This window comes from Cydia amplana, chromosome 9 (assembly GCF_948474715.1).
Source record: "Cydia amplana chromosome 9, ilCydAmpl1.1, whole genome shotgun sequence".
Classification (NCBI taxonomy): domain Eukaryota; kingdom Metazoa; phylum Arthropoda; class Insecta; order Lepidoptera; family Tortricidae; genus Cydia; species Cydia amplana.
This window is the reverse complement of record NC_086077.1, coordinates 18,477,330-18,621,508: the sequence shown is the minus strand read 5'-3', so window position 1 is coordinate 18,621,508 and position 144,179 is coordinate 18,477,330. Positions and strand designations below refer to the sequence as shown.

The window sequence follows — 144,179 nt, the reverse complement described above, 5'->3', positions numbered from 1 at the left end:
AACGTTAACTAGCTAACGTTATAATAATGTTAAGTTATCAAGTATCGTTACCATTTACTACCGGTAATAAGGTATTTTTATGATTTTAACGTTAAGTAACGTTACTTTATAATGTGAATTGGTAACGTTAACAAGCCCTGTATCTGGGGGCCCCCGCCAAGTCGAGCAAAACAAAGAGGCACGGCCATACCATCCTTTTCTCGATTAAATTTTTCCCTATATATTATATTTATCTACATTCAGAGGTACATTAAGGATACGAGTCCTTGGGATAAACGAGTTTTTACGAGGGCAGGTGCCGTTTTGCGAGACGGCTGTAAAAGTCTATTAAACCATTGTAATACTGTAAAAGGAGCTTTATGTTGACAGGTTTATTACGGGGCGGATTAAAATTAGTAATGATCTAAAAATTTGGAATTTATCGAGGCGAGTAATGTTCGTGATTGACTGCAAAGTCACAAATTATTTATTTATGTAATTTTAAATGCACATTTTAACAACTGTTCTACATAATCTGATTGCCTTTAAGTAAGGTATGTACTGTTCGGATTCAGACCGCTGCAGTCACCGCTGCAGTATTGCGGTGTAATATTATTGCGACTGCATTCATGTCAGAAATTTAAAAAATCGAGGCAGCAACTTTGAATTTGACATAAATGCAGTCAGAAGTAATTTCGTGCCGCTGCTGCTGCAATATTCCTGCTGACCTATTACTGCCGTAGATGTCAAAAAAAAAACAATAAAATATATCGATAAAATGCCCTTTTTGACTTAATCCTTAAATGCATGATTTTTTCTTTTTGCCCGAAATTAATATATGTATCACATAATTGTTTGCCGTTTCTAGGAAAAATAGTAAAAAAAATTATATCACTGATTTTCACTGCGAAATCAGTGTTAAAAGGTGCATAGGCTAAATGATACTTTTGGAAATATATAGCTATAGTAAAGGGTATAGAAAAAATCTTAACTGCCATCCGAAAGGTACACTATTTATGAAGTTCCTATGATAAAGTTTGTAAATATAAAATAATTACAAACCCTGAAAAAACTGCCCAAATTCACATACTAAAAATTTTCAACTTCCAGGTTTTCCAAGTTTTCCGACATTTCGTCTATAAACAAATGTAATTTTTATAAATTAAAATACTGCGTAAATTTATGTAATAATTCGGAAAATTTATTAGTTTTACTATTGAAATAATATACAGGAACAAATAGAATTTGTTTAACCCTTAATCTGTGAGCTGTCTAATGCTTTGTAGACATTTGGTTAATTTTCCTGCAGCATCGGCTGCATTACAGCAGTAATTTTTCAGCGCGATACTACTGCCGACTGTTGTTGCTGTCATAACCGATGTTGATGCCCAGAGTTTTGACGTTTGCGGCAGCAATGCAGTCGGCAGTAATGTCGTGCTGCCATACTGCTGCAGTAATGGTGGTGTAGTATGTATCCGAACGGTAGCTTTATTTAAGTATCTTGACTTATCTACATATTCGTTTCCCTATGCACATCCCTATTCCCCCGTAATCGACTGGAAATTACTAATCGTAATATTCATCGGCCTCACGTATTCTCACCCCATACGAGGTAATTTACCCGACGGGGTAATCTGAGAAAGCAATGGGAGATTCACCCATGCGTACTTATCGTTTTCAATTAAAACTTCTTGACGAGGGTGCCCCCTGACGGCTGTTTTGCACAATTAAACTTATTTGCGACGTGTGAATTTCATTTATTACTTTTTGTGTTTCGGGTAAAAGTTCTATGTTTTATGTTTGTGAAAACGATTGATCTACTTATATACCTACAGATTTCTCTGTAAATTAAGTAACATACTGCTTGCGACCATTAAACTTCAGTAAAACGCTCGAGTTACAAATTGTGACAAAAAAATAACATTCCTACATTATTTATAAATTATATTTGTGAAAAAGGTACCTAGTGAATTTATTTTTGGAAGCAAGCTTATGATGTGGTTGGCTACAAAACAAACCAAATAGCATACTAATTACAAAATAAACTGAGCGTCAATTCGCGGTAACATGCGAGATTTGTCGAAATTGTTTGCAATAAACACTTCGTTTAAAATAAAACGTCATCTCGACTAATATTAGTATAGAGGTCAAATTATATTGCTTTGTTTTTCCGATATTTTCCGAATTGAAACGTAATTATATAATCGATTTTGATGTAATAATAAAGCAAACTTGTAACAAAACAGTTTATTTTTTTGCATATCGTAATTTTCCGTTTTTTAACGCATAATAGGAAGTTTATGATATGTGTGTAAATATAATACATATTAAGGCAAGTGGCGCTGTCACACACCGAACCAATACCAAATCGCATTAACCTAATGAACCGCTGAAAAGTTCGCGAGCGAACTTAGCAGGCGAATCAAAAGGGACTGTAACTCAGTTACAAACCCAAGGCCGAGGGTGCGAGGGGGTTAGTTATAGTGATGTGTACCGGGAATATTCGTTTTCCCGGAAATATGTATAATATTTCCAGCATTATTCCCACTGGTTATATTACTTTGTAAAGTGGAGTTCAATAAAACAGACCAATAATGTAATTTAAGGTCTCAGGGTGGATTTTAGAACAAAAACAATTAGAATAACGAATCACAATAATTTTATTGATCTTTTTAATAAATCTCACATGAATAAAGGAACAAATCACACATTTTATATTGCATTGCAACAATAAAATAACAGTAGGTATGGAACGATATCAAAATAGCTCACACGAACACGATGGCGGCTGAAGGCAAAATGTCCCGAACAACGGTTTGCATCGGTTTTTATACCCTATGCAGACTTGGTGTTGCCAACAGTAAACAAATAATTATGACATATTTTGTTAGCGTTTAAAGTATAACCTAAAAGTTTTACGATGGTTGTTGTCATTGAAATATTTATAATTAACATAAATTTTAACTAGTAATTGATAAGTAAATAAAAGATTAAGTATGTAAACTGTAAGAAATGAAAGTAAATTTACATTGTTACTTATTTCATGCTAAAAGGGAGGGTTGCGTCAGGGGGAGGGAAAGAGAGCGCTAGTGCGCGTAAAGCACCATACCCAAAGGTATCATACTGTGTTAGTTTCAATTTGGGTATAATTTGTTATGTTTTGGTTTCGACCGAATCATATGGAAAACCAAACATTTCGCAATAATTGGCAGATATGAGGATATTACCGGGAAAGTACTCGGTAAATTACCGGAAAAAACGCGGTAAATTCCCGGGAAAGCATCCCAGTTTAGCTCATCACTAGTACGGGACCGTGTGTTTGGTTTGAGACAATTTGCATTCAGAGCCGGCGTTTGCTTAGCCTTCAGTTTGTATTGTTTCCATCAGTTTGTGACCAAAACACAGTATAGTTTAAGATTAGACTGTGTGCTCTGTTGATTGGCTGAAACTTGTAGTGGAAAATTACAAGCGAAATGTTTGATTATATTTCGATGATTAGAAGACCAATTCCAACGTAAACTTGACATCAACATGATATCTAAGTGATATCATTTAGTTATCATTCACATGTCGGTATTCATGTGACTCGAAAGGTATTAGAAATGAAGATGGAGGGATGTAAGATGATAGTAAAACTAAGGAAAAGGTGGATGGATTGTGTCAGAGATGAAATAATAAGTTTTTTGCAAAAAAATAATTTTTGGTACAAGCTTTTATCGCTGACTGTACTTTTCTTACGACAGACAACTAATACTCATCGAGACAATTCTAAAAACCCCTAACACAATTAGGTTGCGTTGTTTCATCACAGAGTTCCTATGGCCACCTCCTATCTCCATCATCAGATCAGTTCGACAGTACCATATTATTGTATTGTCATCAGAACTACATACAGCTGCCAATTTTCTTAACGCTACGATCCTTGGAAGATGGTTAAATTATTTACCTTAGATTCCATTACATGTTAGTTACATACAGGTCGAGAGTTCCTATGGCCACCTCCTGTCTCCATCATCCGATCAGTTCGACAGTATCATATTATTGTATTGTCATCAGAACTACATACAGCTGCCAATTTTCATGACGCTACGATCCTTGGAAGATGGTTAAATTAGTTACCTTAGATTCCATTATATAGTTAGTTACATACAGGTCGACCTAATAAAAGCTTGTTAATAAAAACAGGTGAATGATGAGTGACGAACAACAGAGAGGTATGGAGGAAAAAACATGCTGCGCCGACCCCAAATGATGGGAAAAGTGAAGGCGAATGATGATCATAATGTCGGTACCTATGTAAGTAGGTAAAATATGTATATTGCTTAGTCGCGAGCAAGACGCACTGGTGATTGATAACAAAACGGCATTATTTAGATATCGTTTTGATGCCAAAATGTAAGTTTCAATTGGCCTCCAGGTTTATTTGACCTTTTACTAAAAAAACAGTAGTTTTTTAGCCATAACATGAAGAAGTGAAATATTTAAACGTATGATACAAGGAGATAGGCACACATTAAATGGCTGTAAGGGATAAACATGCGATAAAAAGTGCAAAGTTACAGGCCTAGTACTGTAAAATTAGACAAACACACATTCAACAGGACATATAACTTGCAGTGTTCATTCCTGCCTCTTTATGATAAAAATGACTTTAATATTCTTCTGTCAGTACAATAATTACTGGCATTTATCTTCATGCCGCCCACCATAAAAAATATTGCTAAGGAAATTTGAATTTACATCATTTAAATGTACATTTGAGGGTATAATAATGTGCTAATTGTATATACAAGGCATGTAACCAAAACTAAGCGTCCCGACATAATATTTCGCCCTCACTTATCTCACATTCCACTCACACAAGACGCACTACCAAAAAACCTTTTGACACTCGCTTTGACCCGGCCCCACAAGCTGAAAGGAATGATAAAGACCGAAATGAATACGGCAAAGGATACAAACTAATTTGATCTGTCTCTCTGAGCCTGAAATATGAATGTGACAAGTCTGTTACTGTGTTTTGTGGAGTGATTTAACATGAGGTTTCATGATTTCTGTGAGGTTTTCTTGCATTAACAAATCTTTTATTTATTTTGACAATCTTAATAAAATGTTTTGGGCAGTAATTAAACAGATATTTATTTGAAACACACATACAACACACGATACCACTAAAATATATGTAGGTTTAAATCAGAGTAAACGAGAATTGCCGGGTGTGAAAAGTTGCAGGTGGTTCAAAGCATAACACTCGGCTGACTCAGCATATTATGTCGATGTCGCAGCGCATGAGTAGTGTCACGACGCTGATTTTTGCTACCCATTGATTGACACGTAAAACAAACACAAAACAATACAGAATATAAGAAACAAAACAGATGCAGATTACAACAAACTGTGTAGTGTATATATTATATATAATATCTCCATTCTGTTATAAAAGATCATAGGCTATCTCCTAAATTCGGTAAAATGTTTTTTACTATACATATGTTAAAAATGCTTCGTGCGAGATTTGAATTCGCGAGCTAGGTGTGACAGTTTTCTTGAATACGCTATAAAGGAAAATAAACTACATAATTTACTTGATATAAACTACTTTTTTTGTTGTCCTTAAATGAAATCAATTTCATTTAAGGACAACAAAAAAAGTAGTTTATATTTCTTTTGATACATTCTTTCGTATTTTAATCGTATTGGTCCTTGCAGGTTAACATAAAACTCTTTCGATTTCCAACTCGTTTCATATCAAGCACATTCAATTAGGCCTTTATTATACGAACAAAAACTCCCAATAAAATACCTCTGAAATCATTTCTTATACTGCCGTCTTGACATTTTTGTAGGACATGATAAATAAAAATAAATAAAGGTTTAATGAAAATATAAAGCTCCGATATTAATAATGTTAGATACCTACGGTATCGGACGACGCGGAGTGAATAGGAACCGGCGGGCCTATTATGAGAGTTGTAATTATTTCATGTTTTACTCTCACTAATGAGAAAATGTTTTTGCAGAACTAACCGTGTTCATTATGGAAAAATACGCTTTTTGTGGCGAAAACTGTTTGATAGGTACTCGATTTTGACTGACATTTATTTTTAAGGCCCTTATTTGGATTAGTCCGGTTTCCTCACGATGGTTTCCTTCACCGAAAAGCGACTGGTACTTAAATATCAAATGATATTTCGTACATAAGTTCCAAAAACTCATAGGTACGAACCGAGGTTTGAACCCGCGACATTTATATGCACAAAAGTATACTTAATACGACCGCGTTATTGTGTGAATAAGCAATACTTTAATAACAATTGAAAGTTCATATATATTATCCATTCTAACCGCACACCTAAACATTTTCCAGAATTTTATTAAAATTAATTTCTACTGAATATATGAGTATGAAATTGCAGCGGGTATTTCCTATTGCAGGGAAAGTAAACAACGATATGTAAACAAAGTTAATTGAATTTAGTTTCAATATACTACTATCGCTCGGTCTCAGAATAATCCCGTAAAATCTTATTGGATAAGTTGGTTTTTCGTCTGATTGCAGACGGGTCGTAATATATCGCCATTGTTGCCCTGAATAGTAATACGAGATTAAAACATAATTCATAAAATATCTCATTTCGTGTCCCTTAAGAAACTGTCACTGTTCATTTTGTTTTACTAAATGTACATGATCTGCATAGTCAAGTATTTAGGCCACTTAGTCAATGAAAATTTACGTGACGACGCAGATATAGATAGGGAACGTAGGGCGCTGGCGATAAGAGCGAATATGATAGCACATAGGTTCAGAATTAGGGTGGTCAAAATTACACTCTATGGGCTAATTATTCGCAAAGATCGATCGACGCGTCGCAGAGTGCTTGACAGTACTGTAGCAACAGTATCCTGAGTGTGATAGCGGGTAGGCTCGATAGTATTAGCTATATGCAGCACTGCCCTCGTAGCACGGTCGCATTTTTATCGTGTATCACCATACCTGTCACGTTCTAACAAGTATGTAAGTGCGAAAGTGACGGGCATAGTCATAGTCGATAAAAATGGAACCGTGCTGAGCCCGCTGGTCGAACCTGCACCATTCCTTAGCTCCCTATGAAATGTAGTAGGTAGATAAGGTAATAAGTACTAACATAGTCTAAATTACAAGTTCCTGCGTGTACATGTTCGACTAACATATTATGGATTTTTGTGGTCCGAAATAAATTATTTTTATTTTATTTTATTTTTATTTATTTATTTATAATGCATGTAGTTCCGTGGTTCTCATGTTTGTCAATGAATAAAATAAATATGATACCTATACCTATGTGTATATATATTATAGGTTATCCCTCGTTGTAGACAATGCTGTAATCGACCATACGTATTTAGTTAATTTTCAGAGCGCTCAGGGCTCGGGGGATCCTCAATAGTTGGGGTTTACTGAGGCGGACGTTATTGCTTCGTATCCTCGAAGCGTATTCTAAGTTTAAACATAATATGATATATTTGATTTACTGCCCCTCTTTAACACTATGATACAATTTTTTGATACAAGCTTTTATAGCTGAGTGTACTTTTCTTTCAACAGCGTAACGGTCTATCTAATAGAATTCTTAAAGTACTCTCAAAACTCTAGAAAACTGGTATAAATAGGGACCGGCGAGTCTCTTTATTAATGAGTAGATCGTTATTACGTGAAGGTTTATTTTCCTTATTACTTCTGGATATTTTGTGCAATATTTCCGCCATAGCCACAGTACATAAGAGCCAGTAGGATGGACAGACAGCTGAGCACCGTTTGTCACAGCCTGTAGGACAAGAAGCGCTGTGAGACAGACAGACGGACGGACAATGCAGGATCGTTTGTGACGGCCAGTAGGATATGAAACGCTATCATACATACGAACGGAGAGCACCCCGGACCCTTTGTTACGACCAGTAGAATATGAAACCCTATCAGACAGATGGACTGACAGTGGGGTACTGTTTGTTATGACCATTTATAGGACATGAAGTGCTGACAGACGAACGAACGTATAGCGGAGTATCATTTGTTCGTCTTTGTTACGATACGAAGTACTAGTTGAATAATTTAACTGATATTTAAGCCATGATCCACTGTTATTTTGTCCTATAGCATTCAAGACGTGATAAATGTGGTAGGCGTCACCAGCAGCGGGCGGGCGTTCGGTTTTAAGACAGCGGTTTAAGTAGGTACTGCCACTGCCACGACTGCCAGTAATGCTGCAACAATATCAGTTTTACTACCTTTTAGCGGTCTCTTGCATATATACCCACTACATTATGTTATGAGTATACAGATGTACTATTCATAATTTTGACATACATACATACATTTGACATACAACTGAAATTTACATACATACCCAAATTACTAATTTGGGTATGTATGTAAATTTCAGTTGTGTTACTAAAATTCCATACGTTTTCGTAACTCAATGAAAGATTTTACAGGCCATACGGTGAAATTGCCCATAATTATGTTTTACAGAATAACTAAAGAACTCTATCTACCTACCAAATTTTATCAAAATCTGTCAAAATTGACTCAAAAATTAGAAATAAAACAACAAAATAAAAATCGGCCCAAAAACGAAAATTTTCACTCGAAAATGTTTGCATTTAACTGAAACAAGATTCCTCGTAACGGGATTATTCGATTATAATAAGTATATTGTTACAAGCAGATTTTCATATAAGCACAGCTTCAGCAGTCAAACATCCGAAAACGAAAATTCCTTCGTTGCCCCTTCTAATATCAACTTACTTTCACTACCTCGTATCTTTCATCTCCTGACCTACAAATTGAACTCAATATCCATCCCTTTAGTTTGCTTTTTATTTAAACTGATTGATGAGATAAGAGTTTTAGAGATTGAGGTGATATTGAGCATTTGCCAATAATACCGAGTAAGCCGCTGCAAAATAATATCTATTAGAAGTAATCCGGGATGTGTTGGTATATCATTTCCTGGACTGGCCTTAATCTATCTGGTATATAAGGAACGTTCAAAAGGAGTTTGAATTATTAAGAGAAAACGAGGGTGAATTCGGCAAAACAACACTAACAATAATACGTACGTAATAATAAGTACTAACAATAATATGGATTTTTTTTATTCGAAATAAAAATATTGAATTGAATTGAAAAACAGTGGAAACATTTTCAACTCGTAGTAGGTATAGATCTTTAGGTATAGGTAAGGTTTCATATATCAATTAGATATCGTCATTTAGGTATCATCTGCCGGTACCATATAAGGAATACAACATGAGACTTATCCGAAACCATCCACATGAGGACCACCCATAATTATGATAAATATGTAAAGCCTATATACTTATATATACTCAAACTTCCAAGTTTAATAAAGAGAGTTAACCCGACCATCGAGTGTTTCATTTATCCCAACATCACAAACTGCTTGTGTACTGGTGCAAAAGCTAAAGATAATATGGAGAAGACCATCTATAAGGGAAGACCATCTATTGGAGATGCTTTTTCATCGCTTTTAACGCTTGTGTTTGTACACATGCTCCACTTATGTATAGATAGGTGGTCGGTAGAGCAGAAGAAGTATTCTCTTCTTCTTTTTGCAGAAAAAGTGAATCTCTCTATTTCTGAATGTGTCTGAGCGACGTGCATATACAAATAGGAGAGTTCTTAGCAAAGGACGATCTTCTTTGCAATCAATTTTATATATTGGTCTTCGCCACATTACTACCTACTTGTGATTAATCCTGATACAGATTCAATACCGTAAAATGGGGTGAGTAGGCGCAAAACTGACATTCAAACCTCGATAACGTTTTATTTTTACATATGCAAACTGAATGGTGTATATAATAAGTGTTCCGGACGTTTGTATTTTAGTTTTTATCTTATTTTGGGTAGTTCCATTTCATAACTTTGACGATAAAGAGGAAAACCCACCTCACCCCGTAGTGCCTCGTATTTGGGGTGAGAGGGCTTTTCATACAAAGGTGATTTTGGAAGAATGTTGGATCGATTTTTTTTTATTATGCGTATTACTATAGCTCCATTTTAAATTGGAATACATTATTTTTGTAGCAGTAGCCTTAAAATCCCTTCTCACCTCCCTCCAAACCTTCTCTCCCCATTCATAACCCACCTCTCTCCGCGAAACCTACTCACCCCATTTTACGGTATCACAAATGAGTAGTTCATTCAGCCACAGATTCAGCTTTGCTAAATAAAATTTGCGATTAAACCGATACATACTATCCAAATATTTTGCTGTGTACTTGAATACTAATTGTACAAAGGATATTTACAGACCAGTTTGGAATAATGAAATTTATGATATAAGAATTTCAAGACTGGAATTCAAATATTTTGTTGTGTGCTTGAACAATAATAATACAGGGATATTTAGAGGCCGGTAGGGAAAACTGAAATTAATGATATAAAATTTCAGGATGAATATTATCATTTCGGAAAAAAGATTTTTCAGAATATATTTGACCTTAAAGTAAACTTTAAGTACATATTTTGAGTTATTCCTTATCGTATCCTACCGACTGCGCCAATATTATAACAAATATAACTGAGAGAATTTTCCAACCCGTACTGAGAGACATTAAAAAACTCATTAAATTGTTTGATGAATAAATAAATAACCCGCCGTTCAAATTACAGATGATTTCCGAGATATTACCTTTGACCTTTTTCAGGACTCTATTTACATACCAATTTTTATCTAATTGGATTCACGGTTATGCACGAAGAAATCTGCAGGCAGATAGATAGACAGACTTTCGATTTTGTGTGTTTAGGGATTATCTTACGTAAAGTTTTGGTGTGAATCAAATAACAGATGAAGTTAGGAATCAATTTAACGGATCTCTCACCATCGGCAATTTCCAAATAGATTGAGATTCCAGAGTAAATTAAATAAGTAAATTAAATCGAGTCGATTATTAAGATGAGGCAATTTATTAATAAATTACTTTCATGTCTTGAGCACTCAAATAATTAAATAAACGACGAAAGTTTAGACTATAATTATAAACTTCAGATTGAAATAGAATTTATTTATTTACAAGGTTTTATGACTTGATTTTAATACATCGATTGACAACACACTGAAAGCTTATGTTTAATTTGATATATATATTTAGTGGTTTGTGCAAATACATTTAAAACTGCAATTAATTGAATATTCAAGCACTGTGTTCTTTCACTGCCGTGTGAGCTAATAAGAAGCAAACACACAGACGTACGGGCTCATAACCTGCTGCTAATGATACCCTGAGCTTTGTTACGGGATTAGCAAGAATCGCGGAAGGTATCGTCGGCAGAATACTCACACTACTCGCCTAGGTAACTGGACATATTTAATTACACAAACGGGTCTACCGCGACATAAATAGTTTCATTGCTTTTACCTTAAATTCCGACGTTTCAGCTGAGTTGCACCAGCAGAGCTGTGGTCACGGAAAGACTGACGTCCCAGCAAACAACAAACATTAAACATTAAACTTTAACGGGTAACTGCAATTTCTTTGTCTACCCCGAACATTTTTATACTAATTTTGGGTAGTTCAGGGTTGTTTTATTTATCTCTCAGTTGACATTTGCTGGGACGTCAGTCTTTCCGTGACCACAGCTGGTGCAACTCAGCTGAAACGTCGGAATTTAAGGTAAAAGCGATGAAACTATTAATATCGCGGTAGACCCGTTTGTGTAATTAAATATGTGTACAAGAGTTTAAAGTATTATATAGGTAACTGGACTCTGGGTGGAAACAGAAGAGTCGCGGATGTATTCGTTTCCATAAGTTCCACGACACTTCTCTTTCCGCACATACTCTATACTTTAAGATATAGATAGTCTGTCTAAAGTAACGACGCTAAGCACGAAGATTTTCGTTCCTTAACCCGCTATTTCCTATCTCTATCGCTCGCGCATAGTTATATTTCTGTCCCGCTAGCACAGTGTCATTGACAGCCCCCATCGTGGGCGATTCCACATCGACGGGGCCTTAAAAGTAAATTACTACGCTGGAAATTTCAAAAGTCGCAAAGGAAAATATTTTGCATAATTTTTTTCATCACTGTGTGGCCAGAGCGGGCAACATCACGGCAGCGTGAGGAGCAGAGCGATGAGCATAGTCATAAGATAAATCTTTCTAGACTAACGTGTATGCAGTCGGTACAAGATTATCTTGTTATTATTAGGATCGTGAGCCGGTGCCACGGGCCCGGTAGCCCGGTACCGGGCTGAGGCTCAAATCAATACTGCCGTATTGTGTGTAATTCTTGTAATATTTCTAGGGTATGAATGCAGACAGTGCAACAGGATAATCCTGTTATTATATTCTTGACGATCGTGAACCGGTACCACGGGCCCGGTACGGGGCCAAGGCACCAATCAATTGCCGTATTCTGTTAAAAGCAGGAGGCCAACTCAAACTTACATCGTGACATCAAAATTATGCCAGAGGGCTTCATTAAGACATCGTTTCGATGTCACATGATTGAAAAATTTGAGAAATTATCGATAGCTAAACTTTGTACAGTATATTCTCAAGTGAAAACGAAGATAAACAGTCAACCGGTGGTAATCCTAGCTCACGGCTTTAATGGAACAGCTTATATTTATTTTCTTTATTACGGTTCTAATGAGCTCTGTATAAGGTTACCGTGCTGACTTACGTTTATTACTAGTTCTTTTGTTATTGGCTGTGAGCACGGGAAATGTTGCAGACTCCTTACAGGATGCAGGATCATGCTTAACGATATATACTAGCATATGCCTGCGACTTTGTCTGCGTGGAATTAGTAATTTGCGTAGCTCATTTTTGGTCCAATCTGCTTTTTATTGATTCCCCATACATATTTCTGAGCGCCTACCGCGAACCACGTTCGACGTGTTGCCTCTCTGTCGCACTTGTAAATTCGTACGTAAGTGTGACAGGGAGGTAACACGTCGAACGTGGTTCGCGGTAGGCCCTCTGACCCCTTTTCACCCCCTTAACACATTCAGTGCCAGCGCTTGCTACGCGCTACGACTACGGATAGTGCACCCGCCTGACGGGTTGCTGACAGTGAATGCGTTAATAGATGATTTTTGTATCGCTCGCAGACGTTTCTTACTTACTTACTGCTATAGTGCAGCGATCCGGAGTTGGTTTTGGTCTCAAACACCCAAGACCGCCATGGTGCTCTGACCAAAGCCGTTTCTGTCCAGTCGATGGCGCCGAGTTCGCTAAGGCCTTTTTGCACTTCGTCTGTCCAGCGGTACCTATAGGGCGTCCAGACGTTTCTGCGTGATAAAAATAACGAAATCACAATTACTGTAGACAGTCTGAATCCGAATGTTAGGTAGGTACCTAATATTCTAATAACCTCTGAGTTTAATATCTTTGCACCGACTTTGTTACGATAAAGTGGAAAAGTTGTATATTTCCATAAACATTTGACGCTAGGCAATGTTGAGAAGAAGACAAAAATGACCTACCTATACCTACCTCTAAACTTTCGAGTAATCTGAGGAGACACAAATCTGTAAAATGTAGGTCACAAAATGGTCAGTATAAACCCTCAATCACGACCGCACGTCAAGGGTTGTTCATCAATCGAGTAGACGGCCTGCGGTCGGTCTTATACGACACGACACGACACGGGGGCGACACGATACCTACCGAATTCCACTCGTCATGAGTAAGGCTAGGAGGGCGTTTTTCAATAATTAAGCTAGTAGTTGTAACGACTTGTAGGTAATTAGTTATACATAATACAACACGACACGGAGTCGATACGATTTTTTATACAAAGGGCACCCGAAGTCTACGGAGTAACTCCAAGGGTTTCATAAGTGCGTGAACAGCAAAGGCACAGTGAAGATTGGAAGTTCAGACTACTTTACTCACCATCAGAAACAAAAGATATAAATCAGTAGCAACAGTGTAACAATAATAGCATTTAGTTCATCGCTATACCCTCATTTTAGATTGCATCACCTCTCAATACCTACTCCTTACACCCTGGCAAATGCTACCTCTGCGTGTGTCCCATGACCGGAAAAGGACAGCATTCGCTCGGTGTACCTCTTACCATCTCATTGAAGTGGCCTTTACGTAATGCCTTTGCTGTGGTTTCATCACATAATTATAGATTACGAAACAGTTAAGTAGTAGTAGTAAGGAGTACATCACTTTATTGTACAAAAACAGGTTCACATGAAATTCACATTTTAGGTACAAAAGCGAACTTATAAGTAACAGTAACACAACACACCGAACAGTTCTAGAGATCCTGGTCTAAAAATGTCGTCAATCATAAATTAATGTATTGCTTAAATGGAAGGTAAATAGTTTTGGTTTGTAGTTTTTAGTTATACTTTTGTATGTATGTACCTAATTTTAGTTTTAAGTTTATCACGAATAAAAAAATCTTGATTCTGATTCTGATTCAAAATATAAAGTATCGTATAATATCGTAAAGTATAAATCGATTGTCCCATTAATTATTTCTAAAACGCAGCTCGGCAGTTGTGGTCCCTTTAATTGATGACGTTACGGAGCCCAGACGTATATCGATACGATACTGGACCGACATCTGTGAACCAAATTAGACCTATTTGGACCTAGCCAAGCGTATATTTTCTCTGTGTAGCCATTTTCAGTACTATAACTATCGTGTCGAATGGTTCCTATGGCAGTTTACTTAATTGAGGCCTGCTTGCAGTTACTTTCTTAATTTTTTTGAGTTTTGATTACCATCACCCATGGACACCCGCAACACTAGACGAGTTGTGAGTTGCCGGTGTTAAAGGTGGAAAAAATACGCTATTTTCTTGGAGGTTAGAAGGTCGTACCGATCCCAAAATAAACAATAACTTATCTCAGGAACAAACGTTTTGTGATAAACACACTAATAAATGCCCCTACCAAGAGTCGAACCCGGGACTTCCAGCTTCGTAAGCAGGATCACTACAGAGAGGTGGTTTCAATTCTGACTTGTCTTTACACATTGAGTGATCTCTGTTCGTAGTCGCTTTCCTCTACAAAGCGGGAAAACGCTGGAATCGGCTACGAGCGTCGCGCTACGAAAACGTTGGCAGTGAATGTGTTAACCGTGTAGCAGAGCCTTAACAAGAAACAAGAGTATACGCGGCTCCCAGGCCTTATTAATAAAATTTCGCAATTAAGTACACCAAAGATAACACTGGAAATTTCAACATGGCGGATTTTAATATCGTCTCGTTAAATATGCCGCCAACTACGTGTTATAATGAAGAGCGGTATTTATTACTTTAAAAATTGTGATGGTTTTGATATTGGAGTCTACTCCTTAAGAATTTCATACGTACTCATGGACAAGTTTTTAGAGGAACGCAAAAAAAATTGTCCATGAGATGGTAAATTGCCTAGTGACAGTCTGCCGGAAATAAAATACCACATCATTTTAAGGATGACTCATGCTAGACCGGGCAGGGGAAAATTGTCTTAATTTGCGTGATAAAAAGTAGGCTGCGATGTCGAAACAAAACTTTTAGGTTTTTAAACGGTTAGTTTTTAATTAGGATTTATTTCTGCGCATGGATGAAAAGGGATTGCTGGCCTTTTGATAGTTAACTGTTGATAAATCCTAGCATCCAACAGACGATTTGCTTCCAAATACCGTGGGATTATTAATTACTTCAAATTCTTCGTTTACCTCAATTTAATAAATTCTCATCAAAGTTCGACATCGCTATTTGTTCCAACTTTGGCGTGTTTTTGGAAGACCCGGAGAATTAACGAATTCAAAGCGGTCTGTTTGACAAGGAGAAATCTGAGCCGCTCATTGAAATTGAGTAAATACTTTTAGGAGTTTTATTTTTATTTTCGTGTACGTCGTTATGAGGTAAACAAAGCTGTTAAGATTTTTTTATCAGCAACTCCACAGAGATACAAGGCGTATGAAGATACACATTAAATAATGTATACTAGTCCGTGAATTTCAATACTTCTCCGATCCTTGATTCATGGATATTTTATTTATTTATTTATCTTTATCACGGAACACTTCTGGGATCACTCTGGTCTTGCAAATTAAATCTGTTTTTCTCAGAGACCGTTTGACGTAGATTGATAAAAAAAATTAATTAGGTATTTAATGTAAAAAGCTTAATAATAATTTCAGTCAGCGGCAAGTCACCACCTGCCTCGATAACGTGTGTTAGCATTGTTATGACAGGTGTCCGGACTTCTTTTACAATAGCCCAGTCTCATTGTCCACCCACACTTCAATCCATAGACCGATATACTTTTCACTTTTTCGACAATATTCCCAATGCCTGCTGCGACCGGTTCATGGGTTCTGTGAACGGGTTCCAGCAGGCGTTCTATATGACATAAAAGCTCTCCAAGGGGCCTCTACGTGTTGGATCTATATCCCCACGCAAGCCTATCAAAAGACCGGGATTATAGGCCCGTGAAATCTAAGGATTTACAGCCATGTTCGAACTTTAAGATACGTCAAATATTAGATATTGAAACGATATGGATCAGATATGTCAAACAAGTGTCAAAAGTGACGTGTTTGTTTGAAGAAACATTTTACATACCTACATGTAAAACTACAAAGAAATTTTAACGGAAAATAGAACCAGGTAACAATAGGTGATCTTATCGCTAAAAAACCATCTCTTCCAGACAATCTTATGTAGTACTTTACAGTAACACGACTCTCAACTCGCCATAGGTGAACCTTATACCTTTCTAATAAGGTTTTTTAGACAGGTAAGAGTCACAGGAACCTAGTCCCCGAAACTAGCCTGTTTGTAACGAAGAAAAATTTAAGTTATTTTAAGCATTAAATGCTCATATCGTCGTATATTAGAGCATAACTTAATGGGAGTGTTTGGGAGCCGTTTTTTGTGGCATATTCTTACTTGACGACCGGTCTGGCCTAGTGGGTAGTGACCCTACATGTGAAGCCGATGGTCCTGGGTTCGAATCCCGGTAAGGGCATTTATTTGTGTGATGAACACAAATATTTGTTCCCGAGTCATGACTCAGCTCGGACACCATACTTAAAATTATCTTTGCATAGTTTGGGGCTATCTGTGTAATATGTCCCCTGATAATATTTACTATTCGTGTGACTTAACCGTGGGCCCGATTCGAATTTTGTAATAGACATCTATTAGATATCTTTTAGACATCGCCAAGATACGATAACGATATGTTTAAGATCTAACCTGTCAAATTTGACATTTCCGCGATTCTGGAGATACTCTTGAACGATTTCCACAAGATATTACTTAGAGCTCTAATTCACTACTAATAGATATCTAACACGATCTATCGTAAAAGTGACATTGGTTGCCCGAATTGCGCTGCAAAAGAGAACTAGTTGAAATCTAAACTATAACGTATCTAGAATGGATCTAGTACGTGTCGTCTCTTGTGAATATCTTGAAGTTCGAATACGGCAGCGTGTGTACATAAAGTACGATATAGTATACGTAGTAAAACCAAGTTATGCAAACTTGAGGTAGTAAAGGCGTAACTTCCTACTTCACGAGGATATCTTAGAAGGCTAAACCTAACTTTTGTAAGTTATGTCAATGAGTTCAGAAGTTGATTCTGATGTTCTCCGTTGCATAATGTTGGGTGAGCCCGTGGAGCTGCATTCGCTTAATCGCGAGGGACAGAAAAATATGTAATGCGGCAAAATCTCTACTACATGGGTGATTTGTTGCCTTAAAACAGTGAGCAAAATTCAGTTTTTCTCACTGAGACAAAGAATGTGCGGAGTGTAATTAATGGCAATGGGAAAATAGATATGGGTGTGTATATATTGGCGTTTGGATGAATGGGTGTGAGTGCAAACGGGTGTTTGAGTTGTTGTTGTGTGAATGGGGGTTTAGGTGTATGGGTGTTTGGGTGAATAAGTGTAAGGACCGTGTCAGAAAGAAAGTAGACAAGGTTAAAGTGATACAATTTTTATACTAAGATATGTATGGATATAATCGTAAAACAAAAAATATACCTACTCAAATTTAACACATTTTCTGCGAAAACTTATGCGTGTTTGGGTGAATTTATGAATGGGGTGTTTGGGATAAGTGGGTGTTTTAGTATTTAGCGTATATAGGGGAATGGGTGCTTGGGTGTACGGGTGAATGGGGGTTGGGGTGACCAAAGTTGTTTGCAGCAATCTCTCGAATAACTTTGGAGAATTAGTGTAAATGACTTGTCGTCAACTTTATTATCTACACATTTTTAATGACGAAAACGTGACTTAATCGAGACTTAATCACGTTTACTTAAGCTAAGTTTTATTTAATTTAATTTAATTTAAAATGTGAAAAAATACCATCACCTACATATCGAGTCTAACTGCCTCCTCGTTATATCTCGTTATTAGGTATGTCACAACAAGCGTTATTCTAAATGCAATATAATTTATTTGAGTGATTGCGGTAAACCTGTAGCTATTGCAAATAAAGCTATAATTACATCAATATTTGCTGAAACAAACTAATGAAATTGCCACCACACGTATATTAAAATACAAACAGCCGCTGTCCACAAATATGGAAGCGAATTGTGACGAGATTTGTATTTATTTAAAGACGATTTGATTTGGGAGGATGAAATGTCTGAATAGAGGCGGTTGTATAAAGTAATTTTAGAAGCTGATGCGTCTGCGAGCGATACTAATAATCTACTTATATATTTTTTTATAATAAAGAAAAATGAAAAAAAAAAAATACCGCTTTGGGCAAGACTCTAACTTGCGACCTTTCGGCACACCCGTCCGATCGCTCTTACCCAACTGAGCTACCAAAGCTTACCTGAAGCGTGGGAATCAGACCTGCGAAATGGTATTGTTACCGACCACTAAAGGTACTAAAAACTTGTAACTACTAATTTTTCCAATGTCATCATGGAAAAAAAGAAATAGTTAACAGCCACACTCAGGACAATTTGAACCAAAGCCTTAGTTTAAACTCAACCGAGTCAGTTTGCGGATTATAATCACAATTAGCGGATGTATTTAGCAAGAATAGCTGTGATAACGAATTTGCACAGACTTGCGGATAGTGAGTTACTACGGAGGAGGTGGTGCAAGTGGCAAGCATTGGTCCAAAACGATTTTAAAACCATACCACAATTATTTTCATGTGCGTTCATCTTCCTAGCGTTGTCCCGTGTTATTGCCATGGCTCTATTGACGATGATGGCACTCCAGAGAGGTTCTATTGACGTTATAAAATTAGGAGTTAATACGCTACAATAGAGTTATAGGATAAAATAAGAGGTAGAAGAGCGCTAAAGTAGTGGTGCCAAATTATGCGACTACTAACTATTTGAGCAGTGGTGTAGGGCCATATTAGATGATACTTTTAGCTTTCAGTGGTATTAGCATTTATAGTCAACATTTGTAACACTCAAGAAGGTAATTGCACATTTCTTCATAGCAAAGGGTGGGTCAATGCACGAGAAGCTATCTGGAAAGCGTCTCTGCTGGTGGGACATCTGAACGTCACCATAGAATAAATAATAAGTAGTACTAGGTACAAAATTTAAGATTTACTATCTAACAAAACGCGTCCATTACGACAGATATGGCCGCTATGTGGCGCAAGCGCGAGGCGTCCGTTCTGTAGCGGTGCGCGGCAATTGCTATGGCTAGACATCAAAATTGGTGTAGGCCGCATGTACTTGTAGCGACGCGACGAAATCCGACTGATTACCAGTCCGCCGGACGGTATCGGCCTGTCAGTTGTTCGGAGCTGTCAAATTTTTGTTCTAACTGACAGGCCGGTATCCGGCGGACTGTTAATCAGTGGGCCCCTTGGTTATAACCGCTATCTGTCGCTGTTATGTGCCACGCAGCGCCTCGACTGATTACCCGACGACGGAGTTCGTTATTCTATTAGGGCCGGTTAATCAGCGCCAAACAGAATGTATTCGGAATGAATAATTCTGCACTCCGGTTACTCTGTTCCGGGTTATTTGCATTTCTTGGACGTGTTTAAGGTCCGTTTTATTAGTTTTAGGCAAAATTTGGTAAATTTTAGTCTACGATTAAAGTTTTTTTTATTTTATAAAACGAATTGTAATTTTTATTCGTGCACTTTTGCAATTTTCATATTAGCCTCAAAGAATAATAAGTATTACCTACTGTAGGTTATAAATAGTTATTTTCACCAAAACCAAAACCAGTGAGCAAAATCGCATTTTGCTCACTGAGTGAGACAAAATGAGCAAAATGCGATTTTGCTCACTCAGTGAGCAAAATACGATTTTGCTCACTGTTTTTAAGTAGCAAAGTACCCTTGTTCGAGCTGCTGAGGTGAAAACTTAATTGTTGGTATATCTTAAGAAAACATGAGTAAATAGGTAAGTGATGAAGAAGGAATACATTTTTCGGGTTCTCTAATATGTTCTCACTGCTGAGGTGAAAAGTTTTGTGAACTACACGAGATCAAAGTTATTTACATCTCGTGCGCTTTTGAGTCCCTTACTACGCTCAAGATTCTAAATTAGATTCACTCGCTACGCTCGTGAATCTATTATAGAATCTTTCGCTTGCACGGGACTCAAAATAAGCACTCGAAGAAATATCAAACTTTGATCTCTTGTTGTACAAATAACTATTGTACAAAATATATTCAAGGCGAATGCCCAAATTTTGCACAGTCATCTTGACTTGGCCCCCCCTGTTCTCCCTGATTACTGACGCAGTTCAATGGCATTTGTGACGTACGTACCAATATATGTAGGTACTTTCAGTTGTTTATAAAAAGTGATATTACCTATACATGCCATACGATTAAATAAATAATTCAAGTCAACAAGGAAATAGACCATGCTAAATCGTCACTAAAATCTTGGCAGAGACACATCAGAATCAGATCTGTAAATAAATCTACTTGTAAGATTGATTCCCTGATAACTGCCCTCATAATAATCCCTCCCGTCGACTTTCCGAATTTCGGCAGTGGACAAGTTTGGAAAGAGACAAATTAGGAAGTGGCCAAAGTCGACCGGAGGGATAATAATATCACGTTCAAAGTCAGAAAGGTGTCCATCACGTAACGAAATGCCAAGTCAAAGCGCCGTGTCATACCACGTCCGTCCAGACTCCAGACCGCGTTCCCTTCGCTGCCCGAGTTTGGACGCGATAATCTAATTCTCAGGTTAGCGAGTGAAACTCAACTTAATAATTCTAGGCATAATCATATTACAACTATCCATAAAGGATGACTCACGTTAGAACGGTTCGGGTCCGGTCCACGTCGTCTGACACTTCGTTTTCTGCAGAATGCATCACACGTGAGTCCGATAACCCGGTACAGAAAAAAAGCAGCGAGCGCCTCGTCCGGGACCCGAACCGTTCTAGTTCTAGCTTGAGTCATCCGTAATCATGTAACAATTACGCACAATCCAAAGAATCCAGTGATCCAGTCAGCTATTCACGACAGACACAAAACTGGTAGGTAGGTACACTTTTCTAGGCTGAACTATCTGAACCCTAAAGGATGACTCACTCTAGACCGGGCCGGGGCCGGTCCAGAAATTCCGTTCCGGCGCTTCGTTTTCTATCAGAAGCACCACGTGATCACCAATCAGCTTTCATAGAAAATGACATGTCGGACGCATCGGCCCGGGCCCGGCCCTGTCTAGCGTGTGTTATCATTAACTCGAGCCTTATTTGAAGTAGTTTAGACTCTTTTTAGGGTTCCGTACCCAAAGGGTAAAAACGGGACCCTATTACTAAGACTCCGCTGTCCGTCCGTCCGTCCGTCCGTCCGTCCGTCACCAGGCTGTATCTCACGAACCGTGATAGCTAGACAGTTGAAATTTTCACAGATGATGTATTTCTGTTGCCGCTATAACAACAAATACTAAAAACAGAATAAAATAAAGATTTAAGTGGGGCTCCCATACAACAAACGTGATTTTTTACCGAAGTTAAGCAACGTCGTCGGGCGGGGTCAGTACTTGGATGGGTGACCGTTTTTTTGCTTGTTTTTTTTTTTGCTTTTTTTGCTTTATTTTTTGTTGATGGTGTGGAACCCTCCGTGCGCGAGTCCTACTCGCACTTGGCCGGTTTTATTTTTATTTTTATGAGACTTTCGTCTTTTGAGTCGTGTGGTCTTATCTTATCTTTCAGTTCATACTTACAATCTCGTCTCAATCATAAATTATTCCTTGGTTCGGTAAGCCGCAGCAACAGCCCAGTAGGGCCAGTAGATTTATAGCGCGGGTCGCTTTCTGTGACGCGCGCCGTGGGCTGCAATACGGCCCACTGATTAGAGAGTTAGTCTGTCTAAGATAACTCTGCACTTTCTAGTGAGATGTATTGTTTGTAATTTATGAACCTCTCCTGCACCATCATATGCCTCTGTTTGACCCGATTTTAGACTGGTTGAACCTTTTGGCATTAAGTCCTAAATTTTTCTAAGCTTGTGAAAGGAAGTTTAAATAAATAAATGTTACACGCTATAAGAAATTATTAATAGGTACTTATTGTTTTTTTTATAATATAGGTACTCGTATTTGTATAAAATTCAAGTTAATTCCGTTATCGATCGAATTAAAGAAAAAATTTCTTCTCGTGCCAAGTTGAAGCATGTTAATGGATTCCCCTGACCCATCCCTCAAAAAATAAGCTAAAAGAACACATTAAAAGCGTATGCATTTAGAAATTTCCGTTGGAATCGACAGTGCTAGTACGTGATCCATAAAACTTATCCGTCGGGTGCCGCCGTTCGGGCCATCCGTCATTACGCCGCAGGGATTGTCATGGTAATGACGATAGAGCTCGCCTAGTCCTTTACTAGTTATGCTTTCCTAGTTACTAGGAAAGCATAACTGTAGACTGTGACTACTTTGACTACAGCTACTTGTCAGAATCTTGCCGGCTAAGTTGATTACACTTACAGGCTATATTACTTATATAATAGGCTGCTACCAACGCCACCAACTGCTAAATATTCGTTTTACACATAATTATTTAAAAAATCCATTGCCTATCGCATTCAACAAAAATTATCATCTCCTGGTATTGAAATAAATGTTAATCTCCTAAACCTTCCCTTGAAAAAAAAACTGAATCCATTTTGAAATGTCCATGGAATCGACAGTGCTAGTACGTGATCCGTAAAACTTATCCGTCGGTTGCCGCCGTCAGCCATCCGTCATTACGCCTCAGGGATGGTCATGGTAATGACGATAGCGTTCGTCTAGTGCTTTACTAGTTTTAAGTAAAGAGGTATGGATTTTTTTTTAAAAACACTTATTTCTTACTTCTGCTCTCACAACGTGTCCTAAGTATTTTTTTTTATAAACTGACATTTTAATTGAGTTTTAAATTAACTTGATATTACGTTGATAAGGTGTAAATAGAATTGACCTCCTGAACTAGTGCCTACAGCAGTAATCGTTTGGACTGAGCCGTAGCACACAAATCGATATAGGCGTTGATTTGATAAGCTTAACTCAATTGATTAATCCGTTTTGCAATCGACGGGTTATACCAATTCAAATTCTATTTCGATTGAGACAAAAGGAGCAGTCTGGGCTTTATGCGGATTATAGATACTTATGGCGTCCCGCGGCGTTTGGTAAATGTAAGTAATGTAGAATAAAATTAAATAATATAACTAAAACCAACTAAAACACAATAAGAGCCCTGCAAACAATTTTGTGCGGCGCTCTAAAAATGTGTGATTTTGTTTGGTGTTATTTTCTTTGAATAACAATAAAATCTTCATTGTGTAAATAATTGGTAATTGTGGGGTAAGAGAAACATAGTTTGTTAGAAAAAAAATGTTGCTTACCCTTTCTAACCTTAAATAATTACCTAATAAACAGGTAGGCAGGCAAGCTGATGGTTAAACAAGGGAATATTATTTTAAACAAATATCACTAAATTATTTAGTCACGAAAAAACTTTAATTTAGACGAAAAGACAGATACTCGTAAGAACCAGACATAAATAATGATCTTTTTTAGCCGTAACATATCCACTCGGGACCCTTGACTGCCTTGACACAAAATAAAACAATGATCCATTAAGTTTTCTTCGTATACATAACGAAAATGTACTTACGTAATTTTGTTTATAAGTAGCGACCCGCCCCGGCTTCGTACGGGTTAACAAATTACCTACTTATACAAAAACCGCATAAATAAAACCGCATCAAAATCCGTTGCGTAGTTTTAAAGATATCATACATAGGGACAGACAGACAGCGGGAAGCGACTTTATTTTATACTATGTAGTGAAGGTGCGTTTTGTTTTCTGTTCAAGCTAAACTTCAAAAATTGTTTGTGAATCCTAGTGTCAGAATCACAGTAAATAATGTAACTTAATACGAACCCATTTACAAACATATCTACAGACGATACAGGATGACTCACGTTAGACCGGGCCGTGACCGGGCCGTGACCGGGTCGTGTCCGGGCCGTAGCTTCCGGCGCTTACTTTTCTATGACAGATGACCGGTGATCACATGATGCTTTACATAGAAAACGAAGCTCCGGAAGCTCCGGCCCGGACACGGCCCGGTCTAACTTGGGTCATCCTTTAATTGAAATAATGCTTTACTACCACCGATAGAAGACATAATCGAATTTAAACTGTTGTGAGACATGCTAACATTGAATAATTTTACGGTTTAGACTCACTTGTTTTAAGTCACTCGCGCGCCAGTACGCGATACACGGCCGTCGTGAACGCTGCTCGCACTGTTAGTGCTTGAGAAAGGAGACCTAGGCTCTCCGAAACATGTCGCGCGAGTGACTTAAAACAAGTGAGTCTAAACCGTAAAATTATTCAATGATAGAAGACATTTTCAAAAACAGCAATAATCGGTATCATTAGCAATAGTTTCCCATCCCTACTTGTAACGACGCCTCGATTACCTTGACTCCGACTACTCCGGTCCCGGTGAAGTGGACAGGATCATTCGCTGCGATTAGGTGCGAGATAATAAACCCATCGGAGAGGATTTGAGGGCCTCTATTATTAAGTAAAACTGAGAGGCCAATTCGAACGTCAGTGCCTGCCATCATAATGATATAATTTAGTTGCCGTGCGTCTTGCTCGCGCCAATCCATGTACGGGCAAGTACGAGCGAAATTCACAAAGTGCATAGCTAAATGACATTATTTTGATCCCATTTTGATGTCAGTCTATGTTCAAATTGGCTTGTAACTTGTTACCCCAGATAATAATAAAGAATGAAGCTGGTTAAGTTTTCTTGTTAAAAAAAGTAAATAAAAGAATTGCCAAGACAAATGAAAATAAAATAAAATTATGGAGAGGTTCAGATTTTACAATTTGTTACAGTCTTGATGTTAATTATTATATAAGACCTTGAAACGACTTCCAGTGTACCTGGCGCGTACCAATACCAACAGCGACAGTCTTATACAGGGTGATTCAGGAAACGTGAGCAGGATCAACCTTGACATATTCAGTAGACTATTTCGTACCATTTTGAACTGTCTTAATAAGAACTCTGGTATTCTGTAATGAACAGAATTTCTCTAATGAACCTACTCTAAGTTATTGTAACTGGAAACTGTCTGTATATCGATTGTTTCGCCCCAATACAGAACGCCGTATAACACAACACGAAGGAAACAACTATAATATACGTAGCGTATTGTAAACCGCACCCCTGAGTAACTACAAAGTGGCCATGCTATCAATGCTTCAAGGAATTACCCTGGTGACCACACTCTTAGTTAGTCGCTTGGACTGTCTCAATCAGTGCCTGGCTTGGTACACTGTGACAAGCAGCAGCGATTCTCGTTTTTAGACAAAACAATATGTAATTTTGTACCTGCTCAGAAAAATCGCTATTTTGCTAATGAGTTCTCAATGCTTAAAGTGTCTAGTTTTTATGTTTTAGCCTAAATTATCTATTTAACTCTTAAGACAAATAACAAACATAGCTGTAAGTTTAGAAAAGGAACTAAATTGGGTTTTAAAAAAGTGGCAAAGATCCACTGTTGAACATGTGTGGATAATTTTATTATTCTATGTAAAATTAAAAAAAACGTAATAAATCAATTTTGCATACATTTAAAAAATATTAAAAATAACGAAAGACTACAAGCGCAAACATATAGTTATTTTCGATACAAGTGCGAAAAAGAGGAAATTCGAAACGAGTGGCGATAAATTAAAACACGACCGAAGGGAGTGTTTTAAATTTAAATCGACACGAGTTGCGAATTACCTATTGGCACCGTGTATCGATCAACGTTTTACAGTACATAATGGCACTTTAAAGTTTCGACATACGCACGAAAAGTGCTATTTTACGCACTAGTGCGGAAAAGTAGCCCCATATGTTCTGTAAAAATTATTTTTGATCATGTAATAAATTAGTTTACTGCTATTTGAGAGTTTTTGTAGAGGTGTTCCGTAAATAATTTACACTGTCTTAATACTTTCTAACGGAGATTTATCCTCTTGTGACTCGGGACAGATATTCCTTAGCTAACTCTGTATGTGCCACTCACTAATTACCAAGAACACCACCCGCTTACTTTGAGACTTTGCCTTGAGTTTATATGTCCATTATATACCCGTAGTTTGTGACCTGCTGAGTTTGGCTTTTGTACGTCACAGCTGATTGGAAAGTGAAACGGTAACGACCACGTCACATTTTATAAGCAGCTAATACAAAAGAGTGATTACCCTAATCTTTATAATTTAAAATTCAAACACCGACATTTTTTCTCTCGATAAAGAACCAGGCTTCACACCTGAGGCTGTTTAAGGGCAAAATAAGGAAAATGTTAATCAAGTAAAATACGCGACCTACTTACTTAAGCTGACTGAGCTAAGGGCGACTCACATAATAATATTGAACAATATTAATTTAAAAGAAAAAACCTTATTAACAATTATCAATGTCATGTGGTGCCACACTAGGCTATGCCTGTCACGTGGTAGACGGATTCGTAATTCGTAAGCGAAAGGTTAAGTAAAAACGAATCTCATAGGTAATATTGAATAGAGAAATTAAGTAATCCAAACAAAGAAAAAAGCAAAGAAATAGTTTATGTGTGTGCGTGTATGTCTCTCTCTGTGTGTGTGCCTCTTGTTAGCATGTAAGTGGTTAGGTGATGGCCTTCAAAAGCATCTCAGTTAGACTGTAGTTTTAAGACCTTTCATTCAGTTCTTAATTAATTAATTTATTTATTCATTCATTCATTTAAAGGGTCGTGCACACACCTTTAACCCCCTACCTTACAGTTGTCAAGACAAGTCTTTAGTCTATTCCCCAAAAAATAATTTGTGCATACACGCCAGTATCTTTTTGGTGATTTTACGATACTTCGTGTAATGACCACTTAAAAAATATTGAATGAAATACAGTGTTGCCAACCTTATTTTAAATGTCATCTCTGACAAATAAGTGAACCATAGACATGTTTTTTTTTTAAATTTCATTCATTCTTTTCCCGCCCGTACCCTCCATTTTTGCTACTTCTTGAATTAAAAATACTTGTTAAATTTACAATTTTATTTCAAAGTAAGTGCTTGGTCGTAGAAAAAGTATTGTATGCAACGTTGTTTAACTGAGTCAAAAAATACTCGTGGCGTCTTTATTAACAATTTTCGGCTTCGCCTCAAATTGTTACTCACGCCACTCGCCTTTTTTGACCTCTCTTAAACAACGGTTGCATAAAATACTATAATTACGAATTTTGCTTCAAGAGGGGACTTTCTAGATATGTTGCCGTACTTTACCACTGTGTTGTAAATAGATGTAGGAAGTTAGGAAGACGCCTCGCGAATGCGGTTTTTGTGATGGAGTAGCAATTTTAAAGATATGATTACGGATTAGAAAACTATATATTCTTCCGAATTTATAGTTTTTTGGACGTCGCAATATATAGTTAGATTTAATTGGCCCCTCTGTGAGGCCTGTGTATGGCGGGAGCTTACGCAAACACTATATTAAAAAGTAGTTTCTGCTCAAATTGGGACTGGCACTTTGCAAAAACTAACAGATAAATGAAAATTCACGGCATTGCCGCGTGGCGCAACTGCGGAAAAATGGGAAATGACTTTATAGGTCAGTCGGTAGGTACACAATGAAAGTGGTTTAGACTCGTTAGGGATTGTTTTAAATAAAATAAAAAAACCCAGCTGAAGAGTTTTGTATAAAAAACCTTTTGTTGTTGTGTTATTTAGCAAACGACGCCCTTAAAATAAAAGGGTATTTTTACTAAGAGCAATAGTTTTAACCGAGGTTTAAAAAATGTGTAATTTCTATCCTCTATCCATAGCATCTATCCATAGCATATCAAAAGGTTCTGGGTTCAAATTCTAACCAGTAAAAAAATTCTGGAAAATACCTATATATCAAATAAGTTTAGTGTATTTTTGTAAAAAAAAGCGTCTGATTCCGAGTTACGATGATAAGTTAATAACAACGTAAATATTTTTTTTCTACTCCAGCACTTAAATGTGTCAATTAAATGACTGACAGTGATATCTAAAGCAATGTCATTTGAATGCTTTGTCTATAGGCTCATAAGATGACTGCTAGCAGTCATCTTATGAGTATAATACAACTGCTTTATTTTTTTTAAAGATACAAGTTCCGATCATCTTGATTGAAAGAGGTATGTTTTCATTTACAATAATAACTCTTTTTTTTTTTAAATAATAACTCTTTTTTTTTAATAATAACTCTTTTTTTTAATAATCTCTTTTTTTTATAATAACTCTTTTTTTTTTTTTTTTTGCTGCAGCTGTCATAGAAAAAGTAATGTATGCAACAGCTCATAATTGGTTCTTAAAATTCTCGGGTCTTTTTTTACAAAACTCGACTGCGTCTCGTTTTGTAACTTCGACCCTTGAATTTTAAGAACCCTTATTATATCACTGTTGCATAAACTACTATTTTCTAATAGCGTATGGAGTTTATAAACATTTGATTGACGTTTACTTTTTATAAGATATCGGTATATTATTATTTAACTGATAGTTTTGAAAATAACGGTTACAGTTTATTTATAGGTACGGTCAAGGAATTTAATTTCAGTACAATTGCGTATCTTGTCAAAGTGACACAAGTATGAGGTCCCTAGCGATTTTCATGTCGATTGTCACTGTAACTAGGTACGAAATGGTACGCAAATTAAATTCATTGACTAGGTACTTTAATTTCATTGTAACCCATTAAAATGAATTAACTATTGACTCTATACTCACTCAATAATTTATTCCATAACATCCTACTTGTATTACATAAAAAAATAATTGCTTATTTATGTTTTACCAGAAAAGGCATGGAAAAGGAAATGGCATATTACTATTTATTTTCTTTGTTAATTACTTATCTTTGTAGGTTAGCTATATTTAGATTGTATGAGGCGTGCAATAGAGAGCAGAGTGCCTACCGCGAACCACGTTCGACGTGTTGCCTCTCTGTCGCACTTGTAAATTCGTACGTAAGTGTGACAGGGAGGAAACACGTCGGACGTGGTTCGCGGTAGGCCCTCTGAATATAGTGTAATTGTAACAACAGATATTGTGACAATGTATCCATATCTCCGTCGCTCGGCGTGACACAATAATTCATCAGCTCGTTGCTTCGTGTATCAAATATTCAGGCCGTGATATTGCGCCCGCAATGGTCTATTAGTTAGGATCGGAATTCGGTTAGGACGTGTTGTTGTATAATTATCGTCTGAATATTATACAAACATGTTGAAAATTCTGTTGAAATAATATTTGTAACTTAATAGTTAGGCCGCTGAAAATCTCTACGTATTTGTATGTTAACCCATGTCTCACATTTTCAGAGAATTTTCCACTAGAAGCTTAAAGTTAGCCTGGTGCATTTCGGGCCAAAATATTTTAATGGACTTTTGTATTTTTTAGGGTTCCCAGATACAACTGTTTCGCTTTGTCTGTCTGTCTGTTCGAGGCTTTTCTCCGTGATCGTAAGTGCTAGGAAGCTGCAATTTGGCACGGATATATATTTAAATCAATGATTCCGTCAAAGTGGTATAATGAAGATTAGAGAAAATATATTTTTGGATATGTTAACTGGGCGCGTAGACAAGATACCAATCATTAACGCTCCGTAGCGAACGAAACGCAACTTTCTCTGTCGCACTAATATGGAAGAGTGATAGATATTAGAGATATGCTACGGAGCGTGAACGATTGGCATTATGTCTACGCGCTTTGTAGAGATAATATGAGTATCTCTACTTGTAAAATAATCTCGAATGTCAGATAGCTTTTGGAGCGTTGTTTCATCCTCTACGTATTGATACTGACTATATCTAGGTACCGAATTACTAGCATAACACAAGTACTTGATACACTTGAGTACTAAGTTCTTGCTTTGAGTACTGTCTAGAGAACCCCTTCTCTATTAACATTTGATACGAGCTAAGATATCTAATACTCCGGCTAAGGGTCGGGCTCAACTGCGGGCGTTTGGTAAAATTTGGCTCAATAAAAAAAATACCATTGCATCATATTAGGAAAAACTTTGATTTTGTAGTTGGTAGAGCAGTAAATTGGTGTCCCAAAACCATGAGTTAGATTCTCAGCCGAGCCAGTGATTTTCTGTATTTTGGTTTCATTTTAAAGATTGTTATTTAATTATTTTGTTAGTTTTCTGAGCTGACTTTGTGGAATTTCGTTTACACTCCTTATAGAAACTTCGAAGGCAACGTTATAATACCTGTTATAACACCGACTCCACTGTCGGTCTGTCTGTATGTCTGTCTTACTGTCACCAGGCTGTAAGTATCTCATGAATCTTGATAGCTAGACAGTTGAAATTTTCACAGATGATGTATTTCTGTTGCCGCTATATATATATAACAACAAATACTAAATAGTACGGAACCCTAGGTGGGTGAGTCCGACTTGTATTTGTCCGGTTTTTTATAGGTTAGTTTAGGTTTAGTCCTATAATAAATGTCCTATAATATTTATTTATTTATTTATTTTGTTTTATTTATGGTTAAGTGCTTCAATATTTCATAGTTCTTGAGGATATTTTTATTGGTTGAAAATAAGTTTTATTCGGGTTTATTTGGAAAAAAATGTACAGCCCGTGATAAAAGCTTGTATCAAAAATTTAATTGACAAAAATCGTGTTTCTACTACCAATCCGCTGACAGTGGCGCCACACCACATTATGCCGGGCCCCGAACCGCGCAGCATAATAGGAAATCTTATATGTTTTATTAAGTTAAAATCAGGATCAGGAACTTCCATTTCTGATTGGCATCTGCGGGGGTTCCCCGAGCTTCTGGATTACGTATTATGTGAAGTTCGCTAGAAATTCCGGGAACTTTGTGTTTACTTAAAGAGCTTGTGAGCTGGTAGCGTAAGGAGTTGAATAATCGAGTTGCCTGACATGATTCTATTTGGAACTGAGTTGGTCAGGCCAATTCAAACGTGCACTGACATCAAACCGATATTAGAATGATATTGGAATTATACGGCGCCTTAATACCGGTATCGTCATCTCCCCGCCGCGCCGTTACCGTAAGGGTAACATTCCATTTCTGACCGCTGCTGCACTACTGGTACTGAACGCGTCGCTGTTACTGACAATTTCCATAGTAAAATGAACAGTAGTGCAGCTGCGGTTGGAAATGGAATGTCACCTTATGTAAGGTCGCCGACATGTTTGCCAAGATCAGAAACGTTGACGGACAGCCCCCGGTGTCTTATTTCTCGTGCCAACATATTAGAAACTAGATATTATCCGGAATATATATTGCTTAATAAATATGTTAAGAGTTTTCTTTCTATCGAGCCATCTTAAAGCTTTTAAGGTTTTAGTTAAAGGCTGCCCTTGCAAATTTTTGCCGTTATTAAGAGCCAACAGGAGTGGTAATTTCTCCATACAAATGTACTCAACTGTTTCCTCCGTGGGTTTTGAAGCTAGAGCAATGATTTTTTCAACACAGATTAATATTGTCAATATCTGTGTCGGACCGTTTTGCTTTTTTTGATATTTTTGTTTTTTAAGGCGCTAGAGCCCTTCAAAAATGGCCAAAATGGCCTAATTGACTATGCCGCAATGAGAGGCGTGCTATTCAAAACTGACATCAATTAGTCAAAAAATCAAAACGGTCCGACACAGATAATGTCATAATCATTTAGATTTCCAAATTTAGTTACGATTGATTAAGTTTTGGAGGAGGAAACAGTCGAGTACGAAACCTCGATTTTTGATATTTTTACGCAGTATTTTTCGCCTTGTCCTTATCGCACTAGTTTTAGGAGCCGCTTCCGTTAGCGAGACGGGTATATTTACCTAAAATATTTAAATCTTAGCTCCTGTTGGCTCTTAAACCTGTAACTCACCTGTAAATCACTACATAGTAAAAAACAAAGTCGCTTATTCCCGCTGTCTGTACCTATGTATATATGCTTAGATCTTTAAAACTACGCAACGGATTATGATGCGATTTTTAGTAGATAGTGATTCAAGAGGAAGGTTTATGTATACTTTGTTAACCCGTGCGAAGCCGGGGCAGGTCGCTAGTTCAATATAAAATACGATTTTCCATTAGCTTCTCTTAATATCCGTATCGTCATCTTTATCTCCCCACTCTTATGGTAAGCTCGTCGCCATGTTTGCCGAGGCCAGAGGGCCTACCGCGAACCACGTTCGACGTGTTGCCTCTGTGTCGCACTTGTAAATTCGTACGTAAGTGTGACAGAGACGCAACACGTCGAACGTGGTTCGCGGTAGGCCCTCTGAAACTGACGGACAGCCCCGGTGTCCCATTACTCGCGCCAACAAATAAGAAACCAGATATTGTACCGGAATATAGGCTTTATAAATAAATATATTATGTTCATGTTTTGCTTTGAACCAGTTATTTCTTAAATTACTTTAAATCTGGGTTCAGTTATAATTGCATTGAACTTATGCCACATTGTCATCTGGTTTGTAACTGCTAACGTTTAAATAATATTTAGAGCCTTCTACTCGTATATATTCTGTAATTTTACTTCCCACTGTAAAATGAAAATAATCCAATTTTTTAAAAGTATTTGCATAAAAAGAAGAGAAAACTCAGAAAACACCAAAAAGAAGATCGGTCGCAGACATTTTGCTTGTTAAAAATTAAAGAAGATTGGTATAATATATTGATATATAATTACGAACTAAAAACATGTGCAATTGTAGTACCTACTGGGGTATAATTGGGTGGTTGTACGGTATGTGTGAGTGTGTATATGGGTAAACTAGCTACAAGAGAAGCACTCGAATTGTGTATAACCTGTAGCGGTTTCAGATGTATGCTGTGAGTGACAGGCCATTCCGCGCCATTGACGAGGTGTGGTTATCGACCGTTCTAGTTAGAAATATGTCTGCGGCAACCAGCTAGAATAACTATTGAAGTCTGACTAGAGCTTAAAAATTACTACGAAAATGGTGCCGTAGATCATTTTCCCAAAATCATAATTTACCTGAAGCATAATTTCTATTCGCATTTCTTCCTATTCTTAATTTACACCAGACTTAATTCTTAGGTAAAATTTTTCTCATAATTAATACTTTCCAAGTCGTTTTATTCGCATTCTTTTTATTTCTTAGGCGATAATATTACCATGGTCCCACCGCACTGTTTCTTTTCAAAAAAACATTTAGTTTACTTTTTTCCCCAAAGTGTAATGTTTTCATGGACGTCACACTAAATTAATAGGTTAGGTAGGTTAGGTTCGTTAGGTAGTTTCAGATGCCCGAATCTTTAATTTAATTTGACAAATCAAAATTGCATTTTTGTCTTGGCAAGTTTTTGACGTGTGGCTAGTAAAATAATCTACAACCGCCGAATCCCCGTCGTGATTAGCGCCATAATATGACAAAGCTACGTACGTTCGAATAATTTTTGTAGGCCCAGTCAGAGCAAGCATTTATTTTGCGTTAAAATATAAAAAAGCGGCCAAGTGCGAGTCGGACTCGCCCATGAAGGGTTCCGTATTTAGGACATTTTGACGTATTCAAAAAAAACTACTTACTAGATCTCGTTCAAACCAATTTTCGGTGAAAGTTTACATGGTAATGTACATCATATATTTTTTTTAGTTTTATCATTCTCTTATTTTAGAAGTTACAGGGGGGGGGGGGACACACATTTTACCACTTTGGAAGTATCTCTCGCGCAAACTATTCAGTTTAGAAAAAAATGATATTAGAAACCTCAATATCATTTTTGAAGACCTATCCATAGATATCCCACACGGGTTTGATGAAAAAATTTTTTTTGAGTTTCAGTTCTAAGTATGGGGAACCCCCAAAATTTATTGTTTTTTTTCTATTTTTGTGTAAAAATCTTAATGCGGTTCACAGAATACATATACTTACCAAGTTTCAACAGTATAGTTCTTATAGTTTCGGAAAAAAGTGGCTGTGACATACGGACGGACAGACAGACGGACAGACAGACAGACAGACAGACAGACATGACGAATCCATAAGGGTTCCGTTTTTTGCCATTTGGCTACGGAACCCTAAAAAGGTCTATAGACGTGACTTGCAATCGTTGTGGATTCCCTCTTCAAAATTAGGTACATAGTCAGTTACATAACACATCCACATACACAAACTAAGAATATCCATAACTCAGGGAACAAACATTCGTGATAAAAACACAAGTAAATTACCGTAGGCAGGATTTCGTAGGTAGGGTCACTACCAACCAGGGATCGGAACCGGTTTTTTGCAAAAACTTAGAAGTAACCATATTTTTCGAATTATTTTATACTCGAAATGTAGGACTCAGTTGTGTTTTTAGGTTACGACTCAGTATTATTAGATTGCCCAATTAGAAATGAAGTAATTAGCAAAGAACGAAAAAATATCGTTTCCGTTCCCATACAAAAAATACCGGTATCCGATCCCTGCTACCAACTATAAGTAGTTATACTCTATAGTGTGCCATACCTAAGTTGTTCGGTTGAGAAGCACTGTATTATTTGCCAGGTAATGGCATGATAGGCAATGTTGTGGAACTTTACGGTACCTACACCTAAATGTACAAAGGTACCCGGAAAAGTACATAAACAAAGCTTACCCATTTGCGACCAACACGAAATAATTCAAAACTAGTCTAAACGAAAAACATTCTGAATCCCATTTTCGTTCCAATTAAAATTCCGTTAACATTTCGCACAAAAACAGGAAAAACCATGTCTGACCTCCCGGAGAATACGCCAAAAATAGTTCACACATAAATTCAGGGCACGACCAGAGACAGAGTAAAAAAGAGACTGCTATTTGCTTTCTTTGTTGTAGATTTCCTTACGCGAGATCTCTCTCTGATCTCTCTTCTGAAAGTATACCAGTAAAAAGTATACAAAAATAGGTTCACACATAAATTCAGGGCACGACCAGAGACAAAGTAACAAGGATACTGATACTTGCCTTCTTTGTTGTTGATTCCAGGACGTGAGATCTCAGTTCTGAAAGTATACTTCTGAGAGAGTTGTGCCCTCGTAAAAATAATAATTAGGAGACTTGAATCTATATCATTCTAAAATTTCGTGAGATTTTACTGAAATCACTTTTTCCCTGTGTTCGCTGCGGGGTACCTCCTTGGACCAAAATAGATGGGTGACAAAAGAATATGTTACAGTCAAGTGATGATTATGAAATAAATTTCGCTAATGAAGCTCCTCAAGTGCACCAGTCTTGCTCGTTCTTACCTTAATAAAATTGCATCATTAACTTAGGTATACCTATATCCATACTCTGTTCTTTTTAGACTACGACTGCGGTGAAGTGAAACATTTAGATACTGAATTGGGTATATGTACCTACCTGCTATAAAAAAATCATCAGTCTCTAATATTTACCTGTCTTGGTCCCCACATAATTCAGAGCAGGGCCGAATGTTGACAAGTATATTAGCATTATAAAGGTGGCTAAGCCGCTACAGTGTCGACACTAATGCCCGGACACCCGGGATTTTGATCCCGGGACTCACGGGACCCCGGGACTTATGGGAGCGATCCAGTGGCCGGTTAGTGATTATGAGGGGGAATGAGTAAAGTCAGGGTTTAAAGTGATTCAAAATTATTTTAAACGGGTTACTCAGGTTTAAAATAATTTTAATATAGGTACGTTAGAGTCGCGGGAGCTTTGTAATCAGAATTGGGGTTATAAATTTAAAAAATGTATTCTGTAAGTAGGCCTCAAGGGCTCTTTCATAAGTCAATACATTTTTTTTGGTGATATATAGTCCTTCTCATCGTTTTCGATGCGGCGACCCTAAATCTATCTAATACCTTTAAACGAGCAATTCTTGTTTATTTATATATTTATTTATTTATTTATATATATATTTCGGGGATCTCGGAAACGGCTCTAACGATTTCGATGAAATTTGCTATATGGGGGTTTTCAGGGGCGAAAAATCGATCTAGCTAGGTCTTATCTCTGGGAAAACGCGCATTTTCGAGTTTTTATATGTTTTCCGAGCGAAGCTCGGTCACCCAGATATTAAACATTATGGACGTTGTCTAGCGTGAGTCCTAATGTGGCTGGCCAGGCCGAACTTGCTCTTATATACTCTATTGCATGCGTGACAATAAAGTTGACATCATAGTGACATGAATAATATGCAAATGCTACATTTATAAATACAACACCCAATAGGTAGCTTAATAATCAAATAACGTTGCCCATGGGACCGATATAAAAATCAGGATAGAATATACCTACGCCTGGGCATACTTGTTTCATCTACCTACTTACTTGTACTTCGGGGCAACCTTAAAACATTTTTGATATTCAGGCTCACAATCCCAAAACCACTAGTTGCCTGAAATAAAATATTTCATTTCATTTTCATTTCAAAATAACCCAATATAAAAAACCCCCGAATAACATATAGGTACGCGTGTAATGAAAAGGAATTTCCCAAAAACCGCTGTTATTAAATAAATTGTTGCTTAACCTACACCGACGTATTTATTATAATTACACGCTTCAAGCTAATTTATTTAATTACTACGTTCCGTGAGAAGATCACAAAGGGGAAGATTTCTAGGATCGTATTTATATTTGGTGGCAAGACTTAGATTTTAGGTACCTAAGTAAATAAATTATTTGAATCATGTGATTTACATTTATACTAAACTACTAATATAGTCTTGTAGACAAAAACATGGATACCTGGTGTCTGAAATAAATATTTTAATTTTAATTTTTTATCTCATAAGAATTTTATACATATCGTATCGACTATATTAGCGTTTCACTTTATCCTCGCATTTTATAACGTCATACCAAATTACACCCGTCCCATTAAACCGGGATATGCTCATACCCACATTTTGCGTCGCCGTAGTCGTGTAAAAGAACAAACTCCAACAAACCCCAAAGAACAGGCACCCTAACTTACACTAAAATGAAACAGAACTGCGTTTGAAGTGACAGCAAAATATAATTTAAGTTGGAAATGTCGCGTGGAAACTTCGCAGCTGCAGCTGGAACGGAACTTTAAATGAAAAAAGATTTACGTTACAATAACTGCTCCTCATAACTTGTTAACCTTTACTAGAAGAGTGAGGATATGGACAGAGTAACAGTATTTAAATAAAGTTAAAACACACCGCTTGTGGGACATCACTATCACTACATAGGTAGTATAAAACAAAGTCGCTTCCCGCTGTCTGTCTGTCCCTTATGTATGCTTAGATCTTTAAAACTACGCAACATATTTTGATGCGGTTTTTTAATTGATAAATAAGTGATTCAAGAAGGCTTACCTATGTATAATTTGTTAACCCGGTTGAAGCCGGGGCGAGTCGCTAGTAATTATATAATTTAATCTTACTGTTTCAAAGTGTAGTAGCCCACCTTAGGAAGTACAATGGCGAGCCAATCGGAGCAGCCAACAGCTCAGACATATCTGAACATGCACTACTACAATACCTATGCACCATGCAACTACGTTTCAACTTACAAAATAAATATGTACTTACGACCGCCGCAACGTTGGCGTGCAGTTCCCACAGCCACACAAGTTACAGTCACTATCAAAATTTAGACAAACTTTCCAGCTTTACGTAATTCATACGATAATCCACATTTCCTCACAAAAACTTGAATATCTCATAAGTTACTTCCGATGCAGTCGGGCGGACACGCAGTACCCATATATAAGCTTCACAGCGCTTAAGAGAGCCATTTCAGCCATTCCTATAATAAGAATCGGATTTCTTGATCCCGAGTTACTGTGTCCATACTTTACATAATATTGATTTAAGATGAGCACTCAGCTTCAGTTCTGCGGGCTCCTTATATTATCTAAATGCGCTTTTTTTTAATAAAATCTGCAGGGCTTTTTAAAATGAGATGCAATTCAATTTCTGCAAATGAAATACTTAAAGTTTTAACGACCTGTATATTAGCCTGGTTAATGATAGTGACCCTGCCTATGAAGTTAAGTAATGCTAGGGTTCAAATCCTGGTAAGGTCATTTATTTGCTTGACGAGCACGGATACCTATTTGTTCCTGAGCCATAGGTGTGTTCTATTTATGTATTTATAAATATTTAGTACATATTTACTATTAAACCACAACACAAGCCACAGAGAGCTTACTGTAGGCACAGTGTAAAAAGCTGTGGGACTTAGTCACTTTGTGTTTGTGTAAGAGGTAATAATAATATTTATTTATTTATAATGCAATTAGGTTAACCATGACGTCAATTGCAGCCTGCATCATCGTTACTGCTGCAATATTACGGCTCGAAATCACTGCCGACTGCATTACTGCCGCAAATGTCAAAATCAATGTTGCGACCTATAGTTAAATTCTCAGACATAATGAATATAATCAGGCGTTACTTTGCGGATTCCATAAATTAATACAAAAATATTACTTTGCTAATCCGCGAAAAGATAACATGCTAGTCAATCTGTGCGTACCCGTTACCTACTTACTTGCGTATTTTGTACATGCAATTAATGTCTCCACACTCCCACCGCAAAAATAAATACGCAAATAAATATAACAAACTGTTGGAACTGGCCATCAGGTACAACTTTTTATGTAACTGCTGTATTTTCAAATATGTGAATTTGACAGACTTCAATAAATATTGTATGCAAGGATATTTGTTTCAATAGGTTATGGTTAAATATTTACAAATATACCTTTTATAGTGAGTTTCATGTTCTATTTCCGGATGAGATTTATCTTTTGAGTTTTTATTTTGTGTTTCGGATAAAAATATGAGTGGTCAAAAACTCGATCTACACCGCTTTAATATTGAAAAGCTACGCGATCAAAGCAACTGGTTAGAATGGAAGTTCGATATAAACCTGCAACTAACTATGCACAAACTGCAAGGTATAGTAAAAGGCGTCGAGACTGTTCCTGTTCCGCCAAGCGATGACGCGCCGGCTGCCGAAACCGAAAGTTATCAAAAGAAGCTTATCAAATACGAAGAACGCGATTCACTATTACAATGCATCATAGGATGTAGCGTGTCCGCCGAACCAAAACGGCATATCCTCACAGCCAAATCTGGTAAGGAAATGTGGGATAAACTTCACTCGGTCTACGAGCAGAAGAATGAGAGAAGACTCGATTTGTTGTACTGCCAGTTGTTTACCTATACGAAGGATGAAGCTGATGATATTGCTATGCACGTCTCTAAGCTACATACATTATGGCAACAACTCAACGACGAATTAAAGGATGAAGGAGCACTCCCTCAATCATTACTTATGAACAGGATATTGAATACCTTACCTTCAACATACCTCGAGTTCAAAAATGCTTGGGAGTCAGTGCCTAAAGAGAATAGAAACATCTCTACCCTCATGGAACGTCTGCGTCTTCACGAGCAGCGCCTCGGAGATCTTGGTACTAATCCTTCTACATCTACGTCTGACGAAGCTCTCATATCAAGTAAACCGAATGTAAAATGTACACACTGCAACAAAGTCGGACATAAGCGATCGGCGTGTTTCTTGCTCAAGAAATCTAAGAAGCGAAACAATAAACAGAAACCTGCGAGTAACGAGTCCACTCAGAATGATGGAGATGCGTTCCTGTCTCGTCTTAGCGATCCAAGCCCAAACTGGATCGTTGACTCTGGTGCGTCTCATCATATCACGTCTAGCCCAAATTGGTTCAGAAGCTATACACCTTTCGATAACCCAAAAGCCCTGCGCCTTGGAGATGATCGGGTCATGTATGCTATCGGCCAAGGAATTATTGACGTAGAAATGTCTGTACATGGCAAATGGAATCGTGCTCACTTAAATAACGTGTGGTATGTACCGCAAGCAGGACAAAACCTATTCTCCGCTGGCTCAGCCTTAGACCACGGTTACATTGAGGTAGCCGACAAGTATAAGCGCATCTTCAAAGACAAGAGCGGCCAAATTAAAGCTGTCAGCATCAGAGACGGTAATCTGTATAAACTTCTAATGAGAGTAAGAACTGAAAATGCATGTGTCGTCAAAGAAGCAACTAATTTACAAATTTGGCACGAAAGGCTTTGTCACCAAAACAAAAGACATGTAAAAGAAGTCCTTACACGCAACGGTATAAAATTTTCACCAGAGAAAGATGACTGTGATGGCTGTGTATATGGAAAAATGACTAGATTGTCATTCGGTACAAGGCAACATCGTGGCAACAAACCCGGCGATCAAATTAACGCTGACGTTTGTGGACCTATGTCAGAACTATCACTTGGCGGGAAAAGATACTTCGTTGTATTTAAAGATGATTTTACAAAGTTTAGAAGAGTATACTTCCTAAAACAAAAATCCGAAGTAGCCAGTGTACTACCCAAATTTCTTGCTGAAATTAAAACGGCTGGTCATGTTGTTAAAGAATTACTCACAGATGGTGGAAAAGAATTTAACAATGTCGAAGTACATCGTATCACCGAGGCAATTGGCTTACACCACCGCATGAGTATGCCTTATACGGCAGAACAAAATGGCGGCGCAGAGAGAGAAAATAGGATTCTTGTTGAGGCAGCACGAAGCATGCTATACAATAAAGACCTACCGAAAAAACTGTGGGCTGAAGCCATTAATACTGCGAGTTACGTAATTAACAGGACTGGACCAACACAGATTAAAGGGAAGACACCTTATGAGCTCTGGTATAACAAGACACCTTGTATTGACCATCTACGTATTTTCGGCACAGAATGTTTTGTACATATCCCTAAGCAGAAACGTAAGAAGCTCGATAAGAAGGCTATAAAAGGATATTTGGTGGGATATTGCGGAGATAAAGATGGCTATCGTATCTGGATACCTGAAAAGAATGACGTCATCATCTCAAGAGATGTACTGTTTAGATCAGAAACAGTTTCTTCCGACTTCTGCAAGCTTCCATGTGTTATAGGCGAGCATGAAGATCAAGAAACAACTGAGAATTTAGAAACAGAAAACGATTCTTATCATGAGGCTTTTCCAGATGAAGCTCAACTACAACTACCCGATATACCCGAAAATAGCGAAGTTGAAACTCCTCCTGACGCTATTGAAGTACCAGTAAATCGCTACAATCTAAGAGATAGACGATTACTTCAAAGTTCCCGATCTAACTGCTGTATATGTCTTTCAGAAAATGAACCTCAGACTTACAAGCAAGCAATGGATTCAAAGAACCATATAGAATGGCGTAATGCTATGAAGGAGGAAATGAATTCTCTTAATGAAAACAACACGTGGACTCTTGTTGATTTACCTCAAAATAGAGAGGCCCTTAGCAACAAATGGGTCTACAAAATCAAAAAGAATGTTGATGGTTCTATTGAACGCTTTAAAGCTCGACTAGTCATCAGAGGATTCAGTCAAGAGCACGGGATCGATTATCATGAAACTTTTAGCCCTGTTGTTCGCTGGGACACGATTCGGACTATGCTAAGCGAAGCAGTTCTTAGAAAAATGCACATGACCCAATTCTATGTCAAGACTGCCTTTCTGTACGGCGACATCGACGAGGTTATATATATGGAGCAACCTGTGGGGTTTGACGACGGATCAGGCCGCGTCTGCAAGCTTCTCAAAAGCCTTTATGGCTTGAAACAAGCACCACGGTGCTGGAACAAGAAGTTTTGTTCGTTCTTATTGAAATATAAGCTTCAGCAAAGTGACTCAGATCCATGCTTGTTTATAAGCCAAGATCGGCAACTCATCGTCATGATCTACGTGGATGATGGATTAGTCCTATCTCAAGACAAGACGTGTATGGAAAAGTTCATGAGTGCCCTGACGGCAGAATTTCCAGTACGAACTTCCGAAGTTGGCTGCTATCTTGGTCTAGAAATAAATCGCCTAAATGATGGATCAATATTTATTAACCAAGAAGCCTACATAAAAACTATTTTAAAACATTATAACATGTGTGATGCAAACTCTGTTGTCATTCCGATAGATAAAAGTCAGATGACAGAAAATTTGAAACTCGACAGTGACACGAGTGTCAATAATTTTCATTACAGAGAATTGGTCGGAAAATTATTATATTTATCGGTTGTGAGCAGACCGGATATTTCCTTTGCTGTAAATGTTTTATCGAAACATGTTGAAAAACCCGATACGTGCCACTATGCGATCGCTAAACGAGTCTTGAGATACTTGAAGGGAACCCAATGCCTTGGTATATTATACAAGTATTCGTCAGCAGAAGGAAATTCTTTCGTAGCATATAGCGACGCGGACTACGCCGGTGACAAGGCTACGAGAAGGTCGACTTCTGGCTATGTATGTCTGGCCGCAGGGGGAGCAGTGTCGTGGTCTTCAAAAACGCAAAGATGTGTGAGCCTTTCAACGACCGAGGCAGAATTTGTTGCAGCCAGCCTTGCAGCTCAGACGGTAATATGGCTCAATCGTCTGTATAAAGAAGTGCGAGGATTCGACGTTATACCTACATTGTTTGTGGACAACCAAAGTGCAATCAAGCTAGTCAAAAACCCTGTGTTCCATTTCAAGACTAAGCATATAGACACACGGTATAAGTTCGTGCAAGAACTGCACCACGAAAAGAAGGTAGATGTCCTCTACGTGCCATCCAAGGAGCAAGTAGCGGATACGTTGACGAAAGCTTTGCCCAAGGAAAGCTTCCTCAGAGCACGCACCTTGTTGGGCATGATAAGTAAGCCTGCCCTGATGTAGGGGGAGTGTTGGAACTGGCCATCAGGTACAACTTTTTATGTAACTGCTGTATTTTCAAATATGTGAATTTGACAGACTTCAATAAATATTGTATGCAAGGATATTTGTTTCAATACAAACCACCACCACACTCGCAACACTATTACAAACACACAAAACTACACTCAACTCGCTAAACTATACTATAGTCAATATCAGGTTAAAGGTTCGCTAACATGGAGGTATGTAATAGGGTATTATACTGTATTTAAAATAAATTATTTTACACCATGCATGAAATAAAGCACCAGATAATTATTAGAAAAACACAGATAGGAGTTATTTTTAAACACAAGTTCTATATCGGATAGAAATATAAAAAGTAGGTGAGTTGACCGTGACGTCACGATGTAATGTTTCCATATTAGCAAATCGTTTTGACAGTTCTAAAAAAGGAACTGATTTGACTAGGAGGAAAATACCCTATTGAATATGTTCCGAGCTGGGATGAGGCTGGACGTATGGATTACCTACGAGTATTTCGTGGGATTTCATCAAAGGGATTAGTGATGGGTAGGACATCAATTTAAAATGAGTTTGTATGTGTACCTCATTTTCTAAAATGAGGTGTTACAATGTCTTACTTCAAATGAGGTGAGGTACTAGCATATTTTCAGCGTCGACTATTCCATTAATTCCAACGGCGACAAAAATATTTAATGTATATACATATTTATGTATTCATCACTTCCTTTATAAATAAATAAATAGTAACATTTAATTGGAGTGCAATTCTGGAGGTTAAGAATAGAACTTTTAGGAGAAATTTAATTTTAGAATCAAGTAAAATGAATAGAGGAGTGAAGTAAGACATTTTTGCGGTACGAAGTACTGCGACAAATTAACAAAATGAGTGGTACAAATGAGGTGCCTCACGAGTGAGCGACTCAACACTAAAAGGGATATGATTTGCTTTGAGTTGTAAAGTGAATTAATTTGTTTACTGTACCATCGCCCACACTCTTAACTGTACTTATGTGGACCTTGTGCCTTTTGTAATAAGGTCCACCGGTGTAAGTGTTGCTGTTTCTACTATCTCGTACTTTGTCACGTCATCAATATGAAAGCCGCTAGATACCACATATCATTGCATATATCTGCAATGTAAGTACATTCAGCATCAATAGTATGTAGCGTATGAAACAACGCGCCAAAAGTATCTATACAAGTAATCGGTCCTCATTCGTTATTGATCTAAACACCAACTAAAATAAAGTTAGACCAAGAGAAGTTTGCAAAGATTTTCATATCACACGCAGTGTAAGTGTTATTTATACGTCATAATTTCATAGAGGTTTGAGGTTTAAAATAAACTGCGTGTGCTATCAAAATCGTTGCAGACTTGTCTTGGTCTAACTCTACAATCTCCTTCAATCTATTACCACGTCAGTCATCTAAAGAGAGATATAATAACAATTTTTGGGTACCTTTTTATACAATTCACCGAAATCAAACCACTCACCGCACCTCATAGCACAGGTAATAAACTAGTGCCCACACCATAACGCTCTCGGCATAAAGGCACTTGAGAGGCTCGTTCAATCAAACCGCTTTATAGCCCGCCCACAAATCTCGCGGTCAATGTATCACCACAGACATATTATTATAAGTTCGGTTTTCGTTTTGGTTATAATCTACTTAAATCACACTTAAATCAGGTTTTTATTTTTATTTAATGTCTGACACAAGTTATTATCGCTGATTGTAATTATGTTTCAACAGACAAATAATAATCGAAACAATTCAAAAAAAATCATAAAATTATTACACAATGCATTCGCATTCAAACAGCGCCTACCCGCTTTAAGGGGAGTACCTATTTTACCGTTATTTAATATATACCAACTAACACTTATTTTACACGTATCACTTACAAAACTCCGCATACAAATTGCGCTATTCTAAGAAAATAGTAGACTAGTGATGGATCACCTGGTAAGTGTTTTGTTTGGCAAAATAAGGTTCTAAAGTATGTCGAATATTTTCATGTCGTTGACGTTTGACGTCGTTGTCAAGCTGCGCGTAGGGTTTGCAATCCGGATCCGGAATGTATGAAATTATCCGGATCCGCGGAACTTCCCATACATTTCGGATCCGTCGTGCAAACCTTAGCTGCGCGTAATACTCGTATAGTTGAGTCGCTGACGGCAAAAAAAAGTACACATATTTATTACATATATTATGGTCATTTTTAGGGTCTCAGTCAGACTTCTGTAATTATTCTAGTTCATAGGGTCTATTCACATACATGTCCGCGCCGGCGTTTGGACGGTGGCCAGTGAAGTGTTGCCTTTAATAGCGCGGAGCCATTTTTTAAAAGTGACATTTTGTTGCGGGCTGTGTTACAGGATGCCATAGGATTAGGATGTTGCTGAAATAAAGCTTAAATATTTTTAATCTGGGTTTTTAGTATGTGATTTTTATTTTGTTTTGTTTTATTTTTTTGATGACCTCCTAGCCTAGTCGGTAGTGACGTGGTAATCGTGGTAGTAACACTGCCAATTTACGAAGCAGAAGCTCCTGTATGATAATACATATTATTATACTTACTTATTCGGTGTCCTGGGTTCGAATCCTGGTAAGGGCATTTTATTTGTATTTAAAACCACAAGTATAATACTCAAAATCTGGACTCAACATTGTCCTAAAATTATTCTAATTCTATTACCGTAGGTATTTGTTTTTGCGATATCCTATTTAATAATGAGTAGGTATAAACAGCGACCAAGTGAATCACGTAAACAAAACTTGTAGCGTACACATTTCAGCATTTTAGTAAAACAATAGATTTATCAGGGTGTAAAACAATAAGGTCCCTTGAAACAACGTTCCGCTATTTATTAGCTCCGGATAAAGTGTAAGATAGAAGCGTCTGTGTCCGGACCCGCTCTGATCCGGGCATAATCCGATAGGGCCTCTATTGTTTCCCAAATAGTTTTAAGTCATAATGTATTGTTTGCCCGCATTTTCGTTAGTCATAATTTATTTGGTTCAGAAACGCGTTAGTTTTCAGGATTGCCATAAAACAAACCTAACCTAACCCATCTATAGGATAACATGACGAAAATTCTGAAAAGTTAACGGTTTCGTTTTTACGACTGATGATAATATGACAAACAATACATTACGACTTAAAACTTTATGGGAAACAAAGGGACCCCTCCGATATACCCTGATAGTAAGTACATATTATACTTGTACCCACAAGTGAGGTCGAATGAACGAAATGGAACGAATGAAATTGTTTTAATTATTTAATTTTAATGTATTTTTTTCCTTTGTTTATCCTTTGCTGACATTGATTTTTTTTAAATATTGAATTAAATTATATGAACGCAAAAATAATATGCAGCTAACTATTGATTTCACGCGTTACCCCGGCTCGTACCAATGAGTTTTTCGGAACTTATGTACGAAATATCATTTGATATTTACCAGTTCGCTTTTCGGTGAAGTATTTAAAACATCGTGAGGAAACCGGACTAATCCCAATACGGGCCTAGTTTACCCTCTGGGTTGGAAGGTCAGATGGCAGTCGCTTCCGTAAAAACTAGTGCCCACGCCAATTACTGGGATTAGTTGCCAAGCGGACCCCAGGCTCCCATGAGCCGTGACAAAATGCCGGGACAACGCGAGGAAGATGGTGATGATATTGATGTCACGCGTGCATATTCGAATTGGCCTGTTACTATGTGATTTATGTGAACAAGACAAGTTATTTATCTCCCTGTTCATATTAGAGCACACATGACTCATATTAGAGCGATAACTCCTTTTAAGATATCCTTGGGACACCTTTAGAACTTATTCATGTCAAATTTTGGTCCGTGGATGGCTAAAACCGGCCATGTGCGAGTCGGACTCGCGTTCCAAGGGTTCAGGACGTTAAATCCGACTCACGCTTGACTGCACCTTTCTATAGGTTTTCCTGTCATCTATAGGTAAAAAAACTATTTTGTGTATTTTTTTTAACGTTTAGACCCAGTAGTTTCGGAGATAAAGGGGGGGTGGTCATTGTTTGGCTATTTTCTTAAATAAATTCTAAATATGTCGGTATTTTCAAATTATAAAAAAATATATTAGAAATTCTCAAATTGAGCTCTTTCGTTTGATATAAGTACATATAACAGGATATAGTTTGAAATACTTTATGTATTTTTATAACTTTCTCATTTACCCCCCAAAAGTGGCCCCCATATTTAAAATTCATCTTTTACGTTACATCTTTGGGTCACTAATTTACATATGTGTACGAAATTTCAACTTAATTGGTCCAATAGTTTCCAAGAAAATAGGCTGTGACACATGGACAGACAGACACACGAGTGATTCTATAAGGGTTCCATTTTTTCCTTTTCAGGTACGGAACCCTAAAAACAATAAAATCGTATTGTTATTTTATTTTAACAACTTGACCAAACTTGACACTGGGAGTTAGAAATATGGCAGGCACATCGTACGGACGTTTCGTCCGACCAAACGAGTTAACATGTGGAAACAAAACTAATGGAAAAATAATTTATAAAAATAAATATTTGAAGATTACGAATATATATAACGGCAGCCATGAGGTAAGCGTTTAAGAAGTTTTTCTTCTATTTCAAGCATGACATAGGTACCTAAATGAAACTGCGTAAAAATATTTTCTATAAGTACTCGAGTTAATATCCAAACGCGAAAATATGTTTGTATGGAGAACGTGTCGCATGACTTCGTCCCTTCTCTAAATAATAATAACTTATTTACAATTACCTTTCCCCTCATATATATATTATACTACTCTTTGCTTTCCCCTCAATCCCCTCCCTTGCAAAGAGGTTGCGAGTGTTTTAATATAGTTTAAAAATCCTCCATGTCAAATATGATTGGTGAAAATCATCGTTGAAAGTCTCATATATATATATATTATACTACTCTTTGGTTGAAAGTCACTTTAGCGCTGTCTAGAGAAGATAAATAAGGTAATCAATAATAAAAATAATATTTTAAACTTTATTTTTATCCCTTCATAACATTTATGCTCACATTACAAACATATTTTTCTAAAACTCGAATCAATTAAATATCCTTTTATTCGAACATGGCTTACAAACATTGTTTTGTGAAGCGTTCTTCATGATTCCTTTCACTTTTCGTCAATATTTAATTAGAGCCCTGGAAATTCCTAGAGTGATTCTCTGAAGAAAGTGCCATGTCATTCAAGGTGTTCACTCCTCAGCAGTTTCACTCAATACCCAGTTTGAAATTTAAGGTTCTTGCATTCGATACTGAAGATTCTTCGGAAGGTCGACGGGAACGCACTAGAATTAGAAGGAAAAGGTTGGCGATAGCGTTATCGCCGTACAGAAGTCCAAGGAAAAAGGCGCGTTCTGACCCAGAGATGACATGCACGGTCGAGGAGGTTGATGATTCAACACCATCGCTTGGACAAGAGGCGCCGAAGATTGAGGCAGTACCAGATCAAGGAATTTTTGAAGAGGTATTGCAGCTTATCAATTCTTTTCAAAGGGAAAAAAGAATATATTGAATTGTCCTTAACTTGGAATTCTTCTGCCGGTTTTATGCAGATTTCCTTACGATGTTTTCCTTTGAAAAACTCATTGGCACGAGTCGGGATTTGAACCGGAACATCTGTTTTGAAATTCGGACGTGAGATCCACTCAACCACCACCGCTTACAACAAACTCACAATAGGGCGGCCTGTGGACTATAGCGCTCTTGCGTATTATTTATGGAATTGAAGGATCAAGTTATGAATACTTTTTTTTGAAATATCCTATATTCATTATGTCCCACTGCTGGGCAAAGGCCTCCCCTGTCTTCTACCACTCGTCACGGCATTGTGCATGCTGCCGTCAGTCGCCACAAAACGAGTTTTTCGCCATTTCCTTTTTGGCCTGCCAATTAATACTAGATATTTTAGATAGTCAGTTGTGCCAGAATGTAGCTCTTATTAATCTCTGGAAAGATAAATACATAGCTAAGGTTTACGACTGGAACGGGAAATTATTCGCTATAAATTCCAATATTATACCTTTTAAAAGTAACTCGTGCCTTTGTTCTCGGAATACATCTTTTGGCAAAGTAAAATACTAATAAAGATCATAAAGTTTTCTGTGAAGTAGTTTCTTTTTTTAGGGTTCCACACCAAAAAGGTAAACTGGATTCTTATGACGCGACTCTATTTGTCGGCTTGTCTGTCGCTGCGCTAAATAATTTGAGAACTAGGTCCTTACGCTATTATTAGGTACACGTATTAGATATGTTATTGAAGTCTGTTAAATAATTCTCCACAGCAGCAACTAGCACCACCTATACCTCCCCTCGACTGGACCCCATTCGACACAGAATCTCCGTTTGAACGCTGCTCGCTGCTCACTCTAGTGCTCGTGCACTTTGGCTTCTACCTGTTTCTGATTCTCAGTCGCCTCAACCGACTGCTTTTTCCGCACAAGGTCACCAAAGAGAGGAACAGAGAGGTATATGTTTTAAAAATTGGTTAGGTTTTTATTAAGAGCTATTAGTTGGATTATGGGCTTTGGTTCCAGAGAAACAAGGTAAAATCACTTGAAACGATTTATTTCACATAGACCGATGCACATACAAGAATACTTGTTCGCCATGTTCGCTCAACGAACGCATAGAAAGAGGCGCCATCTCTTGGTGGCAATATTGAAACCTAAAACTAGACAAATAGGTATTTGTGTGGCCAGTGTTTAATTTTCTAATTATTTCAACACTCCCACTAAAATTTAACACTCTAAAATAACAATAAGAACTGTTCAACCAAACCAGTATAGCAAAAATATAAACATCAGTCTGGTTTAGTTCAACACTTTAAAAGGACCAAAAAAAACTTAACTAGACAAAATGTTATCTCTTAGATAGGTAAAAGTTTGAGTGGGCAAAGCTTTTGTTAAAATATCTGCTAATTGACTTTTACTTGGTATATAATTAATTTTAATTATGCCCAGCTCTACTTTTTCCCTTATGAAGTTATATTTTACATCAATATGTTTTGTTCTCTTATGATAAACAGGATTATTAATAAGCTTAATTGCTGATTGATTATCAACATGTAACACAACATGGTCAATTTTTTCACCCAATTCTGTCACAAGAAGCTTCAGCCACAGAATCTCCTTTGCGGCTTCACAAGCTGCGACAAATTCTGCCTCGGTTGTGGAGAGAGAAATGGTTTTTTGTTTCTGACTAGACCACGTTATTGGACCATTATTCATTTTAAATATATATCCTGTAGTTGACTTGCGTGTATCTACGTCACTTGCATAATCAGAGTCTGAAAAACCAACAAGATCTTCACTTTCTCCATACTTTATACACAAATCCTGAGTGTTGATCAGATATCTAATTATGCGTTTAACAGCGTTTACATGCTGTTGATTTGGATTATTTACATATCTGCTTAGTACATTCACAGCGTATGAAATGTCAGGCCTCGAGACTGAACACAAAAACAACAAGGAGCCTATAGCTTCCCTATATGGAAAATCCACAGTATTTTCATCTATATTTTTAGTTATAATCACATTAACATCTGCAGGGGTACTAACCGGATTTGCAGAGCTCATACAAAACTTATCAATTATTTGCCTAATATACTCTTTTTGATGAATACATATACAGTCATCAGTTCTTTCAATTTCCATGCCAACAAAGTATTTCAAATTTAATTCTTTAATTTTGAAAGCTTGCTTTAAATAGTTTATTATTTCTTGTATAATCTTTTTGTTGGAGGAAATTACAAGGGCATCATCAACATAAATGATTAGAAACACTTTAATCCCATTAAAAATCCCTATATATATACAATTATCTGCCTGCGATTGTACAAATCCATATTTAGTTAAGAAATGGGTAAACCTTTTGTTCCAGCAACGAGAGGCCTGCTTCAGACCATACAGAGATTTATTTAATTTTAATACATATTTTTTATTTAATGGAACACCGTCAGGAATTTCTATAAAAATATCTTCATCAAGGTACCCATTAAGGAAAGCAGTTTTTACATCAAATTGCTGAATTTCTAATTTATATTTTGCTGCAATAGACAGAAGTATTCTAATAGAGTCATACCTTGTTGTCGGAGAGAATATTTCCTGATAGTCTACATCTTTGATCTGGTTAAATCCTCGAGCACACAAACGAGCCTTATAACGTGTTTGATCATTTTCAGTTTTCTTTATAGCAAAAACCCATTTTGTAGTTAGAGTGCGTTGACCGGACCTTTCAACTGGACTCCATGTATTATTTTCTTTGTGTGCCGACAGTTCTTCTTTAATAGCTTCTGACCATTCTTTTCTTTGCGGGCTCTGCAAGGCTTCAGCATATGTTTGAGGCAATGACAGCTCGACGAAATTAGCTTCCAAGTTTCTGTTATTTCGTGGTCTTAGAAGTATATCTCTACGTGGCACGAGTTCTATGTCTTCAGACTGCTCATACGTTTGATCATCACTGTTACAACTTAGTATGCTGTCTGACCCTGATGTAGAGGCTTCTACCAGTGTATCATCCACTAGACTTACTTCCTCTTCAATCTCTTCACAGTTCTTCTCTTCACTATCATCCTCAAGACACATTTGCACTATATTTTTTCTTATTTCTGGTACTTGATTCTCATCAAATATGACATTTCTAGATATTTTTACTGTCTTTGTATTTATGTCATACATTCTGTAGTTGGTGTTATCATAACCAACTAATATCATTTTCTCACTCTTCTTTTCCAGCTTCGTTCTTAACTGATCGGGAATATGGACATAGCCGACACTACCAAATACCTTCACATGGCCTAGCTGAGGTTTGGTGCCATTCCACAGCTCGAATGGTGTTTTCATTGGAGTTTGGCTAGAGGATGTTCTGTTTAATATGTACACTGCACAGTTTACAGCTTCTGCCCATAGATTTAGTGGCACATCTCTTGCGTACAGCATTGAACGAGCAGCTTGAACAATTGTACGTAGCTCGCGTTCGGCCCGACCGTTCTGTTGAGATGTGTAGGGGGCAGTGCGCTCATGAATTATCCCCTCCTTGTCCATATAATCTTGAAGAACTTTATTTACATACTCTCCACCATTATCAGTATGCAAATATCTAACACTGTGCATGTATTTATTTTTCACAATATTATTATACTTCTTGAACATTTCTATGACATCACTTTTATTTTTAATGAAATATACATGCCTGTAACTTGTAGCTGCATCTTTGAATAACACAAAGTATCTCATTCCTTGGACTGAAGTGTGGCTCATGGGTCCACAGACATCGCTGTATACTAAGTCACCAGGCTGTAGTTCTCCTCTTACAGATTTGTGAAATGGAAACTTGCATTGTTTCCCATATGCACATGCCTCACAAACAAAGTCAGTTTTTTCATTGTCTTTTATTTTTAGACCTTCAACAACACTATTCGCACACATTGTTTTAATTTCTTTTAGATTAATATGACATAAGCGTTCATGCCACTTTTTAATGTCATTTTGGTCTTTTAGCACTAAATTACAAGTCTCTGGAACCACTGTTTTTATATTTAACACATATAAATTATTTTCTGTGATTTTAGCGCTCATAACTACTTGATTGTCTTTATAAATTAACGCACTCAAGTTTTTCTTTATAATAGTGTAAGATTTTCTTATTATCACACCCTCAGAAAATAAGTTTCTATGAAAACTAGGTACATACAGCACACCTTGCAGTTCACTATTCTCCCACTGTCCATTGACAAGTCTTTTTATTAACACTTTGCCGATACCACACACTTCGACAGTTTGTTTGTTTCCTAATGTCAATGATTTCTGGTCGCACTCATAAAGTTCAGAGAAGTAGTCTTTCCTATAAGTAATGTGAGCCGATGACCCACTGTCTAAGATCCAAGTGTTTTCTTCAGCATGAAAAGAGCTATCTTCTATATTAAATGCCATCATGTCTGTAGCTTCCTTCTGCGATTTCCCATTCTTGGATTTTCTTGGAAAGCGACACTCTTTTGAAAAATGACCCCGCTTTCCACAATTATAACATTCAAAACGATGTTTTGAGTTTCTATTTTGGTTTGTACCACTCCCAGATGCTTGCGACTGATTTTGTGACGGTATATCTCGATTCTGTTTAGGTTGATTCTTCCATGACTTCCCAGCTACTAGAAGAGCTGTCTCTTGTTCTTCTACAGATGCCAAGCTTGCTTCTTCATCTAATAGACGAGCGGTTAAGTTATTAAGAGTTTGTTTATCAGAAGATAATGACATCCAGGCTTGACGCAGCGATCTATATTTAAGAGGCAGTGTCCCAAGTATTTTGGTAATTATTGCCATATCGCTAACAGTTTCGCCGCTTTCTTTCAATTGTTTTGCTAAGGTCTCCACTTTCGAAATATGTTGTGCCACACTATCACCCGGTGACATTTTATACTGATAAAACTTCTCGTGGATTAACATTTTGCAAAGTTCACTCTTTTGTTCATAAATTGATTCAAGTTTTGACATAATTTCCGAAGCAGTTTCGCAGTTTTCTATGAGTGTAATTTGCTTGAAGTCCATCGAAGACGTAATTATATACATGGCCATGCCATCATTTTTTAACCACTCCTTCAACTCCTTGGAGTCTGTAGTTGGTTTTGGAGTTGAAATGTCGATCCCCTTCGCCTTTAATGCACATTTGACTTGAAATCTCCATTGTCTAAAGTTATTTCCGTCAAACTTTTCCAAATTCGTTGACCTCATGGGATCCATTTTGAGGTTATGTCGCTGATAATGAGTAACACTTTTTGGAACTTTTCTTTGTAGTTTTCTTCGGTTTTTCTATTTTCAGAGTTTCCTGGGCCCATAACCAGTTGGATTATGGGCTTTGGTTCCAGAGAAACAAGGTAAAATCACTTGAAACGATTTATTTCACATAGACCGATGCACATACAAGAATACTTGTTCGCCATGTTCGCTCAACGAACGCATAGAAAGAGGCGCCATCTCTTGGTGGCAATATTGAAACCTAAAACTAGACAAATAGGTATTTGTGTGGCCAGTGTTTAATTTTCTAATTATTTCAACACTATTAGGGTTCATATAATTATCAAATTAGCTTCACTGCCTAGTTTAGATGAAGTGCCTAATTTGCAGTTGTTACGTTTGGACATGCAAATTTTTTAAAACACAGATTGCGCTCCCTACGAGGTTGTCGTATCATACTCGTTAATATATTAGTCAACTACCTACGCACAGATTTTTGCCAATGTGGGCAGGATATGGAGTAGGAACATTGTATAAACACATCATATTCATACTGGCGATGGCAATGTCCGATGTTGTCTTCAGGTCAGGCAAAGGACATTCCGCGTCAGAAGCACGAGTGTTTTAATTTTTGCAAGGCACAATTTTCTACCAACAACAACACTCTTAATTGACTATCAGTGGGTATTAATATATCTTAATTAATTTATTTATTTATTTATTTAAATAGAAAACTTAAGAATTGTCAGTTAACATTGCGAACGATTGTATGTAGTGATGTTCTCTCTATAGGGCTACGCGCCGCTGTACAGCCCATTCGACGAATTCTTCTCTCACTACGTGTACCGTCGCGGCCGCATCTGCTACAACCGGCCCGTGTGCTCCGCGCCGCACACCGACATCACGCTCAAGGAGCGCACTAGTGACGACTACAACTGGACTTTCAGGTACTTCACTGAATTCAACTACGAATCACTAAAATAGATTGTAAAGAGCAATACTTTTGCTCTTTAACTCATGTGAGAATACGTATCTAGTTAATCTCTCCGCATCCAACGCGTCGCACGAAGAGTGACATTACGCGACGCCGCGGCGGGCTGTCAACAGTGTTGTTGACTGAACACCAACCTTTTCTGTGCATTCTTAGTGCTTTAAAAAGGAGATCTGCCCTTTACGGAATTTTTCATGCAAATGACTAAATTTGAAATTTAAATGTATTTGAGCTAGAGATTTACCAACATACTTAGGTAATATAATATTTAAAACTTTCGCGTTTTGAACACATATTAACTCACATTTATAGACGAGTCTAACGCGAAATTTATTCAATTACCTTTATTTACCGACGTTTCGACACAGGTTTCACTGGTCGTGGTCGCGGCTTGGTCGCGGCTAACTGATAAAGATAATTGAATAGACCCGTCTATAAATTTCGCGTTAGACCCGTCTATAAATGTGAGTTAATACTTAGCTAAGTTTGGTGTCAAGTAAAGTTTTATTACTTTAGATTTACCGGTCGCGAGCTGAAGTGCGTGAACCTGGCCTCGTACAACTACTTGGGCTACCGCGGGGGGCACGCCGAGGTTGAATCCGCCACGCGGCGCTACGGGCTCGCGTTGAGCTCCCCACGTGCTGAGCTGGGCTCGTGCCCGCTGCATGCCCAGCTTGAGAACGAGCTCGCAGACTTCCTTGGTGTTGAGGTCAGCATTAACAATACTATCCAATGATGCTTTATAACTAACTGTGCTTTTCCATTGTGCAGGCGATAGCAGCGTTCTCTTTTCACGTTTTATTATCTCGGTTTCGTCTCGCCAGGGTGCCATAAGCAGTGCCATAAGTAATTGGAAACATCTTTGTAAAGTTATTTATGTACAAGTATGATATTTTAGTATGAACTACTAGGATAATGGAGTAGGTATAGAGATACACGTGGTTATTAGTGATCCATGTCAGAAAAGGCAATAAAACTCGTATCAATTCGTTCATCAAACAGATGCATTATTTTCAGGCAGCAATGGTGATAGGCAATGGATTCTCAGCTAACTCGCTGACATTGCCGGGGCTCCTGGGCCCCGGCGCGCTGGTGCTGAGCGACGCGAAGAATCACGCCAGCCTGCGACTGGGCTTGCGTCTAGGACGTGTTGCCGTCCGTGTGTTCAGACATAACGATATGAGGCATCTTGAGCAGCTGGCGAGGCAGGCTCGCGCTGAGGGGCGCTGGGAGAAGATTGTTGTGGTGAGTTTTTAGACTTTATATAGCTTTGAAAACGTTATCCTGATTATGTGTAGCGCGTTGTGCGCTTTTTAGGACTGCTGTTGCTCCAACGAAATATTTTTATAAAACATACAGCTACGGCTCATTGACAGGTGATAGAGGGCGTATACAGCATGGAGGGTACTGTTGGACTACTACCAGCTGCCATAGCGTTGAAGAAGCAGTTAGGCCTCCATATATATATCGACGAGGCCCACAGTATCGGGCTGGGGCCGCGAGGCCGAGGGGTCACGGATATGTACGGCGTGAATCCGAGAGACGTCGATGTTCTGATGGGCACTTTTACTAAGAGTTTTGTCGGCATGGGCGGGTATATTGCAGGTACGTAGTAATCTGTTACAGTCGTTCACGTAAGAATTTCCTATTTTTTTATTAGGTTAGTCTGGATACATTTTATCGGCCTCCGTAGCCTAGTCGGTAGTGACCCTGCCTACGAAGCTGGAGGTCCCGGGTTCGAATCCCGGTAAGGGCATTTATTTGTGTGTTCATCACAAATATTTGTTCCTTAGTTATGGATGTTTTCTATGTATTTAAGTACTTATATGTATCTATATTATTATATATATCGTCGTCTAGTACCCACAACACAAGCCTTATGAGCTTACCGTGGGACTAGGTCGATTTGTGTAAGATTGTCCCATAATATTTATTTATTTATTTATTTACATAAAAGCTATAATTTCAGGATTTGGCTTGCTACACTGCCCAAATCTACTATAGCGATTGAAATCTAGTGAACTTGTCATATGTCTCGCCAGGTTCCAAAGCGCTAGTAAGCAGAGCGCGTGCGCACGGGCATGCGCACACATACGCGCAGAGCATGCCGCCGCCTGTTGCCGCGCAAGTGATCAGCGCGTTGCACGACTTGCGCGCGCCGTCCGGCCAAGCGCGAGCGGCCGCGCTGAGGGACAACACGCGCTACTTCCGTGAACGGTCAGTGTGTTATACTTAGAGAGCGAGAAAATAAAAATGTGCAGATTCAATCAAACGAAAAGCCGGCCTAGGTACCTACCGCTGGGAAGACGAGGTGCTAAAAGATAAGTATATTTATTACGGTCGACTGGATAGAAACGGTGTTGCACAGTGAAGTCTTTGGTGGCAAAGGCCAAATCCACTTTGGGTTACGCCACAGCGATAGGTAGGTATGATCACGCATTTTTTATGGAATAGGTTACCTCAAATGTGGTCACATAATACGTCAAAGGGCACGTATTTAAGTACGTTTGATTGGAAGAAAATATATGAAATGTTGCATGAGATATTAATGCGTGGTTGGCTATGGCTATTTACCAAACTGTTTGTCGCTATATAATTAGTGTAATTTATTTTTATAGAACCGAATCGATCTTGTTGCAGGCTCGGTGCGATGGGGGTGGTGATATACGGGCACCCACAGTCCCCAGTAGTGCCTATGATGGTCTACTCGCTTTCCAAGATGGTGGCGTGCGTGAAGCAGCTCACGACGGCCGAAGTGGCGTCCGTCGGCGTGTGCTTCCCCGCCACGCCACTGTACCAAGCGAGGATGAGGTCAGTGTTGTCAAAATTAACCAAGATATCGGCGTACACGGAGCTCACAGCTGCTTCTCGGCCACGCCTCTGTCACGAATGGGGTAAGGATAATTCAGTAACAATAGTAAACTGCTTATCTTCCACAACAAACTGCCATAAATTTGTGTTTTGTACACTAAATAGTTTATACATACATACATACATACTTACTTACTACTGTGTCGCGACGACTCGGAATGGATCTTGGCTTTTGATACCAAAGACCGCTATTGCCTAGTACCAGGTATGGTAGTGCTACCATAAAATAAGGTTTTGGCAAAAATTTCATTTTTGGTACAAAATTTAATCTCTGACTGTACTTTTCTTACCACAGACAACAACTAATACTCATCGAGACAATTCTAAAAACCCCTAACACAGTTAGGTTGCGTTGTTTCATCACAGAGTTCCTATGGCCACCTCCTGTCTCCATCATCAGATCAGCTCGATGGTACCATAATATTGCATTGTCACCCGACTTACATGTGTATGCAAAATTTCATCTCAATCGGAAACCGGGAAGTGGATCAAATTTAACTTGCAAGATTTGATTACAGACCGACACGACAGACAGACAACGGGACAGGCGAAACTAGGTAAATAAAAGCTTGTAACAATGTAAGTTTTGTAAGTAGTTTACTCAATAAAATATCTTTATCTTTATTATGCTTCTCTATCCAAAGCCGTTTACTGTCCAGTCGACGGCACTGAGATCGCTAAGGTTATTTTGCACTTCGTTTTACTTCTTTTTACACGACTGCCCAAAAAAACAAAGAGTGTTTTGTTTTCAGCGTTCATGTTTGTATGTGAGTTTCTTTATTCCACGATAACTTCAGAATGCCTTAACCGATTTAGATGTATGATATAGCATTAGAATCCTTACGTCATCCCGGGTGACATAGGCTATGTGACGTCATTACAAAATCAATATGGCGGACTTAAGAGGCAACAGGAGTGGTAATTTCTCCATACAAACGTACTCGACTGTTTCCTCCGTGGGTTTTGAAGCTAGAGCAATGATTTTTACAACGCAGATTAATATTGTCAATATCTGTGTCGGACCGTTTTGCTTTTTTTGATATTTTTGTTTTTTAAGACGCTAGAGCCAAAAATGGCCAAAATGGCCTAATTGACTATGCCGCAATGAGAGGCGTGGTATTCAAAACTGATATCAATTAGCCAAAAAAACAAAACGGTCCGACACAGATAATTTCATAATCATTTAGATTTCCAAATTTGGTTACGATTGGTTAAGTTTTGGAGGAGGAAACAGTCGAGTACAAAACCTCGATTTTTGAGATTTTTACGCAGGATTTTTCGCCTTGTCCTTATCGCACTAGTTTTAGGAGCCGCTTCCGTTAGCGAGACGGGTATATTTACCTAAAATATTTAAATCTCAGCTCCTGTTTCGTCTTAATATGCCATATTACGCAACCTTAAGAAAAAAATATCTTGCAAACCTATCGAGTAGGGTATCAAAATGTAGAGCTTTGAAAAACGAGTAATAATATATATATGCAACATGTTGGTTTAAGTCTAATTTTGAGAACGTAAGAATTTTCAAAATATGTTAAGAAAAGCAAATCCTATTAAACCATTTATTATTATTTGTAATTTGTGTGTATTTTGATTGCAGGTTCTGTATATCGGCTGCCCACACTCGCGAACAACTCGACAAAGCCCTAGCTGCCATAGAAGCTGTAGCAGATGAACTGGGCCTCCGATACTCACGTCTGAAACCTACCAGCACAACCACTAGTCTTTACAAGGTTCTGACCATCTGTTTTGAAAAAACTCGGAAAATCATTGACCTACTTTAATTTCGTTATTATTTTCTTAAGATGCTATGTGTTTTTTCTATTACCTACGTATTATGTTAATTTCTAAAACGAGATAATTAGGAAAAAAACAATTAACTAAGTACTAATCTAGAATTATTTTCTGCTATAGCGACAGTACTCAACATGCCATGGTAAGTGTAAGTAGCGTAAGTATTGCAAAAGTATTAATTGCTTCTGATTTAGTGGATATTAGTGATTTTCAAAATTACTCCGAAGATAACCCAATGATTAAAGGTAGTTAGATTTAATTAATCTAAACGATTATCGCACCAAGATTTGACAAACATAGCGATCGATACTATAATGCGAGACAATATTTTGCTATATATATACATACTATAAGTAAGAGTGACGTCAGGTGACTTACTAGGCTACCAGATGCAAATGAGTGGTTATTAGGTATTGACCACAAAAAAATATATTCAATCTTGTAATGGAACTCCGCTTGGGATATATAATATTAGGGCTTTAATGTTACTTATAATTATCTTGTGTGAAAAAAATTGTTCTTGTTTATTTTGACAATAACATGTCCCACGTTAACGCTGTAACAGTATTATAATTATATTTTATACTTTTAAACGAGTAATTCTTGTATATTTATTTATGTATAGGTATATATATTTCGGGGATCTCGGAAACGGCTCCAACGATTTCGATGAAATTTGCTATAATTATGTGGGTTTTCGGGGACCAAAAAACGATCTAGCCGGGTCTTATCTCTGGGAAAACAGCATCCAGAAGGTGTCGTTATATTGGATTCGAAGGGCGTTAAGCACGCGTTATGTATGATTTTTGAATACTTATAGTTTACAAGCTTTTATTTAACTTGCCCTGTTAGTATGTTAGTGTGGGTCAAATCTAGGAAGCTTTTGACCCACTTCCATAGCTTGGTTTGACTCTAGAATTATGTCGAAATCAATATTTACCCAAAACGTGGACTGTAAAAACATAAAGAACGTATTTTTTCTACCTGAGAGTGATGGTCCCTTGGCCCAACCGGTATCACGTTTTAAGAGACCCATAGGGATTTACTCCGCGTCTGTTCCATCCTTATAACACCCGGAAGTATAACAATATTTACGTTTTATTTACGTCCTTACCCTAAAATATACTTACTATAAGTACAATATAAAATATAAAAGCAATAAAAAATAATATGCAATATAAAAGCAGTTGATGGGAAATTGAAAATGAAAGGAAACCATAACTTTAGATCAATCATTTTTTAAATTGGTTTATTATTCTTCTGCATTACTTAATGTTTCCGGGAAAATAAATACGACGGAAAACAAATTATGCACTACATCTGTAAATAATATTGGAAGTAAAAAAAACATGAAAACTGGCCAACTTCCTATTCTTATAAAACTGGAAAACCCATTGAAAATGTACAATTATGTATAGTTACATATCGTCACTACTTTGAAAAAATCACGTATCTCAGCTGCTACTCAAAGTCGAAAGGCAGCAACTCTGTATGCATCCCTTACATGGATACCATACTTTACTTTTAATTGACATAACAAAATACGAGTTTTTTCAAAGTAGTGCCGTTCTGTATATAGTTACATATTTATATTTAGTATCTAGCCCAGTATTTTAAATCGAAGCTAATGTACATTGTACACCCATCGCATACAGAACATATGAAACTTTTCTATACGACTACGTTGAGCCTAGTAAAACGAGTCGAGTTTTTATTTAGACTCAAAAGACTCGAGTCCCTACTAACACTATTCTGAACGAGTCTTTGACCATTCCTAAAGCATTGTTACCTATGTATACGTTCTAACTGTGTCTAACCAGAGGTAAAGGTACTTAAAAGGCGATTTGGTCGCTAAGTCTGAACAATCTCCCGTTATTAATGAACAGAGTCTAGTTGGCGGCTAAAAGCTTTAGGCCTTACAAGCTTAACGCATTATATAAAACGCGTCTTATACCACCAAACCATTAAACTTTCAACTTTAATAGATAGACAATAGGGTCCCAGTTTTCAGAACCAACGGCATGAGATGTGGTCCAATATCACCGGAGTTTATTAAAGCGATTTTTTTCTTGGTTATCTAATTACGTAATGAAGAATAACAGTGTGAAAATATTGTTGGTTTTTCTTAAGGGAGTTTTTCAATGTTTTTTTCAATTATGAGTGACCTGAGGAAATATTTATAGCGAACAGTACTTCCGCAACTTATTTTTAAGATTTTTTGGTTGTTTGTAGTAGAAGTACAATCACTGACAATCAGCGTAATGAAACAACGCACCAAAATTATCTGCCTCCTTCAAATACTTTTTACGTCACCCTAGGCCCGTAAGTGGGATTTTCTCCCCGCTACGCGAGGAGAAAATCTCACTTCCTGGCCAAGGCAAGACGTAAAACTTTAGACAAACCACGGGCGGTAATTCGTAAAGCCCTAGATCGCATATTTATGACCCTCATCTTCGGTTCGGGCCACAAACACCTGCGATCTGGAGCATTTACGAATTCACCTCCTTATTTTTATTTATTCGTATGGCAAAAAAAATACAATCGTTCGTTTTATGATATAGCTAACAGGTATATATATATATATATATATATATAAATAAATATATATATTATAGCAATACGCCCAATTGCTGGATCCATTGGGTGACATTGTTGTCTAGGTTGAACAAGTCCACCGGGTTGCCCTGGTATTTGGTGAGTGGGCATTCGCGGATAATATGGTCCATACTCTGCACCGCAGCTCCGCACTCGCATGCTGGCGACTCTCTCCAGCCACATCTGTGCAGAAACTCTCGACTCCTACCCGAACTCGCTCGTAGACGATTTAACTGGCACCAACTTCGTCTGGGTAGTGAGAAACCTGCAGGTTTTTCTATAGGGTTGATGTTTGTCCGTAGGTTGGTGGGCAAGTTCTCGTTCCATTCTTGGGTCCATCTCTCATTAACATTGAAGGAGGTGTTTAAGAGTATCGAGGCAGTCTTATGGTAGGTATGTAATGTACTATTATCGTACACTTTTTTAAACTCTCTATCGGTCCCGGTTTCATTGTTACCACTCGTATAGGTATATAATAGTCGCCCCGCAGCCCACTGCGCGCTTGCATAATTTGTATGGACATAAACAGCGAATGTTATTGTTTAGGCTGTTTAACGTGGCTATTTATGGCACTAGTGCGAAAACAAGGCAATAACCCGCGACAAATATGTACATGCCAGTACAGAAGAGGAAGTATTTAGGTTAGCGTGAATAAACAGTACAAAAATTATTGTAAACAGTACAAACATAAGGGTTTTGCATTTTGTACATTTTTGGTACGAAACCCTAAACATATTGTAATTAGAATTCCGCGTAGGTAATTGCCTACCTTTTTATGATATAGGAGGTACACAAGCGGACTAATCGCTTAATAGTAAGCGATTACCGACGCCCATGGAAAAGCTGATCATGTAGCTTTTAGAGAAAATTTATAATAATAATAATAAAGCTTTTCTATTTGTCCATGCGAAAAATAAATACATTGCAATATGATATAGATAAATAATTACGTAACATTCAATAAGTAGTTAATTTAACATAATTATATTAATTAATTTACCAAAATAGTTATAATTGATTAAAATTTAAATCTAGATTAATTTTTGAATGGACCCCCTTTGGGTAAAAGCCTCCTCCAAGGTATGCCACTTGCTTTTGTCTTTGGCTTTGAGAAGCCAACCTCGGCCTGCTATTGCCGTTATTTCGTCTGCCCATCTAGCGTGCGGGTGGCCTCTCGATCTTTTTCCTGTCGGCCCAGGCCAGTCTACTGCTCTCTGAGTCCATCGGTTGTCCTCGTACCTAGCGACGTGGCCTGCCCATTTCCATTTGGACTTAAGCGCGAAATTTAAGGCGTCGGTAACTTTGGTTTTTTCGCGGATGTCAACATTTCGCACCTTATCTTTGAGCCTTAGTCCCATACTGCTTCTTTCTTTTTTAGAGAAAATTTACTATACCTGTAATTTTGAAAAGTTTCCTCAATTTCTCTAGAATCGCGTGTTTCTGTTGATGAAGTCGATGAAGACCATGGTTTCAAACTATGTATTTCGTGAAGTCGTATTTTTTATCAAAATTTAATAACTAACTTCTGCATACAACTCGTTTGTGTTTAAACTGCATTTCATACCAGCGTTAGTAATGCGCGCTATTCACGGTACACCTTTTGTGCCCACTGGATGAATACAAGTACGACTCATATCCGTACGTATGCACATACCCAGATTAGTCACTCGTTTGATTATGGTTTTCCAATTCGATTTCATGTTTGTGTGGATTTAGTATTCACAAAAATTGGGAAACATTTTTAATACAGTTGCGGCAAAGTGTTCATTGAATATTTTTTATTAAACTATGTTAAAATCTTGTTTAAATAGTTCAAAATTCAAGTTATTAACGCCTATTGCATTGAGCGCAAAAACAATTTTATAAACATTCAAAAAAGCCTATTGCAACTTTTCAAATTGATCTTTGGCAGTGCATCTCACTCGTAACTTATACTTATGTACCTGGCGCCCGTTTCTCAAAAACTTGTAACTTATAATAGGTACGTGCGGATATCCCTTTTTGACAGCTTTTGTTAGAAAGGGACTTCCACTTGTATTACAAGTTACAAGCTTTTGAGAAACGGGCCCCAGGTCTACTTATTGGTGCAAATGAAACGGGTACGTTACGGGTACGATTTAAAATAAAATGCGATAATTTTAAGTCCGAAATAAAAGCAAATAATCCCAGGGTACCTATGCAAAAACTCTCGTAGATAATTGAGTTTACAAAGAGCTTGGGTTAATGTATGGAAACTGTACGCAAACGAAGTATTTTTAATTAAACTATGCAAATAAAGCAATTTTGTAAAGTATCGGTTCTATTTGCCGTTTCTGAAAATCATCAATTAAGTACGCTTTAATTTTGTCGTATCCAATCAGCGTCATGAATTTGCAGATTCGTAAGCTTCTGAAAAGTTGTTTAATCAAAAGAAAAATAGGTCAGTACTTAATAGTAATGATTATACAGGGTGGCCAAAAAGTCGTGGATCAAACGAAACAGGGAGATAAAGGAGGTAATTTCCAACACAAAATCTTTCTACAGCATGGCCATAACTTCATTGCACGAAAAGTTATGAATTTTTGTTTTTTCTTCAACGAATAAAATTTTTGTAGTATTGATACATTATCTAGTCACAATACAACATCTTTTGTTTTATTTCTTTTAATCAATTTATTTTTTTATTGTGTAAATTGTAAAAGAACTCGGTAGTTTCATTAAAAAAAAATCATAACTTTTCGTGCAATGAAGTTATGGCCATGCTGTAGATATATTTTTTGTTGGAAATTACCTCCTTTATCTCCCTGTTTCGTTTGATCCACGACTTTTTGGCCACCCTGTATATTTTCTTTTGATTACATTCAGAGAAGTGGTTACAGTTAGAAGTACTTATGTAAGTTTGAAGCCTAGAATACGAAGTAAGTTTATCAGTAAAACGGAATCTCGTTTCTATACTAAGTGAAAGAAAAGATCGCGAGTAAATCTTAATACTTAGGTACTATTTTAAGACTAAACCTTAAAGGCTCTTTTTAGCAACCAATCTACGTCTACGTTTATAGCAGTTTTTTTATACATATTTTTCCATAGAAATACTAGTAGATTTTATGCCTGGAAGCTTTTACTAGTACTTTCTAAATGGTGCCTTCTAAATTATAATTAGAAAGAAAGAAAGAAAGAAAGAAAATACATTTATTTACGTCATCATAGTGACAATTACTATCATCTAATTTAAAATTAATTCAATCTGCTTTCAAATCATTTTAAGAGGGAAGTATAGCACGTGATCGTCCATACAAAAAGAGAAAACGTTTTTAATTAATACTACTAAATATTTTCCATTCTCCATGCTTTTTAGTGTGTTATTGACACAATGAAAAACTAGGTTTATAGGTTTTCCTTTTTTTAAAAAAATATAGTATTCTGAAGCTGATGATATAACCTACTGCTGAAGTGATCTACATAAAAATCAAAGTGATATGTTAAGATTTAGTTCGTGGGAAACGTTTTCTCCCGAAATGGAAATTGTATGAAAAAAATACCTTTTGTCAGTAGCTATACTTCCCTCTTAATGTATTGAAAGCCGTTCTATTTTAATCCCGACCTTAGTTTTAAAATGCTGAACATGCCTAAAAGAAACCCTGAACACTATTACGCGGGTAAACACTTTTGAATCCAACCTTACATTATTGAAGGGAAAAGATAGCGAACACCGCTAAAGGCATTCATTACTAATTCATCGACTTTAAATAGAATCGAAAACGTGCCAAGTTGGCCGTAACCGCTCGATGCGAGACGCGAAACGTCATGCAATATTAATATTGGAGCGTATTCTGGACTTAGAAAAGTAATAGTGATCCGCCCCGGCTTTGCACGGGTTACTCAAAACCATAACAAATTATACACCTAAACCTTCCCCAAGAATCACTCTATCGATAGGTGAAAAACGCTTGAAAATCGGTTCAGTAGTTTTTGAGTTTATCGCGAACATACAAACACACAAATAGACAGACGCGGCGGTGGGTTTTGTTTTAATAAGGTGTAGTGATGGGGTTATGTGGGGTAGGAGACAGTGGCATGACGAACATTAAGACTTGTAGGTAATCCTCATACTGTCTCTCGTGCCCTGGGCAAAATAAAGTACAGATGTAGTGCATAATCCTTTACCATCGTATTTTCATGGAAACGCACGAATGTGTTATGCTATAAATATCATGACCAACGTTTCCAAGAATATACGATGGCAAGAAATTGTGGTTGTGGGATGGAAGGGTTGCCATATGTATGTTTCTTTTACCCCACATGACCTACTAGTTTAACCTAGCATGTTTTTCTAAATAAAGTAGAAGAAATTTAAAGCAAATAAACTGCGTGGCATTTTCCGAATACGGCGGCAACTTCGCATATGAAGGTTCAGGTCCACACTGGCCATAAATTTAAAAAGCCATGCATTATACAACGGTATATCTTGTAGCCAAATTCCGGAGCGACGTTACGATTTCTGCCGCGAAACATGAGGGTAAGAGGTTACCGCGGGTTTCTGGGTGACAAAGACAATAAGATAATTGAGAGTGGAAAGCAATAGTAATTAAGAGTACGAGTAAGAAGTATTTTATTCGTACCGTAAAGTTGGGTTACGATTGGCCCTAGAGGACAACATTGGCCGTTTGCATTAATTTGGTGCAGGTTTTATAATTGCATTGGAATAATGGCACATTCTTAATATTTTAACGGCCATAGAATTTTTCATCGAACATGCTCGCGTCGCCGGCGGTACGAAGTTACACGAAGTTTTGTCTTATTTATCAGACTGCGGCGAAATAAGCCCGGTTTTGTATGTCTTATATATCAGTTTAAGGCGCTTAAAAGGATAAAAGTTGTTTTCCTATTTTTATTAAACCTTTTACAAGTGATTTTATAATGCGGGTAACATTATACGTAGCGGATAACGCTACCAAAGCAGTGAGTTAGCTCTCGGTTGGGATAAAGTAAAACGACTTTACGGTAACCGAACTCACAAAGTAGAAATATACAAAGGTGAAGGTGCCATTCGAAAATGTCAGCGAAATACTGGCGACTTCTACAACAATTATAAAAAGTAACATTGCATGAAGATTAACAATCTTTACTAAGGACTTGTCTCTGGACCTGGCAAGGTCGCATCTGCAGCGGTGATAAAGCGGCCATTCTGAGTGTTTATGACTTCTTAGTGAGACGTGGAACTAAGTTTAAAACCCGTAACGTCACGTGGAAATATATTTCAACTTTGATTATGGGTGATACATTATTATAATATATTATGTATCACCCATAATCAAAGTAAAGTAAAGTAAAGTGTAATGTTGACAACTTAATATTGTAGAAACTTTGTTAAATATGTAAGTACTTACTAAAAAGATGTCCTTTTGAATCCATCCGTATCAAGTGTCCGTCGCGTTATTTATTTCCAAAAGTAATACGAATTTCGGCATAAAATGTCACTAAACGGTAAATATTGGTATTTAAATTTAAATAATTACCTATTAAATTATCACATGTTTCACTATAAATAACTATACTTCACTTAGGAGGTATTGATATGCCTCTATTAGCAGTAGTCCGCGGTCTGGTTGACCGAACTAATAGTGCAACTTTTCAGTACAGCGACGGCCCAATTTCTGCACTAACACGAATCTAAATAATCTGTCGTAATCAGAATCTTTAATCTAATCGCGAAAACATACATCAAATCTGTCATTTTAAACGCACAAATCCTGTTTCCGGTTCTTAACAATTTTCCGGAAATCCGTCCCCAAAGCCGCGTATCGGTGATTCATCATGTCATTGTGACGTCACGACAATTAATGGCATGTATCCATCATGGGACATATTAGGATTTTTTAAACAAAAAGAGAAAAATAAAATGGCAATGTTAACGTTTCCGGTACGGTGCTGCTGGTCATATATCAAAGTTGTTACCTACTGGTAATCTAAAAAGAGTTCAAACCGTATAAAACAGTTCTGATATTTTGATATCGATAGATAACGCAACTTAAATATTTGGAGATCTTGAAATTAGTAATTTATACTACCAATGTTGTAAAACTCCGATTCTCCGAAACCCCTGACGCAAAAAAGTGACAAACACCCAAAATTTGTACAAAAACCTTCCTTTTTAGGGTTCAGTATATGGATAAGTAGTCATCCTGATTCTGACTCTAAATCAACTAAACTCTTGGATTCAAGAGATGCTAGTTTTACAAAAAAAATTGGAAACTACACTCTTTTCTGAAATTCTCTATAAATAATTCAATTTTTAATTGTCCAAAGTAACATTAACTTTCCTTATTCAGTTGTAACTTCCACAGTCACTTTGAAGCTGAATGCTAAAAGGAAAAATGTGTCAAACTCCACAAAAGGTCTCGTTATTATCCCAAAGCTTTGTGTTCCATAAAATATACATATAAATATCGGTCCCAGATTTTCCGGAACTATTAAATAACGGTCAAGTATTGCTTTGAACAACGATTTATTGTCAACCGTTTTAGTGCTGGATCAATCGGGTTAGAATATTTTAGCAGGCTTGTAGAAATAGGTATCTCTTCTCATAAATCATAATCCATAATACAGAGTGAAATTTTAACCGCCAGCCATACTCTGCGTAGTGAGACTAGGTCATTGTACTCATACTGAACAACTTTTATTATGGGATCAATGCCGAAATCGCGAAAAAAATTAGGATGTTTCATATTTACATTCCGGCTTATATGATGCCGCTGATTTCTATGGGACAGTAATTTTTTTTTCGAGATTTTGGTATTGGCCTCATAATAAAAGTCATTGAGTATAAACCTATAAAGGCACTACGCAGAGTATGGCTGTTGGTTAACCTTTTCGACGCCGTGTCAAACACAAAAGCTGTCACGCTGACGCCACGTCACCGAAGTGTCAAAACTGAAATTGAACTTTTGCATATGCACGTAGGTCTATGTTGCTCTGTGTGGTCTGTGGCCGATTAATCGGTCTTTGGCGTTGAACCTACGGTGCGGATATATCGGTAATTGGCGCCCAAAAGGTTTAAATTTCACCCTGTATGAACCCCTAAAGTGCCCTTCGGGTTTAGACTACACTTGCATTACTATTGCAGACTTCATAATTCATTCATTCATTCATTTATTTATGTGTAACAATAATACATTGTGTTAGAAAACTTACGACTAATTACATGCTTATAATAGTAGCTGAAAATGTCAAAGAATGAGGCAACAACATCATTCAATGCATTACTGCGATAAAATAAATGTTGATTGATAATATGTTTTGTAGTAGCTGAATTGTTATAATGGCGTCATTATTGTACAGCAGTGTTGATATGTAAATATCATTAATTCATTAATATCATGGAGGTTCTATAACTATTTTTTGTTTAAGAAAATCCCTTGTAACTTCAGCTAAGACGTCGTGTCCTAACCTTTATCCCCGCGGTCGTAATTCGTTTTCTTCAGCCCACTAATGTAACGTAAAATATTTTATTCAGGAGTTTCGTACCTAGTAAATTACTAATGCTTACGCGAACTTGAGAATGTCACGCGCCTTATAGAAGAAGAGCTAGCTCCGAAAAATGATACATGATATCATCGTGGGCCACGGCATCTTGACATATGATTGTTGTAGCGATAGTTTAGTATTTACTTACGTCCCCTAATATTTATTTATTTATTTATTTATATTTTCCTGTTGCTGTAAATTTCAATCGCAACACGGCACTTCCTGCCGCAAAGATCGAAGCGCGAATCGGTCGATGGTTCCTGCGAGGTTCGAAGTCTTTTGAGCTGTGTTCGAGCTACATAATTATGATAATAAACAACGAAACTTGACAGTTGTTTGATACCAGCCAGTATAGCCAGATGAAGATTTGGGAAACAAATCGGGATTTTTCTCGTACTTTGCTATCCCATTTTCCGGCCTAAATATAACAACATCCACCTGCAACAACAAGAACAGCTGCTTGACGCCCGGGAAACGTATTCTGATTGTAATAACAGTCTACAAATTTGATCTGACGGCAGACAGACAGACTGAAGACAGATTACATTTATAAGGCCCACTTGCACCATCCCTCTAACCCAGTGTCAAATTGTCCTGGTAACCATATGATAACTCCAGGTGTAACCGATTAACCCCAAGTTAGTGGAATGATACAAGTGCGCCTAATAAATTCACATTAAAATTCATAACCTGCTATTACAATCAGAATACGCCTCCGGATCTAATAATAAAGATATTTATCATCTTTTATCATCATGTACCTACGTACCATTTTCCAGACTGGCTCTTAGTTCATAATGTGTTACGCTTACACCACGTACACTATAACAACCGTGACACGTTGGAAACTTATTCAATTGTTTATCGTATCCTTAGGCAATAAATTCAAGGGTGAACAGTCGCCTTGGGCAGGCTCGCTCCATCGTAGGCCACGTCTTCGCCTCGGCTAGTCTGTGGCCGTGAGTAAGCCCATTTATAATATATATAAAAAAACCAGTTTCAAACTGTTTTTAGCGTTCCGTACCCAAAGGGTAAAAACGGGACCCTATTACTAAGACTCCGCTGTCCGTCCGTCCGTCCGTCCGTCTGTCACCAGGCTGTATCTCACGAACCGTGATAGCTAGACAGTTGAAATTTTCACAGATGATGTATTTCTGTTGCCGCTATAACAACAAATACTAAAAACAGAATAAAATAAAGATTTAAGTGGGGCTCCCATACAACAATCGTGATTTTTGACCGAAGTTAAGCAACATCGGGCGGGGTCAGTACTTGGATGGGTGACCGTTTTTTTGCTTGTTTTGCTCTATTTTTTGTTGATTGTGCGGAACCCTCCGTGCGCGAGTCCGACTCAATGGTTCTTACGGCTTTTATGTACTATATACAGTCGCCATCAGAGATATACCTTATATCGGAGTATCCAACGCGTTCACAATTATCCCAAAAAATCCTCTATTGTCAAGTCGTTAAAGTCCATGTTCAGATATTTCTGAGCACTTGGGCTGCCCCTGTATATACAATTATATGATGGCGACGTACATACATTATTCAATACTTTTTGTTTCTGTAACTGTCCAGAAAAATGTTGCTCGTTTTACTATGAGTTATTTTTTATATTTTTTTATCAGGGTGCCTCATAACATAACCGCAATGTGTGTCACTTTTAGTTTTATAACATGAGGAATCCATCGCCGCACCAAGGTGCAAGACGTGGGTTGCGTCATTACCAAACTAAAATGGAGTTGGGCAGGACATGTTGCTAGGCAGAGTGATGGCCGGTGGACTAAAATGTTAACAGAATGGTGGCCGTTTTCGGATGACAGAAGCGCCTGGCGTCCGTTGGCTCGTTGGGTGGACGACATCCGGAAGAGTGCGGGTTACTTCTGGATGAGATTAGCTCAGGACCGGGACAAGTGGCGTACTAGAAGAGAGACGTTTCAATAGTTTCCTAGGGGTCAACTTTCGATAATGTACTAAAAAGCCACAAATTAATATAAACTTTTTCCATATATTTACTATGGAGAAAACGTGAAATTTTATTCACAATTTTCTATCTCGCCCATCAGTCTTACAGCAATGTCTTCATACAGTATTATGAATATTATGATCCCTAAATGTAACAGGCAGATAGAAAAATGTGAATTAAATTTCACGTTTTCTCCTTAGTAAATGTATAGAAAAAGTTTTTATTTATTTGTTGTTTTTTTAATACATTACCGTAAGTTGACCCCAAGGAAACTATTGATACTGGATAGGAATGGAATCGATTGGCATACAAAAATAGCATGTGAAAAATAAAAGTTTTCATTTTCATACAAATTGTATGGGAAAAGTTTTCCTCGATTTGTGACTTTTCTAGCCGGAAATTTTTTTTTGGTTCCATACAAGCTTATATTTTGATCCTTAATAGGAATGGGATCGATTGGCATCAAAAAAAAGTTTGTCAAAAATGACCTTTTTCTCGCAACCTGTATGTTTTTTTCAAAGGTACCTGTATAGGTACTTACCTAGGTTATCATTTAAGAGCTGGACTCTTGTCGGTGCAGCGCGATGAAGTTATTGGTCTCTGGTCATGGGATTTAGGTTATATTTAATCTAAATTTCCAATTAAAAATGAATGAAATACTCACTGAATCCCACACAAACACAAATCACACATAGCGGTAATTCAACAAGTGCGGCCAACAGAACACTCGAGACAGTATTATAAAATAACGCGCCATTATGAAAACTCCTTTGTGTTCTACGCTTTTGTTCTAAATAGTTTCCACGCAAATGCCTAAGGGCCCGATTCGGATTTTGAACTATACATCTAGGTATTAATGTCTATTAGACATTTCCAAGATACGACAATGATATGTTTAAGATCTAGCCTGTCAAATTTGACATTTCCGCGATTCTGGACGATTTTCACGATATTTTAACGTAAAAGTGACATTTGTTGCCCGAATTGAGCTGCAAAAAAGAACTAGTTGAAATCTAAACTACAACATATCTAGTACATATCGTATCGTTCTCTAATCTAGAACGGATCTTGTTTTCCGAATACCGCGGTAATTATTTACGAGTTAATGTAATTTGATTTTAGAGCTTATTTGATCGGATTAAATAGTTAGCAGGTATACTAGGTATAGGATATTTTATTAATTATAGTTGCTATGTACCTATTATTATGTATGTTGAATTTTACCAACTACATAAGCTAATAACTATTTATTATTCTTTTATTGCTATTTTATTATTCTTTAAATTTTGTTTGTATACACTTGACGATCTTTTTGTGAATTTCTGCTATTTTTAAGGAAGTAACATGTAAATTTTCAATCAGAAATAAATATTATCTATCTATCTATCTATGACCGAAACTTTAACGAATCCGACGAATATTTTTGTCATATGTATTCAAATAATAATAACCTATTGTCGCAAATGTCAAATTGATGTTGCTACCCGGACTTTTGACATTTGCTGCAGCAATGTCGCGCCGGCTTACTACTGCAGCCGTAATGCTGGGGGCGTACCGCGAAAACCGAAATTCGCAAATTGCGGGGATCTTTCTCTTTTATCCCAATGAAGGTGTAATTAGAGTGACAGAGAAAGATGCCCGCAATTTGCAAAATTCTATTTTCGCGGTTATAACCCTGGTGTAGTTTGAATACTCTGAATCCGAACGGTACAGTCGAGTTCATACGTATGTATTCATAAAGTGAATAAAATTATACATAATTATGTATGGACTCGGCTGTACCAAGGTACGCTTCACTATGAAATATTTTCTTACGTTTTATATTTCAGCAAAGTACCAGGACATTACCTATACAGTATAAAAAGTCATTCGGGCCCCGCTACCCGTGAACGTGCCTATTCTACCGCGGACGCCCTCGTCATCCCCACAGATTACACCCTGTTAGACCAAACAATACTTGCAGTCACAAACAATTTACTAGATTGAGCAAATGCTCAATCTAGTAAATGCTCATAAATATGAGTCACACAAACTTACAATGAAGTTTCGCTCTAATTTTACATGCTAAATTGACACACAACTTGTCATGCAAATTCAAGTAAAATGTATCTGTTTGGTATTAGTTTTTGTTGTTAGTAATTTATTAATTAAAAAAAATAGGTTGACTAAACCTTTAACATACAAAACTTTTACTCGCTCAATTTATTTCAAAACGGCGAGTACCTAATATTTAAAGTGTGATTTTTGAGACAAGTCAGTTGGTGTTGCCACTATGTTTCGCCACCTTTAGTTCCATTTCCCTTAATTTCAATTTTTTTTCGTAGGATTCATAATTAATTGTTTCTATTAATTAGGCTTTTGTATTGTTTTGCAAGTTTTGTTGTATTATTTGTAAGAATATTATTAATTTCAAAGTATGCACGTGTTAGATAATAAATGACAACAGAGACTTAGTCATAATTTAAACTAATAATTAGGCAATACAAATAATAATAAAAAGTACTTAAACGTATAGTGAATTAATTTTGATAACCGGAAGTACACTTTGTACATTTTAGTTGTGTGTAATGTGTTATAGAGTTGTGATGTAATAAATTATAAATAACGCTTAGATAAATCTTAAATTAATTATCTGAAATTATGAATTGTTATTACAGTAGTTTATAAGTAAATTAATTGAATATTGATAGCCGGAAGTTGTCTTAATTGTCTTGTACAAACTTCGTTCGAATGAAGGTGGGGATTTTAGCATAAAAAGGGCTGTCCACCAGTGGAGGGGCTGATTCTCGCTCTGACTCTAGCTAGCGACGGAAGTCTGGACGGCTAAACTCCACACCTTCAGTCTATTATTTTACTTTCGTGGTCGCATCGCGATACCTTGAAGAGGCTGATATTTTTTAATAAGTGGTGTCCTGGATTTTTATCTTGGCGGTGTCAGAATATAATGTAAGTAATATAATAAATGTGTTTTATTCCAAGTATTGTTTTCTTTTTATTTTAAATCTATTATCATATTCTTATGTAACAGCGTAAATAAATGACCCTCATTACATTGTTTGCAATGAATATAATGAAATAGCTTACTTTTACTTTATTTGATTTAAAAGTCTTAAATATAATATACACAGATATCTCCTATTTTTCTATCACACGCAACGTGTTATTTTATAGGCATGACATTGACTTTGTACGTCCACATTTGTGGATAAAACCAACCAACCCAAGCCATGCAATGGAATTCCTTGCCGGCGTCTATATTTCCGAGCTCATATAACCCGGCAACCTTCAAATCAAGGGTGAACAGGCACCTTCTGGGCAGACTCGCTGGGCAGATCGTAGGCCACATCTTCGTCTCGGCTAGTCTGTGGCCATGGGTAAGCCCATTTTTAATAAAAAAAAAACATAGTGATCGAAATGTATCTAAAAGTAACACCTATGTACCTATCTCATACAAATAAATTCTGATTCTGACTGCAGTATTTTATTACTTTAAGCGCGCTTAATGTTATAATCGCGGCTATCCGTATAAAACAAATATGTTTTATAATACCGAATCTACAGAATTTAATCTGTGGCCATCCACAACCGTTCTACACCAAAAAGTCGTATCTGCACACTACATTCATAATAACATACGCCATTCTAGAACTACATCAACAACACAATAGTGTGGTATATTTGTGTTCATTATAAGAGCTTCCTTATTCCAAGAATGTGATTTTACGTTTCTTTTTGTACGAAAATGTTTATTTTGGGACATTTTATATTAAGCTTGATGTATTCCGTTTTACACTTTGATTGGCATTCTGACTTGTTATTAATATTTTGCTCCATAATATACAGGACAATTCGAACGTACACTGGTTATGATATTTGAATCATGTTATTTAGTCATCGTGTATTTAGCTCGTACTTACCCGAACATGCATTAGCGCGAGACGCTTGATACCTAAAATGACATGATTCAAATATCATTCCGATGTCAGTGTACGTTCGAATTGGCCTGAATGTAAGACGTCGTATATTAAAATAAATACAAAATGGTCTAAAAATACAACAAATTATGTTTGTTAAAATTATCAAGAATATGCCGCATAATATTTGTATTATTACGTTGAAATTATTTGTATACTGACAATTCTGTAATTCTTACACGCATAGTAGGTGTAAAATAAATGTTAACGTAGCTGTAGTGTTTGCGATTATGCGAGTAGCTGAAATACCATACATATGAGCTGTTATCTCGTGGGACATTGTGTTGGCGGCAAAGCTGTAAAAAAGTAACTGTCACTGTCTATGCTTCGATGGCCGCGGGCTTATACGACTGCTGTTGTGGAAGTGAAATTAAATTATATTGTGTTTGCGAGGGCATTGCCGAACCGGTGTTTATGTGTACACATAATTATGTAACAACTGTTACATAATTACTAATTTAACAAACACTATAGTACCCAAACTGACAAAAAAGATGGTGAGGTGCAACCAGCCCTTAATTAGCAGCCAGTTAACGAACAATCTAAACGTGCTGATATAACTCGGGTCCCGGTGGAACTGAGCTGTAAGTCTACACGTCAGACCAATGGACTTCCTTCTACCCTGGAAATGTGCACAGCTTAATTAACATTAACCGTATCTTGACTTGAATTATAAAACCTAAGTTACAATGTTCTCTCGCACTATGCCCGCGTACTATTACATGTACATTATCCCCTTTAATAGAAACTTAGCACGCGTGTTTAAGTTTAGCCTGCCAGGGGTCTGCTTGACAACTAATCCCAAGAGTTTTACGAAAGCGGCTGCCATCTGACTTAGGTCTAGGCCTAGACCCAAAGGGTAAACTAGGCCTTATCGGGATTAGTGTAGTAGATGCTTTCCTTCACCGAAAAGCAAATGGTAAATATCAAATGATTATTAGTATTTTGAAGAGTATCAGCTCTTTTCCAAAATTATGTAAGGCATTTTTGGCAAAAAATGGATTTTTTTGCATGCAGCGTAGGGGGTCTTCAATTTTTTAAAATAAATATTTATGGATACAATACTGGTAGAATATTAACTGCGGCCTCATGGGAGCGGGGCCATTTCAGACGGATGCAGCCGACGTGTCCGGTCCTCACCCGACGATCCAAAACCAACCTTCACTCGACACATTAAGGTCCAAATTAGAGTAGCTTGTGGAAACTCTAACGTTATTACATTTCATACAGTATACGGGTAAATCTAGCTAGTGAATTTTCATCGATTTTGTGACAAAATTAAGTTTATCATGTTTACTCCAATATGGAAACAAAACAGGCCAAAGGTATGGAAACAACATTGATTTGGTTTTAGCTAGTGAATTCACGGTTTATTATGTTCACAGTAACGCATATGACTGTACTATCAGGGACATTCCCGGTGAACCACTTCAGGCCAAAAATTACATCGATCCTTACGAGCGAGCTAAACTCGGCCTCCCATAGAGATAACCAATTTCGATGCATTTAGGATTCTTTATGTTAATAATGAAAAGGGTAAAAAAAGGTAATGAGACAAACAATAGGTAGTAAGGACAGTTTATTTAGTTGTTGTTGTTTACGTTTAGACTATGCTTCGCCTCCGCATAAAAATAAGCAATTAGGATGCATTTGGATTCATTTGGATTCCTTATCTTAGTTTGCAAATGCCGTCAGACAATGGACGGCAATAAACTACCCGAGCTAATCTTTTTTTTTCAACGTCCAAATTTTTAAGTGCCATGCTATTGGTTATCACTTTTATGATATCGCCTGACCGTCTGCAAGACGTTTAAACGATTTTCACCGGGAATGTCCCTGATCGTACATAAACGAAATCCCTCACGTATTCCTTGGCCTCCACACAGGGTTGGGCAAAATACTGGCTTCCACGTATTTGAAATACAAATTACGTACAAAATACATTTTTAAAAGTAAGGTAAAGGGCCCCTGTTTCGGCAGGTTAAGGCTCTTGAGAGTTTGTATATTACCAAGCATTTTTTTTTAAATATTACTAAGCATATCAACACCTTGACGGCTTTTGAGTAAGTTATATTAGTTCTTTGTTAATAATTTAATGTATAAACTATAGGGTTTTAGTTGAAACTTTTTTTTATATGAATTTTTTCGTGAACCTCTTATTTGGCTCCCATTTCGTGATACAAATTTAGCTCAGCTCTTAAGTTCGTGAATTCGTGTCCCCTGTTTCGTAATAAAGTTTTCTTAGAGTAATTGGTGATAATTTGCTGATAATCATTTTAAATTACTTACTTACGAGTAATTGTAAGGTCAAATTAAAAATAATATTGAAAAAAAAAATGAGAGCTAAGTAGCTTAAAGCTTTTTGTACTCGTCGACTTTAATGGTTGAATTAAGACTTCGTAAACCATATGGGTACTTTAATACTTGATTAAAAGCCAAAACTATATAAATAAAAAAATTACCAAAATTTTTTTTTTACAAAAAAAATATCAACTATCTTATACGTTAAATATAAACATACACAAAAATAAATCAAATAAATTGAATTATAAATAAAATTGTGCTAGTACTTAATATGAGAAATTGAGAATATACGTGGAATATACCTTAAATAACGAATTTCGCTCATACGAAACTTCATGAAATACATTGATTGTTTTCTAATTTATTTTTTTAATTATCTTCGTTGTTATATTTAAAAACAATCACTCAAAATGTATCTAGAAAATCCTTGATTCGTTAGTGGCACGAAACAGGAGACACACGAAAAATATAATGACCGCTATTTCGTGAGTCGATTTATTGCAATTTTAAGGTATTTCTATGCATATATTTAATCTTTTTTCTTATCAAATCAATTACTAAGGAACCCACAAAAACACTCCCAAAAACTTTTTTTCGAATGGGTTTAGCTTTTCCTTCCTATAAGCTTAACAAGTGAGAGCGCGCACCTTACGCCTAAAAAAAGTGCACGCATACAACACAGCTGTTCGCGGCCGTCTGACAGTTTCGACCGTCGTATTACTCTCAGTTTAATCACTAAAATATTGGTTATTATTTTATTGAAGAGATTAAATAATACAGATTTTTTTCATATGTATAATTTGAATAAAAAATATTTGTATTCCTTATTATTTGCGCCAGAAACAAAACTAACGAAATAACGTACTAACATGAACTTGGGGCCCTTTACCTTATTTGAAATACAAAATACAAACTACTTTGGTGACGGGATTTGAAATACAAAATACAAATTACAGTGTTTAAAATAATGTATTTCAATTACAAAATATACCTTTATTTATTTTTTTGTTTAGCATTTAGTTTTAACGTTAACGAATATCCTTTCATATAAACTTATAGGGTCATTGCGCTAGTTTTCGTCCAGCTCTAGTTTACGTCCACTTGACGAAATTTGAATATATAGAGCCAAACCAAAGAAAGTCTGCAGCGCAATAATTTGACAGCGAATTAAAAAACTACATATGGCAATGTTTTTTAGCAGTCAGTAAACGTCATGCACTATGGTATGTGTTTGTCAAAATCGTTTAAATATTCGTTGTGATTTGTGATAAACGGAATAAACATGGTGAAACCTTACAAAACCGGCGTGCGGGAGTTACTTTTCCGCATGACGAATAATTTTACACTTATACAAAGTCAGCACTAGGCGATTCAAGCTGAAAAACGACAATGTTTACAAAATTTGGAATTGATGACGGGTAAGTGGAATGAAACATCTTAATACTTCACCATATGTACCTACTTAGATAATATAATATTGGTTTAGACTAAGGTTTCACAGCAAATTGAACACACCTAATAGGTATAGGCATACTTATGAACTTCCTCTAACATTTCGAGAAACTCATTGGTACTAGCCGGGTTTTGAGCTCGAACCCACAACCTCCATGCTTATGCTCACGGCATGGGTACCTACTAGTTAAAGCTAAAATTTATTTTTAATATATGTTTATTGTTTTAATGGTTTATTTAGTTTTCCGAAAACTTTAGTTCGCAAATTGCGGGCAATTTCTCTGTCAATCTAATTACGCCTTAATGGGAGTAAAAGAGAAAGATGCCCGCATATTGAGAACTTGGGTGTTCGCGGTAGGCCCTCTGTACCTATTTACCGCCGTCGCGGATATTACAAAAGCTTATTAATTTTGATGAAGCCAAATGTCACATTCTCCGAATATTATTTATCAATATTAGTATATGTCTACATATTAATAGTGACATCTATTGTTGAAATGAAATTTATTTTACCATAAAAATTAAGCTGTGCATACAGCTTAATTTTTTCATAGACGGTAAATATGGTAGAAATTTCACAAGTATCAAGACTATTTAATCCATTTTCTGTGGTGTTGTCACATACTGATTTTTAAAAACTACTTTTAATCTAGCGCTGCAGACTTTCTTTGGTCTTACTCTACCTACATTCCTGCACAAATTTGGACTGATTTCAATCCTTATGTCTAAGGCGTCTAAGCAATATATCTGTCTACATATAACAATGATATTTCGCAAAAAGGAAGCGCTGGTGGCCTAGCGGTAAGAGCGTGCGACTTGCAATCCGGAGGTCGCGAGTTCGAACCCCGGCTCGAACCAATGAGTTTTTCGGAACTATGTACGAAATATCATTTGATATTTACCAGTCGCTTTAAGGTGAAGGAAAACATCGTGAGGAAACCGGACTAATTCCAATTACGGCCCTAGTTTACCCTCTGGGTTGGAAGGTCAGATGGCAGTCGCTATCGTAAAAACTAGTGCCAACGCCAATTACTGGGATTAGTTTCCAAGCGGACCCCAGGCTCCCATGAGCCGTGGCAAAATGCCGGGACAACGCGAGGAAGATGAAGATTTCGCAAAAAGTAGTAAATTAAAAATGAAATATATATTTGATAATCCGTCACGTCGTCGAAAACTAGTGCATGGACGGAAACTACTGCAATGACCCTATCCCCTAGATTTAAACGAAAAGTTCCACGCAGAAGTTGACCTAATATAGATCCAGTATCCAGCCAATGAAAATTGTATCTCGGCTGGATCGGAGGTTCGCGGTCGCCTCACAGCTTGTGCGAGAGATTAGACATTTTAGGATTATAGAATTTAATAAAATGTATTTATAGAAATGTATTTTGAAGCTTGAAGTATTTGAAATACAAAATACTAAATACATGTGAGTGCAGTATTTGAAATACCAAATACAAAATACTTTTGAGGTAGTATTTGAAATACAAATACAAAATACTAATTTGTATTTCAAATACGTATTTCAAATACATGTAATTGAAATACTGCCCAACCCTGTCCACAGCCCAAGGACAGCAGAGCGAGACTCGACTGCAACTGGCACAGTCGTACATTGGCTCCAGGGTATAGTAGTACAGGGATCGGATACCGGTATTTTTTGTATGGGAACGGAAACGGTATTTTTTCGTTCTTTGCTAATTACTTCATTTCTAATTGGGCAATCTAATAATACGAAGTCGTTACCTAAAAACACAACTGAGTGCTACATTTCGAGTATAAAATAATTCGAAAAATATAGTTATTTCTATGCTTTTGCAAAAAACCGGTTCCGATCCCTGGTAGTAGTAGTACATACTACAGTATACTTCTGGCCGAAGGGTGTCGTTTTGGAGGTTCAACGGTGCCACGCCTTTTGCCCCCAAACTGTTTAGTTTTTAAGTTTATAAAATTCATATACAGGATGACTCAGGAGACGTTAGCAGGGTCAACCCTATGCATAGTTACAGTAAGTTATAAACAACTGTTTCTTACCAGTATTTGTGAGATTAACTATAATTTATTTTATGAAATTAAATTAAATGAAAGTTTATTCACGAGAACATATAGTACAGTAGATATTATTATATTAAGTGTACATATTGACCCATGATATGTTCGGCCTTATGGCATGTGAAATTTATTTGTATTGACATAGTTCATGCATGTCAAAGGAAAATAAGTTACAAAAATGTCGCGTTTACTAAAATACTGTTAAATAAAATATATATTTAGGACATTTATGGTCACCCTCTTTGTTTTATCCATTAACAAGTGCCAAATTGAATGTCAACGCAGTCTTATTGAAAAATCGTATCTCACTTAAGTGTGACATTTTATTTTCTTCATACTCAAAGTACTGATAAGGATTAAATTTTTTTTAAATATCTTTGTTAATTAAATGTTCAAGGGTATCCATGATTGTAGATAATTAAATTTGTCCTTACCAAAAAGTATAACAACAGAAAAAAAGCGTGATTGTTTTAATTAAATATTGGTGAACGATTCTTTTACATTTACTGATTGTGTAGGCTTACTCGTAGTCCTGCGGCCTTAGCCAAGGTGACAATCGCTATCGCTTCGCCATCGAATCGCTTTGTGTCTCTCTATCACTCTTCTATATTAGTGTGACAGTGACAGTTGCGTTTCGTTCGCTACGTAGCGTTAGCGATTGGCACGTTGGCTACGCGGCCTGCTCGCGTCTCATGAATCACCCTGTTAGATGTAATATGGGCCTTGTTGCCTGATTTAAATTTTTAAATAAAAAAAACAATAGAGTACTTGGCATACTTCATTTTTTTTCGTAGGTTGTATATTTGAGTGTTCCACTACTGCGGTAGACGTGGCCCAGTCCCATTTCATTTATTTTACCTATACTTACATTATTTAATAATCAGACTGGAAACAGAGAGTATTTGAAACTGATATATTTCGATTCAATGATAAATTTAAATAAATATGAAGGACCATTGATAGCAAGTGGACTGCTTAGTTTGTTTCTTTCTTTTATATCCATATTATAACTAACATAAGAAGAAAAATAAATGACGAAATAACTCAGTCAGAAAATACCTACCTTTTGTTACCAAGAAATTAATCCGTTTCCATTTTCCTTTCTATTTTTCTTTCCTTTATCCTTTTTTATCAAAGCCTTTTGTCATTCAATAATAATTATATTACCCATGTAAATGAAACCACAAACTTCATTTAAGTACGTTTATTATCGCCATCAAGAGACCCAATGACAAATAATACAGTTATTATACACGAACCAATAAACACATGTATCACAGAACATTTGATAGTGCTCAAAATTGACTTGAACGGTGATCACAAGAACACAATCTAACGGGAGTACATCTGGGGCCCATTTTACGGTATTAGACTAATATTATTAGTATTAGTGTTGTCATGGAAACACATTCGATGATTTTTTGTAGACTAAAAATAATAGTCTATTTACTGTTTGAAAAATTTACCCCTGAGGAGATGAGAGAGATAATGACATTTTATTTTATTTTAATTTTACAAAGACCTGTCCGACTTATACAATATAGATTTGAAATCACGATATACTCGTAGTGTGGTAAAATTTAAATGAAAATAATTTAAGTATTCGGGGTACAAATAAAATTACACAAATATATAAATTAAACTATTTGCTATCTTTGACAATATCATATTTGTCTAATACAAACGTAAACACAAGTACTGTATTTTTTTCAGCATTGATCCAGATAAAAAAAGTATTACTATCGAAATTTGAACCCGCGACTCTTTTAAACCAGAGTTATGGAAATTCCATCCCGCGATTTCTACTCTGTCAAATTTGAAGCACAAAATTTTCTTATACTTTACACCTCTTCTTCTACTATATGGGACCCGTTTCTCAAAACCTTGTAACTTGTAATACAAGCGGATGTCACTTTTTGACAGCTTTTGTTAGAAAGACACTTCCACTTGTATTACAAATTACAATATTTTGAGAAACAGGCCCATGGTAGCATAATTATTATGTAGATATTTGCCCCGTACCTAATATTAGCGGTTTTAGCATGGGACAGCTCTTATTTCCAGTATGTGCCATAAGGGGCCCACTGATTAACAGTCCGCTGGACGGTATCAGCCTGTCAGTTGTTCGGAACTGTCAAATTTTTGTTCTAACTGACAGGCCGATACCGTCCGGCGGACTGTTAATCAGTGGGCCCCTTTAAGGATGCACTCCAACGATATCTACCGTAAGAGTGTTACACTTCTTTATACAAAGTAAATTAACGAATATCTGTATCTCTCAAATCTCCCCAAAACAAAAAATAAGACTTTGAAAGTTTTAATGTACAATATAGAGTTCCGACAATATAGTTACATATATTTAATAAGTATTTACACGTATATTATCGAGTATAGATTTAGATTCAGAAAGACGATTAGTAAACACAGTCAACTATTTTAAACTAAAAATTTAACACTCTAAATATTTATTGTAATTACAATAAATCACTCTCACTCGTAAGATGTAATTATAGGTTAGCCTGTGATACAACCTGAACTCTTTCCGTTGCTCTGGCGTATACCTAATTGAAAATATTTATTTATAGTATTTTATGTAACCGATACATAACGAATGGCGTTAAAATACGAGTGTGGGCTTACGATACGAACAAAGCGAGTTTCAGAATAGGAGCGTTGCTCTGTCGCATGTAATGTCGCGAATATCGGCAGAGCACTAAGTAGGTATACTGCCGTTATATAGGTAGGCCTTTTATTGCCATTATAATTATAATATGTGTGGTTAGGTAACCTCATTTTACATTGACTTTAATATTTATTTTTTTGTGATATTAACAAATACACAAAAGTTTTCGTTCCGAATCTGTAGACTGTATTTACTAATAAGTAATAAATATTCTATGAAACCCTATTTTAATAAAAAAAAACTATATTTATAATTTATAAAAACAAGTACATACTCACAAAAAGTAATTCAAACAATAAGGTCATGTCTTTATAATGTTAAGAAAAAATACTTGCTCTCATAAGTCACCAATAGTAAAGTACCCATGAGGTGAAATCGGGTAATTTCGAAAGGAAAAACGCACTTAAAAAATGGCAGATATTCTAAAAAGAGACTTAGGTACAACGAAATACGATAGTGTTTTTTAAATGATTTTCGAGATTACACAATTTTCGAAATTACTCGAATCATGATACATGACCATATTTTCACATTGATTCTCGGCATTCATCCATACAAAACAGAGCTGTTTATTCATACAAAATTTGGCACATCAGTTCGGCATGAGATCTTAGAGATAAGTAGATACCCTTAAGGCAGGGCTAATCAACATTTTTCGTCCAGACACTTCAAGTAATAAGACAACTTTTATATATTTTTTTCTGATATAAAACTAAAAAGAGAGGACCAGTACAGGTGATAAAGATGTGGTTCCATAAAATAATACATGACAATCAAAATTTTGCTTTTATAATCCTACGCAATGTTAATAATAATAAACTAAATTCGTTAATTTTTACTAAGATGAGTGACAAGTTTGACAGATGACTCGCAAGTATTAATAATTTTACTTAAATAAAATAAAAAAACTATCTATAAATACAATAAAACAATTTCTTACAACATTAATAAAAATAGTTAGAACATTGCCGAATTAATATACAAGTATGTACTTAACAACAATTTACACATACTTTTTAGACTTTACAATACACTCATTTAATTTAGACACGGTATTTTAGTTAGCTTCCCAACATATGTAAATAATTACAAATTTACGTGACCTAGAACATTCAAATTCAGTGCTTGCTATATTTAAATAGTAAATTGATTTTATCATATAACTATTTTCTTATTCAAAATTATAATCGACCTCAACTGCATATGTACTTTTTTACAATAATATGTTTTTGTGTTATTTATGTTTATTTGTATTATAATATATATTATTATGTACCTGCGGCGGTAGCACAGTCGCATTTTTATCGCTTGTCATCATGCCTGTCACTGGCTGTCACGTTCTAACAAGTATGTAAGTGCGAAAGTGACGGGCATAGTGACAAGCTATATACATGGAACCATGCTGCGTCCGCTGATGAATATCGTTAAGCATGGTGTAAGTTTATAAAAAAAAACATCTTTATACTTATACAATCTTTTTTAACCTTTTTATACGGACTACCACAAACTGAATAAAACAATTTGAATAAAAGTGCGATTATAAAAGTACAAAATGAATTTTATAAACATTAAAAATAATATTTAGTGTAATAAAATCCTAAATAATGTGTGGTAGAGTGAAAACATTGAAAAAATACACAATGCAGCACTGGTTTATTTTTTTCATACACGGGGTCCATCGCAGTTATTTTAATAACATCCTAATTCGTTCAACCACAAATAACTTTATTTATTCTTTCTTATTCACATTTGTGTCACGTTTTTCAATGAATTGGTACAATAAAGACGGGTTTTCATTCTGTATAGTTTTTAATGGATACGGATTGTTATATTTCACACGTGTAAAAAAACTGTGTTATTAGTAAATGGCCCTGTTAATCTGACTTAAGTAGATAAGTAAATTAATTGAGTTAATATCCCTTAAAGTCACGCCAAATTCTATGAAACTGCGCTTAATTAGGCAAAATCTTTTAATCTCTATTGTCCCGAACCCATTGTTTGCAATCCCTGATCCCGCCGAATAAGGGTTGTCTGAACATAATTATAATTAGCATCGGGACGGAGAGTAAGCAACTCGGCGGTGGCCGGCAACCTTTTCGATCCTGATAATTTATAATTTAATTATAGAAATGAACTTATCAATAGATTCTGTTACCTTTCTTTTCATTGACGATTCAAACGGATCAGGACTATTAGGAGTGTGTTTTATACTTACAAATACAAGTGACCATTATTTAACCTATACTATTGTAAATCCGTTTATTTCACAGTATTAAATGTAGCAGTGGAATAGGTGTTAAATAAGTGTAGAATTGAGTTATATTAATACGTATATTGTACCACCCAGGGATCGGAACCGGTTTTTTGCAAAAACATCGAAATAACCATATTTTTCGAATTATTTTATACTCGAAATGTAGGACTCAGTTGTGTGTTTATGTAACGACTTCGTATTATTAGATTGCCCAATTAGAAATGAAGTAATTAGCAAAGAACGAAAAAATACCGTTTCCGTTCCCATACAACAAATACCGGTATCCGATCCCTGGTACCACCTACCTACTTACGGCTCCTCTTTATTGCATTTACATTTACATAAAATTAAAGCTATTATTACGACACTAATTTGTATTTAAACAAACTAAAAACATAAAAATGGGTAGGCCAGGATTTGAACCCGCATAGACACATCCACAATTTCATCAGCAAAACGGTTTATGAGGCCAAATCCAATGTACACTTTGACATCACAATTATATCTAAATAATGTCATTTACTTATAATTCGAGCGTGCACATCGCTCGTACTTATCCGTACATGTATCGCGAAACGAATGAAAATAAAATGAACATCATTTAGATACATTCCGATGTAAAAAATAATAATTGTTATGTTAAAGTAAACAGCTGCGATCGACCCTTGACGGTCACGATAACGGCTCCGTTAACATTAGTCCTAAACTATACTTCAGTCAAGGCACTTTTACACAATAGATGCAGCGACGCGCCGGCCAGGAGCGCCAGCGCCGCTTGCGCCGTGCTCGAACCTGTTGGCAAAAGGAAAATGTCGTTATAGCAGTCATAAGAAATGACACTAGGTGGCGCTTATACTTCCAATCAAACATAGGGTGATTATTGTCAGTTGTTTTCTGATATACGTGATATGACTGGACATGTCTGCCGGGACTGGGCTGGACATGTCTGCCGGATGCATGATGACAGATGGGCCAAAATAGCCACTAGCTGGCATCCCCAGTGTAGTCGAGGCAGAGGCAGACCGAGAAAGAGATGGCGGGACGACTTGGATGCATACCAGCGGGATTGGCGGGATCTTGCTCAGCACAGGGATGATTCGAAAAGGATAGGGGAGGCCTTTGCCCAGCAGTGGGACACACTCATAGGCTAATAAAAAAAATAAAAAATATATAATACTTACGACCCTCAAAAACGAATACTCCACGTATTTAAACGTCAATATCAAAAAAGGTTAGGGACTGTTCCCAACGTAATATTTCAAAGCAAATACCAGTTAACTCATTCAGAAAAAATGTTTCCAGCTGAAGTGACCGAAATCCACATAAATAAGATATTTAATCAGGCACTCCGTCAAAACCCTTGATGGATAGATGGGGGACCGTAATTGGGCGGACAGACGGATGGACAGACTGCGAGGAGATGAATGATGATAGATTTAGTTTATAGTGTGGTGGGAAGATTTATTGTTTAACAGCTACACTATTGTGTCCTTGTATTTTATGATGTAAATGATTAGTCAATACTACAAAAGGTGCAAAATTCAAAACGACCGATAATGAATGTAGAAAAATAAATAATCTTAGAGTAACTTCCTTGTATGAACAAAGAAGGTAAAAAAAAGATAAATTTAAAACTTATGTTTTATCGCTATATTGATTGAGTATATCTCTATGCTTACTTAGGTAGGTATTTCTCTATGAGGGACACCACAGTTGCTATAATGTAAACCAATAAAGTTCCCCATGAATAAACAAGAATTTAAGCTGTGAATATAGAAACATAAGGCTACGGTGTTTGTACGGCGGTGAAAGCCAAGGCATAGCATATATACCTACAACGTGTACAGGCTGTCTGGCCTCCGACCTCAAATATAGCTCAGTAAATAATCTAGTTTCTCACCCGAAGCCGTGAACATGGATAAATGCGGCGACCGCGCCACAGCGAGGCTCACGTTAGTCGACCGCACGTACGGCGGCCGCACCGGTTGCCTGGCCTCGCACCGCACCGCCACCACGCCTCGGGGCGTGCTGATCGTCAACCGTAGGGGCCGCCAGCTCATGCGCAGACCTTCGTCGTTGGCGACCGTCACTTCTGTGTTGCCTTCCCAGGGTTGGATCTGGTGGGAGAAAGAAAAATTGGTTTAGTTATTTATTTATTACAATTTTGACTAGGTACTTAATATGATCCAAGGATCCACGTGGTTGAAGCAAACCAAGCAAAGTAGCTGTGGAAATGGAAAGTATCTTTCAACGCATGTGCATGTGTCTATTTTAGCGTTTGTTGTTAGCAACAACTTCGTAAATTCGAGTTCGTTTGTGAGACAACATGTCAAAATCGCATCAAATTACTTTAATCTGATGGCGATATCTTGCCGCGCTTTGTGTCTAGAGACATATTAATGTCTCTATTTCTATGTCAGTTACTTATTTTTTCCATCTTTACTCGGTGTTGGGCATTTCTATTTAAAGTTGTACCTACCTTTTGTGTTCAATGTTAGTTCAGCTTACCGTGTGACATCTAATACTGACAATTTCAGTTGTGCCTTGAATAAACCACTCGCCCGTCGAAGAGTACTTACTCCAGTTATCAAAGTAGGCACATTATTCAGTATGGCTATACTCACAATTTCAGGTTTGCCATCGATGAACCACTGTATGTTGGCCGGCGGCATGGCCGGGCCCGTCGAACAGTTGAGCATCACATCCTCTCCGAGCTGCACGCTGCTCGGGACTCCGGTTATCACCGGATCTTGCTTTAGCGTCACTGCCAACAAAATAATTATAAAATTAATTTTATTTTGGGACACTAAACAGAGATGGCGGAACGACTTAGACGCCTTCATCAGTAACTGGCCGGAAAAAGCACAACAACGGGAGTTGTATAGATTAAGGGGAGAGGCCTTTGCCCAGCAGTGGGACACTAAAACGGGCTATTAAAAAAAAACATGGGGATAAAAAAGCGCCTGGCGTCCGTTAGCTTATTGGGTGGATGGCATTCGGGGAAGACCGAGGGGTACTAATTGCGTGAGAATAGCCCATAACCGGGATAAGTGGTGTAGGTAGTAAGTGAAGTACTGTACTCGAAGAGTCATATCTATGCTCCATTACCCAGGAATAAAAATAATGAAATTATGTTGTAAATATAAAAAGACATATATGTATAATGCCTTTACCGGAATCTGAACTGGCGGTCATCAGTTTCTTCGTCAGTATCATTACTTACGACATTACGAGGTTGGCATACATAATTATTATTTTAAAGGGCTATTACCCTTTAAAATAATAATTATGTATTTAATGGCAGAAGTAAAGTATCCCACACACACACGTGTCACATAAAACCATCATAGTACATTATAGTAATGCTCAAACACTAGCATCAATTTGATGCACATGACTGACGAAAATATTAAAATCATAATTGACACGCTGACCGAATAATCATTAATTGACCAACAGCAAATTACCATGAAAGCTTAATGTGGCCGAAACCGCACCACTTTATACCGGCGATTTTCACAAATTCCACAATATACGGTGCGTCAACACGTCAACTACCGACCGAAATGTGCATTCGAAACAGATTTTCGATCACGCCGTCCCTTTCACACTAATTAAGCGATGTTGAAAAGTGAAAAGGATGGTAGCATAAAACCAATGATCGATAAACTAGAGTGTAGTTTTGGTACCTATATGAAATTGGTAGCCGTTGACTTTAATGAGGCTATAAATGAAAATAGCGTCTAATTTATAAGGGATACAGGAATATTCAAAATATTGCTTAATTACGGCTATAGGTTAATGATCGAACGATTATTTTATCACATAATTATATTCTCGAAATCTAAAACAGTTGACTTAAAAAAATTAAAATGGCCATGCAATTCCACGAACTTTGTGATAAAAGGAAAATCCAAGATGATCCATAAAATCTCGGATTTAACGATAAAGATATCAGTGGAAACATTAATTTCCTTCCCGAAGGCGAATTTTAATGTGCTGAATATTAAGCAGCATTTTAGTTACTTACTTAAGTACCCTGCGATGTTACGGATTTGAACTGAAGAAATCTTGATTTGTTGACACTTTTACCAAGATTAAGGTTTCAAACAGAAAATGTGGGTCTTTTTATAAGACATATAATTTAAGTGGTGTCTTTAAGGTAAATAATTTCAAACCTTAAAATTGCGTAGACAATAACATGTACAATGAGTTAGCTCCAGTGAACCCCTTTGTATATTATTTTGTTTGGAGAGTAAAAACTACCTCTACGGTTGACTGTATTTGAACAACAAAGAAAAAAAACAATACACTCTATTTGTTTGGGCAGTCGTGTAAAAAGAAAGTAGGTATTTCAATCACACTAAGTACAGAGAAAAAAAAACGCATGTGGTACCCCTAAAGTTACTAAAAGTTTCATGTTTTTCAAATTTGTATTATGAAATAAAACTATTAAAACGGATTATATCGCGTATATATTGAATTTATACTACATCCCGACGTTTCGAACCCTTTACAGCGTTCGTGTAATGGTGAACGGGTGATATAAATATAAATAAATATCGCTCGAAGACGTATCTGATAAAAATTACTTACCCTATTTGTAGCCGAGATAGGAACTACTGAGAATAGACGTAGATATAAGTACATCTAGCGAATAGTTCCCTGATGCTAGCACAATTTTTCAGTGTCGGCCCGCAAGGAAGAATTTCGTTAGAATGTGCCGGCGGTACTTTTATTAAACCGCGGTTGAAATAGTTCGTCTATTATTCTTCTCCGTTAAATAGTTTCTGGCGAAATGAATAACTACAGCAATGGAGAGAAAATTATGAACTACCTACATTCACTTGTTGTTTGTACAGATACATGTGTCATGTCTGAAATTTTTGCCTGTACCTTTACCCTCTCCGGAAAAAGAGGTCCTTTTTGTCGCTGTAAATACAACTTAATTTATCAGGTCATACCCAGCAATTACCTACACGTGTCTCCTGGTGGCATGGTGGACAGACCCAAAATGTGACTACCTAATTTTCTGATTTAACCCTAATATATTTAACTCTTAATAACAATCGAGGCATTTTTTTAAACCTGTGTAATAAAAACAACAGGGTGTGACAATTTTTTTACCCAAAAAAATAGGAAGCATTGCGTCACATACGACAAACATGCAACCTTGTCGTTCAATATTGAGATGAGAATCAAACTTCGATCTTTGATCAATGCCATTAAGTGTAAACCGAAGCAAGGCTTCACTTTTGTCTTTTACCGACAATAAACACAACCAATCCCGATCTTCAATTTTTCTCAGCTAGCCAAGACAGTATCTCATTTTCCAATCCCAGTGAGAGCAGTCACGCCATACATCCCCGTCCCGCTCTCGCGAATTGCCTCGACACTGACTGATTGCTGCTGCACATGCATTTCCCGCTGGATGCTTTTGAGATCTTGGCGTTTAGAGGACCGTTAACTTGAAAAATTTATTGTGGCAGTTTTATAGTCCGCTATTTGGCTTTAAATTCTGTGGATGTTCGTTTCAAAGTAAACACATACATTTATTTACAAATACATACATACATTTATTTTGTAGCTAAAATTGCGATTTGCCAATTATTAGTCTATAAGATCTTGCGAGCGGTCTTCATTTAGCAGCAATTTCGGATTAGCTACGTACACATTACGACATTACGCAATTCATAATTAGATGTCTCTAAGATTGTAAATGAGTACCTATCCTAGTTTTTACGGCGTGTTCTAATTGCAGCACTCAGTTTTTCTTTTATTAACCATCATGCCGTAATAATAGAATAGGTATAGCAAGTTAAATTACTTTAATAGAATAGGTATAGCAAGTTAAATTACTTTACAGAATGCCCCAGTACTGCACGTTGAAGGCGCGCGCGCTTCATGCAGTGAATTTTTGCATTTTTCCTTACTTTCTTTCAAAAACAAATCATTTTTACTTACCAGCTATACTGTAAGGTTCTTCGTCTGTTTCACAACAGCGACCCTAGAGCCCTCAGTAAACACCTCACATAATATCTTGGTGGTGCTGTATTTGGGTAATCCCACATCGCAATCGCACACACCTTTACACCTTCACAGGTTGTCTAAAAGAGATCGCTTTTTAGCGATAAGACCGCCTATTGTTACCTCTGTCTTCATGTATTATGTGTGTCTCTCTGTAGATTTTTTATGGAGGTTGTGCAATAAAGAGGATTTGTATTGTATTTTACTTTCTTATTACTCCTTCCCATGGCACTCAAAGCTGCAAGCTGAGTGATTTTTTCCTTTATTTCTTAAACTTATTTCACTTACCAGCGACTGTAAGATTCTTCGTCTGCTTGACAACAGCGAACCTCGGACCCTCAGTGGAGACCTCACACGTGTATGATATCCTGGTGGTGTAATGTTTGGGTAACACCACGTTGATGGAGCAACGATGCTTGTTGCAGTCGCCTCGAGTGATGGTGCCGGCTGTCGTGTTGAACGTGCGGGTTTCCGGCTAGAAGGAAAAATAAAATTAGCATTCGATGTCAAGTTCTGTTTACCAGAAGAAAGCATTAAACAGATACTAGGGTGGGCGTTTAGTGTAGTGAACTTGATTAAGTTATAAGATGGAAAAAAATAGTTGGAGGTACCTACCTAATAATAGATTGGATTAAATCAATAAGGTCGGTGGACGTTCATCGGCAGATAAGATAAAATCAGTAGCAACGAAAGCGTCTAAATTCTATTTATAAACAAATCGTGTCGGTGAGACAATGATTCTTTTATCAGTATATTTTTTTACTTTTAGTCCTTTTGCTTTTTCTAAAGGCGTCTGCTGCCTGTTGATAATGAGGTCATGACTGATATTCATATGATCATATTCTTTATTTGTATTGATCATATACATTGTCACAGATGCGTCATAGGGTCATCTTATTTTATAATTATAAATCTAAACAAACAAAAGATTAAAATTTCTCATTATACGCGATATAATCCATTTCCATAGTTTTATTTCATGAGCCAAACATAACAAATCAAAGCCAGTTTGAGGAAAATTGATATGTGCCAAAAATCACGAACAATATTTGATTTTGTGTTTGAACCATTTTCAAAACTTGTGAAGCTTTTTTTTGCGTCAAATTAGAGAACATACAGTAAGCTAAAACTTACACATTTACATTTCTTTGTTCTAAGTAAAAAACTAAAATTACACTGAATTACAATGAATGGGAGGAAAGTTTTTTCATTTCCGTGTCTCTAATTTAGTGTCTGAACATAGTATGTAATTTTAGCCATACAAAGGAAGTTGTGCTGGCTACTCATTTCCGGGTACCAAGCAGCAAGTATGAATGTGCACTTCAATAACAAACGCATCCAATTTCATTATTCCACTGTACAATTTTCTATTGTAGAAATGTTAGTCGTTGGTAAAGTGTCCATAATGCCAGCTGCAAAATTGCTTGGACACATTAAGAATGAAATCATTCAAATGTGTATTTATGCAAGTTTGGTTGGGTACTATACATTTTGCGAATATAGTATATTCAGACATAGTGCTTTACAAGTTAACTGTGCTCCTAGAACTTTAATTAGTTGTTATGAAAATATTTTAACTTGTGTTTTTTCAAGTAGAAATACTACTGTATTTAATTAAATACCGTGGCCGGGTGGCCGAGCGGTGTAGGCATCTGCCGCGAATGCAGAGGACAATGGTTTAATTCCAGCCCTGGGCACTGGAGGCTTGGATGTATTGTGTGACATGTATTTCGGTTTATAAGTTACCTAACTGTGTTTACATGCTCAAATCCAAGAAAGTTGAATTACACTTATTAACCCATGTATGCCACTAAGTATGTGCCTAATACTCGTATGTTCTTAGAGAAACGTGGGTAATGTTTCAAAAGTTAAAAACGTGAAGTGATGTCTACCCCAGAAGTTGTATGACTCGACAAACAACAATGAGAAATCAATGATGGCGCCCAACGTGGGATAAATACACATATGTATTTTACTATTTTACTGTTTCAGAAATCAGAAATCGTTTTTAAAATCGAAATGCCTTATTTTTACTCCGGTTGATGGAATACAGATGTGGGCCTATAAAGTAACTTAACACATTGTAGCGAATAGCATCTGTAAACAGGGAACCCGCCTAGCGATCGCTCGCAGTCAATGTGTAAATCAAAACTAAACGACATATTCACCTGTTGCCCCGGCGTGTATCTAAATATTTCATTGTTGTCTCTGTACCACTTGACAGAGTGAAGAGGCGGGTCTCCTTTCTCGTTCATATAGTGGCACACGAGATTGGTGTCTCTCCTGGGGTCTCCGTAGCGGGGGACCTCTAGTAAGGTTATGTTGTGCGCTGTCGCGATCACTGTAACAAGGAGAAATGTATTAATTTGTGTTATTTCAAGTGGAAACACTACTAAATAAATTATAAAGAGAAATACTGCGATGAATCCCTTGCTTCATATAAATCTTATTTCATAACAGTCGGCATAAATATTATCTTCCAGGTCATTTAAAGGAATATCCCACACCACACAATGGAAATCATTGTTATTTGTGTTAATAACACAAATTTGGATTAAATTTCACGGACAGCTTTCGTACAGTGGAACTGGAAAATAAATCCGGTTCAGTCGGCCGGCACGGAATATACTATCAGAAACGGTATAAAGCTATAGTTCGTTTTTTTAGCATTAGAAAGAAAGTAAACAATCTTTTGACGTGTCTTTTTATTAAAAAAATATTGAAACACGCTTTAAAAAAATAGTTTGTATTACTTATGAAAGCAAAAGAATGTAAAAGATCGTATATGATTTATAATTCTAACATATTTGCAGTGACTTATTTTTCAATGGTGATTTTTAATAAAAAGACATGTCAAGATCGCTTACCTTCTTTCTAATGGTAAAAAAAACGAACGATAGAAATAAGTGAACACTAAAATTATGGTTATTTCAGTTTATTTTTGTTTAAAACCTTGTTGTTATGGAAACCACTAATTCATACTCGGACTCATATACATGTGATATACAATTGTTTTCTAAATAAATAAATTGAATTGAAATTGACGATTCCTTAATTAGCAGCCTCTTAATTACTTAACAAAAATTTGAAAACAAAGAAGGGGCAGGGTCTACGGGGAAAATGCTGATAATTAATGTTACTGCTTTGAGACATAATTATTTGATTGCGTCCAAAGCGCTGGTACATACCTACCTAATTTTCTGTCATTTGAAATTTAAAAACACTTAATATTTATTAACAGTACAAAATAACATCAAACGGAGTTAACCGGCTAAACCTAGAGCTACCATGGTTACCAGTACAATTTGACACTGGGTTAACGGTTTAACCGGTTAACCCCGTAAAGGGATGGTGCAAGTGGCGCTTAGAGTAATGTCCTAGAAAATATAGTCTTGTTTTTTTTTTAATGAATATAAAACTGCAAGCGAGTTTAGCCCCCTCTTTAATTATTTCCCCTGAGTATACAGTGCTTTATTTAACTATCCCTCTCCATTTAACTATTTAAATTAATTAGCATCCAATTAATTAACTGAGCTAATTATTAACGCGATAACAAACGAATTCAGTGCACGGTGCATTGTTAATTTCGTTCTCGAATAAGTTTTTAATTAGAGTGTTTTGGGACGTACGGGACACAACAGAAACTTCGAGTACCTACCTACGTATTAATATGCAGCTGAGTAAAGTCGACAGAGTGTAGGTATTCCTACTGCTGTGAGACAAATAATGCTCAAACCAGTGAGTGTGCATATGACCTTGAGATCATTAAAAACTGCACTACATTGCAGATCTTTTCACATCACCTACTTATTTGGAAAAGGGCTTTTCCTTTCCTGCTCGGACATTTTATTCTCGATATAAAATGTTAAAATAATTATACACTTAAACGATTACAATTTCTTTACACAGATTTAAACATTCACGACTTTTACACAGCTTTAGCTTAGGTATACGGTATACATAAATTAATTTTTATAGGTACTTATTATTCTTAATAAGCGATTAAATCTAATTTTTATAAACAACTAGTGACCCGCCCCGGCTTCGCACGGGTTAACAAATTATACATAAACCTTCCTCTTGAATCATTCTATGTATTAAAATAAACCGCATCTAAATCCGTTGCGTAGTTTTAAAGATCTAAGCATACATACAGACAGACAGACAGCGGGAAGTTACTTTGTTTTATACTATGTAGTGATAATGTACAATTTCTTTATAATAGATTATTAGGTGCATAATAATTTGAAACATATTTAATATTTTAGTTTCCTCATAGGTTACTTATGATTGTGACACAATCTACTATTACTGGTTCGTCGAAAGGAACAGGTACCCTGTGCTTTGTCGATTGGAATAAGATACTCAAAGCTTTGCAACTTTACCTGGCTGATAGAATGCATGAAACAGTGAAACCGTAGTGGCTAAAGTTTCTAGCATTTCCCTTTCCAATTTGAAAACCGTTCCAGCTATATCTTTCATCAACACGTAACCGAGAGAGACGATGCTGTATCATGCAAGTGAACTTCTCAATCACTATATTCTCTGGTTGAAACGTCGCACTTGTGATGAAATGGATTCATTTCAGTGGTATTATCTTTACTCTAAACAGAATATCGTCCGTTCAGATCTATTCAAATCAACACGGCATTGCAAAACGTAACGTCGGTGGTAACAACGAACGCTGTTTGAATGGTAAACTGCCGGTGGATTGACACTGTTCGCCCCAGCGAGTCTGCCCGCCTGCATGCGGGTCGGGGAACGCAAATTTACCTGGATGCTTTGTTTAGGCGTTTGCTAACGAGATGGCTTGGCTAAGTAACAATCGTTCATAGAAAATCCTGCAAACATAGATAATATAAATTACGTAAATTTCGTCGCATCTCTCATAACGATAATTTTAATTTTTTAACGGGTATTTCTCGATAAGTAAACAAAAAAATTGTCGTTTTGGCTACGACCGCGGTGCCGTATCAGATTAGGTCTCTGCTATTTGAAATGTATCATTTTGAGAAAATCGACTTTAGAGTTTTGTAAAAAACCAGCGTATGTTATGTTTCTGTTACTTACCTATGTTAAGTGTTTAATGTCACGATATAAAAACGACGTAATATAATACGACTTTTAATACCTAAAGTTCATTATAGCAGAGAACTAAACTACCCCAAACCATAGAGAAAAAAATACATAGAGCGCTCACTCCACACATCAGTTCAGACTATTAATTTCAGTGTCTACATCTAGCATCGAGTAGCGGAACTATCAGTACTGCTACTTGACAATAGATGTAGCACCGACCGGAAAGTCTTATCTCAACAGCATAGTCTTTTTGGTACTAAGACAGATGTATGGAGTGAGCACTCTATGTATTTTTTTCTCTATGCCCAAACGAAGGCTATTCACCAAAGTGTCTATCTCTCCCCCGGCACCTTTAAACCGCTTAGCCTACTCTGACGTCACAAAGACTTCTGACGTCACAAAGCTTACGTTTCCATAATATGTTGCATAAATTCAGACTAAATGAACAATGGTGTAAGCGCCTTAGTAATTTAAAGAGAGATAACCCATTTTCCTTTGAAGGATTTAGGGTCTCACAAAAGCTTTGCATTTTCCGTTTCATGTAGGTGTGTAAAAATATAAAAGCAATGTAAATACTTTTCTAAAAATGTAAAGAGAATTGCAAATGGCGATTTAGGTAAGTGCTAGGTGACGTGTTAATTTTGAGCCTTTTTAATGGATGCTGTACTTGTACGAGTAAATAAGTGGCATTTATTGGATTAGAATGGTACAAACATGTTTAGAGTTAGACCGAGATAAGTCTGCAACGATTCTAATAGCACGTCACATAATTACAGAGAAGTTTGACGTTTTAAAACAACACTTGCACTGCGTGTGCTATCAAAATCGGTGCAGACTTATCTTGGTCTAACTCTATCCTCGGATCACAATAGATCAGCGATGGTCGCAGTGATACATAGGCTTTGGAGCCTTATATAGCCCCTAGCCTAACAAGAAGAACTCTATCCTCGTAAGACCCAAGCCAATTTACACGCTTTTGAATTTGGAACTTCCTTTTATTTATAGGTATAGGTAAACTTGAAGATACCTTCCTCCATAAAATATGTAGGTTACCGGGAGACGCCATCTCGATGTACAGCCGACATAAAAGTCAAGTAATTTACGAGGCAGGTAACTTAAGGATATGAATATTTTATAAGAGAAATGGTCCGTGAAAGGCGCGGAAGTCCGTAAGGCGGCCATTAAATATTTTGTGGGGCTAAACACGTTTTTTCAGCGGGAATAACAAGGGAGGCACAGGCCAATTCGAACGCACACTGACATCAGAATTATATCTGAATGATGTTATTTAGTTGTTGTGCTTCTCGTCCGCGTCAATGTATGGACAAGTACGAGCAAGATGTCTGAATGATATCATTTAATGTCAGTGTACGTGCATTCGAATTGGCTTATTACTTGCTAAAAGTGCTGAAGGACATTATTGAAAAATTATATAGGATAGGTAAGGGAGTTTGCGAGGCGTGAGAGTTTTCAATTTTCCAAAAAAAAAGATAATATTGTTAGCGCGGTTTTTGTCAAGTAGAAATTTGTTTTTGAGTTTAAGTTTTAAAGTAAAAGGTCTTTTAAAGTTAGATTAAAACAAGTTAATAATATAGATTTTTATTGTATATTTATGAACAAGCCACTTTTACAATGTAAAACTAAAGTTTCATGAAAGCTGCAAAACTCGAAAGCTTGAAACAGGAAAATTAATAAATTTATCTTCATATTAATGATGTTTGAAACAAATAATAAATCTGAAGGATAAAACTTTAGAAGAGCTATTCGAACTTAACAAAATGATCTTATTTAAACATCACTTGCCCTCATTGACCTATTGGTGCAACATAGATCGCCGCCAGTGATAATAAAATCAGATTATTTGTCAATTCCGAATGGACCTTGCTTTTTTATCCCATTTCAATCAGCAACTTTTCTTGATATTCGACACCATTTTAACTATTTTAGTGAACTATCAAAAAGTATACCGACATAAGTAATTAATATTCAATTCACTATTAGTTTATCAGTTTGATGTCATTCTGATTTCAGAGTACGTTCGAATTTGTGCTAAATTTTTTCCCTCGTATTTTCGTAAAACTGATTTCATGACTGCCATAAATCTAATGTTTCTGTACCCAAACCAATCTAATCTTGTTTCGTCGTCGCGTTGTGAAAACTGGATCGAAGTATCGCCCATGTAGGGTTTTTAGGTTGTGTATGCAAATGCTACATGGACAGAGGATAAACCTTTGAGGCTGTCGCTAGTGATGGCCGGCGATGGGGACGCGAGGAATATGATGAAAAAAAAAAAAATTATATTTAATATACATAGTTTTGAGTCCCACACTTACGTGCTCTCATTTTGTTTTTTGTTCCCGAAAGTTAATATAAATGTACACTTACAATTGTAATAACTACCTATGAACATTTTGGCTAAATTGGAGAGAAAAAGAAATTCAATTAAAATGTAATAATATTACATTTATTTATTTTAAAAACTTTGTTTAGGAAGTTTTGTAATAAACTAGAAGAGGTACCTACATAAGAGTTACAATCTTAACCCAGCGTTAATCGTATCGTTAAATTGTCTGAAATCAATCACAATTATACATAAATGAATGACAAGATGTCAACATTACTACAATACATTACAATGTTTACTAATAAGTCGTACCTAATTTTAAAATCGAAGGAATCTGTCGAAAGGATGAGCGAAAATCGGGCAGTCAAGAGAGCATACTTGGGGCGTCCTAAATATCGTTGAGCGGACGGATTGGAGGTAGATCTCCGTGAACTCGGCGTTGGTCAGAAAAAGCTGGCGTGAAATCCGCACAGGACCGAGCACAATCGCTTAATCTGGAAGCCAAGACTCATTTTGGATCATCGCGCCAGCCAAGTCGCCAGAGTAACTTATAAATTAGGTATTTACTCAAATTAAATGAAAATAAACTTATCACTACATAGTATAAAACAAAGTCACTTCCCGCTGTTTGTCCCTATGTATGCTTAGATCTTTAAACTACGCAACAGATTTTGATGCGGTTTTTTTAATAGATAGAGTGATTCAAGAGGAAGGTTTATGATTAATTTGTTAACCCGTGCGAAGCCGCCGGCGACCGCTAGTAAAAAATAATTAGCAGAATTGCAAAATAAATATAAAAATGCAAAATAAATATAAGAATGCAAAATAATTTCCCAACTCTAGCTGCGGCCACAAGCCCGGGCATCCCCGGTAATGCCCGGGTGTCCGGGACGTTACCCGGTTTTAAATCCGAGCGCCTAACTTATGTTTAGATAGACAGTACCGACTGACCATTTGTGAACCGTATCCCAAAGATTTAAGGTTGATATTAAGTCAAGGGTGTTCTTGTTAGTACCTACGGAGTCCCAACAAGTCACAACATTGGTCACAACAAGTTTAGTTAAGCCGAGGCGACAGTGGTTCTGGTTTTTAACACGGAGTTTAAACTGTAGAAATGAAGTTGCGAATGTGAGTCGTTCGAAATTGTTACATTAGGTACTTACAGCTTTTAAGCTTACAATAAACACTGGAAAAATGTACTGTCTTGAGTTAGACTTACGACACTAGATCGCTAGCCCGTGCGTAAAAATGTTTATGGCCCGACTGCTCTGCTAAGACTGTTTACCTACATAATTAATTATATTATTTAAAATTATTCTACTTTTAGTTGTTTCAGTATCTCTTCACAATTACCAGAACCAAACAAAAAGGAAGACAATATCTTGTGCCTTCCATTTTTTAAAGCATTGCCACACAATCCAAACATAAGTGCGGAAAATTCAAATGTGTGTTCGGCACTCGGCCCGCGGGCTTTTGATAATGGGACTGGGACCTTCTCTGACATACCTACCTCTGTGAGTCCACATAAGTATACCTACAAACTCAAACCTACAGTAAACATGAACGCATCCTTATTGCAGTACGGAGTGTAAATTTCATTCGAGATTTTGTGTTTCCAAAACGCCCCGCTTGCGAGCGTGCGTTCAATCAATCCTGTTCAGGGATCAGATCTGGGGGACTATTTGTATTAGTCATAATTTAGTTTTTATTTAATTGTAATCTATTTTATAAGGTAAATTTTAGATACTTATTAAGAATTTACAAATGTGTCTGTATATTGTAAACTAGCCGACAAACAATGGTCGAATGACATACAAAGGAAAATGATAACACGAAGTAAAGCGCGTTCACAAGCGTCAATCACAATCAACGCACGCCCACCACCCTCGCCCGCCTCGTCCGTCTCCTCGCAACCGTCGTCGGGCGATGAATTCGCTACCGCGCCCGACACCAGCGAGTCGAGCGACGAGTGCGGGCCGCCGCCGCCGCCGCCACGACCACCTGCGCGACGAGGGCGGCCACCGCTGCCGGCACGCTTGGGGCCTGCGGGACATCCTGCCCCGCCCACGGCTCCCGCTACCGGTGGTGTAGTGCGTCGCATGCGATGGTCTCAAACCATAAATGAGAACGTCATGCGCGCCTACTATGGGGCTACAGAGGGGGGAACCAACTTATGCGCCTATCGTGTCCGAATGCTTCCACTGTTTCAGGCACTTGAACCAACCATCACCGTGTCGGAGCAACGATTATCGGATCAGGTGCGCGTCATTCAGCGGCTAAAGCGGTTGGATGACTCGACACTTGATCGGCTTCGCCTGGAGGCTCTCTCTGCTTGCGCGGCCTCCACCTCGGCGCAGGACCCGCCCGCGACGTCGCCGAATCCGGTACCCACACCCGACCGGGCGCCGGGGGTAGCGCGGGTGGATCTCAACGCCGACGAGGAGGAGATCGCGCAGAGTGAGAGTAGTACAGCCAATGAGCATCTGAGGAGGACTCTGGATGAGGCGATTACGCAGTATCGCTCCACTCCCAACACTAGGCCACGATTACCACGTTTGCCTATGAATAGACGCAATCTAGCGCTAATGGGAGCCCTAAATGCTTTACTAGAGCCATATCTACGGACTAGTAAAGATTTAGATGATACGCACGCGATCATGTATTGCGGAGCCATCGCGGCGTGCCGTGTTGCACGAGTCAAGTTTCCGGACTCTGAACGTGCACCTAGGACCGCCGGAGGTGCCCCCGCATGGCAAATACGGATCGAGCGACGTATCAGCTCCTTTAGGACTCTTATCGCAAAGCTGATCTGCTTCAGGGGGGGCAACAATCGCCCCCGAGTAATGCGCTTTGTAAACCAGGCGTTCGCGGGGACGGATATCAGGCCCCGCGACTACATGGCCAACGTTATGGAGCGTATCGACTTTCTAAAGCAGAAAGTCTATGCATGGGCAAACCGTATTCGCCGCTACAGAGAGCGTGTGGATCGATTCCAGCAGAATCGTCTTTTCCAGAGTGACCAAAGGAAGGTGTACCGAAGGTGGGAGGAAACCAACCTTCGTGTGTCCGACATGCAGCCGCCGGATCCTACTGTCATGACTGACTTTTGGCGTAGCATCTGGTCGGTGCCTGTCGGACACACCGAGGGGAGTTGGATGAATGTTGTCGAGCGTGAGTGCGAGTCCATCGAACCTATGGGGGTAGTCACTATCACCCCCGATGACGTAAGTTGTGCCATCCGCACGTCCCAGAACTGGAAAAGTCCTGGGCCGGATGGATTGCACAACTTCTGGCTAAAATGGTTCCGATGCTCGCACTCGTGCTTGGCAGCACAATTTCAACAAGCCCTCGAGCTTGGTTCTCTCCCACCTTCCTTAACAACTGGTGTTACCTTCCTGCTCTATAAGTCCGGTAGTACCACGGAAGCGAAGAATTACAGACCCATCACGTGCTTACCTACACTCTATAAGCTCCTTACATTCATTTTGAGGACAAAAATCAACGCGCACATTGTCGCTAACAATATTTTGGCCCCCGCTCAAAATGGATGTAGGGTTGGGTCCCGTGGTACTAAAGAGCTCCTCCTCATAGACATGACCATTTGCCAACAAATCCGGCGGAACAAGGAGGCCCTCTCAGCCGCTTGGATTGACTATAAGAAGGCCTATGATTCGGTGCCTCATTCATGGCTGGGGAGGGTCTTAGAGCTGTATAAAGTTGATGCAGCTTTGAGAGCCTTTCTAAGCGCGTGTATGAGGCAGTGGACCACAGTCCTTCGTCAACCAGGAAGCGGAGATGACCGCCCTGGCCCGCAGGATTTCATAAGGATTGAGCGAGGAATATTTCAGGGTGATAGTCTGAGTCCCCTATGGTTCTGCCTAGCTCTGAATCCCCTCAGCACCCTGCTGAAGGATTTGGGACTAGGTTGCCGGCTTCGGAGAGAGGGTGAAGTCATTTCTCACCTTCTGTACATGGATGACCTCAAATTATTTGCACCAAATAACCAAGACCTGAAGGAGCTACTGAAAACCACCGAAGTCTTCAGTAGTGCCATCAACATGGAGTTTGGTGTCGATAAATGTGCGGTTATGCATGTACAGCGGGGGAGGGTTGTAAATTCAACAAATTTACAACCTTCTGAGACAATGTCTTTCAGATCTATCTCTGAATCAGAAACCTATAAATACCTTGGTATGTCACAGTCGTTGGGTTTTGAGGACGAGGGTATTAGACGGTCGGTGAAGGAGCGCTTTTTCAGTCGGCTCACAAAAGTCCTTAACAGTCTTTTGTCAGGAGGCAACAAAGTGCGCGCCTTCAACGCCTGGGTAATGCCCCTACTCACATACTCCTTTGGCATACTAAGGTGGACTCAGACCGAGTTGGATGCTCTGGATCGGAGAGTCCGATCACTGCTCACCGCACATCGCATGCTACACCCACGCTCGTCAGTTATGAGATTGTACATTCCACGGAAATGTGGAGGCCGAGGCTTCCTAAACGCCAAGGATCTCCACAACCGCGAGGTGTACAATCTCAGGAATTATTTCCTTAACAACGAGTGTGGGATGCATCGTGATGTGGTGGCAGTAGACAGGAACCTCACGCCGCTCTCCTTGGCAAACGAGAACTGGCGCAAACCTGTGGTACTAAGTACTGCGGATCGCAAGGCGGCATGGGAGAGTAAGGTGCTACACGGGCGGTTCTACAAGGCCCTCACGGGACCCGATGTGGACCTGCTCGCGTCGGTGAACTGGTTACGATTCGGGGACCTCTTCGGAGAAACCGAGGGTTTTGCCTGTGCAATTGCGGACGAAGTAATGATGACGAACAACTATCGGAAATATATCCTGAAGGACGGTACGGTCGACATTTGTCGGGCATGCCGCCGTCCCGGAGAGTCACTCAGGCATATCATTTCCGGTTGTTCTCATCTTGCTAACGGCGAGTACTTGCACAGACATAATCTCGTAGCCAGGATTATTCACCAGCAGCTTGCTCTCCTATACGGCCTTGTGGACCGCGAAGTACCGTACTACAAGTATTCACCTGCGCCAGTTCTCGAGAATGGTCGTGCCACGCTCTATTGGGATCGATCTATCATCACTGACAGGACTATTGTAGCCAATAAGCCTGACATTGTGATAATAGATCGAGCGCAACGCCGGGCCGTGCTCGTTGACATCACCATCCCCCATGATGAGAATCTCGTGAAAGCCGAGAAGGACAAGTCCAGTAAGTACCTAGACTTGGCTCACGAGATAACCGCCATGTGGGATGTTGATTCGACGATCATTGTTCCGATAGTTGTTTCAGCGAACGGTCTAATAGCGAAGAGTCTCGACCAACATCTTAAGAGACTCTCGCTAGGTGGTTGGATCAAGGGCCAGATGCAGAAGGCGGTGATCTTGGACACGGCGCGGATAGTCCGCCGGTTCCTGTCTCTGCAGCCCTGACCACCGGTAGCTTGGGCCTTGCCCCGCTGCTGGCGGCACCCTAGGTTAGGTTTTTTATAATGTGTTTATATGTATTTTGTATTGTTTTTGTAAGTGTTTTTGTATTTTATTTTTATATCCATATTATAAAATAACCTAACCTAAGATCAGAAATAAATAAAGTGAATAATAATAATAATAAGGAAGGATAATAACGCCAAGGATCTCCACAACCGCGAGGTGTACAATCTCAGGAATTATTTCCTTAACAACGAGTGTGGGATGCATCGTGATGTGGTGGCAGTAGACAGGAACCTCACGCCGCTCTCCTTGGCAAACGAGAACTGGCGCAAACCTGTGGTACTAAGTACTGCGGATCGCAAGGCGGCATGGGAGAGTAAGGTGCTACACGGGCGGTTCTACAAGGCCCTCACGGGACCTGATGTGGACCTGCTCGCGTCGGTGAACTGGTTACGATTCGGGGACCTCTTCGGAGAAACCGAGGGTTTTGCCTGTGCAATTGCGGACGAAGTAATGATGACGAACAACTATCGGAAATATATCCTGAAGGAAGGTACGGTCGACATTTGTCGGGCATGCCGCCGTCCCGGAGAGTCACTCAGGCATATCATTTCCGGTTGTTCTCATCTTGCTAACGGCGAGTACTTGCACAGACATAATCTCGTAGCCAGGATTATTCACCAGCAGCTTGCTCTTCTATACGGCCTTGTGGACCGCGAAGTACCGTACTACAAGTATTCACCTGCGCAAGTTCTCGAGAATGGTCGTGCCACGCTCTATTGGGATCGATCTATCATCACTGACAGGACTATTGTAGCCAATAAGCCTGACATTGTGATAATAGATCGATCGCAGCGCCGGGCCGTGCTCGTTGACATCACCATCCCCCATGATGAGAATCTCGTGAAAGCCGAGAAGGATAAGTCTAGTAAGTACCTAGACTTGGCTCACGAGATAACCGCCATGTGGGATGTTGATTCGACGATCATTGTCCCGATAGTTGTTTCAGCGAACGGTCTAATAGCGAAGAGTCTCGACCAACATCTTGAGAGACTCTCGCTAGGTGGTTGGATCAAGGGTCAGATGCAGAAGGCGGTGATCTTGGACACGGCGCGGATAGTCCGCCGGTTCCTCTCTCTGCAGCCCTGACCACCGGCAGCTTGGGCCTTGCCCCGCTGCTGGCGGCACCCTAGGTTAGGTTTTTTTTATAATATGTTTATACGTATTTTGTATTGTTTTTGTAAGTGTTTTTGTATTTTATTTTTATATCCATATTATAAAATAACCTAACTTAAGATGATAAATAAATAAAGAGAATAATAATAATAAATATTAATGGACATTTTTTTACACAAATTGACTAAGCCCCACGGTAAGCTCAAGAAGGCTTGTGTTGTGGGTACTCAGACAACGATAGATATAATATACAATTACAAATACTTAAATACATAGAAAACAACCATGACTCAGGAACAAATATCTGTGCTCATCACACAAATAAATGCCCTTACTGGGATTCGAACCCAGGACCGCGGCTTCACAGGCAGGGTCACTACCCACTAGGCCAGACCGGTCGTGTAATATTTTTTAGGGTTCCGTACCCAAAGGGTAAAAACGGGACCCTATTACTAAGACTCCGCTGTCCGTCCCTCCGTCCGTCCGTCCGTCCGTCTGTCACCAGGCTGTATCTCACGAACCGTGATAGCTAGACAGTTGAAATTTTCACAGATGATGTATTTCTGTTGCCGCTATAACAACAAATACTAAAAACAGAATAAAATAAAGATTTAAGTGGGGCTCCCATACAACAAACGTGATTTTTGACCGAAGTTAAGCAACGTCGGGCGGGGTCAGTACTTGGATGGGTGACCGTTTTTTTGCTTGTTTTGCTCTATTTTTTGTTGATGGTGCGGAACCCTCCGTGCGCGAGTCCGTCTCGCACTTGGCCGGTTTTTTTTTGTAGTATAAGTTAATTTTAATGTGTTTTATATATGTACTTGTAACATTCATGTATCTAATTTAAATTAAATCACTGACGAATAGTAAAATAGCCAGGATTTCTATCGGATGCAACCCCTGTTTCCGCCATTGTGTGGCCACAAATGTGGGTAAGCATATACGCTATCAAGTAAGCCACAGCCTTATCGGGACTTTAAACAAAATGTTTCCCAAAACAGAGCCCGGAGAGTCCGGAAACTTGTAAGCCTATCTTCACGAAACATTTGTGTTCGGTTGTTTAACTTAACTTACGAACCTGAGTGTAATTTGACGTCAAAATGCGTACCGTTTACGTACCATGCGTTTGATAAGAGGTCAGAAACTTTAAGAAGACAAGTAAGAGTTAAGCACTTTATAGTCAGACATCGGATTTTTGTGGGCGAAATTAAATGACAGGTAGGTTCCTAATTACTTAACAATATATCGTTCCTATATCGGTGCTTTATTATGTATTTTTGACCCATCCTAGCTTTGAAACCTAAGTATTTTATTATCATTTACGTTATCTTAAAAGGGATTAGGGCGTATTTGCTAAACATTTTTCTGTTTTTCTTTCAATTGGATGACTATATTAACTTTTTTACTTTAATTTGATATAATTACATAACAGAATTATCTTTTTCAACAAATACCATGTTTAATCAAATTTAACAGTAGTACTAAAATGAATGAAAATCTTAATATGCTCAAAAAATCTGCAGAAACTTTCTTACCTGCGCTCCACCTTAGCCGTAACGTTATCCCTTACCGGGAAATCGTGGGAAAAGCTTAAGCTTTCTATCAGTATCGCTTTTCTTAAACCCGTAAGGTAGGGATCCGAGAAAGGAATCCGGATTCCTCTCTGGAAATTGAGCCCTTCGTAAAGGGTTGCTTTGATCGGTAACTTTACCTCACTCGTAATTCTTACACACCTATAAGTACTTCCTAGGTACCGATCTATAGATACAACTACGAACATGGGAAGTATATACTATACTAGGCTAATATAAAATGTAGGATAATTATAATTATTCAGGTATAAAAATGAAGTCCTACCTCTAAAGCTACTATGACCCGTCTTAGTCACAGGTGTCACGATGTCAGACTCATATAGGTAGAATCATGTCTTTGTTGAAGTACAATATCCCGGACTAGGCTCAGAACCTATTCAACAGCTGTATAGCTGAGCTTTCCCATTGACGCATACGTTCCTGTTAGCGTTTTGTTATCGGTACATCGTTTTCTCGCGCACTATTACGCTTCGAAAATGAAAAATGAAAATGGCCGGAATTCAAATCCGGATTAACTTTCCACCAACTTTTTTGAAGTCGGCTGGAAACATCTGCTGCCCTATCAGCGTGCCGTAAATTAAACATAGTCACCGCACAAAACAAAAGAAGATATAGTTTGTCAAAGGACTGTCTCATTTTAAACATCGATAGAGAGAATCATACTATCTCTGTCTTACACTAGTACTAGCACCCTAAAGAAAAGGACGAGTATAGTTTTATTTGTTCTTATTTACTGAAAAATTGGTTTGACCAACTATAATAAGAAATAAGTTTCAGCCAAAAATTATATTATTTCCAAACATACTTCTGACTTACTTCATGCCCCTAAAGAATTTACTCATCAAAACAAATCACATATGTTCAATCTCTAGGGTAAACAGAAACACCGAATAGTTCCACTATCCATCTTCTGGTCGATGATACCAGATTATTGTATTGTCTTTTTGTACCTAAATATATATTTTTTCAGTTTTTTTAAATTCCTTTAGTGCCCTCTTAAATAATATTATTATACTTTTGTATTATACATACTTGCAATATTTCAAAAGCGCTTCGGCTATTAGAAGTAAGTAGGTAAACTAAAAATCCACTTGCAACTCTTGCAAGATTTTCTTAGCTTTTATTTAGTGTTAGTTTGTAAGTTCTAAGTTGTTAGTTTGTAAGATCCCTCGATCCCTGCAAAACTGTGAATGCGTTATTAACACACTTTATATTAACTTCACTTTTAGAAGTTAATATAAAGTGTGTTAATAACGCATTCACAGTTTTGCAGGGATCGAGGGATCTAGTCTCTAGTCTAGATTTATGCCCTGTACTGTGTATTAACCTCTCAGATCCCAGTGGCTCCAATATGAGTCGGAATTGTATGGATTTGAGAGGTCCTGGGGTCGAGGGGTTAATAAATAACAATAATAAAAAAACTGCTAACTAGTGCAAGCTATGCGGTACGCCTTTAGTCGATAACGTATTTATATTTCTCACTCCCACTGAACGTAGGTAAGCGTGTGCTTGAACCGTGCGTGCTCTGCCCGGATCTCGGATGTTTTTGAATTTTAACTTTGTGTTAGTTTTAACAAAAAAAAGTTATGAGTAATGAATGAGTTCGATCAGAAATATAATTGCACATTTTTAGAAGCCATTTTTATATTTTTAGCTTTAAAAAAAATACAAAATTTTAAACTTCGTTTTAGGACAGTTTGTTTTTGTTATCGAAAAAATCAGGTTTCGTATCGATGAAGTTACTAGAGAAAGGCCTTAAGATTGTTTACAATAAAATTTGGCAACTGTGTGGTTTAAAAATGCGCCTCGGTTTTTCAAAAATTCAGCTAGCTGAACCTACCGCGCCGCGCCTTAAACAAAAATTACGCCTATCTGGTCGCTGGCAGTGAATGTGTTAAAATACTGTCCTTGATAAATATATGCAAACTAGAAACATCCCATCACAGGTACCATCATTTTATTATCAACTCTAACACTTCCTTTACTAAGAGCCTTTATAATATGTTATGCTCACTCACGACATCAACTCAAAAGGTCGACCCTCGTTAGGGTTGCACATTCAAGTTTTTCCGCCCGCGGCCAACAGGACCAAAGTTCGCGCCATCGCCCTCAGGTGCTAGCCCTAGTTTAATATTATAATACAATAGCATTTCTGTTTCGTATATTATGTAAGGCTCCTGGCCATTCATTTTTATGTTACTATATTTAAGGCACCGTATACACTGCATAATCATCGTATATTTTGTTCTTACTACCTTGACACTGCTTAAATTTTCCATTGAACAGAATTTTATAAAAAAAAAATACTGAAGGAATGAAAAAGTGATGAATAATGATTTGATATCTTAAGGTTATATTTTTCCGTCTAATATGTTCTGTGGTACTAACTATATTATAGTTTGTTAACCTTGCTTTCCTTTGTGACAAAAAACACGCGTGTAACAATAGCGTGTTAATCTACGTAATGTGGCAAGTGATCTCAGCGATCTCGCGATATGCCCATATATCATTCTGAGTGGTCCGTCCCGAGGGTTTGGTGTACGAGTATGTGTGTGAATGTGTGTTGGGTTATATAATGTGTAAATAATGGCTAGTTACAAGTGGCGTTTGTAAATCTTAGACAACAAACTATAAAATTGTGGAATAAGAGTGATATGTTTAAATATAAATTTTGTACCGCAGCTCGCAGTATATACCTACACAATGAGAGTTGAAAAGTGTAATTTTCATATTTACACTATGTACGATAAGAGCGTGAGCGGCATTCTTTTTTTTAAATTGAACTTTAGGTGGGAAACTGTCAAAAGTTTTTTATTATTTTTTACGAAGCATTTTAGACAAAAGAACATTCTATTCAGCGAGTACTTTTTTTTCTCTGCCACATCCTTAAAATATACATAAACTCTGGTCACGCTCTTGTCAAACACACTGTATTATGGTACTATTTAGGATTTTTTTACCATTGAGGGATGAAAATTGAGTTAAAAGTTTTTGGTGACTTACGCGGACGATTCTTTTTTCAAAACTAAGCTTTTTTCTGTGTAGGATGTTTAGCTTAACCTCAGATGACGTTGTAGGCAGAAACTAGTTACATAACCTACATTCGTTATCCCATATGGACTTAATCCGAATGATTACTACCGAAATGTAATAAAATTGTACCAATTAACTAGTCTATTAGATTCCCGCTACATTAAACATGACGTTACGGCTCGACTAGTGGACATGAAAAAATCATCGCTCCATAAATTCCTCGTGTACGAATAGGGATGGGAATGATGTAGCTTGTACCGATTCGAGAGTAGCTCATCTTGACGAGAAGGTCACAATCGCTTGAAGAATTATCGCGAGTAGTGCCCTGTTTATCAAAAGCTTGTAACTTGTAATACAAGTGGAAGTACCTTTCTAACAAAAGCTGTCAAAAAGGGACTTCCACTAATATTACAAGTTACAAGCTTTTGATAAACAGGGCATAGATCTTTACCATCATCATCAGCCTATCGGTATACGAGTATATCTTTATCATCGATTTAGATATATATTATGTACTAACTTTAATTGTTGAAATTGCCAGCGCAGTTTTCTGGTTTCTGTTGATGTCTGGACCCTCATTTGGCGGTAAAACTGGCTCGTAAGATACATTAACTAGTTAGGTACAAAGTAGGTACTCATAATCCATAAAAAGGGAGATTAAGGCTCTCTGAAATATGTTAAGTGAGAGACTAAAAATTGGTGAGTTAAACTATCAGGCCAATTCAAACGTACACTGACATCCGAATGATAATATTTGAAATTTTGAATCAAGTTATTTAGTTATCGTGCGTTTCGCTCGTACTTCTGTACGTGTATTGGCGTGAGCGAGACGGCTGATATACTGTACAATCCTTTATAAGCGACCCTTATTGTTTTCAGTTTTTCACGACCTTTTCACCCCCCAAAATACTAGCCTCAATCTAGTTTACCAACCGCTCCCGGCTTGATATATTACTCGTTTTAACTTCTAAAACATTAGAGAAGTTGCAAGATAGATGGACTCCCACTTGATCAAATTATTCGCGTCTTGGCTTCGCTTCAACTGGACCGCGAAGCGAATTCTTTTTGGTGCCTTTATTCGGTTCAACGATGTGGTTATCTCCGTCGGTAATGAACACAGACATAATGTATGTATCTGTAAGTGGATCACGCAAGTGCGCCGTCGCGTGCCAACTGCCGTTATCAAAAATAGTTAACAGAATTTGTGGTTCGAACTCAATGTATGGCTCATAGCTCACATCATTTCGTGTATAAGTATTATACGTTTCTCTGCTAGGCACAAGATTATACTTAAATTTGAAGAACCCTGGAGCATTAGCATTAGGGCCGATTTTTATTTTGATGTTGAATCTTATGAATATAAAGATACAGTGCCCTATTCTGTGCAATATTAAACGCAATTTATGTCCTAAAATAACTGAATATGAACTACGAAAACGTATGGTATTTTCGTAACTCGACGGTAAATTACATACATACAATATTTTCACGACAATTTCCAATTTTATCAAAATCTAACTTGGCATTCAAATCGAATTCTGAAATAAAAAAAATCACACCCTATACCTATGCTAGTTTAATAAAATTTTAAAAGTCAATTTATGAATGTAATAGTTTCTTAGTAACTTATTATTATGCACCTATTAATAAGATAACTTATCTTCTCATCTTTCCGCTATTTCAGAGTTAAAGGTATAGGTATTTAGGATGCACTGCGTTACTAAACACCAGCAATAAAGACACTAGTTTTTACGACATCGAACATCTGTAAATGTAACGCGTAAAAGTTATATAGATATAAATAATGGCGAAACTATGAGCCCTAAGCCTCTTGTGGGTGGTTGATAAGCAATAATATCTTAGTACGGTAAATATTAAAAAAAAATAATTAAATAGTTTGTTATTCTATGAAAAATGCTCTTATATAATTTTAGTTATTCATACTTATTTAAAAGCATCAAAAATAAATTTAGGCACATCCCTACAAAAAAAAAGGTTTTCATTTGAGTTATCATCTGACTAGTCCAAAGCGTTATTTTTATCTCAAAAAAACAACCTCCATTTTTCTATCTCTGCCACAAAATTAATCTTTACCCTGCACAGTATATAGATTAATCTAGACATGCTTTAGATTGTGGGTTTGCCCACTTGATTTTTTAATCGAGAGAAAGCGCAGCGTGAGCGAAGCGTTTTTGTTTCAGTTTGGTTGAAATGGCTTTGGTATTGTCTATCTGTCCGGCTGTTCTCCTCTATAGGAGGACTAAAGAATGTACCTATATTAGAATCATTTCATACCCCTTCAAACCTACGCCTCGTGTCAATTTGTCGGTTGTGCTAAAAATACACGCTGTGTAGGCAAACCCATAATTATGTCGTTGTTTCAAGTGGCTTATTCTCAAAGTCAAATGTTGGCTTTGGCATAATTACACTGCTTCAATTTCTTGGTCGTTTGTCGCATCAAATATTGACAGTTGCCTGGCAACCCCATGCTGCTTTCGGTGAACGGTACCCACTAATTGCCAATATCACCCTAACGTGAAATAGGTACTTCTGCTTTAAATTAATTACAATAAATACCTGCATAGGGCGCTATTACAGAAAAAAGGCTCACTTAGGACCTACACAAAAATCAATCGTAAGGTAAGGAGCTAATCAAAATATTGTATGAAATGTTTGTTCCCAAAGTTTTATAGATGGCAGCACCATGTCTCTCGCAATACTTAGCACGCTCAAGTGTGAGCACGTACTGTTCGCCCTTAGAGTTGGTCAAAGACGCCCTTATATGACATCTGTTTCACATTTATAAGTTTAGGGTTGTAAGTGTACCTAAGTAAGGTGTAAGTTGTGGGTACAATTGCAAGTTTAGGGTTTTTTTTAATATTTACGAGAATAACATAAAACACTATTTAAGCTAATTTTAACTCAAATTAGCTACACCAATTGTTTTACCAAACTAGCATAGTACTGTAGTAACAAAAATTCTGCAAAATTAAACTTAACACTTAATCTAATCCTTTGAAATGAAAACCAAGCACATTTGTATTAAGAGACGAGTTCAGTGGAATGTAATGGCGATTCCTATCCACCTCGAAGCTGAAACCACAAGCTTCCTTTTACATTATCGTACGTGCAAACACTTTAGTTTTCTCTCGTTTTAAGGTCATTCCTCAGCAATTTCATTCCCCTGGCTATACCTATTCGCAAATTCCCAGGAGATTCTACTAAGCATTGGTTGTAGATAGAACTTGGCACGGGTTACACAGTCACCAAAAGTGAGATGCGAATAAAAGTAATAAAGTGGAATCTCCTGGGAATTTGCGATTTGGTATGGCCAGGGGAATGATGATTTTGTAGAATGAGGCTTTACTATTTCGTAATATCACAAATTGAAACCTTGTTTCTGTAACCAGCGTTGGCAAAAAACATAAACACCGCAGGTCTTTGAAAAAAAACTGGAATCTTTAATCAATTCAGTTTTATTATTCCTTCAATCAGTATTTTGACAGAAACGTCACTTTTGATACTGACATATCCGATCCATATCGTATCTAGAGCTAATTTTTGACGTATATGATTAGTTCGAAACAGGCCGTGAGCCATATTATTCATGTTCGAGGGGTGGGCGGTCAAACCCGACAACTCGAGCAAAAGGATTTTTGAAATTGGAACTATATGTGACATATAAGTATTATGAGGAGTTCTAATTTGAATGAAAAGATATTTTGATTTATCGGGTTTGACCTCCCAGCCCTCGTGTTGTTCACGTAGGTACACACGTGTAAGTATTTACCTCACTACACTCGACATGTTTCGGAGACCCTGGGTCCAGCCGTCTATTTTTCTCTCTCAATTGTACATAAGTAACATTCGCTTCGTAAATCAAATTAAATCATATTTTAAAGCCTAACAATGCCTAAGAAATATTTAAATTTTATTTTGAAATTAATTTCAATTGTATTTTAATTGTATGTATAGATAATTAGATAGGTACTTTCGTTTTTAGCTCTTAAATGTATTGCAATACCATCACAGGGTTGTATTGAGACATTAATGATTTATACTTATGTATAAATCATTAATGTCTCAATACAACGGTCTTATGACCAAGCCAAGCACACACACAAAGGAAAGAATAAATGAAATGAAATGAAAATGTAACCGAGGAGAAACGCGAGTGGAACAAAGGGTCGCTTTATTTGAGTAATTAATTGTGAAAGTGATCATCTCTGCACGGCACGTGTAGGAAAAAAGGACTAAAATCAAGCGAAAAGGAAACGAAATGATTTTAACAGTTGGTATATTTAAGGTACACATATTGGTACACATTGGTACACATACGGAATTATCGTGAGTTTTAGTGTTGAGTCGCTCACTCGTGAGGCACCTCATTTGTACCACTCATTTTGTTAATTTGTCGCAGTACTTCGTACCGCAAAAATGTCTTACTTCACTCCTCTATTCATTTTACTTGATTCTAAAATTAAATTTCTCCTAAAAGTTCTATTCTTAACCTCCAGAATTGCACTCCAATTAAATGTTACTATTTATTTATTTATAAAGGAAGTGATGAATACATAAATATGTATATACATTAAATATTTTTGTCGCCGTTGGAATTAATGGAATAGTCGACGCTGAAAATATGCTAGTACCTCACCTCATTTGAAGTAAGACATTGTAACACCTCATTTTAGAAAATGAGGTACTCATACAAACTCATTTTAAATTGATGTCCTACCCATCACTAGTGAGTTTTACACTGATGTTAGGACCGATTTTTTATGAAAGTTGGTGGCTCCGTATTCTGTGCCTACAATTTAAGTGCAATTTCACCTTAAATCCTACAATCTTCCACTGAGTTACGAAAAATTGTAGTAGGTATTTAATTTTCGTCTCAACGAAAAATTACATTCATTTTTTTGAAGTTGAAGAAGTTGTGATTTCGTAACTATCCCGCCCAAAATGGAAATGAATGTTCCCTATGTAGTACATAGAGAACATCTATGATATACATCGTTGTCCAGTACACACAACAAAATCTTTATTGAGGTTATTTAATTGTGGGATAAGTCAATATGAAAATAAAATAAATAAATAAATAATGATTTATTTTATTTTGATATCAATCAGATTTAGATTTAAGTAGATATCTTTATTTCAAGATAAAAATTACACTATAAATTTGCATCAATGTCAAAATTATGTTTATAAATATAAAACATAATCGTTCGTAAACATCGTTCATTTTAACTTTAATCGTGTTTTCTGTAGCCCGCAGACGTTGCGAAGCAGCTATTGCGGTTCTGTCTGTCCATCTGTCAAAACTTGCTCGCCCTGCTAACGTTATATAACTGAGATTAGTTTTCAAGCTTACTTATACTTTGATCTCTCGCTGCTGTGACGAGGCTTCTTGATCTACGGAACAACTTGGAAATATTGCTATTCGCTGTTTATGTGTTTTTGCGGCAAGTAAGTAGAAATTATGTGTAGTGGGTGGATTGAAAATGTGATGTCTACCCCAAACTTTTTCATACACTTTTCGTCGGGTAGTTGCACAAATCTCTGTTTTGACATTTTGCTGGGACATCAGTTAGCCGCGACCATGACCAGTGAAACCTGTGTCGAAACGTCGGTATATAAAGGTAATTGAATAAATTTCACGTTAGACCCGTCTATAAATGTGAGTTAACCCTTTACCTACGGGCCCTTGAATCACTCCGTAACCGCCCAATACGGGCATGTTTTGGCGAGAGTCAGCGGTTAGACATAATTTCACTTACTTGTAACTTTTGAAGTATTACAGCTACACACTTGAAACTTCACACACACACAATAAGTATAATGTGTTTAATCAATAAATAATCATTTAGAGTAATAATATTTACTATTTTTTCTGTTATCAAGCAATGTATCATTCCATTTATAGACCCACCCATTCTCATTCCCATTTAGAAGTATAGGCGATATACCCGTCTATAAATGGAGGTAATAAGTAGAAATTGTCTAAAATAATATTATTATGGTTTTTTGCACACGAGTAGACACGAGATACACGAGTAGACACGAGATAAACGAGTACACACGTGACACGAGAGACGAGTAGATACACAGTGCAAACTCAAAGTATTACATTAGACTGTTATTACATTAGATTATTATAAGCCGATTATTATTTTGTTATAGTTTTTCTTTTGTTAGATTTTGATAAAATTGGCTCAGATTATAAATATGAAATCAAAATCGGTCCCGAAAAAAATGAAAGTTATTTTTCGTTAAGTTTTGAAAATATCATACGCTATACAGAATTGAGAACTCTATAGGCACATCCACCAAATTTTATCGTAATCTGACGAATCAAAAAATCTACAACATAAAAAATTGATCCTAAGGCATCGCAGTGACGTGCACTAAGTTAGGACGTATTAGACGTATCATATATTATCCATTATCCATGTCGGCGGATGATCGTAATATCCGACAGATCATGAAATTTCTAGGCATAGGAATAAAAAAGCGGCTAAATGCGAGTCGGACTCGCCCATGAAGGGTTCCGTAATTTATGACGTATTAAAAAAAAACTACTTACTAGATCTCGTTCAAACCAATTTTCGGTGGAAGTTTGTATGGTAACGTACATCATATATTTTTTTTTGTTTTATATTTCTCTTATTTTAGAAGTTACAGGGGGACACACACCCATTTTACCACTCTCTCGCGCAAACTATTCAGTTTAGAAAAAAATGATATTAGAAACCTCAATATCATTTTTGAAGACCTATCCATAGATATCCCATACGTATGTGTTTGATGAAAAAAATTTTTTGAGTTTCAGTTCTAAGTAATGGGGAACCCCCAAAATTTATTGTTTTTTTTTCTATTTTTGTGTGAAAATCTTAATGCGTTTCACAGAATACATCTACTTACCAAGTTTCAACAGTATAGTTCTTATAGTTTCGGAAAAAAGTGGCTGTGACTGGACGGACAAACAGACAGACAGACATGACGAATCCATAAGGGTTCCGTTTTTGCCATTTGGCTACGGAACCCTAAAAATGAGAATAATAAGAATCGTGAAACGTGAAAATCATTGTCTCGTTACACGGGGTTCTTATTTCTAGACAGTTTGCCCATTGGGCATCTGAAGCAAATTGGTTTAATGTGACAACCGTCACAACATTTAAATTACCTACACAACAACTTTACGATCGGCCGCCAACATCCAAAACAAATAAAGTTTAAATTCTGAACGCCGCTCATGTAGTAGGTACATATTCCAACATGTTACTTGTACAAAGTAGGCCTGAAGTACCTATTTCAGCTATAGGGCCTATAGGTACATACATATTTTGACTTTGCCTTTCAGAGGGAGGCGAAAACATGTTTCACGGAATTTGAAATGCAATTACTTTTTATGTTGGTTTTAGATTCCACGCGAAAAGTTCCAGCAGTTTTATTTCAGTTTTCAAGAAACCTGTCCGACGAATATGATTGCTTGTAATAGAAATTTTAAACCCAAGTTTTCATTTTAAAAAGTTTAGCAGTTTTGAAAACTTGAGCGAATTTTCTTTAATGAATAAAGTAATGTAATTTATTGAGGAAAGTTTTTAGAGTCCGTCCAAGCTTACTCTGCATACTATAGCAGTGGCTAGTCACAGTATTAACACATGCTTGATATAGTAACAAACGGACGGACATGGTGAAACAATAAAGGCCTGTGTACACTGAATGCGTGTGCGTAGACGTTCACGTGCGCGTTGTAATACAGATCTTTATGAGAGACACGGCACACCTCTTGCGTGACGTGTGCGTGCAGTGTGCATGGCTCTAACAAATACGCAAAGCCGTTGTGCTCTGATTCGACCTTAAAGGCTCGTAAAAAAACATACATGGATAGTGATATATACGAGTATGTGTGACGTATATTATTTAGTAGTATATAAATTGTATATATTTTAATATTTTTATTTGTGTATTGTATTTATATGTCGTTTATTATGTTTGCAATAGTTCCACATTAAATTGTCTTACTTTTTTATCTTTTAACATTTTTATTACATCTCTGTTTAGCCCTACGGTTGACTGGTAGAGACTGCCTTTAGGCATTAAGTCCGTCATTTGTACATTTTGTTTTGTATTATGTGCAATAAAGTTTTAATAAAATAAAATGCCCTAGAGTAGAAACGTATCACTTTAATCACTTTAACAATGTCCATTGTTATATGTGTGGCATGAGAAATGAAAATAAAATTTCTGCAGAATACATTCCTATAGTAGTCGGATAAGGTACAGAAAAACATTTTATAAGACACCTTAAGCGCGATGTTTGAAGTAGCTCTTACATAAACTTGAATGCAAGTCTTGCTTTTTACCGACTTTTAAAATATTTCCTGTAGTTTACATTTTTACTCCTTATTTCTTAAGTTCAAGAATTTCCTTGCGACAAAGGCATTAAAGAAGCTGTTACTTTATTATAAATGTTAAGAATGAAATTAGTCATGCACACAGATATACACATGATAAACAAATCACCAAAAAATATACTACCTATCAGTATCAACCCATAAGGCTATGATGGCCGTCTCATTGTCATTTGTCACCATGTCACGTTCTAACAACTATGTAAGTGCGAAAGTGACACATGCCATGACAGGTAATAACAGGGCGTTTTTTTTTAAAGTTGTCCCTTACATTTTTTTCAAATTTGGGATTTTTTATGTTATTTCTACTCAGAATCACGAGCTCTTTCTATCCTAATAGGAGAAAAAAAGTGTCCCAAAATTTCCATACATTTTTCGGTCTTTCCATTCCGCGACCGCCATACAAAGTCTATGAAAAATGGTGACGGAATGGAAATAAAAACCTTAGGACACTTTTTTTCTCCGATTAGGATAGAAAGAGCTCGTGATTCTGAGTAGAAATAACATAAAAAATCCCAAATTTGAAAAAAAAGTGTAGGGGACAACAAAAAAAAACGCCCTGCAGCTTAAATTACCCACAATTTGATCACTTATTTTACCGCCCCCGACACTTTTGTCGCCTCGACATGATCAAAGGAATTATCGGCGTAACTATATTTCTCTTCGCGTAATTGTATTACCTATGAGTTTTAATCCGTTACCGGAATGAGGAGGGGAATTCGTGTTCGCAATTTGAATTTTATGTGCAGTCATTTTTCTGTTTTACGAGTATGGTGTACAATTTTTTGGGCCATTTTTAGTCAGCTGTTGATAAAAATTGGTAGGTTTGAGAAGAGCATTCTGGTCGGAATAAACACGATATTGCAATTTAAGCGCTGGTGGCCTAGCGGTAAGAGCGTGCGACTTGCAATCCGGAGGTCGCGGGTTCGAACCCCGGCTCGTACCAATGAGTTTTTCGGAACTTATGTACGAAATATCATTTGATATTTACCAGTCGCTTTTCGGTGAAGGAAAACATCGTGAGGAAACCGGACTAATCCCTAAACGGGCCTAGTTTACCCTCTGGGTTGGAAGGTCAGATGGCAGTCGCTTTCGTAAAAACTAGTGCCCACGCCAATTACTGGGATTAGTTGCCAAGCGGACCCCAGGCTCCCAAGAGCCGTGGCAAAATGCCGGGACAACGCGAGGAAGATGATGATGATTGCAATTTAAGACAAAAATGTATGTAAATTTCCGTTAAATGGCTTATTACGCAAATTCCATAGATTTTTGTAGCTCAGTGGACGATTTTGTAGGACATACGGTGAAATTGCGCTTATGTTGAATATGGAACTCTATCTATTCACCTGTCAAAATCTGAGAAAAACGAAACAACGAGAACAAAAGAAAAAACAACTCATAGAGTATATTTCTTATAAAGTTTTTATTGTCAAAGGAAAATTGGATACAGGAAATCAATCAAAATAAACCTCAACATTTTCAACTACCTGACAAGACAACAGAATAGAACAGTTAACTCCAAAAATATAACTACAATAGCTTTGCTTATTTTCTCTCTACGAGTATCTAACTAGATTTTGTTATAAAATTCAAATATGGTCTCATCCCTATAAATTTTTCAGCGTTCCCCATTCAATTGGTATATTTTTAAGAGGTAGTTTTTATGTTGACAGTTTTTGATTTCCAACATTTGAGTAAGCGTGGCCCGTGGGCTGAATAATCAAACCCACCTGAAATGTTAACAGGAAAGCCTACTTAAAAAGTAAATTAGCTGACGCCAACAAAACAGTAAATACTGCTGCGTGTAGGCGTTTTGGAGATATTTATATCAGTAAAAAGAATAATGGAATAAATAAAAATAGGCCGTGCTTAAGTTAAGTACATTTTAGTAATGCGGGCCTTTACTCAAGTGTTTTTTTATTAGAAATCAGCGATTCAAAGACGACTGTTTTTCCATAAGTATGTAGTTATATTGACCATAGCTATGAGTATGCCTGTTTATTTGACTAGTCTGTAATAAGATAAGAGTTAGGAGTGAAAAACAAATTCCATATACAATTTTAAATGTTCCTTAGTCCTTACCTTATACTTTTACCGACTTAACGTTTTAGTTTAACGTTCATGCAAAAGCGAAGTACCTACCTGAGATACAAAGTAGGTACCTAGCACAGCAGTAGGTACAGCAGTTCAAACAAAATTAGAAAATTACCCAAAATCAACATCCAAATTGTTTAAACGAGTGTCGTTACCCGTTAAATTGTAAAAAACTGTAGTTCCTTCAACCGGTTTCAATCAGACTGAAGTAACAAGTGTTTTCTGGTAACATAAGACGTTTTTAAAGAGTTGACACGGAAGTTCACGGCAATTGAATTAGATTCTTTTTGCGGAGTTTGTAATTGGGGAGAGCGTCGTAATGTGAGTTGCTGATTGTTTTAAAGAAATGCTCCTTTTATTTGGCACTTGTGCTGGCAGGATTTAGAAGGAAACGGTTTTAGGAGTTTTACATGCGACTTTAAACGGTCGATATTTTGGAAGAAGATAATAGTTAATTAATTACAGTTTTTGCAATTTTGGCATATTTGTTTTTTACTAATTTTCTATCAGTCCAGACAATAACTGTACAAATCCAGGTAAAATGTTCAACCAGGAATCGAATACCGGTATTTTTTGTATGGGAACGGAAACGGTATTATTTTGTTCTTTGCTAATTACTTCATTTCTAATTGGGCAATCTAATAATACGAAGTCGTTACCTAAACACACAACTGAGTCCTACATTTCGAGTATAAAATAATTCGAAAAATATGGTTATTTCGAAGTTTTTTCAAAAAATCGGTTCCGATCCCTGTTTTCAACTGTTATGGATATAAGTAAATACAATTTTGTATTTTGTATGGATTGGGCATTTTTGTTAATTGTGTATATTATTTTTCTGTTTGTCAATATGTTTCTTTTTCTTAATTGTGTGTTTGCATCAATCAAATAAGCGTTATATCTATCTATCTAGAGTTAAACCCAGATAAGCCTGCACCGATTTTGGTAGCACACGCAGCGCGAGTGTTAATTATAAACGTCACAACCTTCTATGAAAATATGACGTATACTCGTAAATAACACTTGCACTGTGTTGGCGACTGGCTGGCGCGCGACCTCCTTCGAACATATATTATTTGTAAAACCTTTTGATTCATAATTGTCAGGTCAGTCTGCCTGTCACCGTGATAATATCAACATCTTTGTGCTTTGTTTATTAATTAAAATAATTTATTATATAACGTGTTTCCATCATCTCATCATCCCATAATACAGTCCACCCCATTAGCTATCACACTGCGTGTGCTTTCAAAATCATTGCAGATTGGTCTTGGTCTGACTCAATTCATATATCTTTTAGCCACGTTATTGCAATAATAAAAGGACAGTTACAACTGAACAAGGTAAAGTTACCGCCAAACTTCACTCGCAAAACTTGAAGAGCCATGAAAGATTAACAGTCGGCAGCAAGTTGGGCGGCGTTGATCAAATTTGAAACTAGCGCCGGGTCCATTATCCGTGCTTGTTACTCAAAGAGCTAACGGCATATTAAGTTTATATACCGGATGTGTCCTGCAATACGAGTAAAAAACAAACAACAACGGTTGCACTCCGGGAGTGCCGATAGAGGTGAAAACTCACCTCACTATGTTACCGACGCCCGGTAACACGATACATACGTTTAGCGGAGGTATTCTATTTATTTATTATATATTATTATCATTATTATATTATTATATAATAATGATAATAATATATAATAATGATAATAATATATAATAATAAGGAATCCGCAACATAAATGTTAAATAACATTGAGTTTTTCTTTATTGATTTAAATGCCATTTAAATTATGAGTGGCCACCTTACGGGGCTCACGGTCGCGTGATCGCCTTACACCCCTTACGGTCACGTGATCGCCTTACGCTGTCTCAAGTTTATATAATTTTTTTCCCACCTCAAAAAGTGCCCAGCGCCGCTAAAGAAGTTTTCACTTCAATAAACTGTAGGCTGTAAGGACTCCTCAAACTGACTAACATTTGTTCATCGACTATAGACGACATTATTATAGGATAATTGTACACAGATCGATCTAGTCCCACAGTATGCTCAATAATCCCTTTTCCATGTAGGTGATGTGAAAAAAACTTAATAAGCCTCAACTCTTAATTGATTCATTAATTTTATCCCTATAACACTAGACTCTCGCGTTTTGTACACATATTTAATTGACATTGTTGGGACATCAGTCTCCCGTGGCCACAGCCAGTGCAAATTGCAGTGCAGCCCTTTCTTAAAATTTTATTTAATTACATTAATCAATACTACAAAATAAGGCAAACGGTTAATAGCTAACAGAGACTTGTATCGCGTTCATGAATAATGCCATAAGACGCTAATCATACAAAAATTAAAGAAGTGGTACTTTTCGGCGTTTATATGCGTTGCGTCTATAGATTTACTGTAGATCAGATCCATATTAAATATATTAAAAACGGGTCACTCACGTATTTTAATTCGAAAACGCTTAATCACAAACGCAAACCAAACGCTGGATCAGAAGTTGATAACCAACTCGAGATACGTATAAAATGTAAGAAATTTGAACTTAAAAAATAAAAAACAGTCATAAGGTTCAAATTTCTTCAATTTTATATCTCGAGTTATCAACATCTTCCCGCCATATAACGAGATAATATGGGCATTGATGCTTTGGGGAGCGGCGCGCAGAATAAGATTAAGTAGGTTTATCTCTATTCCGTTTAAGAAATATTATAATATTTTAATCTTAATTTAACCTGTCTCGACTATCTCGTACCCATACATCAACGGGAGCAAGATATACTGAAATCAATATCAGATTAAAGTCAAATCTGAATACGCCTCTGGTTTCGTTCATTATATTGAAATTAAGAAAAAGCACCAACACTTTAAGGCCTAATTATATACTATAATTTAATGAATATATTAAAAGCTAACGAATTACCAAAAAAATTCGATTGTCAAGTAGTCACTCATTTGTATTTTATCTTAAAATGTATTCCTCACTAAAATTAACCTTTTTAATTTATTAATTTTTATGTGCAATGTTTTTATTTTATTTTCAGTTAAGTGTATGATTTTCCCAATCTGAAAAAAAATATCTCAAACCTTAATTCTAAATGCGTATAAATCATTATCCCGTGTACGGACCATTTAACTATGTCACTCACCACACTAAATATTTTCCTTTTTTATGCATAATATTTTTAATATAATTTCAATTGTAGCATTTTTATAGGACTAGTCCATCCATCGGAAAAAAATCTCAAGCCTTAATTCTAAACGTTTACAAACCGTTAAGCTACATCACTAATCTTACCACCAAAAAAATCCTTTTTTTCCACTGTTTAAACCTTTTTTTTTTAAACTCACCAACGAATAGTCCGAACACGAGTATCACCGTCATTGTGCTCACATCACTCGCGGGCGTGCGGTCCGCGCAGCCTCCTAGCCGCGACTGCGGGGGGTGGCGTAATTAGATGGCAGTGTCTCCCGGACTATCTTTACTCTCACACGATTTTGCATTATCTGGGTAAATATGTGAATATATAAAATGTGTACTTAACTGTAAAAATATAATTCAATCAATTATATACGCCATGCAAAAATATATTCCCCCCTTGTAAAACACCGAGCAAGCGAAATATTCCACAATTGAACCACGGCGTAGCGAACTTTAGCTGCTACATGGTAGCGCTGCTACGAAAGAGCTTCGCTTTGCGACTACGAGCGATAGGGAAGCGTAACGCGTATTTGATTTTTACAGCCATATTCGAACTTTAAGATGCGTCAAATATAATTTTTTCAAACAAATACGTCACTTTTGACACTTGTTTGACACTGACATATCCGATCCATATCGTTTCAATATCTTATATTTGACGTATCTTAAAGTTCGAATATGGCTGTTAGTTATTCGATCTGTTTCCGATATGATACTGATCTGTCAGTGTCAGAAATGACGTTTTTGATTGAATAAATGTCACTTTTGACACTGACAGATCAGTATCATATGGGAAACAGATCAAATAATAAAATTCGAATACAACTCTTACTAATTGGGTTTAAAATTGGAAAATGAAAACATTTATTTTATGGGTCAATCAACTATTTCTTGTTGTTATTCTGTCCCATCAGCGAGCAGACAATAGTAGCATAGATTGTTAGAAGAACTGCTGTACCATGTTCTACTAACATGCTCAGTAGATGTCCCATTATGGAAAGGTCCTATAACTACCATAAAATGAAAGTTTGGTTCATTTAAATACTAGAATTTTAAGTGTGACTCAGGAGACCGTAACTATAGCAACGTGTGACAAGAAAAAGTTGATTAACCCTTATATCAAATGATTATAGTAAATATCATAGTAAATAGTGATTATAACAAATATTTATGTATTTAGACCTAAAAATGATCTACGCGATCCTGAGCGAGTTCCTTTTCCTTACAATATCACATCAAAACATCCCTGACATGCTGCCCCAGAAAAGTATCAATGCTGCCGTCCTTGTTTATTTTTGCTCTATTTCATTTATTCCCTTTACAAATATCTATAACATGACAGCTGGTTCGTAAGCCGAGCTACCTGGCGCAGACGTGCGACTTTTAGTCGTGAGGACATTTTTTTTTATATACAAAGTGTAAAACTAATAAATATAGGGCATACGACCCGATTCGAACAATGCTTATAATGCGTCACAGCGGTACGATACCGATCTTTCAATACTAAAAGCGACGTTTTTTGTTTGAAAAAATGTCACTTTTAACACTGACAGATCGGTGTCATACCGCTGTGACTTCTAATAAGCATTGTTCGAACCGGGCTAATAATCGGTATCGGTTTCTTTTTTTTATGATATAGGAGGCAAACGAGCAGTCAGATCACCTGATGGTAAGCCGCCGCCCATGGACACCCGCTACACCAGAGGGGTTGTAAGTGCGTGATCGGCCTTTAAGATGGGAAAATGTTTGGTCTTTGTATGGAAGGTTCGCCGAAAACGAGAACAAAATTCGACAGCAAATTGAATATCAACTCTTTTGGGTCGTAGACGTAAATCGCAAGTGTGCGGCGCCGCTATTGCAGCCGTACCGCCTGACAGTAGGAAATGAGAAGCGCTGCCCGCTAATACTGTTACTGCTCGAACGACTAGCAACTCTTTATAACACCTACACCTCATGCAAACACAGGGTTTATAAGGAAATGGTAACAATAAGGTACCTACACTCTACAGTCACCATCAAATATATTGTGGCGGCCTAGGTTGCCATATCGGGTCCACATGCTTAATAATTATTGTTAATGATGAATTATGACACTTAAATTTGTTATTGCTGTCTGTTTTGTTTGTCGCTTTCTGTTTATGTTCCACTAACACTTATAGTTTTTAGGGTTCCGTACCCAAAGGGTAAAAACGGGACCCTATTACTAAGACTCCGCTGTCCGTCCGTCCGTCCGTCCGTCCGTCTGTCACCAGGCTGTATGATAGCTAGACAGTAGAAATTTTCACAGATGATGTATTTCTGTTGCCGCTATAACAACAAATACTAAAAACAGAATAAAATAAAGATTTAAGTGGGGCTCCCATACAACAAACGTGATTTTTGACCGAAGTTAAGCAACGTCGGGCGGGGTCAGTACTTGGATGGGTGACCGTTTTTTTGCTTGTTTTTTTTTTGCTTGTTTTGCTCTATTATTTGTTGATGGTGCGAAACCCTCCGTGCGCGAGTCCGACTCGCACTTGGCCGGTTTTTAATATTAATTGTTAAAGTGTCATTCAATAGAACTTGCTATGTAAACAAACCGCCATACTAAAATTGACACTGAATGTCAAATTACTAGTAACTTTTGTTTACATAGCAAGTTCTATTGAATGACACTTTACTAACCATTATGGGCCATTGTTAATTGTCTTTTAAATAAATGAATTGAATTGAGATTGAATTTTAAATGTAGTAAGGTGTATTCGGGTATTTATGAACAGAAAAATATACTAAAAAAGTGGCGGATAATTCCGAAAAGGGGAGCAGCTTATAACAACTTATTATAAGTGATTTGTAAATGTTTTTCGGTATTCCGTGATTTACGGAAATACCCGAATACACCATAAGTATACCTTTAGAAATATGATACTAGACAATTACCTATATAAAGTTATCCGAAAATCATAGGCATCAGCCCACTTCACCATAAAACTCAATTTGATTGGTTGTATGAAACAAAAAGTGTCAGATACAAAACTGATTGGTCGCGGCATTTGCCTGACGGTCGGTATCTGACGATTCATTTTTTACAAAAATCCGACGTTTGGTACATAGAATAAAAATAACACAGAGCAGTCGATATTTAAATCCCCGACGCAAAAATGTCTGTCGGTGTGTCTGTCTGTGGCATCGGATCTCTCAAACGGATGAACCGATTTCGTTGCGGTGCTTCTTAGCTATAATTGATAAGAAGTTTGAAGAGTATCGGTTCATTTCCAAATTGATGTAAGGCATTTTTGGCATAATTGCGTAGGGTTTTTTTAATTTCTATTAATTGTTTAAGTGATTCCTACAGCCTACAGGTCTTCTCTCGTCTCCGCTCATTTTTGCCCCAGTAAGTAAAAAGGCAGACATGTCATCTAGAATTTTACGCAAAGGACAAAATAATTTTCGCATTTTTAGAGGCCTGTTGGAATTTTTACGGAAAATAAATATTCAGTTGTGCGCATTAATTTTTTATATCTAAAGTCTAAATATGTCTATGTCGGGAGTCGTGGAAGACAAGGGAAGGACCGTCGACCAGCAGCAGAGCAGTGGGACACCACTTCTCTCGGGCCAAAAACTTTTACGTGTAAGTTAAGATTATGCATCTTTTGGACATCTAAAAAAACGGACTTTATAACCTTACTTTGTAACCTTTATTTTATCCATTATAGACATTTAATAAAAACTTCTAATTCTTAAAATTAGTATGATTAAAATCTTAGAAAAACGTGTTCTAATCGTTAAAAGTCGTCGTTTTTCGCGAACTTTATACCAATTGGCCCCTCTGTTCTGCTCTGCGCACCGAACACAGCCTATTCGAGCTCGGTATTTGCGCGCCGAATCGGTTTGCGCGAATCGCGGATGTCCGTTATTGATGACTTTAGAGATCCGTAAAAACGGCAGTGAACGATCAAATTAAGTTAGGTAACAAGTTGTCATATTTCCACTATTTTAAACAAAACCTTAATAAGTTATATACCTAAACCTTCCTTAAGAATCACTCTATTGAAAAATGAAAATCATGTGAAAATCCGTTCAGTAGTTTTTGAGTTTTGGAGTAGTTTTATAAGATGTAGTAAATTGACGTTTTCCCCTAGAGTTGCGGATGCTAGGTTGCGTGACAGTCGTGCACGTAGCGAATAGAGTTTGTCAAAGGTATACATATAAAATAAATAAATATTAAAAGACATTGTGACAACAAGCTCAATAACAATAATACTTAAATAGCTATAGGTAGGTGTTGACTCAGGAACAAATATCCGTGAAATTATGAGTGAAAATCGTGTTAGTTTAAATCAATATATGTATATTGCATGAAAGTTCTTGAACGATCTAAATGGGGCTTAAGACGAAACAGGAGCTGAGATTTAAATATTTTAGGTAAATATACCCGTCTCGCTAACGGAAGCGGCTCCTAAAACTAGTGCGATAAGGACAAGGCGAAAAATCCTACGTAAAAATCTCAAAAATAGAGGTTTCGTACTCGACTTTTTCCTCCTCCAAAATTTAACCAATCGTAACCAAATTTGGATATCTAAATGATTATGAAATTATCTGTGTCGGACCGTTTTGCTTTTTTGGCTAATTGTTATCAGTTTGAATACCACGCCTCTCATTGCGTCATAGTCAATTAGGTCATTTTGGCCATTTTTGAAGGGCTCTAGCGCCTTAAGAAACAAAAATATCAAAAAAAGCAAAACGGTTCGACACAGATATTGACAATATTAATCTGTGTTGAAAAAAATCTCTAGTTTCAAAACCCACGGAGGAAACAGTCGAGTACGTTTGTGTAGAGAAATGACCACTCCTGTTGGCGTTTAACATTTATATGTATACTGAATCCTTTCCAATAGTTCAGTACACTCGCACTCGTCGGCTCTCTATTGAATCGGGTGAATCTGTGAACCCTGCAATTCGGCGCAGTGCACATTTGTCCCGTTTGGTTTGGTTTGATTGACGTCCCTGCTGCTTTCTCTTCAATTACACGTATATGTGTAATGTATGCTTGTAACAGAACGCAACTACAGACCGTTTATAATGACCCAATGCATATGGAAGTGACAGTGACAGCGAGCGGCATTTGTTGAGTACAGACGCTGTAAAATTAGAATGAACTGTGTAACTTATAGGTTCGCCTTAGCTGAGATCACTTGGAGCTAGATTTGGCTAGAGGTTGTTTTAAGGGATTTGTGTAAAACTAATTTTAAAATTAATACAGACTCAGTATAACATAAAACAAATGTTTTATTAATAAACATTACATGGCGCAGTCGTCTATCGAACATATGAAGATTTATTCTGAATAATAAATTAATACAAGGATACGGAGGACAAGAGAGGCACAGAAGCAATAATGTCGGGTATAGAATTTAAAATGCCTGCACCGCTGCAATTAGATTCAGTTGGTGATATGTTATTAAAGTGGACGAATTTCAAGCAACAGCTTAAGATTTTTATTACGGCCGCTGGATTAACAAACGTGACTGATGCTAGAAAGTCGGCAATTTTGTTGAATTGTATTGGACAAGAAGGACTGGAACTGTATTATAACTTAATAAAGGGCTCGGAAGATACGACAAAATTTGATGAGCTTCTCAAATTGTTTGACGAATACTTTGAACCCAAGCAAAATGAACTCATCAACACTTTTAATTTTAATAACAGAAAACAAGAAGATGGAGAGACTTTTGACAACTTTTACATCGCAATTAGAAAATTAGTAAAAAATTGTAATTTCAAAGAACTGGAAGATAGAATGCTGAGGGACCGAATTGTCATGGGCATCAGGGACAAAAAGCTGCAACAGAAACTATTGGAAAATAAGGACCTTACTTTAGATGAAGCCGTGAACAAGTGCAGAGTAGCGGAGCTGTCAAAGGAACATGCACAGGTGATGCAGAAGAAAGAACCTGTGTCGGTTGATCTTGTGTCAAGTCAGCCTAAGCATGAAGCTAAGTATTTTAATAATACTAAGAAAAACACGAAGTATAGTAGTAAATTTTATAGGTGTCTGAAATGTAATCTTGAACATGGACCAGCTTAATGTCCAGCGTTTGGCCAAACATGTTATAAATGTAAAAAATTAAACCACTTTGCTAAGGGTTGTAAAAATAAAAATGTAGCATCAATTGAAGTGGAAAATACTGAGGATAATAACCTAGTACATGATTTGTGACTAGTAAAGTTAGTTCACTCTATAGGAAATACTAGTAAGATTAATAATAATGAATGGTTGTCAGATTTGTTCATTGAAAATAAAAAAGTAACTTTTAAATGTGACACAGGGGCTCAGGTAAATGTCATTTCATTAAAAGATTTAAAAATGATTGTCAATGATGAAAATCCTAAGTGGTCTGAGACAAATATAATATTAGAAGTATTTGGGGGTAATAAGCTTAAGCCCTTAGGGAAAATAATATTGAACATTGGGGTGAATAAATATGAAAAGGTTGACACTGAGTTTATAATAATTAAGAATAATGTAAATCCAATTTTGGGTTTAAACTCATTAATTGAATTAAAATTACTACAAAATAGTAGCATGAACAGTATTAATATTAATAACAAGGAGGCTATTGTTAACAAAAATTTGTCACTTTTCCAGGGTGTCGGAGAATTTAAGGTACCTCTTGAACTACACATTCAACCGGGCGCACAGGCGGTAGTAAAGCCACCTCGGCGAGTTCCTTATGCAATAAGGGAGCGTTTGGCTTGTAAATTGCAGAGTCTTCAAGAGCAGCGAATTATTGAGAAAGTCGAACATCCGAAATCCTTTGTAAGTAATCTTGTAATAATAGAGAAAAGTGATGGTAATTTAAGAATCTGCCTTGACCCACAGGAATTAAATAAGGTATTAATAAGGGAATATCATCTCATACCAAAATTAGAAGAAATGCTTACAAAGTTAAGTAATAAATCTGTATTTTCGGTACTTGACCTGTCAGATGGTTTTTATAATATTAGATTAACAGATAACTCAACAGACCTGTGTACTTTTAGTAGTCCTTTTGGTTGTTATAAATTTTTAAGATTACCTTTCGGTTTGTCAGTAGCTCCTGAAATTTTTCAAAAATATAGCGAACAAACTTTTGGTGACATTCCTGGTGTGGTCATATACTGCGATGATCTGTTGATTTGTGCTGATAATGAAGACGAACATGACAAAATATTAGAACGCGTTTTTGAAAGAGCTAGAGTAAGCAATGTAAAATTTAATAAAAGAAAGTTTCAATATAAATTAAAGGAGGTTAAATATTTTGGTCATGTGTTTTCAAGAGAGGGAATGAAAATTGATCCAGAACGAGTAAGAGCATTATTAAATATTAAAAGCCCTTCTAATAAAACGGAACTGCAATCTTTTCTGGGTATGGTAAATTATTTAAGAAATTTTATCAGTAATCTGGCAGATTTAGTAGCACCTTTACAAGCATTAATGAAGAAACATGTTGGTTGGCTTTGGACTGAAATACATGAAAATGCTTTTTGTAATATAAAAAAATGCATAAGTGCAACACCTGTATTGAAAAATTTTAATGTTTCTCTACCTGTGACTATACAATGTGACGCTAGTAAGGATGGTTTGGGTTGCTGCCTAATGCAGCAGGGCAAGCCTGTATGTTATGCATCAAGAAGTCTTACCAGTGCAGAAAAAAATTTTTCACAGATTGAGAAAGAATTGTTGAGTGTAGTTTGGGCAACTAAAAAGTTTCATTATTACATCTATGGAAAAAAATGTACTGTACTTAATGATCATAAACCATTAGAAACTCTATTAAAGAAAGGTATCCATGAAATCCCTTCTGCTAGATTACAAAGACTTAAACTAAAATTATTAAAATATGATATTGATTTTAAATATTTAAAAGGCCGCTTGATGCATATTGCAGATTTGTTGTCACGTAGTTATTTAAATGAAGTAGATGAAGATCAATCATATATGTTTGAAGTTATACATTGTATTGGTTTAGGGAATTATTTACAATGTACAGATGAACAGAAACAAGAATTAATTGACGAAACTTCCAAAGATGAGACTTTAGCCACATTGTTGTTGTACACACAGGAAGGTTGGCCAGAGTCTATTAATATGGTACCAGATAATGTTAAGCATTTTTTTAAATTGAGACATGAAGTTACTATAGATCAGAAATTGCTTTTTATGAATGATAGATTGGTTGTTCCTAAATCATTAAGATTAACAATTTTAAAAAAATTACATGAAGGTCATTTAGGAATAACAAAGATGAAACAAACTGTTAGGGGTTTATATTATTGGCCACAAATGGATGCTCATATTGAATCATTTGTTAAACAATGCTTCATCTGTCAAACATATCAAAATAATAATATAAAAGAGCCATTGTTATGTCATGATGTACCTTCTTTACCATTTGTAAAAATTGGAATTGACATAATGGATTATAAGAGGAAAAGTTACTTAGTTATTTATGATTACATGTCAAAATGGTTAGATATTAAACCCATTTCGAATAAGTCCTCTCAGTGCATAATTAACGTTTTAACAGATGTGTTCAGTTGTTTTGGCATACCATTGGCAGTAGTGGCAGATCATGTTCCATTTGATTCACTTCAATGCAAACAGTTTGCAAGTGAATGGGGCTTTAAATTCATTTATTCAAGTCCAAGATATGCACAGTCCAACGGTATGGCAGAACGTGGGGTGCAAATTGCTAAAAAAATGTTAACAAAATGTAATGAAGATAAAACAGATTATAGAATTGCTTTGTTAAAATATAGATCTTCTCCTGTTTCTGGCACACATTTTACGCCTTCTCAATTAATGATGAATCGGAATTTAAAAACAAAATTACCATGTACTTATAAATATTTGAAGCCTCAGTTGAATCATAATACTAATATGGAATTTGATAAGGTTAGGAATAGAAACATAATTAATTATAATAAAAATACTAAAGAGAAGCCTCATTTTGAAATAGGCCAAAATGTTTGGTTTAAGATAGACCCAAGTTCGAAGAAATGGTTGTTGGGTAAAATTGTTAACAAAAATAATTTTAGATCATATAATATTGAAGATAGCAACGGTTGTAGATATACTAGAACTTCATTTCATGTTCGACCTCAATAATTCGGTGTTCCTGTGTGTGTTAGTTAAAAATGTGTAGTGCGGGAGCATTATATTTTTATTATTGTAACTTAAGGTTGTTTTAAGTTTGTTAGACTGTTTGATTAGTCTTCTTAAGTTATAAAAAAAAAAAGTTTTGTTTTTTTTTTTTTTTGTAAAAGGGGGATGATGTAATGTATGCTTGTAACAGAACGCAACTACAGACCGTTTATAATGACCCAATGCATATGGAAGTGACAGTGACAGCGAGCGGCATTTGTTGAGTACAGACGCTGTAAAATTAGAATGAACTGTGTAACTTATAGGTTCGCCTTAGCTGAGATCACTTGGAGCTAGATTTGGCTAGAGGTTGTTTTAAGGGATTTGTGTAAAACTAATTTTAAAATTAATACAGACTCAGTATAACATAAAACAAATGTTTTATTACTAAACATTACAATATGTAAACATAACTGTAGCATATATAATTAGGTAATATCTGGGAGACCGAGCTTTGCTCGGAAAACACATAAAGACTCAAAAATGTGCGTTTTCCCAGAGATAAGACCTAGCTAGATCTATATTTTTGCCCCCGAAAACCCACATATAGCAAATTTCATAGAAATCGTTAGTGCCGTTTCCGAGATTCCTGAAATATATATAAAAATAAATAAATATATATGTGTATTGTATTGTGCCATCCATCGCCTTGAAGAGGCGTTTCATCACGCAATCTTTGACAAATAGAGCAAACTAGGGTGTTAGGTGTACACCTGAGTGGCGTTCGGCGCAGTTCCGCCAAGGCGTCATAGAGTGCGCTGTCAAAAACAAATGAAATCCAGAACAATTGAAGTTATGCTGTCAATCAATCTTCAGATGAGAACATGATGAGAACGAACGGGAGAAGATGACGTCTGTGGCGGTTCCTGGGTCTAATCCACTGGTTTGCTTTGAATAAGAAGTGTAACGTGTGCTATGATTTGTAATCAGTCTTATCTAATAAAGACTTTGAGTTGAATAACGTATTTCATTGACGAGGGCTCGTCATCCATGATTGAAGGTCCTGCTGATGTGCTCCTGATAGTATGATACGCCCACGATTCCGACATATAAATAAATAAACAAGAATTGCTCGTTTAAAGGCGCTTCTGTATTTGTGCATACAATCAAATAAAGTACGGACGATAAGCACGCAGAATCTTGTACATTGACTCACGCGCATAATTACTGTTTTAAATAATTACTTACAGATTTAGTGCATAATTAATTTCTATCGTATTTTCACGGAAATTTACGAAAGTGTCTTTCTATTTCAGTCAGTCTCGGTACAAAAAGTACTGACGTTGACTGAAGAATCATGACAAACACGAAAATTACCGAGGAAATACGACGGAAAACAATTATGCACTACATCTGTACGCGCATTGATTTTAATCCACTCCACTTAAACCTCAAAATATTCAATGCATTAATGTCATGTCAACACTAGAACAAACAGAATGAGGGCACTTCAATAAATAAATTATATTAAAATCATATCAACCCAATTTCTCACCTGCCAATTTATTTTACTATAGCAGTCGAGTTTATAAATATGTATCCATATTTTCACCTTACTATAATGCATTAACGTGAAGAAATGTATACATATATATGAACTCGAATGTATTTAACGGTCATAAGGGTTACTATTGCACGACTGCTTCAAGTTGCAGTTCGGTAGACAGTTGGCCTATAAACAGGTGCTATTTGCTGTGACAGCTTGACAGGTGTGACCTGTGAAATGTCGGCCGCAATATGCAAAATATAGAGATGCCAGTATTAGTTTATCTAAAGGTTCAGTAAGCAGCAAATTTACATGGAGAAATTATAATGAATTCATTGATAAAGTCGCCATACACTTTTACGGGTTGCAGGTGGCATCAAAAATACTTCGCTGACGTGGACTATGGGTGAAAAGTGTCAAAGAAGTATATTTATGAACATACAATTTACGTCGTGTGTACATAATATGTTTTAAAGGAATAGATAGATAGGGAAATATCAGTAAACCTGGAAATATTATTTTACAAGTATATTGATTCCGTGTTGCGTAGATTATTTCGTTGTTTATGCAAAATGTCTGCCGGGTATGTGGTACAGTCTAAGTTACGAAAGCTATATAATCAAAAAAGGCGAGTGGCGTGAGTAACAATTTGAGGCGAAGTCGAAAATTGTTAATAAAGACGCCACGAGTATTTTTTGACTCAGTTAAACACCGTTGCATACAATACTTTTTCTACGACCAAGCACTTACTTTGAAACAAAATCGAACTACTCTGTAAAAAGTTATGCGTGGTCATACATAAAAAAAAATACGCGTCGACTTGAGAACCTCCTCCGTTTTTTTCGTCGGTTAATAAAATTGTAACATAATATATTTTTCATTCAAGTAGCAAAGAATGGAGGGTACGGCCGGGAAAAGAATGAATTAAATAAAAAAAACATGTCTATGGTTCACTCATCTGTCCAAGATGACAATTAAAATTAGGTTGGCAACAATCTATTTCAATGAATATTTTTTAAGTGTTCATTACACGAAGTATCGAAAAACTGCCAAAAAGATACTGCGTGTATGCACAAATGCTTTCCTTGGGAATAGACTAGAGACTTGTCTGTTAACTATAAGGTAGGGTTTTAAAGGTGTGTGCACGACCCTTAAACAACGGTTGCATAAAATACTATTTTAATATTATTAGTACTATTTTTGTTATTTGTTGATATTGAATAAAAAAAGTGTTTCAATGCAGCCGTTGCTAGGGGATGAGCAAAATAAGTTGCGCACGAAACATAACGTTTCATTTTATTCCCCACAAAACATACCCTGGACTATATATGAAAGTCGATTCATTAATAAAATCATTTTTAATTATTTTCCACTAATTTACTTTAGTATTAAGTTTTAGTTAAGTACATTGCTATGTATGTACCCTAACGGGGTTCATGTGAACGCTAGCTGTAAAATGCCCTTTGTAAGACCTTATGTAACACATTATTATAAATGCAATAAATGAATTATTATGAATTATGAATAAACTTCAAAACTCTATGGGCTAATTAACAACAAATAATCTAATTACTTCCATTATTGCATATTAAAATATTGAATCAGTACGAATTATATTATAAAAGTTAGTAGAATATTTAATAATAAAAACTGCAAAATTGTATTTAAGAATCTTAACAAAAATGTTAAGCTCATTAAAGCCACCGCTTAAAGCTTTGAGAAAAGCTAAAGAACCTTAATCTCGGTAATAAGACTAGTTCCATTCTTTTAACTAGTTTTGCTTCTATTATACCCGCCGCAGCCGCAGCTTTCATAACTCTATTTCGACTTAATATCAAAGATAGAAATTTCTATATTGTAGTTTATATAAACGTTTTAACTTTAATGGTTGTTTTTGAATTCATTAGTAACTACATCATGTACATTATATAATATTGTAGATGTACTCCAGTGACGTGAAAAACTGAATTTTGTTAATGGTTTGTGTCTTTAAATACTTATGTAGCTTCGAAATTTGCAAGTTTTAAAGAATTAACAGAAAATATACTTAGTTATGCGCCACTGGCCACCCTTCAATAACTAGTCACCTTATACTAAAATGAATTATGTTTATAGGTGAATAGAATTCAATTTTAGTATTAGGTGGCCAGTTATCGAAAAGTGACCAGTAATAGTTGTGTTAAGCACTTCATTTTCATTTAGTAATATAAGAATGAAACCCCTGGATACCAAATTCTCAACTTAATTTATTATTGTTATGAAACGACCTTGACGCAACCGCTACTGTATCGGAAGAACCAGGGCCCCATAAATTGTAACAAGTCTAATGAACCCCGCTAAGAGCCGAGAGTTTTCGCTTATGACATTCAATCGGTGTCAATTCAATTTATAACAAACGCCAAGGGCAGTTTACGGAGAAAATATCCTTAAGTTTTGGAGCTTATATTTTTAGGTGTTAGGGAGTATTATTATTAATTATGCCTTATATGAAACGGCCAAAACAGGTTCCATTTTGAAATTTTATACCTATTTCAAAAGAAGTCTACTTTACTTAAAGATATTAGGTAAATAGTAAATACCGTGTCTGTTTAGTCATAAATAGAACGAGCTAAAAATCAGATTCTAAATAGTAATTTCATTTAGTTATCTAAATACTAATAGTGATGCAACTAATTGAAGGTAATTTATATTACAGATACGAATAGTAGCTATGGCTACCAACTATATACATATATTAATATAACTTTGTCATCAAAGAAGTAAATAAATTGAACATTTTTAGGGTTCCGTACGCAAGGGGTAGAAACGAGACACTATTACCAAGACTCCACTATCCGTCTGTGCGTCAGGCTGTATCTCATGAACCGTGATAGCTAAACTGTTGAAATTTTTACAGATGATGTATTTCTGTTGCCGCTTTAACAACAAATATGTACTAAAAAGTACGGAACTCTCGATGGCGAGTCCCACTCGCATTTATCCGGTTTTTCGGATTTAGTTTTAGGTACATACTTGTGCTATAAGACTTCTTTAATGTCTAATTTCATGTTTTTAAATGACAGGTTTTTTACATGTTAATTTTTGTATGATATATGCAACATAATCGAACGTATTTTTTATTGTTTTGTCTTAGAAACACTACCGTAAAATTATCTTGGTATAAAGAATATTAATTTTTTCTAAAATGTTGGTAAGGTCAATGTGGCTAATTACGTCATAGGGCTTATTCCGTCCACGAGCGTATATTTCTTTGCTTGTCAATTGTAGGAAAAAAAACCATTTGCTTTTGATTGCTGAAACTAAACGTAATCGCTGCTTTGTCGATGAAATTATCAATTTTGTTACAACGCTAGTAGACGGAATAGTCCGTATGACGGAGCCACATTGACCTTACCTAAAATACCGTCAACGGGAAGACCGTTGACGGGTAAAAACAAGAGATTCACTCATAACTTGTATCCCCGCTATTGACAGGTGCGCTCGCATTTCAGCCGCACATCCAAACGGTTTTCATTTATCGGGCTGTCACGGCCACGCCAACTAGTCCGTATTACGAACCCCGCGAGCTTACAGCACTGATTCCGAAAAAACGCGCTGAAAAAATATGTTTGCAACAAGAAAATTGGATTTCCCGCATCGTTTGTATTGTTCCGTGAAAATTTGTTGTTGTTTTTTTACTACCTGTAAGTATTTAGTTCGTTTGATTTTGCGATTGGATAATAAAACCCGAGCGAATTTTAATGTAGATGCTGAATTGCTGATGACTTTTTGGAATAAAAGAGTTGTATCGGTTAAAAACTTAACTAAAGCCTCAGTGGCATGTGTGAGTGAAGTTTTAGGATAAGTAAACATTCCATTTTTGAAATTTGTAATATAGCGTATGATTTGCAAATTGTATAATTTGTTTCGAAGTAACATTTGTAACATTTTGATTCGAAGTTAGGTATCTAACTTCGAATCAAAATGTTACTTCGAATTAGTCTCAAGGTTGTAGCGTTTTTTCTATAGTGACCCAAACCTTTGCATGCTAAATAACCGAGTAGACTTAGACTTTTTTTCAACCAATAATATTAAAAAATCCCGTCCCAGCGGCCGATTTCCCAAACTCTTGGCTAAAGTGTCCCGTGATAGATGATACGCCCCGTCTCGTCTGTCGGGGCCTGAGGGCCTGACGTGACAACTGACAGGCCTTGTTCATTTCAATAATTGCGGGATTGGGCGCTCGAGCCTTTCTCACATGTTTCAATTTAATTGGGAAAGTAGGTAGTTCGGATTTTGGAACTTGTTGTATAGGAAACTATAGCGATCTTCCCCGCTTTCGCACGGGTTATAAAACCTCAACAAATTATACATCTAATCCTTACTCTAGAATCATAATCAATAAGTGAAAACTGCATTATTATCCGTTCAGTTGTTTTTGAAATTAAGGTCTCGAGCATACAGTCAGACAGACGCGGCGGGGGACTTTATTGTTTTATAAGGAACACCTTACGATAACTAAATAACAAGATTCCAATCACTAATTTGGAATCTTGTTATTTAGTTATCGTGCGTCTCGCCCGCGCCAATACTGAATGGCATCAGTTAGATGTCATTGCCACAAAAAGAATCATAAATTATTTAGCAGCGAATAACTTCTAAGTATATTTCTCAGCTAACCTTGAGCCAATACTCCTCCCGTAACTAGTTTCGCAACTAAAATGGCACTCATAACAACCACCACTACTCGTATCATCTCGCAACTCGCAGGGGACTCGACACGGAGATTGGACATGTCGCGATTTGTCGACCACTCGATCTGACGGCGGTGGCTAGAATTATTATTATTTACGGCCGTATTCAAATAATGCTTATAAGATGTGACAACGATACGATACCGATCTGTCAGTGTTGAATGTCACGTTTTCGGTTGAATAACTGTCACTTTTGACGCTGACAGTTCGGTATCGGTCCACTGTGACATCTTACAAAGTATTATTCGAATACGGCCGCTGGGCATCGGAGTTTTCATCGCACGGTAAGATTATAGTAAGCTATAGAGTTGATATATACCTACATTAAAATTAAACTCGGGTAATAGTCATCTTCATACTTATTCCGTAATCTTAACAAATTTTTCCTTGCAAATATTACTTCGGTGACCGCTTATAGCCCGACAAGAAATTGTAGAAAATTATCGAGGGCGCCACTTCCTACGCTTAAACATGGAAACAGTGTGGATTTTTTTAGTTCCGTTGATTTTAATCTACTTTTTTATGTCCCACTATAAGCTTGTATGCCACCGACGTGGTTTAAAAATAAAATAATCAGTCATGTGATTTCAGCTTATCGCGGCGACAGCGGCATGAGCTTGGCCATATCGGCGTTCGTAACGAAGCGAAGATTGGCCGATTGGGCGCGCGTCCGTTATAGCCCGCGGCTGATAGACCGCGTTTACCAGATTGTTGTCATCGTCTCCGTTTTTGTTATATTTTTGCCTAACTTAGTATCACTCTGCTGAGGAAAAGTCTTCCCTCGTTTTCTCCGATCGACCTTATCGTTGCGTCCAAATCGTCCCACCATCTCGTTTTCGGTCTGCTTGCACCCCGTCCTGCACCATCTATGGTGTTCCGTGGGTCCCACGCAATAACCATTTTGGACCACATTTCCACATGCGGCAAGTAGGGAACATTTCAGTGTATTTTCCAGAGGTTTGTTTTTGGATCAAATATCAAATATCAAATATCAACATTTATTCAGCAAATAGGCCACAAGGGCACTTTTACACGTCAATATGGAATTTACATACAGCAAAAAAAAACACATCAATAATTATAAAATACAACTAAGCCGTAAATATCAAATCAAACTAACATAGAGATGTATAAAGCCTCTAAATGTCGAATTACAAAAAACGCAATAACAATAGTATTGAATGAAAAAAAAACAAAGACACAAAAACTATAATCTAAAATTATTTAGAGATGTAAATGTCTGTAAGTGTCATCATAACTAAAAGATTACAATATATAGTAGTTAATCAAATTATCCTTAGAGATGTATAGGGTCTCCAAGAGTCAAAATCCTGTATACCTAATTAAAACATTCATTAAATTAAAGAAAATGATAGTAAAAATAAAAAAAATCCTCAAACTATTATCCTCCTGAAGCCTTAAAAATGGGTGTCATTTGTACTAGGATGTGTTGGTGGCACGGGTAATGCCCATGCGTCACATAAACATGATCATACGCACGTCGCACGTCTGTCGTCCGCCATGGCAGACGTATCACTTTTACTAAGTGTCATTTAATGGTAGCCAGTGGTCGTATAATCTTTGTGTAAGAACTGCAAAATTCATCAAATCATAAGAAGGCACGTAAAAATGCCAGTTTACATGAAAACTTAGAACCTATTAGTCGAAAATGTTCGTTTACAGTCTACGGACGTCATTAAGGCATATTTAGCAAAGTACCAAAGTGCTCCGGCGCATTAAAAATATTTGCACGTTCTGGCGAAGACAGTAACTGAGTTAATAAGCTTCCAGTAAACCAGATCGTAAACTGTTTATGATATTGCGCAGACAGACAGACGGTGAAGTACCGTTTCGATTGGACAATTTAATCGCAATCCTCTTTATGAGTGGACTGTAGCTCGTGCATTCGCGGATCGAGAAAAATGGTGCAGTCAACAGCAAAAGGTAATGCGCGAAGGTATTGCCGCCAGCGTTGCGTACCCAGGATCGCGGATAGAGTCTGTACCGAAAGAGAAGAGTCGTGGAATGTATTTGGCCCCATACATTTCACGACTCTTCTCTTTCCGCACATATCATTGTTATTTAATTGTCATTTTTAACAAAAAAATAATAATGAGTTTGATCAGAAATAACATTACGCATCTTTAGAATCTATTTTCTTCTAAGTTAGCTTTTGTGCAATAACAGTTACAAATTTTGGATGCTGCGATTTAAACCTATTTTCGTGATTTTTTTCTACCGATTGAAAATTATTTAAGCAGGTTGTGAATCGCTGAAGTTACCAGAAAAAGGCTTCAAGATTGAAAAATGAAAAAAAAATGAAAAATGAAAAAATGAAAAAAATGATTTATTTAGGCATCAAAAATGCAGCTTATTACATAGTGGAAGGGTATTACATTTTTAGGAGTAAGTATTCTATTGTTAGACAGCCTAGGAATAGTGTCCTGAGCCCTAAACTAGGTAAACCTGTCTTATAGGGATTTCTATTCATATTTTATGGAAACCGTATTATGAACTAAAAAGCGCTACGATTTTTCATAAACTGCTGGCTGCGCATACCGCACCTTAAGATTGTAGCCTTTATATTGATTACAATCCCGTATTGATTAGTGCACACGTTGTCTGGAATAAGTTCTGTACACAGGCAGTGCAGTAGAAGCCAGTCGCAGTAACTCGTATAATCTGTGGATTGTCTCAGCCGGTTTCATTTCCGGCCGCCTGTGATCTTTCCGTGCCACAGATAACCCACACAGAGGAGACACAATTATTGTTTTAAGCTTAGAAATACATACATTATAAGTAAAAAAAATACTGCCTCGGGTGCGGCTCGAACTTGCGACACAGGATCACCAGACCATGCTCTGCCAACTGAGCTACCGAGACTTTATCCGAGGACAGCGAATATTTCCACCATATCCGCCTTAAGGGGCCCACTGATTTTTAGTCCGCCGGACAACAGCGACCTGTCAGTTAAACGCAGAAGGTGACAGTTCCGAACAACTGGCCGGTATCGTCCGACGGACTGGTATCAGTGGGCCACTTTAGGGAAGCGCCCCTAGCGCCATGTACCGTAAGAGTATACACTTTTTAAATGGCTACCGGAGTTCCATGTCATCACCAGTAATGACACTACTAGTCCAAAAATACCGCATCGACAGTTCATTCCATAGTTCCGTACCTGAGAGGCATAACACTGTCAGTCCATTTTTTGTGATTTTCCGATTTATACAGTATCGTACATAATTTCTGATGCTCCATCGATTCATAAAACTATATTTATCGATAATCCCACCAATTCCTAGTTTTTCAAATGCATTTTACTGTAAGTGCATAAACTGCATAACCCTCTGGGAAACATTTTGATGTAAGTGACGAAATACAGTAAAATGCTACTGGTGTTTAATTAATTCATTTTAAGTTATGTCCAGAAAATTCAGGGATCTAAGTGCACATACACTATAATGCGAGGCATATAGTAAGGCGTTTTACTGTATGTCCGAACTAAAACTTAAAATGTCCAACTTATAATTAATTAAAGTTAATTACATTGGTCATTTACATTGAAATGGACTTGATATTGGTATAAAAATATTTTTGATATTTTTTTCTACTCCAGAACTCTTATTTGTCTATTAAATGACTCCCAGTGAGATCAAAATGAACTTCATAAGAAGCGCTGCACGGCGGGCCCCGGCGCCTCTGTATAATTGATACAATATTACGCAACTGTTCTTTTTTTTAAATTCTGATTTCTAGGCAAAGATCTACAAACTTCGGCCCTTGAATTTTAAGGGCCCTTATTATGTACCTGTTGCACAAAATACTATAATATTACTGTAACTCCTCGAGTTAGAAATGAGCTTACAAGCTGTATGTGAGGTAGTTTTTTAAGTTTTTTCGACAAATATACAGTAGAAGTACAAAATTACGAAAAGTAACACATATTAATGTCAAATATATTTACTGTTAATTCATAAAGAAAACTGTGACTGAAA

General features: G+C 37.0%; 2 protein-coding genes across 2 annotated transcripts; one reads left to right on the top strand and one right to left on the bottom strand.

Annotated features, from left to right (window-relative positions):
* Positions 1–48,389: 48,389 nt before the first annotated feature.
* Positions 48,390–59,586, top strand: LOC134650775 (serine palmitoyltransferase 3-like). Its single transcript, XM_063505709.1, has 9 exons — positions 48,390–48,677; positions 49,495–49,677; positions 54,736–54,890; positions 55,451–55,643; positions 55,952–56,179; positions 56,311–56,539; positions 56,977–57,151; positions 57,575–57,745; positions 59,403–59,586. Exons 1-9 carry the CDS (start codon positions 48,390–48,392, stop codon positions 59,584–59,586), a joined length of 1,806 nt encoding a protein of 601 aa, XP_063361779.1.
* Positions 59,587–87,018: 27,432 nt separating this feature from the next.
* On the bottom strand, positions 87,019–125,048 carry LOC134651255 (uncharacterized). The gene is made up of 6 exons (XM_063506323.1): positions 124,949–125,048; positions 94,575–94,747; positions 92,695–92,881; positions 89,004–89,143; positions 88,280–88,496; positions 87,019–87,171 (listed from the first exon to the last, which is right to left on the bottom strand). Exons 1-6 carry the CDS (start codon positions 124,980–124,982, stop codon positions 87,086–87,088), a joined length of 837 nt encoding a protein of 278 aa, XP_063362393.1. The 5' UTR covers positions 124,983–125,048; the 3' UTR covers positions 87,019–87,085.
* Positions 125,049–144,179: the final 19,131 nt, after the last annotated feature.

Coding starts and splice junctions, on each gene's coding strand:
- LOC134651255 (XM_063506323.1), bottom strand. CDS start 124,982: ATGACGGTGATACTCGTGTTCGGACTATTCGTTG. Junction 94,748..124,948: donor CGTGTTCGGACTATTCGTTG/GTGAGTTTAAAA, acceptor TCCTTGTTACAG/TGATCGCGACAGCGCACAAC. Junction 92,882..94,574: donor GATACACGCCGGGGCAACAG/GTGAATATGTCG, acceptor TTTTCCTTCTAG/CCGGAAACCCGCACGTTCAA.
- LOC134650775 (XM_063505709.1), top strand. CDS start 48,390: ATGTCATTCAAGGTGTTCACTCCTCAGCAGTTTCACTCAATACCCAGT. Junction 48,678..49,494: donor ATCAAGGAATTTTTGAAGAG/GTATTGCAGCTT, acceptor AATTCTCCACAG/CAGCAACTAGCACCACCTAT. Junction 54,891..55,450: donor GACTACAACTGGACTTTCAG/GTACTTCACTGA, acceptor TTATTACTTTAG/ATTTACCGGTCGCGAGCTGA.